The sequence below is a fragment of the Salmo salar genome, chromosome ssa13 (genome assembly GCF_905237065.1).
Source record: "Salmo salar chromosome ssa13, Ssal_v3.1, whole genome shotgun sequence".
Classification (NCBI taxonomy): domain Eukaryota; kingdom Metazoa; phylum Chordata; class Actinopteri; order Salmoniformes; family Salmonidae; genus Salmo; species Salmo salar.
The window spans coordinates 39,336,934-39,481,112 of NC_059454.1; the positions used below are offsets into that span (position 1 = coordinate 39,336,934).

At 44.1% G+C, this 144,179-nt stretch overlaps 4 protein-coding genes across 14 annotated transcripts in view; 3 read left to right on the plus strand and 1 right to left on the minus strand.

The window, feature by feature from the left end:
* The first annotated feature begins 9,814 nt into the window (after positions 1–9,814).
* On the plus strand, positions 9,815–95,307 carry LOC106567125 (pleckstrin homology domain-containing family G member 5). Of its 9 annotated transcripts, none has more exons than XM_014136055.2 (18): positions 9,815–10,569; positions 40,745–40,818; positions 69,169–69,310; positions 70,218–70,317; positions 70,482–70,542; positions 70,947–71,038; positions 71,482–71,618; positions 74,042–74,232; positions 86,530–86,721; positions 87,789–87,959; positions 88,879–88,974; positions 89,762–90,073; positions 90,304–90,591; positions 90,753–90,872; positions 91,099–91,231; positions 91,412–91,682; positions 91,861–92,970; positions 93,237–95,307. In XM_014136055.2, the coding sequence occupies exons 1-18, from the start codon at positions 10,485–10,487 to the stop codon at positions 93,244–93,246; spliced, it is 3,585 nt and encodes a 1,194-aa protein (XP_013991530.1). In that variant the 5' UTR covers positions 9,815–10,484; the 3' UTR covers positions 93,247–95,307. The 9 variants fall into 9 exon arrangements, with proteins under 9 accessions (XP_013991530.1, XP_013991528.1, XP_013991538.1 ...); XM_014136052.2 differs by lacking the exon at positions 9,815–10,569 and adding an exon at positions 31,574–32,626; XM_014136054.2 differs by lacking the exon at positions 9,815–10,569 and adding an exon at positions 31,574–32,626 and having other exon boundaries at positions 74,042–74,214.
* Positions 95,308–107,230: 11,923 nt separating this feature from the next.
* LOC106567124 (ankyrin repeat domain-containing protein SOWAHB) lies at positions 107,231–132,943 on the plus strand. Of its 3 annotated transcripts, XM_014136049.2 has the most exons (15): positions 107,231–107,521; positions 113,805–113,866; positions 114,316–114,606; positions 119,530–119,628; positions 125,043–125,093; positions 126,473–126,574; positions 126,753–126,764; positions 126,874–126,876; positions 127,853–127,855; positions 130,160–130,246; positions 130,386–130,388; positions 131,084–131,086; positions 131,296–131,368; positions 131,534–131,635; positions 131,884–132,943. In XM_014136049.2, the coding sequence occupies exons 1-15, from the start codon at positions 107,398–107,400 to the stop codon at positions 132,057–132,059; spliced, it is 1,191 nt and encodes a 396-aa protein (XP_013991524.1). In that variant the 5' UTR covers positions 107,231–107,397; the 3' UTR covers positions 132,060–132,943. The 3 variants fall into 3 exon arrangements, with proteins under 3 accessions (XP_013991524.1, XP_013991525.1, XP_013991526.1); XM_014136050.2 differs by lacking the exon at positions 126,874–126,876; XM_014136051.2 differs by lacking the exon at positions 113,805–113,866.
* A 5,366-nt stretch (positions 132,944–138,309) lies between these two features.
* LOC106567327 (iroquois-class homeodomain protein irx-1-B) lies at positions 138,310–139,806 on the plus strand. Its single transcript, XM_014136462.1, has 2 exons — positions 138,310–138,543; positions 138,744–139,806. The coding sequence occupies exons 1-2, from the start codon at positions 138,328–138,330 to the stop codon at positions 139,521–139,523; spliced, it is 996 nt and encodes a 331-aa protein (XP_013991937.1). The 5' UTR covers positions 138,310–138,327; the 3' UTR covers positions 139,524–139,806.
* A 2,324-nt stretch (positions 139,807–142,130) lies between these two features.
* The window catches only part of LOC106567123 (tumor necrosis factor receptor superfamily member 5), a 13,779-nt gene continuing 11,730 nt past the window's right edge, over positions 142,131–144,179 (minus strand). The window contains exons 7-9 of the mRNA XM_014136048.2: positions 143,621–143,713; positions 143,504–143,535; positions 142,131–143,402 (exon numbers count right to left, since the gene is read on the minus strand). Coding sequence (XP_013991523.1) covers positions 143,109–143,402; positions 143,504–143,535; positions 143,621–143,713 — 419 coding nt within the window. The 3' untranslated portion in view covers positions 142,131–143,108. The remainder of the gene's footprint in view (positions 143,403–143,503; positions 143,536–143,620; positions 143,714–144,179) is intronic.

Sequence of the window (144,179 nt, forward strand, 5' to 3'; positions counted from 1 at the left end):
CCATATGTGTTATTTCATAGTTTTGATGTCTTCACTATTTTTCTTCAATGTGGAATGTACGTTGTCTTGAAAAGAGGTTGAAGGACAATGTGGCAAGTTATGAATACATACACTCCCCCCCAGTGATGATAAACATTTTGATTCCTTGTTACATGTCTGATTTGTCCAAAAATACATTTTGGCCGTATTACAGATTAAGATTCCTGGAGTAGGACATGAAAGTGCTTGCAGGGGTCTTCTCTGACAATGAAAACCATTAAAACAAAAGAAAACATAATGCCACTTGCTTAACAATCCATCTATAGAGCTATTGGATAACACCTGTCAAAAAATATTCCAGAGCAACAACAAAAAAAGGAGAAACCTGTACACACATTGTAACTGAATAGTAGTTCACTATGAATTGTTACAGTTTTCCGTCCATGTTTTTTAAAATGTTTTTTTTTTACCATAGTAATGGATGTAGATGCTTCAAGTAACATCTCTGTTGCATTTCTGAGAGTACTGGATTACTGAACATTGATTTACCTATTTATTCATCTGACCTTGGGACAAAATATGAACTATGGTGCGATAAAGGACAGAGTGGAAATGAGAACTACAGGCAAGAACTGTTACCAGTCTATTCTTTTTTCCCCATTTTGCTTCTCTCTTTCTCTTTTATCCCTCCTGTTCCATCAGGAGTTTTGTTTGACAGAAGTTGGTAATAGTAGGCCTAAATAAAACTTCCTTTAAGTTCTTTGTTACTTGGGTGTGTAGGATTGTTTTGTGTCCTGAAAAGGGCAGTGATTTACAGGTTCCCGTTTTTTTCCTCAAACCTTTTTTGGGGGGGGGGGTTACATTTCAAGTAACCTCATACATTCGTACCAGAGTAGATCATACAGTAAAAGGGGATAAGAAGTCACAAGTATTACGAGGTGTTGTCTTTGTGTCCTGAAGAGGGAAGTGTTGTTCAGGTTTATTTTTCTAATGTATCAATCTTAACCTCACAGTCCTAGGAGATTTTATGGGAAGCCACACGAGAGTATTATGAGTGTATGGACACAGTTTAGGAGCCTAATGACAAACGCACACAGATTGAGTGAATCCAATCATTTCAAGTTATTAGACAGGTGGGACTCTAAATTAGTCTCCCACCCCCTACACTTATGCATGCATGTCTCTTTACAAGGAAGGCTCTTGTCTGATATGGTTTTGTGGTCATTGATTGTTTTGACTTGAAAGAGAGAACAAGGACTCATTGTGAGCATACTCTACATTCACATACAACTGTGGAGACTTGCTAATTTGTTGTGGGCCGTTTATATAATCTCCCTATTTCCCACCTTGCTTTGCTTTGTTTACCATTTCCCTCCCCTTTGTTGGGGAGGGGAGCATACAAACAACTGGAGCTGCATTGTGGTCACGTAATTCTTTTAGCTTTGTCAGGGCAGACATCTTTCCTGAGAGTCCCATGCAACCCAATGAGAAATCTCCCAAGTTGGAGGTCCAACTCAGACAGTCCAAATAGAGCCTAAAGCCCGGGAATAAACACATAGGATTTATGTGATGAAATCCGCTGCTCACACTGTAGTAGACTAAACCATTGGGCTATTTTTCATGATTAATGTACATGGAGATTGGTGTTAATGTAGAAATAGAGGAATGCATTTAGTATGAGGGCATGTTCTTCTTGCTCAGTGGTCAATCCAGCACGGTTCAGCCAAAGAATGTTTTATCCTTCTTGTCTTGTAATGCTGGTAGGATTGGCACCGTCAACGGTTTACAGTAAGCTAGAGATTTGTCATCTGATTGTAACATTTCCCACCACCCACAAAGGGACACGGACTGATATCTGCCTTTGCTTTAATTGAAACAACTGACCAATCCTTCTTCGTGGAATCCCTATACAACCACTAATATGAATAAAAGGCTGAGGACTGAAAGGCCTTCTTGAGTCTCGAATGTCATCTAAGAGAAGTGTAAAGACATTACAGGTTAGATCATGCAGATTCTAGGCTTTTTTGCTGGTGAACCATTGGTCAATCTTGGGAATAACCTTTCCCTAAACCAATCTGCCTAAATCTGAATGGCATGTGACTGTGTGAACTACTGGCTTTCAATACAAACATCCAAGCACAACAAGAAATTATTGTTAGTTTCAAAGTGTGCATAATAAACATAGAGACAATGGGTATGTAAGGGGGTACGTCATAGCCCACAATGGCAACTTCTGCCCCAAAAGTAGCAGAGTCCATGGGAATCAAATATAATATTTAGCTAAAACTAAATTAGGCATTTTTTTCAATGTAATTTCCGAGGCCAATCAATCAAGAGACAATTGCATGCATCAAATGTATCCATTGTTAGCTAAAGCAGGGGCCTTGAACGTTTTCTTGCTACCGACCCACTTTCAGGGAAACCGGCGACCCCCATCATACGCTAGCAAAATATTTTGTCTTGTCTTATCATCAGGTGAATGATAATGGCAAGGATAAGTAATCAACATTTATAGATTCGGTAGATAGATTTTCATTAGTTTGACCTCCCCACATTATAATTGGAAGAGGAAGTGTAAACTCTAACACAGCCTATTAGCTAAGAAAGAAAGAAGATATTCTCATCTCTTTTATGGTAGGTAATTCAAAAGGATTTATTCTGTTGTTGCTAGCGATATTCAAACAAAATTTGGGGGGGAAAAGTGTTCCACTTTCTTCTTTTCACACATATATATATATATATATATATATATATATATACTGTATATATATAGTTATTCTTTCGTGGATCCCCTGCAATACCTGCAATACGGAACCCCAGTTAAATTCCCCTGAACTATGGAATGTTTCCTGAGCTAAAGAAACAGTATCTGAATTTTGAAACATTGTTTAAAGTGAAACCTTGGATACTTTTTCCTCACTGTCAATTTGTTACAATAACCAGGTTTCCATCCAACCTTTTTATGTGAGTAAAGTAGCCTACATGTCGGATAAAAAATGTCACGACAGGACACATATGTCGGTAAACTTTCCAAATGTTGACAAAACAAAATACACAAGAGAAAGTGAAAGTTATTTTTATGTCTTTAAAATTAATGATGCGATAAATGGCGGTGGAAATGCCTTTATGCTTAAATATTGATATAATAACCATTATATCCCTCCAGGACATCTACAGGTGTCACAAGATGGCCAAAAACATAATCAAGGACCTCAGCCACCCGAGACACCTCGCTACCATACAGAAGGCGGAGACAGTACAGGTGCATCAAAGCTAGGACCGAGAGACTGAAAAACAGCTTTATATCTCCAGGCCATCAGATCGTTAAATAGTCACCACTAGCCGGCCTCCGCCCAGTTAGTACCTTGCCCTGAACTTAGTCACTGTTACTAGCCGGCTACCACCCTGTACTCAACCCCAGCGTTTCCCAAACTCTGTCCTGCCCCCCCACCCCCCCCACACATAGCACTACACAGCTGATTCAAATAACCACCTCATCATTAAGCTTTGATGATTTGAATCCGCTGTGTAATGCTAGGGCAATAACCAAAACATGCACCCAGGGTGGGGGGGCCCAGGACCAAGTTTGGGAAACCCTGCTCTACCCTGAACCCTAGAGACTGCTGCCCTATGTACTGTACATAGTCATTGAACACTGGTCACTTTATTAATGTTTACATACTGTTTTACCCACTTCATATGTATATACTATATTCTAGTCAAGGCTCATCTTACATAACTACTGCTGTACACACCTTTCCTATTCATATACTGTCCATACACATCATTATTATATATATATATATATATATATATATATATATATATATATATATATATATATATATATATATATATATATATATATACACACATATACACAGTTGAAGCCAGAAGTTTACATACATCTTAGCCAAATACATTTACACTCCGTTTTTCACAATTCCTGACATTTAATCCTATTAAAAATTCCCAGTCTTAGGTAAATTAGGATCACCACTTTATTTAGGAATGTGGAATGTCAGAATAATAGAGAGAATGATTTATTTCAGCTTTTATTTCTTTCATTACATTCTCAGTGGATCAGAATTATGCATACACTCAATTAGTATTTGGTAGCAATGTCTTTAAATTGTTTAACTTGGGTCAAACGTTTCAGGTAGTCTTCCACAAGCTTCCCACAATAAGTTCAGTGAATTTTGGCCCATTACTCCTGACAGAGCTGGTGCAACTGAGTCAGGTTTGTAGGCCTCCTTGCTCGCGCACGCTTTTTCAGTTCTGCCCACAAAGCTTCTATAGGATTGAGGTAAGGGCTTTGTGATGGCCACTCCAATACCTTGACTTTGTTGTCCTTAAGCCATTTTGCCACAACTTTGGAAGTATCCTTGGGGTCATTGTCCATTTGGAAGACCCATTTGCGACCAAGCTTTAACTTCCTGACTGATGTCTTGAGATGTTGCTTCAATATATCCACATTATTTTCCTCCCTCATGATGCCATCTATTTTGTGAAGTGCACCAGTCCCTCCTCCAGCAAAGCAGCCCCACAACATGATGCTGCCACCCCCGTGCTTCACGGTTGGGTTGGTGTTCTTCGGCTTGCAAGCCTCCCCCTTTTCCTCCAAACATAATGATGGTCATTATGGCCAAACAGTTCTATTTTTGTTTCATCAGAACAGAGGACATTTCTCCAAAAAGTATGATCTTTGTCCCCATGTGCAGTTGGAAACCGTAGTCTGGCTTTTTTATGGCGGTTTTGGAGCAGTGGCTTCTTCCTTGCTGAGCGGCCTTTCAGGTTATGTCAATTTGGGCTTGTGTATATTGATACTTTTGTACCTGTTTCCTCCAGCATCTTCACAAGGTCCTTTGCTGTTGTTCTGGGATTGATTTACACTTTTCGCACCAAAGTACGTTCATCTCTAGGAGACAGAACGCGTCTTCTTCCTGAGCGGTATGACGGCTGCGTGGTGCCATGGTGTTTATACTTGCATACTATTGTTTGTACAGATGAACGTGGTACCTTCAGGCGTTTAGAAATTGCTCCCAAGGATGAACCAGACTTGTGGAGGTCTACAATTATTTTTCTGTGGTCTTGGCCGATTTATTTTGATTTCCCCATGATGTCAAGCAAAGAGGCACTGATTTTGAAGGTAGGCCTTGAAATACATCCACAGGTACACCTCCAATTGACTCAAATTATGTCAATTAGCCTATCAGAAGCTTCTAAAGCCAAGACATCATTTTCTGGAATTTTCCAAGCTGTTTAAAGGCACAAGTCAACTTAGCGTATGTAAACTTCTGACCCACTGGAATTGTGATACAGTGAATTATAAGTGAAATAATCTGTCTGTAAACAATTGTTGGAAAAATGACTTGTGTCATGCACAAAGTAGATGTCCTAACCAACTTGCCAAAACTATAGTTTGTTAACAAGACATTTGTGGAGTGGTTGAAAAACGAGTTTTAATGACTCCAACCTAAGTGTGTGTAAACTTCCAACTTCAACTGTATATATATATATATATATATTCCGGACTCTGACATTACTCATTCTGATATTTCTTAATTGTTTTGGGGGGGGGATGTGTGTATTGTTTTGTATTGTTAGGTATACTGCACTGTTGGAGCTAGAAACATAAGCATTTCGCTGCATCTGCGAGAGCATCTTCAAAATATGTGTAGGCTATGCTACCAATACATTTTGATTTATTGAAGTTTAAATATGTCACAAGATGATCTTGTGTGCTCCTCCCTCCATGACTCCGGAAAGCATGCAGTTTATTAGGCAGTTTATTAGGCTACAGATGAAATAAGTTATGATGAACTTCCCAGGGTGGTGAAAGTGCACGGTGATGAGATTGATGTTTCTTTCCAATAAATATCGAGGGTCTTATTCTGATGACGTGATGATCGATGCTTGGCTGCCATTTGACAAATACAAATAATCTCACTCTTTTTGTCCATAATAATCTCATAATGTCGACCAGGGTTTCCCAGACTTTGTCCTGGCCAGGGTTACAACTAAATTGTGAAATGTCTGAGGGTCCCCAAGGAGAGGTTTGAGAACCATTGTGCTAGAGCGCACATGCCAAGACCAGAGTGGCACATTCGCTATTTAACGCATCATTTTTATTGACAAAACCATCAGTAGAGTTGAAAATGTATGGGAGCTCATTCCCACCACCAAAATACCATAACAATTTCAATACTATCTCAACATTTCTAGAAGTGTAATTCAAACTTTCGAGATACAGTACAGTCTACAATTTCAGGATATAATCTCAAAATGTTGAGATACTAAGTTAAAATGTTGAGATACTACATATAGGGTAGTTTTCTTCATTTGTAGCATTATGTGGAATTTCCATCTACGCACATTGCAGAGATCAGCACAGCAGGGCCGGCTGGCAAGCTGACATTTGCCCCAGCATTTTTTATTTAATTTAATGAAAAATATTAACACAACATCGTTGAAAAGAGGGACAAAGTACTGTTGTTTAGACTAATTTGCCTCATAATTTCTCAACTCGTGCACAATTAATCTGTGCTTGAGTCTGATCAACTGTAGTCTACTGATAGCTACAGGTAGCCTAGAGATGCCTATGCACTCTGATCTCCTCTGGCCAAGGGAAAAGAAGCAGTAACGTCATATATTTATTGCCTAAGCTATGTATGTATAGTCTAAAATAAAAAAGCATACATGATTCAACCCAAAACAGGAAAACTCTCATCCGGAGGCGGCCGGGGACGTTAATGCAGGGAAACTTAAATCAGTTTGACCGAATTTCTATCAGCATATTAAATGTGCAACCAGAGGGAAGAAAACTCCAGACCACCTTTACTCCACACACAGAGACGTGAACAAAGCTCTCCCTCGCCCTCCATTTTCAAATCTGACCATAATTCTATCCTCCTGATTCCTGCTTACAAGCTAAAATTAAAGCAGGAAGCACCAGTGGTCAGATGAAGCAGATACTAAGCTACAGGACTGTTTTGCTAACACAGACTGGAATATATTCCGGGATTGTTCCGATTGTATTAAGGAGGACACCACATCAGTCACTGGCTTCATCAATAAGTGCATCGATGACGTCGTCCCCACAGTGACTGTACGTACATACCCCAACCAGAAGCCATGGATTACAGGCAACATTCGCACTGAGCTAAAGGGTGTAGCTGCCGCTTTCAAGGAGAGGGACTCTAACTTGGAAGTTTATAAGAAATCCCGCTATGCCCTCCGACGATCCATCAAACAGGCAAAGCATCAATATAGGACTAAGATTGAATCGTACTACACCGGTTCCTATGGATGTCCGATGTGGCAGGGCTTGCAAACTATTACAGACTACAAAGGGAAGCACAGCCGAGAGCTGCCCAGTGACACGAGCCTACCAGGCAAGCTAAATAACTTCTATGCTCGCTTCGAGGCAAGTAGCACTGAAACATGCATGAGAGCCTCAGCTGTTCCCGGGTGACTGTGTGATCACGCTCTCCACAGCCGATGTGAGTAAGACCTTTAAACCTTTAAAGGTCAACATTCACAAGGCCTCAGGGCCAGACGGATTACCAGGACGTGTACTCCGAGCATGCGCTGACCAACTGGCAAGTGTCTTCACTGACATTTTCAACCTCTCCCTGTCTGAGTCAGTAATACCAACATGTTTCAAGCAGACCACCATAGTCTCTGTGCCCAAGAACACTAAGGCAACATGCCTAAATGACTACCGACCTGTAGCACTCACGTCTGTAGCCATGAAATGATTTCAAAGGCTGGTCATGGCTCACATAACACCATTATCCCAGAAACCCTAGACCCACTCCAATGTGCATACCGCCCTAACAGATCCACAGATGATGCAATCTTTATTGCACTCCACACTGCCCTTTCACACCTGGACAAAAGGAACATTTATGTGAGAATGCTATTCATTGACTACAGCTTAGCGTTCAACACCATAGTGCCCTTAAAGCTCATCACTAAGCTAAGGACCCTGGGACTAAACACCCCCCTCTGCAACTGGATCCTGGACCTCCTGATGGGCCGCCCCCAGGTGGTAAGGGTAGGTAACAACACATCTGCCATGCTGATCCTCAACACGGGGGCCCCTCAGGGGTGCGTGCTCAGTCCCCTCTTCTGCTCCCTGTTCACTGATGACTGCACAGCCAGGCACGACTCCAACACCATCATTAAGTTTGCCAATGACACAACAGTGGTAACAATGAGACAGCCTATAGGGAGGTCGTCAGAGACCTGACCGTGTGGTGAAAGGACAACAACCTCTCCCTCAAGGTTATCAAGACAAAGGAGATGATTGTGGACTACAGGAAAAGGAGGACCGAGCACGCCCCCATTCTCATTGACGGGGCTGTAGTGAAGCAGATTGAGAGCTTCAAGTTTCTTGGCGTCCACATCACCAACAAACTAACATGGTCCAAGCACACCAAGACAGTTGTGAAGAGGGCTCAACAAAACCTATTCCGTCTCAGGAGACTGAAAAGATTTAGCATGGGTCCTCAGATCCTCAAATGGTTTTACAGCTGCACCATCGAGAGCATCCTGACTGGTTGCATCACTGCCTGGTATGGCAACTGCTCAGCCTCCGACCGCAAGGCACTAGAGAGGGTAGTGCGTATGGCCCAGTACATCACCGGGGTCAAGCTTCCTACCATCCAGGACTTCTATACCAGGCGGTGTCAGAGGCAGGCCCTAAACAAAGAAAGACTCCAGCCACCCTAGTCATAGACTGTTCTCTCTGCTACCGCACGGCAAGCGGTACCAGAGCGCCAAGTCTAGGTCCAAGAGGCTTCTAAACAGATTCTACCCCCAAGCCATAAGACTCCTGAACATCTAATCAAATGGCTACCCAGACTATTTGCATTGCCCCCCCCCCCACGCTGCTGCTACTACTCTCTGTTATTATCTATGCATTGTCACTTTAATAACTCTACCTTCATGTACATATTACCTCAATTACCTTGACACTGGTGCCCCTGCACAATGACTCTGTACCGGTAGCCCCACTATTGTTATTTACTGCTGCTCTTTAATTCATTATTTGCTATTCTTATTTCTTACTTTTTTTTGTATTTTCTTAAAACTGCATTGTTGGTTAAGGGCTTGTTAGTAAGCATTTCACTGTAAGGTCTACACTTGTTGTATTCGGCACATGTGACAAATACAATTTGATTTGATTTAGTCCCCCCATTTGAAGGTGTCATAAGTATGTGGACAAATTCACTTATAGTGTATTACATTTGGTCAAAAGTTTAGTATTTGATACCATATTCCGATCTCGCAATGACTACGTCAAGCTTGTGACTCTACAAACTTTGATTTGATTCATTTTTTTTATACACATTACCTGATTAGAACAAATCTGTTCCCATCATAGCCCATATACAACTGTTTTACAGCTGGTTTATTCAATATCACCAGATCATGAAAAACTCTGGGCACCAGGAAAACAACTCTCTCCCAAACTCTGGGACTTGTGGTGCCACCTCTGAAATCACAGCACAAAGTTACAAATGAAGAAACATTGCCTATAATTATGGTATACTATAAAAATACATGTTTTGTTCGTTTCTGGTAATGTTGACTTAACCGTATCTAAAACATGTCGACTTATTATCTCGACATTTTCACCAATGTATCTAAAAATGTCGATTTACTACCTTTACATTTTGAGATAGTATAATGGACTTTCATACTATGGCGCCCCTAGCTGCAACATAATGCCAACTTGTAAAAGGAAAGAAAAGAAGGTAGCCTGAATGAATGGAAAATGCTTTTAATGGTTGAAAAGTGGAGGGACAGACGCCTATACTTGGCGGGGAATTATGTGTCCGACCTCAAGTGCTTTGCCGAAAGCAACGAAGAAGTCAGTGGCCAAAATTGCAACAGAGTAGCCCGCGTGCTTCACCCATGCAATAACCGATGATTAAAACAAAGTGTATCGTGAGGGGGAGGGAGGGACTAACGCTACGGTGGTGATTGGGCAAATATGATATTTCGGACCTGGACGACGACGATAATGCTTTTCTTGAAGCAACAGGTTACTGCTGCATAGCGGAGTAAACAAAAACAGCGGCGTCCTATTTGCCATATTGGAGAATTGACCTTTAATTAGGCGGTGTTTATTACCTTGAATGAGACATATTCTGCACCAGTCAGCCAATCGTGTGACAGGTTAGTTTGTCACGGTTGGATTATTATTTCAATGGATTGTTTTTTAACAGGTTGTTTGCGCTCAAACTGATCTACAAATTACGTCGAGCACGGGGAGCGCTCCAATATAGAACATTATTATGTGTTTTACGGGAGCGATCATAAAGATGATGCCACCTAGGCGAAACGGAGAGTGATAAAATGGCACATTCAAGTTAGATTCAAACTTCAAGACAAGACCATCGGAATCTACCACCATTGACTTGAGAACAGACAAGAAGATGACCAACCATTGATATTGGGGGATTTTCAGCATAAGAACCAAGAATAGGAACTAAATGGTTCCAAGCAAGTGGACCATGAATTCAGTTCTACAGCACAAGTCACCTCAAAGGAGTTGGCTTAGTCTCCGACTACGACTCAGTAAGTAGATCCTATACTCAGTCACGTTTCTCTTCGCTCTTAAATAAATCATTCATAAACACATGTATTATCCTTCAATGTTTCATGCATGTACTCATATGATTTGACGTTAAAGGATTGCCTTGCCTGCTATGCCCATTTTAGATGCACTTGGATATTTTTCAGTCATCTTGGCTATGCCCTTGTGGAATTATTTCCGTGCACTGGGTCAGGAGTCCTCCATTAGCGTGTTTTATGTTAATTATAATTGATGTAAAATATGTGCATTTACATATTATATCCCTAGTAAGTATGACTAGTGCTTACAGGGGATGGATGCTGTTTAGTTGGTCTGAGAATACATTCATTTGACCAGACTCTGATAGAGCTTTGGTCAAGAAAGTCAAAGTAGGGTTAGCCAAGGTAAACAAGAACACCTTGTAACCTTGAACCCAGTGCACCAAGTCTTTGCTTGACACAGTTCAGTTTTGAGTTGACCAGCACCAGTTTACTGAGGCAAATAGCCGACACCTCCCCAAGTTGATGCCTTTCCTTGGCAAATGACCAGAGGAGGGAATCATCACAGTTGGTGGCTGATGGCTGAAGTATTTTGGTCTCAGATTTGAGCTAAAGATGACTTGACATCACCCGCGATGATAGTCTACTGGGAAACAGTGCTGTTGAAAGAAGAGGAATTAGAATCACCTGTTTGTAGATCTCCCTCTAATATTATTGATTGCATTTTCCCAAAATGTTTGTTTTGGCCTGCCAGCACACCTTCTCCCAAGCACACACGTCAGAGCGAGCAGGTTAAGTTTGCATTGAAAAAACATTCACGACTTCAAAGTCTACTAGATATTTTCATTTATACAATTCTACAAAAAGCTGATTCTTACAATACTGCAATGCAAGTATTCAGCTTTTCCCCCAATGCCCTCTTGTACACCTTTCGTCCTATAGGATGTACAGCCAGTATATGACGGTGACTGTGGGTTTGAAGTTAAGTAGCCTAATCGGTTGTCTCAACCCTCTGTGTTCCAGGTCTTAAGCCTCTGCATTTAAACACACTGGTCTAATCTGGGACCAGATGTCTTGTCTGGTCGCTCTGTGGACAAGCGCAACAAGAAATATACATGGCTAAATATGGATAGAATTATGGATGTACACAGGCTAAACAATATTATGGACAAAGTGACATAATTATGATACCTGTGTGTGTGATTGAATGTAGTTTTGACAAGTGACGTCACCAACAGTGTGTGGTGTTAGTGTATGTAGAGCCTAGAGGGATGTAGAGCCTAGAGGGATGTAGAGCCTAGAGGGATGTAGAGCCTAGAGGGATGTAGAGCCTAGAGGGATGTAGAGCCTAGAGGGATGTAGAGCCTAGAGGGATGTAGAGCCTAGAGGGATGTTCAGTCAGTGTTCCACGCACAGGAAGTTGGTGGCACCTTAATTGGGGAGGACGGGCTCGAGGGTAATGGCTGGAGTGAAATTGTTGGAATGGTATCAAACACATTGTTTCCTTGTGTTTGATGCCATTCCATTTGCTCCGTTCTGGCCATTATTATGAGCCGTCCTCACCTCAGCAGCCTCCACTGCTTCCACGCTATCGGACATAAAGGGATACTTTGGGATTTTGGCATTGAATCCATTTATCTACTTCCCCAGAGTCTGATGAATTCATGGATACATTTAGTATGTTTCTGCATTAAGTATGAAGGAGTTAGAGTTTTGTGAGCCAATGCTAACTAGCGTTATCTACTAGTATGCTAGCAGCAATGCAAACGTTTTTACCTCAATATCAAATCATTTTTGGTTGTCAATTAAGTACCAAACCAAATAGAGCAACTTTGGGATAAGATGGAATGAGCTGTTGGCAGCATGAATTTACCATCTGCAGCAACTGTGTGATGCCATCGCGTCAGCATGGACTAACATCCCTGTGGAATGTTTCCGACACCTTGTAGAATCCATGCCTCGACGATTCAGGCTGTTCTGGAGGCAAAGGGTGGTCCGACCCGATACTAGATGGGTGTACCTAATAAACTGTCCAGTGAGTGTAAATCGAACACAGAAAAATTACGTTTTGACTGCACTGGGCCTTTAAGCTTGTTTTTAAACACACTGTCTGGTGTAATCTGGGAGCAGATGTCTGGTCTCCTTTGTCTGGTGTGTTTGGGGGTCACTGGCTCTTGGCTCGTTCTGGTTTCAACATCCTCCTTTGGACGCGTGTATGTCTATTGTTCCACTTTTTCTCCAGTGATTTCCTTTTTATTCTCCTCCTCTTACTTTCCTGACACTTCCTGCTGCTCTCTCTGGTCTTCAAATCAAATTTTATTTGTCACATGCTCCGAATACAACAATAAATGCTTACTTACAAGCCTTCAACCAACAATGCAGTTAAAAACGATGTCAGCAAAAATAAAAATGTATAAGAATAAGAAATAAAAGTAATAAATAATTGAAAGAGCAGCAGTAAAATAACAATAGCGAGGCTACATACAAGTGGTACTTGTGCGGGGGCACCGGTTAGTCGATGTAATATGTACATGTAGGTAGAGTTATTAAAGTGACTATGCGTAGATAATAACAAAGAGTAGCAGCAGCGTAAAGGGGGGGGGTGTGTGTCAATGCAAATAGTCTGGGAAGCCATTTGGTTAAATGTTCAGGAGTCTTATGGCTTGGGGGTAGAAGCTGTTTAGAAGCCTCTCGGACCTAGACTTGGCGTTCCGATACCGCTTGCCATGTGGTAGCAAAGAGAACAGTCTATGACTAGGGTTGCTGGAGTCTTTGACAATTTTTAGGGCCTGCCTCTGACTGCCTGGTATAGAGGTCCTGGATGGCAGGAAGCTTGACCCCGGTGATGTACTGGGCCGTACGCACTACCCTCTGTAGTGCCTTGCGGTCGGTGGCTGAGCAGTTGCCATACCAGGCAATGATGCAACCCGTCAGGATGCTCTCGATGGTGCAGCTGCAAAACCTTTTGAGGATCTGAGGACCCATGCCAAATCTTTTCAATATCCTGAGGGGGAATAGGTTTTGTCATGCCCTCTTCACGACTGTCTTGGTGTGCTTGGACCTTGTTAGTTTGTTGGTGATGTCGACACCAAGGAACTTGAAGCTCTCAACCTGCTCCACTACAGCCCAGTCGATGAGAATGGGGGCGTGCTCAGTCCTCCTTTTCCTGTAGTCCACAATCATCTCCTTTGTCTTGATCACGTTGAGGGAGAGGTAGTTGTCCTGGCACCACATGGCCAGGTCTCTGACCTCCTCCTTAGGCTGTCTCGTCGTTGTCTGTGATCAGGCTTACCACTGTTGTGTCATCTGCAAACTTAATGATGGTGTTGGAGTCGTGCCTGGCCGTGCAGTCATGAGTGAACAGGGAGTACAGGAGGGGACTGAGCACGCACCCCTGAGGGGCCCCCGTGTTGAGGATCAGCGTGGCGGATGTGTTGTTACCTACCCTTACCACCTGGGGGCGGCCCGTCAGGAAGTCCAGGATCCAGTTGCAGAGGGAGGTGTTTAGTCCCAGGGTCCTTAGCTTAGTGATGAGATTTGAGGGCACTATGGTGTTGAATGCTGAGCGCTGAGCTGTAGTCAATGAATAGCATTCTCACATGGGTGTTCCTTTTGTCCATGTGTGAAAGGGCAGTGTGGCGTGCAATAGAGATTGCATCGTCTGGATCTGTTGGGGCGGTATGTAAATTGGAGTGGGTCTAGGGTTTCTGGGATAATGGTGTTGATGTGAGCCATGACCAGCCTTTCAAAGCACCTCATGGCTACAGACGTGAGTGGTTGGAGTTGGTAGTCATTTAGGCAGGTTACTTTAGTGTTCATGGGCACAGGGACTATGGTGGTCTGCTTGAAACATGTTGGTATTACAGACTCCGACAGGGAGAGGTTGAAAATGTCAGTGAAGACACTTGCCAGTTGGTCAGTGCATGCTTGGAGTACACGTCCTGGTAATCCGTCTGTTCCTGCGGCATTGTGAATGTTAACCTGTTTAAAGGTCTTACTCACGTCGGCTGCGGAGAGCGTGATCACACAGTATTCCTGAACATCTGTTGCTCTCATGCATTTTTCAGTGCTACTTGCCTGGGGAATTTTGCTTAAATTCATAAAAAAAAGTTAGCTCATAACAGTGAACCTTTTTTTGTGGGATACACAAGACAATTCTTGGTCTTGTGGCATATTCTGGTTAAACTATCCCCAATTCAATGGAATTGCAACCCTCTGCATGCACGGTGTATTCTTCCATCACATGTACAGGTGATTTTTCAAGATTTTGCACCGTAATGAGATTCTATTGAGCCCACACTACTATACTGTCCGAGCCAAGGACTACATGCTTTCTGGTAAGTTCTGATTACAATACTGAGTGGGATGAATATATTTGATATGACATTATTTTTTTGTTAACTAGTAAATAGTAGCCTACAGCAAAGTGTGTTTAAATAATTTCTAACTTGTTAACAATTTCTGCTAGTTAGTCTTTGCTACCATATGGGTTCTAGCTTGTTTGAGCCTGCTAACTGAGGAGTGTTAATTCACCTGTTTCCATACATGTTTCGTTTTAAAACATTTATCTTACAAAGGAGTTGTTTAATCTAACTGCTTAACTATTTATCTGTACATGGAATTGTATTCGAGTTTTTTTACCATTTGTTTTCTCATCTTTACAGGAAAATGCCACGGGCACTATCTGATGTGTGGAGACATTTCACTGCAGCTAATGTAGAAGGAAAAGCTGTGTACATTTGCAAATACTGTGCCAAATCATATGTGAAGAATGCAACAAAGATGCAGAATCATCTGGCCAAGTGCATAAAGTTCCCTCAGCGCTCACAACAAGCAACCTCTGACAAAATCCCTCTACTTCTATTGGAGGTGAAAATTATGAATCAGACACTTATCGATAGCAACAGCTCATGGTCCTCCTGGAATCCAAAGTTTTTTTTTTTAACTCAATGGAGGAACGTAGTCAGAGAAATGCTGTTGAATGTCTTGCTTGAGTTGTGCATGCAACTGGTTCACCTCTGATGCTCACTGGCAATGTGTATTGGAAGAGATTTCTGAATGTTCTTCACCTAGCATACACCCCTCCAACCAGACATGCTTTATCTACTAATTTGCTGGATGCAGAGTTCAACAGAGTTCAAGTGAAGGTCAAGCAAATCATAGAGAAAGCAGACTGTATTGCAATCATCTCTGATGGGTGGGTGAATGTTCGTGGGCAAGGAATAAATTACTTTATCTCCACCCCTCAACCAGTATTCTACAAGAGCACAGACACAAGGGACAACAGACACACCGGTCTCTACATTGCAGATGAGCTGAAGGCAGTCATCAATGACCTTGGACCACAGAAGGTATTTGCACTGGTGACAAACAATACTGCGAACATGAAGGTTGCTTGCTCCTACCCTCACATCACACCCATTGGCTGTGCTGCTCTTGCATTGAATCTGCTCCTCAAGGACATCATGGCACTGAAAATAATGGATACACTCTACAAGAGAGCGAAGGAAATGGTTAGGTATGTGAAGGGCCATCAACTTATAGCAGCAATCTACCTCACCAAGCAAAGTGAGAAGAATAAGAGCATCACATTGAAGCTGCCCAGCAACACCCATGGGGGTGGTGTTGTCATCATGTTTGACCGTCTTCTGGAGGGGAAGGAGTCTCTTCAAGAAATGTCCTTATCACAGTCTGCTGATATGATATTTTGGGAGAGAGTGGTAAGCAGCCTGAAACTCCTGAAACCTATAGCAGTAGCCATTGCATGGATTGAGAGAGACAATGCCATCCTGTCTGATGTTCAGACTGCTTACAGATGTAAGAGAAGAAATCCGCCCTGCCCACTTCACTGTTTCTCCAAGCAGAGGAAGTAGTAGTTCTGAAATACATCAAAAAGTGTGAAGACTTCTGCCTGAATCCCATACACGCCGCAGCGTACATGTTGGACCCCAACTATGCTGGCAGGAGAATCCTGTCTGGTGCAGAGATCAACAAGGCCTATGGTGTCATCATTACCGTGTCTCGGCACCTTGGCCTGGATAAGGGCAAGGTTCTTGGTAGTCTGGCGACGTACACTTCCAAGCAAGGGCTTTGGGATGGAGATGCAATTTGGCAGTCATGCCAACATATCTCATCAGCCACCTGGTGGAAGGTACTTTGTGGATCTGAGGCTCTTTCCCCTGTTGCCTCATCATCCTCCCACCAACATCAGCTGCCTCAGAGGCTAACTGGTCCTTGTTTGGGAACACACACACACCAAAGCATGCAACAGGCTGACCAAAACAAGGGTTGACAAATTGGTGGTTATCCGGGCAAATTTGAGGCTTTTTGAGCCTGACAACGAGCCATCCTCAACAAGGTTGGAAAGTGACAGTGAAGATGAGGCCTCCGAGTCTGATGTTCAAGAGGTGGACATTGAGGAGGTCCGGGGAGAAGACATGGAAGGCTGAGAGGAAGACAACCAAAGCTTTAGTTTCTAGACTATCATTTTACAGAAAATGTTTTTGGAAGATGCGATGGATCATTGGGGATCATTCAATATTCCCTTTTGTTGTTCAGTGAAATCATCCCATGTGAAGTCAACTCATTTAAGTAAAGTTCAATTTGTATTTTTTTTTTTTTATTTATTTATATTGGAAGGATTTAATAATTTGCAATTATGTCTACTTATGATAAGGTAAAAGGTTTGTTTCTGTCTCCATATGACATGGTAAATATATCCAATGCAAAAAACATCTCCATTGAAATGGTATTAATATTAATTAGCATGTATTTCCGTTAATTCCCATATATTCCCGTTAATTCCTATGGAAAGTTTCCACCTCTGAATATTCCCCAAAATGTGCAACCCTAGTGGTGAGTAATCGCTGTTCTGATGTCCAGAAGTTATTTTTGGTCATAAGCAGCAACATTATGTTAAAAGATAAGATACAAACATCAGCCATCCTCTCTGGCGCCATCTTTTTTTGCTTGTGGTGTTTTGTTCTGTTATTTCTTTATTTTTTATCTCTTCTTCCACTGCAGAAAAGGATTGACCATGGGTATGTGACTATGACTGTTTAAACCCATTGCTTTATCTTTGCATTATACCCATCTGTTCCAGAGCCTCAAAAGTATGTGACAACCAGTGTGTCCATTTCCTACTCAACATAGGTCTGTGTAGAGGATCCCTGGAGAATGTTTTGACAGTTGAAATTGATTGCCATCTAGGTGCATTGAGAGTCACCCACTAATGTGATGAAAAACAACATATGAAACAGTTTATTAACAATTCAATGTTGATGAAATGACTGTAGCCTGCCTACCAAGTATTGTGGCAAAGGTGGTATGGTTTTACACTGCAAACCAGCCCTTTACCTCGCTTCATCTGAACGTGTTATCATTCCCAGATGTGTCATGTCCAGCAATGAAGTCATAGACATAAACCTGCTCTCACAGCTGGAGGTCATTCCCCCCTCCTTCTCCCTCAGCCCTCGCACATATTTCCCCCCCCCATCATCCTACACTCTTTTACAAAGGGCTCTTTAAAACACATGGAAGGCCAGGGCAACCAAAAATGATTACATTGTTCTGTCGTTGTTCTGTTATCAGGTCTCACCCGGATTGTGGGGCTATTGGGTCGTAACATTTGATTTCAATCACTTTTTGACCAGACCCCTTTTTAAAAAAATTAACTTGCCATACATATTTGCCTGTGGTGGAAGTTGTCAGAAAGTTACTTTTTGGAACTGAATGCCAAACATTTAAGAGATGGAGGTACTCAAAGTTGCCCCATTTTGCATACCCCACTCTACCATGAGACATCCATGTAGAGGTCTTCATGGATCCACTGGTACCAGAACACCCGAGACTCGATCTGGTACCTGAGCGGGTCCGGATCCAGAATTCTAAATAATGTCACAGGTCTGGGTCAGATCTGATTTGATTGTCTCGGGTATGTGTCATTTTAACTGACTTGTCTGGAAGGGCCCGTACAGAGCCAAACGCGACAGCTGCAGTTGAGAGAGACATTTTTATAATTTATGGAGCTGCTCTTGCTTTTCACGAGAGTGGAGCATGGCGCATGTAGCTTGTTGTTGGCCAATCATAAGTCGTCAAAGCGGCAATAGGCTACAGTCAGAGAGCCCCCGTGTGTGTCAAAATGTAGGCGACTATCTAATCAATGGCAGATGGAATTAAAATGACTTAATTAAAAGTTAGTTGAAATGAGAAGGAGAGACTACAACAATAGGCTGCTACTTAATATTCTGAATGGAGTTATTTGTAACTGTAGGATGAGAGCACATGCACTGCAGCCTCAATTAGCCTAGCTAGTAACATTAGCTAGTTTAACTAGCTTTTCCCAGGTTGATTCAGTCAAGACAGGTACTATGAGATCAATATCATGCTAAATGTAAATCACTTTCCCAAAAATGTAACTCACCAATCCACAAATGTAAATTACCAATCCACAAATGTCAATCGCTATCCACAAATGCAGTTCACTATCCACAAACAAACACCTTTTGATTTGTATTTGTAAATCGAGGGCCTTAAGTAAAATTACTGCCATAAAGATTTGCACATAGGAGAGAGATGCGCATGACAGATATGGCAAGCCTGCAACTCCATATTTGGAAGCGCATAGGTCACCTGACTTTTGGCAGTGATTTGGTGACAAGAAAAAGACAAGTTCTCAAGCAGAAAAAAAGTTATCATGGTAGAAAGCGATTTGTAGTCATATAAAGAAAAAAGTTCTCAAGCGTAGAAAGCGATTTCTGTATTCATAGAAAAAAGGTTTGGACCCATAGAAAGCGATTTCTATAAATTGCTGGCAGCCTCTCGTTCGGCCATGTTGATGCCTGCCTTTCAAGGCTGCAGAAATTATAGTATGGTAAAGATATGTTAACCATATGTGTAACCAAAGTATGTCCAACGTAAATAATTGAAACCCTAGCCCAAGATTACTCTATATTTGCAACACTATTGCGGTGTACACCCGTTCATCACTCAAATAGTTGAATTAGCTGGCCAGTGTGTTAGCACCAGTAAATGTGAAGGATATGTCATACATTGTAAGTAATTATAATCCATCCGCTTTCTCATGTTGCACAGACGATGAGCATTAAGGAGACATAAGTATTCCTGAGGCCTCTAACCGTTTCCCCAGGAGAGTCATGTAAAAGTAAAGGGGAGGTGTAGGATATGGGTTCAGACTTTGTAACAGTATTGCTTCCGTCCCTCTCCTCGCTTCAACCTGGGCTTGAACCAGGGACGCTCTTCACACATCGACAAGTCACCCTCGAAGCATCGTTACCCATCGCTCCACAAAATCCACGGGGGAAACACCTACTTCAAGGTCTCAGAGCGAGTGACGTCACTTATTTGAAACACTATTAGCACGCACCGCTAACTAAATTCAGCAAAAAAAGAAACATCCCTTTTTCAGGACCCTGTCTTTCAAAGATAATTCATCAAAATCCAAGTAACTCCACAGATCTTCATTGTAAAGGGTTTAAACATGCTTGTTCAATGAACTATAAACAATTTATGAACATGCATCTGTGGAACGGTCGTTAAGACACTAACAGCTTACAGACGGTAGGCAATTAAGGTCACAGTTATGAAAAACTTAGGACACTAAAGATGCCTTTCTATGGACTCTGAAAAACACCCAAAGAAAGATGCCAGGGTCCCTGCTCATCTGCGTGAACGTGCCTTTTGGCATGCTGCAAGGAGGCATGAGGACTGCAGATGTGGCCAGGGCAATAAATTGCAATGTCCGTACTGTGAGACGCTTAACCCTCCCGTTGTCCTCCCATTCTGCCTACTCCCCGTGTCCCCGGCGGGTCACCCTGTCCCGTCTCGGCTAAAGGCCCAGAGGGCACAAGTGTGACAGTAGGCGTCCGAACAGCCTTTGCAGATGTATTTCTTATACCTGCAGCATGCCGTGTGTGTCTTGGCGTCCTTCTTGGGTGGGCAGACCTGACACCTCTTACTCGCCACTAGCGGGGCGGTGGCCGGGCCAGCGGCGTCCGGGCCAGCGGCGTGCTCGCGGAGGAGACGCGTCGTGGTCCGCACTCTGCAGGACTTTGACAAGCGCGGACGCTGCCTTTTTTGTATCAAGGGCTTGACAAGCGCCTTTCCCAGCTGCTCCAGGAACACCCTCCTCTTGTTCCGCTTCCGAGGCATCCAGTCGGGCTTGATCTCTCGCCATATGACAAAGGCGTTGTAGGAGGACACGTCGAGGATGTTGTGGAAGATGACCAGGGGCCAGCGGGCAGTCATCCGTCTGCAGCTGTAGGTGCCGACCACCTTGTCTAGGTTGTCCACGCCGCCCTTGTTGTAGACTAGGACGAGGGCCGGCTTCCGGTCGCGGCGATCGCTAACGTCGGCCTCCGTGTGCAGCGTGCTCAGGAGTAGCACGTTCTTATTTCTCTTTGCCAGGTAGGACACCAGAGTGGCGGTGGGCGTGAAGGCGAACCTGGAGGACGAGACCTGTCTGCCCTTTGACTGGAGCAGTGCGGGAGGGAGCTCGGCTTGTTCTTTTGCACCGTGCCGACAATGGTGAGGTTCCTCTCGAGGAGCCGCTGGCCGAGTTCGTAGGAGGTGAAGAAATTGTCGCAGGTGACGTTGTGACCACCTGGCAGCCCTTGCGTGAGATCGAGGACGACGCGCGCGCCCTGGTTCTTCTCGGGGGCTCCGCCGGCCGCCTTACCGGTGTAGACTTGCATCTACCAAGCGTAGCTGGACTTGGCGTCGCAGGCCACCCACGACTTGATGCTGGGGATGTACTGTCGGAAAGGACGGCGTCCTTTTGGGAGAGGGAGAGGAAGGAGATTAGCGGCGTTGACGACGCTGCTACTGATGCTGCTGCTGACGCTACCCCTCTATACTACCGCTGGCTCATCATTGGGGGCTCACGGCGTTTATGTTACACGCTGCCGCTGCCGCTGCTACTGCTGACGCTACCTCTCTATACTACACGTACACAGATACGTAGACAGTACCTCTGAACGGGACCAGTTGTTGGTCCACCGACAAGTCAGACCCTGGGTTGAGAGGAAGGAGATTAGCAGCGTCATGTTGCTGATGCTACTGCTGATGATGATGATGATGATGCTGACGCTACCTCTCTATACTACCGCTGGCTCATCATTGGGGGCGCACGGCGTTTGTTACACGCCGACGCTACCTCTCTATAGTACAAATACGCACAGATACACACAGATACATGCAGACGGTACCTCTGAATGGGACCAGATGTTCCTCCACCGTCAAGTCGGACCCCGGGTTGTAGAGGGCCGGCAGCCGCTCCTCCCGCAGGTTCCAGACCTCTCTTATGGCCGCCAGTCTGTCGGTGGCGAGTCTCGCGGGTCTCGACCGGCGGTCGTCGAATCGCAGCAGCCTCGAGTACTTGTGAAAGACCTTGAGCGGCATGGTAGCTCGGGAACACGGTCCTGCTCTCCGCGTCCCACAGGCTGGCCGCGGTCTCGCCCGGGACCTGTAGACGCCCGCTAGGATTAGCAGCCCTAGGTAGGCGCGCAGGTCGGTGGGTCGCCAGCCGTCGCCGTATTTTCTCACCCCCTGCAGATTTGTCATGTCCACAATGATCCTTTTATCGCCGGCGTGACAAACAGCCGGAAGGTGGACTCAATGTCGAGCGCGCACGACGCGGCGTAGGGCCAGGCGTCACCGCGGGGCCGGGGTGGCGGACGGCGCGGGGCAGGTCCGGCCCGCGATAGGCCACGGAGGACCATTTGATTTTTGCCGTTTTTTGACAGCAACGTCTCCCTTCGGGCTTGGCCGGCCGCCCGCGCCGTGTCCTCTCGCTCTGGCTCTCGGGCAGCGGCCGTGTCTCGCTCTTCCTCCTCCGAAGAAGAGGAGCACGACCGCAAGGCCGAGTCGTCTGCGTCACGTTCGGGGTCGTATTCCTCGCCGTCTTCGTCTTCCGAAACGTCCTCCTCTTCGGAACCGCAGAAGTCTTCTTCGTCTTCTCGGTCGACACTGGAGGCTATCTGTTCCAGGACCTGAGCCGCGCTGAAACCGGAACTGCGAGGCGTCGGCGGCCTCACGCTCGGCGGGGTCGTATTCCTCACCGTCGTCCTCGTCCTCATCTTCTTTTTCTTCCACTTCTTCTTCTTCCTGACAATATTAGTAGCCTCTCTACGGCCGGCCGACTGCACACTGACGCACCGCGCCCGGCCCGGGGGGTCGCTCTGACCCGGCCAACGGCAGGGGGGGTTATAAAATACGCATTGCTAACGCTTTTCCCGGGTTTTCTCTGACCCGGCCTGGACGCGGGGGAACAGCTCCTAACACATGGCCGAGCCAGGGGGTCGCTCTGACCCGGCCGAGACAACGGGAGGGTTAAGACAGCGCTACAGGGAGACAGGACGGACAGCTGATCGTCCTTGCAGTGGCAGACCACGTCTAACAACACATGCACAGGATCGGTACATCCAAACATCACACCTGCGAGACAGATACAGGATGGCAACAACAACTGCCCGAGTTACACCAGGAACGCACAATCCCTCCATCAGTGCTCAGACTGTCCACAGTAGGCTGAGAGAGGCTGGACTGAGGGCTTGTAGGCCTGTTGTAAGGCAGGTCCTCAGCAGACATCACCGGCAACAACGTCGCCTATGGGCACAAACCCACCGTCGCTGGACCAGACAGGACTGGCAAAAAGTGCTCTTCCCTGACGAGTCGCGGTTTTGTCTCAGCAGGGGTGATGGTCGGATTCGCGTTTATCATCGAAGGAATGAGCGTTACACTGAGGCCTGTACTCTGGAGTGGGATCAATTTGGAGGTGGAGGGTCCATCATGCTCTGGGGCGGTGTGTCACGGCATCATCAGACTGAGCTTGTTATCATTGCAGGCAATCTCACCGCTGTGCGTTACAAGGAACACATCCTCCTCCCTCACGTGATACCCTTCCTGCAGGCTCATCCTAAGAAGACCCCCCCCAGCATGACAATGCCACCAGCCATACTGCTCATTCTGTGCATGCCTGGGACCCGTTGGATCGGTGTGTGAGGGCTAGGGCCATTCCCCCCCCCTAGAAATGTCAGAGAACTCGCAGGTGTTTTGGTGGAGGTGGGGTAACATCTCACAGCAAGAACTGGCAATCTGGTGGAGTCCATGAGAAGGAGATGCACTGCAGTACTTAGTATCTGGTTTGGCCACCAGCTGCACTTTTATTTTTGATTTTGACCCCCCCCTCCTTTGTTCAGGGACACATTATTCCATTTCTGTTAGTCACATGTCTGTGGAACTTGTTCAGTTTGTCTCAGTTGTTGAATCTTGTTATGTTCATACAAATATTTACACATGGTAAGTTTGCTGAAAATAAACGCAGTTGACAGTGAGAGGACGTTTCTTTTTTTTTGCTGAGTTTAGCTACACATTTCACACCGGTTACACCTACCCCCTTCTTTCTTCAGCAACCAGTGATCCGGGTCCACAGCATCAATGGGATCAACTTTTTTACAAGTCGCATTCTACCGTGATAACTTTTTTTCTTTGTGTGAGAACTTTTTGTCTACGCGTGAGAACTTATCTTTTTTTCTTGTCGTCAAAAGTCAGGTGACCTAAGCGCTTCTAAATATGGAGTTGCAGGTTTGCCATATCTGTAATGTTTGCGCATATCTCTCCTATGTGCAAATCTTTATGGCAGTCATTTTACTTAAGGCCCTCAATATACAAATCAAAAGGTGTTTGGATAGTGAATTGAATATGTGGATTGGTAATTTACATTTGGCATAATATTGATTCCATAAGATAATATTACGTAGTATCTTTTTATAATGAAGCATTGCATGCATATCACCACAGAGCAGTAGAGGCACTTACAGAAGTTGCACACATGGGGAACATTCTAGTAGCCTCGGGTCTGGGGAAATGTGGCCTTTTTTTATGAATGCATTTCATGCAATTTAAATAATTTTACATGACTGGAGACTTTGGCAGAATCTTTTTTAATACTGAACAAATGATCGAAATGACAGGCTAGTTTGACACTGACAAACTGGGAATCTGAGATCAATAAAAACGACCTTGAATCCATCAATAGCGTAGGCCTAGGTGTGTGTGGAGACACGTATTGTAGGCTACAATATGATGAGGAAATGATAGTCCTAAACATGCTTTCCAGTTTTACTGACTCACCCAATGATGCACAGCTCACCTGCTGGTGATGGCAGATGCATTTGTGCCAAAAGCCTATATCTTGCTCTTGTTTTACTTTTGTAAACAATATTTGGAAGTTGATGAAATATTTAGCCTACAGCAGACAGATTAGTCTTCTCTTTTCAGCAGGAGACAATTTGGTTCCGATTTGTATTTGAAATATTGCGAAAGGTCTGAATTTGTCAGCATGATGTTCATTGACTGATTGGCCGTGCGTTCCCAACTATGCTATGCCTTGTTATTGGACTACACACAATCCACAGCTAGGTCATTAAAAAATATATATATATTTTTTCTACATTGCAGAATTAATAGTGAATATATCAAAACTATGAAATAACACATAATGAAGTAACCAAAAAAGTGTTAAACAAATCTACATATATTTGAGATTCTTTAAAGTAGCCACCCTTTGCCTTGACAGCTTTGCACACTCTTGGCATTCTCTCAAACAGCTTCCTGAGTTAGTCACCTGGAATGCATTTCAATTAACAGGTGTGGCTTGTTTTAAAAGTTAATTTGTGGAATTTCTTTCCTTAATGCGTTTGAGGCAATCAGTTGTGTTGTGACAAGGTAGGGCTGCTATACAGAAGACAGCCCTATTTGGTTAAAGACCAAGTCCATATTATGGCAAGAACAGCTCAAATAAGCAAAGAGAAATGACAGTCCATCATTACTTTAAGACATGAAGGTCAGTCAATCTGCAACATTTCAAGAACTTTGAAAGGTTCTGCAAGTGCAGTCGCAAAAACCATTGAGCTATGATGAAACTGGCTCTCATGAGGACCTCCACAGTTGCCTCTGCTGCAGAGGATAAGTTCATTAGAGTTACCAGCCTTAGAAATTGCAGCCCAAATAAATGCTTCACTGAGTTTCAAGTAACAGACACATGTCAACATCAACTGTTCAGAGAAGACTGCATGAATCAGACCTTCATGGTCAAATTGCTGCAAAGAAACCACTACTAAAGGACACCAGTAAGAAGAAGAGACTTGCTTGAGCCAAGAAACACGAGCAATGGACGTTAGACTGTTGGAAATTTGTGCTCCCGAGTGGCGCAGCGGTCTAATGCACTGCATCTCAGTGCTAGAGGCGTCACTACAGACATCCTGATTCGAATCCAGGCTGTATCACAACCGGCCGTGATTGGGAATCCCATAGGGTGGCGCACAATTGGGCCAGCGTTTTCCGGGTTTGGCTGGTGTAGGCCAACATTGTAAATAAGAATTTGTTCTTAACTGTCTTGCCTAGTTGAATAAAGGTAAAATAAAAATCTGCCCTTTGGTCTGATGAGTCCAAATTTGAGATTTTTGGTTCCAACCACCGTGTCTTTGTGCGACGCGGAGTAAGTGAACGGATGATCTCCGCACGTGTAGTTCCCACCATTAAGCATGGAGGAGGAGGTGTGATGGTGTTGGGGTGCTTTGCTGGTGACACTGTGATTTTATTATTCAAGGCACGCTTAGCCAGCATGGCTACCACAGCATTCTGCAGCGATACGCCATCCCATCTGGTTTGCACTTAGTCCCACTATCATTTGTTTTTCAACTGGACAATGACCCACCACACCTCCAGGCTGTGTAATGGCTATTTGACCAAAAAGGAGAGTAATGGAGTGCTGCACCAGATGACCTGGCCTCCAATCACCTGACGTCAACCAAATTTTAGATGGTTTGGGATGAGTTGGACTGCAGAGTGAAGGAAAAGCATACAACAAGTGCTCATTATATGTGGGAGCTCCTTCAAGACTGTTGGAAAAGCATTCCAGGTGAAGCTGTTTGACAGAATGCCAAGAGTGTGCAAAGCATTCATCAAGGCAAAGGGTGGCTACTTTGAAGAATCTCAAATAAAAAATATATATATATATTTTTTTTTTGGTTACTACATGATTCCATGTGTGTGTTATTTCATAGTTTTGGTGCATTCACTATTATTCTACAATGTAGAAAATAGTAAAAATAATGAAAAACCCTTGAATGAGTAGCTGTGTCCAAACCTTTGACTGGTACTGTATATATTTTTCAACTATTTTCTATCTTAGAAGTAAAGCCTTTGATATCTGGTCAAACAGATGGGAAAAAGGTTCTTAGTAAACATCAACCAGGAAAAAGTTGTAAGGTATTAGAATTGCATCAAAACATAATGTAGAAGTTTATACCCTTGACAACTAATATCAACATTTGATTATTTTTGCAGAAATGATTTGCCTTCTGTAAGTTTAAGAAATATTGTCATTCTGGAAATGTAGACCAACCAGTTGGTGTTTTTACTGATACCAATTGATTTATTATTTATGAAGTGATTTTAAAACATGTCATTCTCTCACAAAATCTTTGACAGAATGACTGAAAAATCAGTAACAGAATGACCACAGTTGATTTGGCTAAAATGGGAAATTATAGTACCGTAAATTCCAGACTATTAAGCCGCAACTTTTTTCCCAGCTTTGAACCTCGCGGCTTAAACTATGACGCGGCTAATATATGGATTTTTCCCGCTTTCAAATTTTTTTTCAAAAAAAAAAACACATTCTGTGACGTGCTCAGTTTTTTGGGCGGCATGAAGCTTTCATTAGACCAATGAAATTGCCGAACAGGTTAAGGTCAGACAACTTTTTTGTTTACTGTTTAGATTAAATCGAGCGCTCTCAAACTTCCCATCATTCTGATTACGGTAGTCATTTTGTCACCCTCATCATGGCAAAGACACGGAGAAATGCATATGATGCAGCTTTCAAGTTGAAGGCGATTGATCTGGCTGTTGGAAAAGGAAATAGAGCTGCTGCACGGGAGCTTGGTCTTAATGAGTCGATAAGACGTTGGAAACAGCAGCGTGAGGAATTGACTCAGTGCAAAAAGACAACTAAAGCTTACTGCAAATGTTTTATTTTTTGTTACAAGCCGTGTTTCGTTAAAGCCTGTGTAAAGTTCATTTGTTTCAATGTACCGGTAGGCACCTGCGGCTTATAGACACGTGCGGCTTATTTATGTTCAAAATAATATATATTTTTTAAATTCAGTGGGTGCGGCTTTTATTCAGGTGCGCTTAATAGTCCGGAAATTACGGTAGTCACAAACCACACAGTCCAGTCACCTGCTCTGTCCTCACTTCCACTGGCATACTGTTATATTCTGCTCATAACCATTGAGCACCGGACATCCATGGACGTTGAAAATGTATGTTTGACAAGGTTGGACAGCATAGTACGCAGTTGTTTGGGGAAACTCGGTCACTTAAACTGAGGAGGATTTTATCACCATTCATTTATGAAACTTTACATCCTGATCACTGATCTTCAAGTAAATGTGTTTTTGTACAATTTTCAGTGGAAATTGTTGAAATTGGTCCCTGTGCATTGTATGGTTTAACTTCAATTGTTGGCTTTCTTTGGCATACATCAAAAATAATAGTTGTATTACCATTGAATTTCCCATTCCCATTTTAGTACATGTATCAGCTAGGACATGACACCCAGCCTGTATTCAAGAGCATGCTGTGTCTCATCTGATAGTGGGCACAACACAAACACCTCCGATGAGGTGTAAAATAGGGTCTAAACTGCAACCTATGCAAAAAATAAAATAAAGAAGTTTACGTGCTTTCAGATCATTTATGTTAAAGTTTAAAAAAAACATTTATTAAACTTTTTTCAAGAAATGTATAATATACTTTGCCAACCCTGTTTTTAAGATTTTAAATGATATCAATCATTTATATTTTACATGGATGTGTCATGGTGGTATGCAAAACTTAGAGGTGCTCAATCTCCTAAAATGTTTTGGCATTCAGGTCCAAAAAGTTACTTTCTGACCCCTTCTACCATGGGCAAATATGTATAGAAAGATGAATTCAGATCAAAAGGGGTGCGATCAAAAAGTAATTGAAATAAAATGGAATGACCCTATTAGCCTCGTTTTTAGCTGGGATGTTCTTCAGAGACCCAGACCTGTGACTGGGGGATCTGGGGTTGGAGTTACAGGTGGCACAGTGACACAGCCTTTTACCCTCCGGGAGATAGAGATACTCAACCTCTTTCAGTCAGATGGGACATGCGTTATTTGATAGCAGAGGCTATTGTGTGTTACGATGCAGTTTGTTATCAGATTCTCTCATCAGAGTTGTCGTTTTGTGCCAGATCATCCTGATTTTTAAGTCTATTAATTCAGTAATGGAGCAATCCACATTTAATATGTGGATTTGAGTCCTATAGGTCCTGTTCTGTGCTCAATCTGTCCAGCTGAGCATTTCGTCTTATTTTGGTCCCGTCTCATTATGGAGGCACATAAAAAGTAGTTTAATTACCACACTTTGGGTAATGCATTTCAAATGAGTCGATGATCACTATTAATTCTAAACCATCATTCTCTACTGCTCTTGGAGAGAACCACACCTTGTTAAATTGGACCTGTGGCTTCCCTGCTCTTCAGAAACGAGTGGATAATTACAAGGGGCTAGCCTAAGGTCACACACAGTGCTTCATTAAGTTAGTAGATATTGGAGATATGTTTACCTCTGAGAGTGTCCCTCTATAAATACACACACACACACACACACACACACACACACGCCCAAATGACTGTTTATGAACATTAGAGCCCTCCTGACAATAACCGTATTTTCACTCTGAGAATGAGTGTTTTGATTTCTGCGAGGATTTCAGAGGGTAGACCCACTGCAATTTCAGCCATGCCGTTTCAATTAAAGGATTCTTCATATCAACAAGCTGAAGAAAGCAATGCCAGTTGTTTGTCCCTCTTAACTGGTGGTTTCAAGATGGACTTTTTAAATTGCATGTCTGATAGCAATTTTCTCTGCGAGAATGAACACACAATCACACCCTTTTATTTTTGCGGCACATTAATAGTGGGGTAGCTGATGTACTGGTGTCTTTGATTGGGATGAACGTTTTTAGCGTGTTTGCGTGTGTATGGGAGGGTGGCTCTCTATAGCGTATCCAGTGGAAAAGGCTGCCTCGCCGTGCCAGTGCCAAAGGCCTGTTGCATTGTCTCTGAACGGCACAGCACATGCTCATTGATGTAGAAGCACAACAAAGACCAGGATGCAAAGTTTTTATCTGCATCACTAGTTCTGCATGTGGTGTCAGTGGATGCGCTGCTGCTCTTTATGAGCAGAGTCAATAGAAGACAACACAGGCCTGTCTCTGCAAGCAGCAGTCTGAATGCTTTCTCCTGGACAGACAAGCTTCCTGTTTCTTAGTGTATCTGAGTTCAGCACACTTTTCTTTTTTTTTTCGTCCGACTGTTATTCTTAATACTAGACGTCAAAACACATTTTTGCCCCTGAAGGACGAAGCCATTGGATGAACTATTTACTGTAGTTTGTTCCATGGTGTCCAAATGCTCTGATAGGATAGACCTCCCTTCAATTCCCTGACGCTTGCTCTTTGCAGCTGGCCTGGGTGGTGAAGAGTTAACCAGTCCCTTTATGATGGGCCACCTTTCTAAATATAACCCCAAACCTCCTCAACATGGGCACGCACAAGTCCTTCGGCTCTACTGCACTCCCTCTGTCAACACTCTCACTCACACACTCCTTCTCCGGCATACACACACACACACACACACTCCCCCAGTTACAGATTTGTACCCACACTCAATCAAACTCATTCCTCCTCAAACTCCCCATTGGCATTGGCATAGAGTACTTCAAAGTTTACAGAGGAGATTATTCATATAGACTATATACCTGGTAGTTAGTATGAGTGATTTTTCATTTTACTCCCCTGGACAAGCTACTATTCACTAATGTGTGTTTCTCAACTACAAGACATGTGGATGGGCAATCTGATTAGATGTAATTTGCAGAATAATGACATGTCCCCTTCAGAAGACAGTTTTCTTTGTATAGGTTGTTTGGGAGATGATGAAAGGGATGGGAGACTACTTGTCTAAATGCCTCTTCTACTAGTTCCGTTTGTTTCTGCAGGAGGCGGGTGGAAATAGGCCCTTATGCTGCAGCAGGCACTAGTTGTCATGCTGTAGCCCATGACTGGTCTCATCATTAAATAGCAAGCAGCAGTGCACTCAAAGCTGTTCCAGATGATTACCATATGTCTGCAAAGCCCCGAGCGGCAGAGCAGATCGGCTCCCATCCTACCCTCTAATTTCTCATCCCAAAATTGGACATTTGGGTCTTTGTGTGACATTGTCCCTCCCTTCCATGGCTAGCACAGTGGGTTCTCACAGTATTTCATTCCATTTTCCTATTATAGAGGTATAATAACAGTGAATCAACCTTTGAGCGACGTTGAGAAAATGTTTTGTCAATAGATTTGATGACTTACTGGTGTGGTTTTAAACCATCCTTGATTTGCAGAGCGGAAATGTTCCATCTTCTGTCGGTATGTGGCCTTTTTTACAAAAGGGCCTTGGTTTTACTATGTCTGTCTTCTCTCTCTGAGAAACAGTTCCCCAATGTCTCTGTATTGTACTACTGTACCTCCGCAGAAATAGCTGAACATAGCCATCACAGACTTGTTGCATTCATAAAGAAAATAATAAATCTTTCCGGAGACAGACAGAGCAAGGTTCTAGCCAGCCTAATTAATGCAGAAATATTTCAGGCTTTTACAGTTTGCCCAAAACATAAAGAAAGTTCTGCTCTCTGTGTAGGAGTACATTTTTAAAAGAGATCTTTGTGTTGTCCAGTTAGAAAGCCATTGGCCCCAGACTGCCAATCCCAGCATGCATAGCAACGCACCTCTGTATGAATACATTGCTTGTCTGATGGAGTGGTGGGTCGAATGCCCCCCTATCGTCCATACATCCTACACAGGCTATGACACTCAACAGCTTGTCGGCTTGTCGCACAGAGGTTTTTGAAAGTTGGGGAGGAAGGGAGGATGATGACAACATAATTATCACTAGGTTGCAGTAACAAAGTACTTTTACCTTGGGAAGATGGAACTGCAGGAGATTTTAGGAGAAGTGATTGTTTTGACATCTACTGTAAAGTCAGGAGCTCAAGCGAATGGCTTTGAAGGGGACGACGGAAGGGGACTTCTCTTTGTTTGGATGCTTATAACGCCTTAACTTCAGGAGGACTGAAGGAGCAACCGGAAGAGACAAGTTACCAAGACCATAGAAAAACATTTTAGTTGATTGTTTTTGGATTATGAGGATCTGTTAGGTTCTTCAAGGTGTTGGAACCAGAGCACAGTTGGAGTTGAGGGTTTAGATCTGTCTTCTTCTGCTGGGTTGGATCTTCAATACAGATCCTGGAGGGCATTGATAAATCAGGTGTCAGAGCTGTTTTGTTTAATGTTAGTGATCTTAATAACAGACTGTTTCAAACCAAGACAGTGGTTTGGTTTCTTCAGAGAGCTAATTAAAACCCAGTTAAAATGGAAATCTTGACTCATTTATGCCCAGTTGGACCTGAAGTGAGGAGCTCTGGTGCATGGCTTGGAGAGAAGGTTCAAAGCAAGTGTTTAGTGGTTGAGCTGGATGAGGTAATATAGCCTAGTTTTGCAGGTGCAGTTTTTTGAATGAAGTTGAATGAGCTATTGGCAGAGTTGAAGAGTTGGACTACATTGGACAGTTGGAGTCTGAAGATGGATTCAGAGATGGGTTTGATGTAGGATGGAAAGGAAGATGTAGGTAGTTGTGGGTAAAATAATGCATAATGTTGGTGTGGCATTATTGTCAGTCGACTACAGTGATCGGGGGACAGGATTTGAAGGTTGTTTAGGTAAGGTTGAAGAGTTAAGGTCCATAGTTAGTTAGGGTTGAGAGTGAGGTTACCATGTTCCTGTATTGGAAGAAGAGGGGGGCGTATGAGCTGGAGACCCTCCCCTCCTACCTCACCGAGCAGGTGGCAGAGCACTACTCCTGGTCTTCCTCTCTGGACGTCATCCATGATCTGTGCGGTAAGCGTTAGGATCGATCAAACGGGATAAGAAGTACACACATCCCATATATATTCAAGGGCTGGACCATTGACCTGGCTGATTGTGTGGTATGTGAGTAATAACATGTTCATTACATGCTTACTTCCATTCAGACTGAATGGCACTGGCAGGGGGAATTTGATTCCATTGGAAGACGATCATGGTAACTGACTCCATGAAGCCTAGCATTTGATATTAGGCCTATGATGTTGTATAATTGATCTGAATCAGCCACGTTGTCATATGACACTGACCATCTTGAACAATGAAATGTAGCCGGTTTCTCTGCTAGCAGATGGCGATGCCATGTGGTTATACATCAGAGATCTGACCTCCAGAATTTCAGCACCATCATGGAAAGCTTTTTCTTTTCTTTTCTTTCCATTGCTCTCTTCTTCCGTTCAGTCCGTGGAAAGCACTCGACACTCAGTGACCTGGCATAGAGAGCACCTCAAATGAGAGTAGCCGAGAAGCGAATGGGGATAGGAACAGCTGCTGCTGCGGAGATGAAATATTTACCACAGAAGAAGGAGTGAGTGCATACTGTCGGTCGCCGTTCCAAATGACACCCTATTTGTTATAAGGTGTACTACTTTTGACTAGGTTCTGGTCGAAAGTAGTGCACTATATCGGGAATAGGGTGCCTTTTGGGACTGACACTAGGACTGCTGAATTGCGTTACTGTCTTTCTCCACTCAGTGCTTCTGCTTTTTGAAGCTTCTGCTTTCCTCCATCCACTGCCCTCTATGCCATTAGTGAAAGGGAAAAGGGATGTAATAACTTTGGGCTAGGGCTGGCTACCGGAATGCTCTTATCCAATCTTCCCAGTCCCAGCCAGGCCAGCAGTTTCTTGGAGGTCTGCCTCTGCTCTGTCTGCTGAGTTGCTGGGCAGCATCAGGTGTCTGCAGAGTAGACCTTCGTGTTCTAGAAGAAGTGGAATGTCTGACTGCCACAGATAGAACTGAACGGCGGGTCTTTGATCCTCACCTGGTCCCACAGTCCCTGTAATTAAGCCTCAACTCAACTGCTCCTGAAAACATTTCTCAACTAGGCTGGGGTAAGGGTTGCGCAGGGGACTGCGTTCTTAAAAAATAAAATAAATAATAATTATTGCAAAAAAAGGCTCTACCTGGAACCAAAAAGGGTTCTACTACAGGGTCAGCTGAGTGACACTTAAAATCTTTATTTTTTTTATATTTTTTTTAGGTAGCCATTTTGTTTTCTAAGACAGTGGGGGCTTGGGCAGTCCTGTCCATCTCCCCATATTCCCTGAATGTAGTACACACTACTGTAGCATTCCTTAACCTATAATCAGGACGCAGGCCCCAATAATGGAGGAACATACCTCTCCACCCTCTCGCTCTGTGCCATTTCATCCCATAGCCCTTGAAGAAAATGCCCCGACACGGGATCAAATCACATTAAATAATCAACTGAAATGACCTGGTGTTGTATGGTGCTGCTCAGTTAGACATTATGGCTCTCAAACATTCTGCTTATGTAATGAATGATCCCCACATGACCCTCTCAAATATGGTTATAAGAATATTATAAGTAGGTGCACTACTCTTACTTTGGACAGAATTATGCTTTCAGTTTTGTGGCGTTTGGCATTTAATTATTTTATTTTTTTTACTTTTCAGTTGTCTCTTGCAAATTTCGATTGAACTGAAAATGTATTTCCCCTTTTCAACTATGTTGTTGTACACTGTTGTCCAGACACAGCATGAAACTCAAACAAATCAGTGAAATACATTTTTTTTCTGCATCCAAATAGTGATCCACCCTCCAGATCTGCCCCTCTTCTGTTCTGAATAGTTTCTCCTTGTTGTGCGCTGCTGGGGACTTTGGTAGTGGAGGAAGCACTGTGTGGCCGTGTTTTTAAATGTGTGTAATAGCGTGTGTGTGTGTGTGTGTGTGTGTGCGCCACTACAGGGGTAAAACAACATCAACAGGATGACTTTGTTCAGGCCCCACTGACTGCCACTGAATATGCTGCTACATTAATAACAGCTGGTCCGTAGTTTGTTGTACTGGAATAACAAGGCCCAGCCAGGCAGCCCAGGCTGCTCCGCTCAGGCCACCATTTCTGCTGAGTGTACAAGAGTACTTGCCTGGTCCCAGATCTGTTTGTGCAGTTTTGCCAACTCCTATGAAATTGGCAAGACAGCACAAACAAATCTGGACCAGGCTACAAAAGTGCCAGGGTTTCAGTAATGGTGGTCTAATTAATCAAATCTAAATTTATTTGTCACATGCGCCGAATACAGCAGGTGTAGAAGGTGAAATGCTTACTTACGAACCCTTTCCCAACAATGCAGAATTTCTTTTTTTTAATATTACAAAAGGAAATCGTAACACAATAACAATAACGAGACTATATACAAGGAGTGCCAGTACCGAGTCAATGTGCAGTGGTATGAGATAATTGAGGTAATGTTTTATTACATTTTTACTTAACCTTTATTTAACTAGGCAAGTCAGTTAAGAACAAACTCTTATTTACAATGACAACCTACCCTGGCCAAACCCGGACCACGCTGGGCCAATTTTTCCCCGCCCATGGGACTCCCAATCACGGCCGGTTGTAATACAGCCTGGAATCGAACCAGGGTCTGTAGTGACGCCTCTAGCACTGAGGTGCAGTGCCTTAGACCGCTGTGCCACTCGGGAGCCCTGTAAAAGTGACTAGGCAATCAGGATATATAATAAACAGAGTAGTAGCAGTGTATGTGAAGAGTGTGAAAGTGTGCTTGTGTGTGTGTCTGTGTTGGAGTGTCAGTGTAGTATCTGTGAGTGTGTGGGCAAAGTCCAGTGAGTGTGCAAGAGAGTCAATGCAAATAGAAAGGGTAGCCATTTGGTTAACTGTTCAGCAGTCTTATAGCTTGGGGGTAGAAGCTGTTCAGGAGCCTTTTGGTCCCAGACTTGGTGCTCAGGTACCGCTTGCCGTGCGGTAGCAGAGAGAACAGTCTGACTTCGGTGGCTGGAGTTTTTGACAATTTTTAGGGCCTTCCTCTAACACTGTCTAGTATAGAGGTCCTGGATGGCATGGAACTTGGCCCCAGCAATGTACTGGGCCGTACACACTACCCTTACGTTCGGATGCCAAGCAGTTGCCATACCAAGCGGTGATGCAGCCAGTCAAGATGCTCTCAATTGTGCACCTGTAGAACTATTTCAGGATCTGAGGGCCAATGCCAAATCTTTTCAGCCCCCTGGGGGGAAGAGGCATTGTCATGCCCTCTTCAGAACTGTGTTGGTGTGTTTGAATTATGATAGGTCCTTAGTGATGTGTATACTAAGGAATTCGAAGCTCTCAAACCGCTCCACTGTAGCCCCGTTGATGTGAAGGGAGGTGTGCTCAGGCCTCCGTTTCCTGTTGGCTACGGGCAGGTCCTTTGTCTTGATGTTGATGGAGAGGTAGTTGTCCTGGCACAACACTGCCAGGTCTCTGACCTCCTCCCTATAGGCTGTCTCATCATCGTCGGTGATCAGGCCTACCACCACCATGTCCTCGGAAAACTTAATGATGGTGTTGGAGTCGTGCGCGGGCACACAGTCGTGGGGGAACAAGGAGTACAGAAGGGGACTAAGCACGCACCCCCGAGGGGCCCACGTGTTGAGGGTCAGCGTGGCGGATGTGTTGTTGCCTACCCTTACCACCTGGGGGCAGCCTGTAAGGAAGTCCCTGTCTCACATTTCCCATCCTCATCTTTGCCTCCCCTGTTACATCACACAATGTAGCACCGGGAAAAGGTGTTTGTGTATTTTTTTTTTTATAGCAGATGCTCTTAAGACATCTTAACAATGAATCTCTTTGTAATGGGGCTTCTTGCTGGGACAATTTGGCCCTGATGCAGAGTTCCTTCCAGCCCGCCTCTGACACTGAAATAAGCTATGCTGACACATGCAGCGCAATACAGTGCAACATAACTCTGCCAGCCCCAGGCCTAGAAAACACCTTGTTCCCTGGCAGGGCAGCAGCTCTCCGTCTGCCATCTGTCTTTTGTCTTCTAGGAGATGGTCGACGGCGGCCATTGCATAATAATCCTCTTCCTGGCCTGTGTGCAACCGGCTCAGACAATCGCCCTCCCTCAATACCCTTCAAATGAAAGAGAGGGAATAAAACGGAACAAACAGAGAATAGCTAAGCCTCAGACGCCCGATGTGCCACGGCAAAGCTCAGCAAATTGAATGCAGGACTGAGGCATTCTTAACATTCCTTATAAAAGTGTGCTCAAGGCTTGCGGCTAAACGTGCTCTTGGCTCTGCCTCTCTCTGCCTAAACATGGAGCTGTGCTGGTGAGGCTGTGAGGGTCTGAGGGAGAATGAGGTAATGTAAGGTTTATGGGTAAACGAGGGAGTGAGGTAGAGGTAGTAGCCTGGTGGTCTAGTCTAAGTGCTTTATCCAATACCTTTTGACCATGATGTAGGCCTTTGACTTGACAATGATGGATGAGTTGGTTACAGCGCACACAGTATCGGACTAGTGGGTCTTCGGCCAATTGTGGCCATGGTACAAAATATCCAGTTTTCATTATCATGGCCTGACACATCCCTTTTCTATTTATTGGTGTATAAAAGTGACTTGCTTGCCACTCAATGCTGTGTCTTGTTTATTGATGTTATGTCTAAGACTTGAGGCACTGGGAGCTGTAGAGAGAGCAAGGGAAAGGCTGTGCAGACTGAACGCTCTGCTGTCTCTTTAGTGTGCAACAACTCATTGTCTGCTGTCACATGTGGCCTTATGTTTGTTTGTTTTTTTGGCTTAATCAGCAGTGCTGAGTTCAGGAATTCCTGTTCATCAGAGAGAGAGAGAGACACACAGGCGGAGAGGGGCAAATAGGCAGAGAAAGGGAAAAGTGCAGTGCGAGGGTACAAAGTGATCCAAAGCAGGAGAGACCGTGATAGGAGGCGAGTGAGCTGGAGAGATAAAGGGGGAAGACCGAGGGCGGGAGGAAGAGTCCCATAGTAAAGGTATGGTATACAAAGGGATACGCAGCTAGCTATATGAGAGACAGAATAACATGAACTTTACAGGTGAGAGAGTGTTGCTACAGGGTCAGGAGTCAGAGATCCAGAAGCAGACCCCTGGTCGGCCATTACCTGGAGCTTGGGTCACCTCTTGTGGCTGGGTGCCTCTGCGGACCTCATAGTGGGGCTTTTCCATTTCCTTTGCACTGGCTGAAAATGGTTCCGCAGTGCAAAACAACATTGTTGCCTTTAGGACTAGACAAGTGTCATAAAGACTTGTAGTTTGAGGAAAAGTGCCCCTGAAGAAGAAAAAAAAAAAAAAAAGAAAGGGGAAAAAAAGCTCAATAAAAATGTGTGGTTCCCTGGGCAGTGTGCTCCCTGTAAACCTAGAAGGAGTCATTAACAGAGGTGGTGCTGGCAGAGGCCCAGGATGAGTGAGAGCACGTCTCGGCCTGCTCCCAGGCAGGGCAGGAGGGACAGACTCTGGGAGGGATAGCCCCTGCCCTGCTGCTATCCCTGCCTTGTGCCATGCCTGTAGTGGAAGAGCAACAGGTGTGTTTTGGGGGATTTTAGTAAGTTATATCGCAGCCCTTGATCCAGACCTGTTTCTTGGCATGAGTGAATGGGGTTTAAGACTTGTTTTATCTAATTTTAAGAAGGTTAATAGGTACTTTTGAGGTCAACTCTCTGTAGCTCATGTACAAACAAAGAGTTAACTTTTGGGCTCAGAACTTGCTGTTTTTTAGTTTCTGGTTGCTTCTGTGTTTTTGTGAAGGAATCACTTTGATATTGAGATTTCTTCAGTCTGTGCTTCTTATTCAAAACAGCTAGCCAGGGCACTAGCCACTCACCACTTGTCTTTACATTGATTCTAGTTTGCTAGATGGGATGGTCGTCATCGATCCTGGAGCCTGTTGTTGAACATATTATATACACAAGATGGAGTATAAGAAAGAGTGGGAGAGACACAGTCGTCATTGTGGACAGGTCTGCTATTAGAAGGTTCTTGGAAAGTTATTGCAGTACTGCTCTGTCATGTCTGGACACTTTTGGCAACAATGCCTATTTCTAGGTCTTTCAATTGAACTCTTACACCCTATACATGGAGCATTCTCAGGCCTGATGGGTTTACAGTATGTTTTCAAATCAAATGTTATTGATCACGTACACATGGATAGCAGATGTTAATGTGAATGTAGCGAAATGCTTTGATGCACCTGTACTGACCTTGCCTTCTGGATGGTGGCGGTGTGAACAGGCAGTGGCTCGGGTGGTTGTTGTCTTTGATCTTTTTGGCCTTCCTGTGACATCGGGTGGTGTAGGTGTCCTGGAGGGCACGTAGTTTGCCCCCGGTGATGTGTTGTGCAGCACCCTCTGGAGAGCCTTGCGGTTGAGGGTGGTGCAGTTGCCGTACCAGGCTATGATACAGCCCGACAGGATGCTCTCGATTGTGCATCTGTAAAAGTTAGTCAGGGTTTTGGTTGACAAGCCAAATGTTTTTAGCCTCCTGTGGTTGAAGAGGCACTGTTGCGCCTTGTTCACCACACTGTCTGTGTGAGTGGACCATTTCAGTTTGTCTGTGATGTGTACACAGAGGAACTTAAAACTTTCCACCTTCTCCACTGCTGTCCCTTCGATGTGGATAGGGGGGTGCTCCCTCTGCTGTTTCCTGAAGTCCACAATCATCTCCTTTGTTTTGTTGACGTTGAGTGAGAGGTTGTTCCCCTGACACCACACTCCGAGTGCCCTCACCTCCTCCCTGTAGGCTATCTCGTCATTGTTGGTAATCAAGCCCACTACTGTTGTGTCGTCTGCAAACTTGATGATTGAGTTGGAGGTGTGCATGGCCACGCAGTTGTGGGTGAAAAGGGAGTACAGGAGGGGGCTGAGCACGCACCCTTGTGGGGCCCCAGTGTTGAGGGTCAGAGAAGTGGAGATGTTGTTTCCTATTTTCACCACCTGGGGGCGGCCCGTCAAAGTCCAGGACTTAATTGCATAGGGCGGGGTTGAGACCCAGGGCCTCCAGCTTTATGAGGATCTTGGAGGGTAATATGGTGTTGAATGCTGAGCTGTAGTCAATGAACAGCATTCTTACATGGGTATTCCTTTTGTCCAGATGGGATAGGGCAGTGTGTAGTGTGATGGCGATTGCGTCGCCTGTGGACCTGTTGGGGCTGTATGTAAACTGAAGTGGATCTAGGGTGGCCGGTAGGGTGGAGTTTGGGATAGGGAGCGATTGAGTATGTCCGTAAACATACCAGCCAGCTCGTCTGCGCATGCTTTGAGGACGCAGCTAGGGATTCCGTCTGGGCCAGCAGCCTTGTGAGGGTTAACACGTTTAAATGTTTTACTCACGTCAGCCACGGAGAAGGAGAGGGGGTGGTGCTGTCCTTGATAGCAGGCCGCGACGGTGGCAATGTATTATGCTCAAAGCGGGCAAAGAAGGTGTTTAGTTTGTCTGGAAGCATGACGTCCGTGACGTGGCTGGATTCCTTTTTGTAGTCCACGATTTCCTGTAGACCCTGCCACATACATCTCGTCTGAGCTGTTGAATTGCGACTCCACCTTGTCCCTTTACTGGCATTTCGCTTGTTTGATTGCCTTGCGGAGGGAATAGCTACACTGTTTATGTTCAGACATATTTCCATGGTTAAATGCGGTGAACCGCGCTTTCAGTTTTGCACGAATGCCGCTATCCATCCACAGTTTCTGATTAGGGTAGGTTTTAATAGTCACAGTGGGTACAACATCTCCAATGCACTTCTTTATAAACACACTTACCGAGTCAGCGTATAGGTTGATGTTGTTCTCTGAGGCTGACCGGAACATATTCCAGTCCACGTGATCAAAACAATCTTGAAGCGTGGATTCCGATTGGTCGGACCAGCGTTTGATGGTTCTCGTCACTGGTACATCCTGTTTGAGTTTCTGCCTATAAGACGGAAGGAGCAAGATTGCATTGTGGTCAGATTTGCCCAAAGGGAGGGCGGGGGAGGACTTTGTATTCATCGCGGAAGTTAGAGTAGCAGTGGCCGAGGGTGGCACATTTATTAGGTGTGTGTGTGTGTGATCTTATACAGAGGTGTGTGTTTCTCATGGTCTTTCCTCTGCTGTGTGTTCCAGACGAGAAGCCTGTTCAGGAGGACTGGGTGGTGTGCCAGCATCCTGAGTGCCCTGACCGTCGACAAGCCTCGAAGGTAAGACTCGCATCCTGGGATGGGCCATTCAGTTAGGGATTATCCCTTTGAACCTGAATCATTGAGCCCAAATCATTATCAAATAAATCCACAGTGAGGAGAGATCAGTGTGTAACTTTATTTCATTTGGATTGTCCGTTTGGACAGAACTCTTAGGCTACATGAGGTCCAACTTGACCCCATAAATCCTTTACCCTCGTAGAGGTAGCCAGAATATTGAAGCTCTATGTTGAGGTCCTGCTACATACAACCTGATTTAGGGAGAGACTCCTTTTCTTCTGTTAGGTGTTAAAAGGGTACGAGGCGTGAGGCAGTGTGTCTGGCCACTAGACTGTGAAAGGAATTATTCCTTTGAAGCTGCTGCTTTCTGAAAACAGGACCATAGCCAGACGGCCAGATGAACCAAAGCAGTCTCTGTCTGGTCACTCGGCTCTCCCCAAAACGGTCCACTTCACAGGAGCCCTTTCTCTCAATCTGGATAAGATGTATTTCACCCTCAGTTTCTGTGACAGAGCAACCGGTCCCTCCCTTAAACAAAACATTGAAATGATGGACTGGAGTGAGCACAGGGAAGGATAGTTATAGACGACTAGGCTAGTTCTAGCAATTCTTTGTTGCAAAAACGTATAAGGAAGTTAAGGCACTAGGAGAGCTGGAGAGATGAACCTGAAGTAGCTTCAGTCTCTTAGCCTCTCTTCGGCTTCACACGTTATTAAGCAGATCCGGCCCTCCCCTCCTTTCCCTGGGTGATAGAAACACTACTACTGTACAATCACTTTTCTCCTGCCCTGCTCGTGTTATAACAGGCAACAAGGATCTTCTACAGGCCTTTTAGGATTTTCTTTGTAAAAGTTGAGCAAGAGTCAGTTAACGTACACAGTGGGTGAAGTGTCTACATCACGTGTCAAACTCAAGTCCTGCCGGCTCATTCAGGCCCCCGGGTGGTTTGAGTAAACTTTTTTTATTGTAGGATTTTTTGCTACCAGGGGAAAAACAACCCTCTGTCTACATTTGAAAAGACTAAAACCATATCGAAACTGTATAGAAATTATAATGGGCCTATATTATACAGTCACTTTTTCCATGTTACTAAGAATCACCGAAATGAAAGCTGGATAGTCATGGAGCATCAAATTCCAAAAGCGATGGATAGGACTATTGTTTATATATTTTTTTTAAATCGGTGCGTCCCTCCGGACCTTGGAAGACCAAATACGGCCCACAGACAAAATTTGTTTGACATCCCTGGTCTACATCGTGTGTGTGTGTGTGTGTGTTGATCTGTGCACCGGTGGGAGGAGGAGTTAATTTGGGACAAAGCCTGTCCGACTGACGCAACCCGTCTCCTTGGCCGAGGTCACGGGCTGACGTTATGTAAGGAGATTAAGACGAGTCCTGTTAGTTATGGGGACTGGACTGGGATAGGAGCAGGGGAGGATTGAGAAGCTCGCTGGTGACTGGACTGGGATGGACGGAGGGGAGGGAGGGAAGCCTTGTTTTCAACTGCAAGCAACAGCACTGTCCCAGCCTCAATCTCTCCCCCACTCTTCTTCTTTGCTGCCCTTTTCTGTCCGATTTCCATTTAATCATCTACATCTCTCCAGTCGGTTGACAAACTCATACATTTCAGAGGATGGCACAGTAAAGCCTTGTTCCCTCACTTGTGCTAATGTTGTCTTCAGTTGGCAGACAGAGCAGCAGAGAAATGTCCATGTCTCCTGTCTGTGACAGGTCTGGTCTTCGTCAGCAGGGGGAGCTAATGAATCAGGCCGGTTATGCAGTCCCATCTCTTCATATTGCCTCTTGTTGTGTTTAACTCCAATTGCCTTCATTGCATAAACGTTTTAGACATGATTAGAGTTTTTAAAAAATACACGTATTATATCCCATGTGGTTTTAAATAAACTCATCAAAGAAGCCATTTGACTCCGAACAGAAACATTCAACTTTTTATATTTCGTTTAAAGAGTATTTTAAGGAGCTTAAACAAACCCTTTGAACTGAGCTGCTTTTGGCAACAGGGAGGGAGAGAGTCAGTCAGTCAACTGGACTGCAGTCTCCTTCCTCACGTTATTTCTCCATTTTTATTTGAAAGTGCTTGGTCTTTATAGCTCTTCCTTTGGTCCTACTTCATAGTATTCTAACAGTTACGTTCTGCGGTAACTCAGCTCCCCAGAGGCATTTGTGAGTCTGTTCCAGTCACCGCATGAGACATGCGCCCTGTCGTAGCGTTAGTCAAGTTCACCTGTCCAATAATTCACTGAATAGATCCAGGTGTCCCAGTAAGTCAGGTACTGACACTACCTACTATAGCTGTCTATGAGTAGAGTCACCATCACATTACTTAACATTACCTGTACTAAGGTTAGGCTTAGATAACTATTTCATGTGTTTCCAAAGGGTTTGTACCATAGTCGTATGAACCTAATTTGAACCTTTGTTGTAGGTCTGGGACTGTTTTTCAGGCCGATAGCTAGGCCTTAGTTCTGAGTTAATACTGGACTGACTGACTACCTGACCGTGCTGTGGCGGTTAGCAGCAGGGCTGTACATGGACCTTTCAGGGGGCAGGTGCTCAAAATGCCCCTCCCCCCAACAACACACTCATCACAAATTAGAAGGAAGTAAAATAGAAACAAAAAAATAGAAGGAACTAGTTACAGTTATGATTGACTGTTACAGATATGATTGACAGTTTCAGACATGATTGACATCAGGAGAAGAGGGTAAGCTGTCAGCTGATTGTTGATGATAGATGTAAATCTGCTAGTTAGCTAGCTTGATTGTTTTTACTGATTGTGATACATCTTCAATGCTTTTAAATAATAACTTAATAATATAGATATTATTCATAATCTTATAATTCATGATATGTGGGTATTTTGGTATATGATGGTTAGCTAGTCTAGACTACCTATTCAGTGCTTAATTTGTAATTTGTGCCGGTGTTGTGCCGACAATGTTCTTGCCTGCCCAAATCCCCCCTCCCCCCCTTCTATCTTGGGACTGCACATTTCATAATAATTTTGGTAGCTCATGTTGACTAGTAGTGTGTGCCACAGAAAGTATTTGACTCTAGCCACAAAATTAAGGAAATTAGAAGTGGGGGAGAGGATTTCGGCAAGGCCATTTTCTTGCCTGCCAAAATCCCCCCCCCCCCCCCTCTCTTCTAAATTCCTTAATTTTGTCGCTAGAGTCATATACTTTCTGTGGCACACACTACTAGTCAACAGTGTGGAGACGAATGGATTCGGTTCAGTCGGTTGTCTCGATAGCTGGCTCGCTGGCAACAACAGCAGCATGCCGGTAGTTAACTTGTAAAAGAAAGTGATGTTTATTTTGATGGGCCAGGGAGAAATAACTTGTAGTATCGATCACCCTCTGGATGTCACCGTGACATGCCAATTAACTAACCTAGCGACAAGCCTGTGCCAATGAATGTCCAATACTGCAATGTTGTATCGAGGTGCTTGCCAACGTGAGACTTGCTTCTCAGCGGGCAGCTGTAGGCTATCACGTTGCCAACGGTAGCTAGCTAACGTGGTCAATTTGTTCCATCCCACTTGATTTTATTTTGAGTAGGATAACAGCCTACACGAGAAATAACTTGTAAAATTGGTAGTAACCATCTGAATGGCACTATCCGGGATACAGTCTACTGCTCAATGGGGAGAGTTTGCGCTGCAAGCCGGCAACACTACAATACGGGAACAGTGTCCTTCGCTCCCGCTTGCGTGTAGCCAATAACAGCCCACCAGCTTAAACTAGCTAGCATGGAAGGGCTCATCAGGATGACTGACTGAACCGAATCCGTTTATCTTCACTAAACTCTCGCTGCGAGACTTATGTCATCAACAGCAATGGCCGATGTGTTTGTGCCAAAAACATACCTGTAGCGACCCGCACAGACAGCTGTGTGTTATGCTGTTAGTTGTTTGTGTTGTACTTACCAGTACCCAGTGTTCGCGGGGTCCGCCATGCCAATCAACCTGCTATCTGCCAATCACGGGAATGCCTGGAATGTTCTGATGCCGGGCGTCCTGGTGGTTGGCAGAGTGGCGTGGAGGGGGGTTGGGCAGGGGGATGGAGCAGGTTTAGCCATTGTTCTCTCTCTCTTACGTCTGGCCTTCACAAGAGAAGGTCACGGTTGTTTTATAGGGTATCCTTCATTTATTTGGCGTGGGCTACGGCCAAACAGTAGCCTGTGTGAAGTTGGGTTAATAAACCAATTCGTAAACTCAATTCTCTGTCTGGACAATTGTTCCTTTGTGATCTTGTCAGGTCATTACAATTCCTTACTTTGTAAAACAATGTTCGCCCAATAGGCATATTTGGAAGTTGATAAAATATTTTGGTAGCTTGCAGCAGATCGATTAGAGTCTTCTATTTTCAGCAGGACTCATTTAGCAGTCAGCAGTCTTGGCACAGTAAGGAGAAGAGGCCAGTCTGAGCTCGCTCTGTAACAGGTCTCCCACATATACAGTTAATTACACCCCTCCCCCCTGTCTCTACGGGAACGGGACAGGACCAGACAGGCCCCGAAAGGTGTGGGTTCTCACGGCAACGCGCCCCTCCTAGTACATACAGCTGCAGGGAAGGTGACGGAATGGAAGGGTGGATGGATGGAAGGGGAGAAGTTTCAATCAGCTGACTGACTTCAATTTCTCTCTTTGGTTTCATTGGTTTCACTTGGATGGTTTTGATCTTTTATTCCTGCCCCTTACATATTAATTTGATGACTAATACCTCTCTGATATTGTTTTTGTGGAATCAGTGACACTATTTGGAAGTAATATTATCCACCCTTTAAAGCTAGTCACGAACGAAACAATCCCTTGAATTTCCAGCGTGATGAAATAATTGTTTGAAGAAATACAAAAACAACACACAAGGTCACACCGTCAGCTATTCAACAATCATCTATAGGGTGACTGAAACCCAGGTATTGAGGTACAGTGGTAAGCCTTAATTCCTTACCGAGTTACCTAATGATGCTTCCCCTCCCTTGGCTCTCCTCCGGCATGAGTCTGACTGTAGCTGCCTCTTGGCACGGACAGATCAGAGGACTATTTAAAGCAGCTGTGCACATCCTTTTAATTTTCATACTGCTCTTTCTCCCTTTTCCCCCCTCTTTTTTTGTCCTGGTCTAATGAGGAACAGTCTGTGTTTTGAAAAGGTCTTGGGCATGAGGGCGGCCAACACTGGAGCACGATTTATAGATGTACTGTCAATAATTCGAGGTAGAATTATCTAGCTGTCTCTCTGTCTGTGTGCGCGCTCGTGGGAGAGAGAGCATTTGCACGTGTGTATGTGTGTGCATGTATGTTGGCACGTGTGTGTGTGTGTGTGTGTGTGTGTGTGTGTGTGTGTGTGTGTGTGTGTGTGTGTGAGAAAGTGTATATGGATATACCTTTTTATTTGCATTGAAAGTAGACCCATATTCTACGTGCTCAGAGCAGTGTGTCCTGGTTGTCTTTGTCTGTTGATTTGTGAAGACACACATACTTCTACCATCCAATAGGCCACTCCACTATGGTGATTTAATATGGCTTGAAACAGGAAAATATGCACATAACTCGCGCTTGATTGTCATCCAAATATTCCTCACAACTTGTATTGCCTTTTATATAACAAGCACCAAAATAAATATAGCTTAAGTAGACCCGTTATGAGTCGAAAGGAGAAATGAGAGAGTGCAGAGTCTCCGATTGGGGTTTCTTAGCAGGAAAAGGAAGGTAGGATGACCTCATTTTCTATGTAAGGAAAGTTTTCCCTGTATGAGATGTCAAAGGCTTTTGTCACTAATGGCACCCTATTCCCTATGTAGTGCACTACGTTTGACTATGGTCCATAGGAGTCTGTTCAAAAGTGGTGCACTACACGTAGGGAATAGGGTGTCATTTGGGACGGAAGCCAGAACCACTCTGGCTGGCATGGGTGGGATTTCTGCTGTGGTGGTACTGTGATGTTAGACTACCAAGCAGGATTTGGGCATTGGGATTGCTCAGGGAAAAGTAGGCTAATGGGTTTTCAATGTGAAGTACATAGAGAAAGTTAACAGCAGTGTCTTTGATATGCCTGTTAAAGACTGGAACTCCAATCGTCTTCACACAGAAACCAATAATGCTTATGATAGCGTTTTTATATTCATTTCAAGCATTTTCATTTTTTCTCTGGACATGATTTATGGAAACGTACCTTATAGACCAACAGAATTGAAGTATTTCTACGGCATAGGCTACATCTCACTTCTGCGATAGCGTGGTTGAATTGGCTGAGGACATGAAAGCATTTGGAAAATGATTTCATCCCATAAAGCACAGGCCTACTGTGTAATCTCAATGACACACAGAGCACATTTTAAATACGTTAACTGTCATATTTTCCACTCCAGTGGATGTTCTACTTCAGGTAGTATGACTATGTAATATTCCACTTACGGTAATCGTACGTGACGTCTACAGGCGCACACACACACACACAGAGGGTGATTGGGTAAAGACGGTCTCTGCTGATGGCTATAGACAAGCAGGAAGCCGTGGGTGACGTACAGACCTATAGCTAGTCACAGTTGGCCTCAGATGCAAGCTACAACAAGCTTTTCACTCCACAGAACTCTCAGCGCACCGCCATCATCGTCTATTAGCCAATCGACAGCTTTCTTCCCATACTGTATTTTTCCACCATTCTCTTGACGTTAAAACAAGGGGGGGTTTCCGAAGTTCTCACATATGCAAATCGTTTAGACAGTATTTCGATGGTAAATCGTTCTCAATGACAGTGGCAGATTTGATCGCAGTTGTGTTTTTACTTGGGCTTCCTTGAAATAAGCTTAGTAGTGACCCTATCAGTCTTGAGTCATTCATTTTTCAATCATAAAAGGAGAGACAATGATGCAAATGAAGGCAGCTATCAGATTAAATAGTGCTCTGCTGCTCTCCGGGGAGATACTTACCTTGCTTGGTAGTAGGCTTGCGTAAAAAAAAAAACACAACCAATTTCAGTCAGGGCCGACCAATGTAACTGGCTGGTTCTTCAAAGTCTTTATAACGAGGCCCCCAGTGGCGAGATGATGGGGTTGAAACAACATAACAAATTCAAATCCCTCCTCACATGTGAAGCTCTGCTCTTCTTCATGGCAAACCAAACTAAAGCCTTCATGTGTAATTACTGGTTAGGGCTAATTTCTGAGGGAGTCAACAGGATGGTTGAAACTAATTAACTGTTTAAGAATGACGATCTGTCTGAGCCTTCAATTAGAAAAAGGACCAGCGTTCTCGAGAAAATCTCCCAAATCCAAAACATGTTATTATCGCGGATACGATAAGTAATAGTAGGCGACTTTGTAAATCAGTCGAATGAACTCCCAAACCAAACTCCAAACCCTGGGACTTCCAACAGAATTCATGGTGAAATAATTAGGCTATATGTATCCTTTTTATTACCCTTCTCACTCGCTCTTTACGCTCTACACACTTATCTTTCTCTTTTGTTTTATCTCTTTGTCTCTTGAACACAACTTGTGAAAGAATTTCTGGACTTATCGGTCCGGGAGGGGTTAATGCCAAGGTCCGGCATCAAGGGAGGGGTCACCTCTTTACACAGAATACATTCCCCTTCTCCTCCCCAACAATGACATTGCCACTATAGACTAATCCTTCAGGGTAATTGCGTGGCTGCTGCCCCATCTTTTAAACACAGACTGCTGTAATTGTGGTTGGCAACAGCGGGTGGTGGGGTGGGTGGTGGACCCGTATGTTGACTTGTTTTGAAGAGGAGAGATTCGTTTGGGCTTCCCAACCCGAACAGAACTGACCTCTCCCTCCCCAGGCTGTGCCTCCAGGAAGTCTCTCCAGCCTCCTGCAGCCATGGGGCCCCTGAATAGTTTTTCCAGAGTTGGCTAATTGTAGACTCCTCTAGGCTTAGGTTGAATGACAAAAGAACAGAGAGCAGTGTACTGGCCCATGTTTGTGGACAGGTTAGCACAGTAGACTGCGCGAAGACATGGGGTCAGTCATGAGGGAGACAGCCATTTTTTTATATTTCAGCCACCAGTAGTTTCAACAATATTGAGTTTCAACAATATTCCGTGCACATATGATATTGGAATATTCTAATCCTGTTATCAAGATTGAAATCATATACGCAAGTGACTTATTTTAATCTGTTATTGAAAGAAGTAAGCAAGTGCAGTTCTCTAACACTGTTCCCTCCCATTGACAACATATTTTACTACATAGGAAAGAACCACTAAAAACGCCTCTTTTTCCTGTCAGCTCTCTTTAAAGCACAAATACACCGTCCTGCGTGCTACTCTCTGACCTTGTGCCACTGAGAGGTCAGGGGTCAAACACAGGGACAAATGGGAGAGAGCGGTGAATACGGAGGAAGATGCACATGAGTAGGGGCAACCATAGAAATTGTGGGAAAATCCCGTTCTAGTCATTCCATTTCTGTGAAGACAGGGGGGGAAACATGAGATGTTTAGAATAAGGACTGGTTTCTATACAAGTCAGTGAGTCAGTCCAGGATGTGTGTATGCTGGTAGGTCTTTGAGTGGAGGGAGAGGCTGATGGTGTAGTGGGGGGCGGGGTATCGCAAACACCAAGGCAGCTCACATGTTCATGCTCATTCTAGCCTCGTCTGTCAGGTTATCCTGTGGCGTTCTACTACCTTGGAGCTCTTCCTGCTCATAGAGGACTTTAAAACACTTTCTCTCACGCTCCCTTACTGACGGATGAACGAGATTAGAGAGAAGCTTCCATCGAGGGTGGGATTTTAACTTGTGGTCTGCCTGCCACCGAGCTACTGACAGTTGTGACCTTTGGAAGTATTTTGTCACTTACCCATCGAAACGGAGAGATTATTTTCTGGAACACACTTTTTCCCAGCACATTTTCTCAGCACTTTTTTCCCAGCAAACTGGAGGTGAGTGATCGAGAACATCCTTACCCCTCTCACAACCTCTCCCACTGTGTGCATTAGTACTGAGGTTCAGTGAAAGGAACCCAGCATGTTGTGTTATTGTCTGCCTGGGGTTGTGTAGTTTTAGGGTTGATCTTACATTTTGGTTCACAGCTAGGTGTAATCTATAGGGACAGGTGGGAGAATGGTATGGCAAAATGGTACCTGGCTGAGGAGATCCACAGCCAGAGTGAAGTTGAGTGCTATTTTGTTCCTCAGTGAGAATGCTAGTGCAATGCACCCTCTCTTTATGTCTTGACATTTAAACCCTTTTGTTCCTCGGGGAGCATAGGCCATCAATAAACTTCCTGTAGTTTTTTTCCTCCCTATCTCTACACTGTTCCTGCTTGCCGTTGATGAATGCATACACGCAGACATCAATTGCAACGTTTGGGGGCCTTTAATTCTCTGTTTTTTTTTTGTCAGACGTCGGCATATTCCACATCTGTTTCTTATATCAACAACCCAAGATCCTCAACAGCACACGCCAGCCCAGCCAGTGTCCCCCCCCTCCATTTTCTTCATACCAAATCTAAAGTGGCTTACCAACTATCCATTTCCAAGTCGAAATTGGAACTGCCTGTGTCCAAATCAGTAATTTGTCTCTCTAGGAGTTTCCAGCAGTTCCCCAAATCATTTTCTTTTTCACCCACTTCCTCCTTTTTTTGGTCGTGCACATCGCCTTCCTGCCTATCGGTCTCTTTTCCTTCCCTGAAGCTATGGATAGGAAGCCTGGTTGCATCACAGTCCAGCAGCGCAGCCTGAGACAACACTCACTCCGTCTCAGTGCACTTGACTGCGTTAGAGCGGAGACAGACCAGCTGCCGGTGAGTGGGTCTTCAGTTTTCTCATGTGGTCACACCAATAACTCTTGAAGTTTGTGTGTAAGAAAAAGTTGTCTCTCGTTTTGCCATCGTTGACAGTTCAGTGTCCAATGAGGCCATCAGCAAATCTGCAGTTTTATGATTATTAATATTATTATTATTTTTTTATTTTTTTATGCCTCGTGATATGCGTCAATACGTATATCATATGGGTATAGGGCAAAAGGCTTGGCTTGACCTTTTAGGGACAAAAGGCTTGACTTCAGGGTGGTCTGAGTCTCTTGCTAGTTAAAGTTCTAGCCTATTTCTCAAGGTGTGGGTGTGAAATCTGTGCATGTTTGTGCAGTTTACTGTACAGGCAAGGCTCTTCATGCTGCATGTTGAAACACACTTTTGGTGGAATGTTTCCTTTGTAAAAAGAGCTAGGCTATTTCCTGTAATGCTCTGTTAGATGGATGTCCTTCAGTGTATCTCTGTCCTAGAACAGACAATTCCCAAACTCTACTGTACATCCACTGACCAAACACAGCTAATCAAATGGACCGTTGACCATTGAAGAAGTGCTGTCTTTTTGGTTTTTGCCACTGCGTAATCTTGTGATTTGTGTTGGAGACTGCTATATTCAGAATTGATGTCAGGTCCCCTCTCTCTAGTCCAGACCTGTTTCCCTAGTGTACTCTCCACGGTGTGTACATCTGGAAAAGCCAGTCCTCTCCTAAGACTTACAGTAGGAGATGTGTCATAGGTTTGTCATCATTATGAAACACTCCATGTGGTTTTCCCCCAGTCTGCCTGACAACTCCTTTTAAAATACATTTAAACAGATGACAAGTCACTCGGTTTAGTTTAACTAAGGACTTTCCCACTGATGGGATCAGATTTCAGGCCTGTTTGGTTGGGAGTGTTCAACCCAGCCTGGGCGAAATGCATCCGGTTGTACATCAACAATATTTGACTGAATTTAAACTGAAAAGCTGCAGGCATTTTAGTATAACACTGGACAAATGACGTCATCTACTTTACTAATACCTGTGGCATTGGCCTGAATGACATCCTTTATCATATATACTGTATATACATCAAGTACCACAAGCGAGTGAAATCTGATACATTTAAAAAGAAAAAAAGATAAAACACCTCACGGCACAACGGGGAATGTGGAGAGACGTGCGCACACACACACACTGTAATATTGTAGATTTGTAGTGATCGAGAAGTGATGTAATGTTTTGTATGATGTTTTGTTTATGATGTAGGCTGTTACGTTTTGTTGCGATGTGGTTGTTTTAATCCTGTTTGGACCCCAGGATCAGTAGCCGCTGCCTTGGCAATAAATACAAAAAATGTTTATCCTGTCAACCAGACACTTACCAGTCACTCAGCCTCAGGTGTGGGCTTGGATGTTTCACTCTGCCAAACATCTCATTACAGATAGAAAACAAGTCTCCCTACAGTACAAGCCTTCTATACATGAATCATCCCATGTGTCCCAGAAACACATGCACGCTCACTCTGCCCTAGCTTTGAACGCTCCGATACAACAAGTGCCTCTGTTTTGAAGAGTTCCATATGTGTTTGAAGAAAACCAAACCCTTCCACAGTAAAGGGGGGGGGGTGTGTGTAATATTAAGGAGACACGTCAGGCTGGCGTTGTGTAAGACCTCCTGCTTTAAAAGCTCCGGCCTGGTCCTGGCACTCTCTCAGAGCCCAGCTAGAGAAACGGACTGATGGCGGGAGAAGAAAGAGAAAGCGTGGCGGTACTGTTCTCCCCTGCCTCTTCTCACAGACTCACACAAGTTTATTTATTGAAAAATAAATGATCAGATCTGGCCCAGTCCTGACCTGGGGGCTCTGATCTATCCCTTTGATCTCATTTATCCCTCTATCCCCCCCCCCCTTCCTCTCTGTTTCCACCTAGCATACCAGTAACAGCCAGAACTAAAAGGGTACAGTCAGTGGTGTAGTGGTGCCTGGAGAAGTGGGTTTACTCTAATTTGGCCAAACATTTCCCAAACAGCCCGCCTGGCAAAGGAAAGGCACCCTGTGTGAAAAACTCTATGAGAGACAATGACATGCACTCTGAATGATCTAAAATGCTTAAACCATATCAGGAGAGCACTTTTTTTTAGGTATTTAAAAAAAATCTGAAATGTTTGATTTTTAAGTGTACTTACCCTTTAATTTAAGTGCCAGGCACCTAGCAATGTTGTTTGATTAGTGGTGTTTCTGTAGCACATGAGATGGAGTTGCAAAACAAATGGCCAATGGATTGATGCACGTAATCATGACATCATTCTGACAGGTAGGCATGGGCTACTTTGTAGCTAGCTAACATTTTGTTAGTTTTTGGGAAAGCCTTTCCATCTACCAGAAGGCGGTTAGGCCTATCATTAGCTTCACTATATATTTTTTTCTGTTCCTTAACTGTTTGAAACCTGGACTTTTTACTTCATATATATATCCCACCATAGAAACGTGGAGGCAATTATTTTACAAAGACTTTCTTTCATTGTCTTCTAGCCAAAGGCATGATCCTAGTCATATTAGCAACCCATGATAGTTGTTGCATCTTTAGATCTCCCCTCTTAATTTCGAATTAATATTTCCACGAGACCGCATGCATGTGCGTGGGGATTTAGAGTGGGGTTTTCCACAAATTGCATTTTGGAACATTTGCTCTGTTCTAGGCCTACCGCCGTGTGCACGTTGCTGCACTGAGAATGTGAAGAAATAATCGTCTATCAGCATTTTAAGCTAAACATTCTGATCTGCCTTGTTAATTGATACGGTGTATACCTCCACTACACTACTATGACACGTACCCTGAGGATTAAGAAGTGAGTATATGCAATGCCCACTGAGAAATAGGTGGATATTCGGTGTATACCTGCGTTTATCCTTCGCTACACCACTGGGTACACTGAGGCTACAGCATGTCATGTTTAGGAAACCAACCTCTACAGTGAACCCAGGGGGCCCCCAGTTGCGTGCTCAACTCCCAAGAGGGGCATGAAAATGTGTTCTCAGAAAATGGTAACTAAAAGTAATGATGGCCTAGATGGCAGGCCAAAGAAGAAGTGATTTAACTGTCTTTTTGATGTAAAGCAGACTCCATGGGTATTTAGTGTTTAGCATTTGCGTACCAATCCATCATTCTGAATTAAAACCATGATTATTACGATGTCCCAGTAGTATAGCTAGCTGTAGCATTACGGTGAGTGCTGGCCACCCAGGCTGAAGCTGTATATTTTTTTAAGTGGTGTGGAGAGTCTCCCACGCAGCTCATTGATACATTGAAGGCATGCCGACGGAGGCAGAGTCTGAACACAGAGTACCAGAACAGACCAGACCAAGATAGGAAGGACTGGGAAGGGTTAGAGAGCAGAGAAGCTTTTCAGGTCTGGAACATCTGCTGTGGCTTTACTGAGTTAAAGTTCATATAAGGAAATCAAATTGGGCTCCCGAGTGGCGCAGCAGTCTAAGGCACTGCATCTCAGTGCAAGAGGCATCACTGTAGTCCCTGGTTCGAATCCAGGCTGCATCACATCCGGACGTGATTGGGAGTCCCATAGGGCGGCGCACAATTGGCCCAGCGTTGTCCAGGTTTGGCCGGGGTAGGCCGTCATTGTAATTAAGAATGTCTGTCTTGCCTAGTTAAATAAAAGTTAAATAAAAATACAAAATTAAAAACAATCAATTCAAATAAATTCAAAATCTATGGATTTCACAAAACTGGGCAAATGGTGCAGCCTTGGAGAGGATAGGCCCACCCACTGGGGAGCATTTTATTGTCCCCAGCACAAGGTGCACCTGTGTAATGATCATGCTGTTTAATCAGCTTCATGATATGCCATATCTGTCAGGTGGATGGATTATCTTGGCTAAGGAGAAATGCTCACTAACGGGGATGTAAACAAATTTGTGCACAGAATTTGAGAGAAATAAGCTTTTTGTGTATATAGAACATTTGTAGGATTTTTTAATTTTTTATTTCAGGTCATTAAACATGGGACCAACACTTTACATGTTGTGTTTATATTTTTGTTCAATGTATTTGATTAGTTAGACGGGAGTGAGTCTGACACCAGTGTATGAGGGAGTCTGAAGTCTGTACTGCCTGTCTCGTTTGAGGGTGTGTGAGTGCACACAACAGTCTTATTATTTGTACAAGACTGTACACGACTGAGTCAAACCAATCATTTGTGTGTCACTTTTGCGTGTGTTGTGATAACGTGTCATCCAAGGTCTGTAGACACCAGTCGAGTCTCATTTACGTTCCAAGCCGGGGGATGGTTGTGTGTGTGATTCAGTACGTCTTACGCATTTAAATGACTGATGATGAGAAGGCATATCTGCTAAGGTAACTAACGCTAAAGGGTGAACTCGGCTTCAAGTTGCCAAATCAAAGATGTCTAACACGTCAGTGCCTGGCCCTGAAGTAACGTTTTAGTGTGGGGGTGGAGTGATGTTATTGTGGAATAGATCACTGAAACACTCTGCAGCACACTATCAACTGACTGCAGTGTAAACAAGGCACACAGTAAATTACTGAAAGGAAGGCTTTATTAGAGAACTGTAGCCATATCCAAATGTCATCATGACTGTTTGGTCTGTGCTCGACCTAGCTAAACACAATCATCTGTATTGACTGAACGTTCGTCATAGCTGTTCAATGGAGTGTTGATTTAGGCTGCCTGCGTGTGTGTGTGTGTGTGTGTGTGTGTGTGTGTGTGATGGCTGCTGGAGACTGACTGTATGTGGATGACCCAATGGAAGATGGGAAGGGAATTTAATTTGAATGACTTCTGGAGAACCCAGTCATCTCTAAGTGTGACAGCTGTAGTCCGTGAGAGGAACGTTCATTCAATAGTTGTCTACCTCCCATTGATGGTTGGAAATTGGAATGTAGCAACTTTGTGTTCACATGATTGTGTGTGTGATGGCACCTTGGTAGTGTGTGATGGCGCCTTGGTAGTGTGTGATGGCACCATGGTAGTGTGTGATGGCGCCATGGTAGTGTGTGATGGCGCCATGGTAGTGTGTGATGGCGCCATGGTAGTGTGTGATGGCGCCATGGTAGTGTGTGATGGCGCCATGGTAGTGTGTGATGGCGCCTTGGTAGTGTGTGATGGCGCCTTGGTAGTGTGTGATGGCGCCATGGTAGTGTGTGATGGCGCCATGGTAGTGTGTGATGGCGCCATGGTAGTGTGTGATGGCGCCATGGTAGTGTGTGATGGCGCCTTGGTCGCATGTGTGGTAGTGTGTGATGGCGCCATGGTAGTGTGTGATGGCGCCATGGTCGCATGTGTGGTAGTGTGTGATGGCGCCTTGGTCGCATGTGTGGTAGTGTGTGATGGCGCCTTGGTAGTGTGTGATGGCGCCTTGGTCACATGTGTGGTAGTGTGTGATGGCGCCTTGGTCGCATGTGTGGTAGTGTGTGATGGCGCCTTGGTAGTGTGTGATGGCGCCTTGGTCGCATGTGTGGTAGTGTGTGATGGCGCCTTGGTCGCATGTGTGGTAGTGTGTGATGGCGCCTTGGTAGTGTGTGATGGCGCCTTGGTCGCATGTGTGTGGTAGTGTGTGATGGCGCCTTGGTAGTGTGTGATGGCGCCTTGGTCGCATGTGTGGTAGTGTGTGATGGCGCCTTGGTAGTGTGTGATGGCGCCTTGGTAGTGTGTGATGGCGCCTTGGTAGTGTGTGATGGCGCCTTGGTCACATGTGTGGTAGTGTGTGATGGCGCCTTGGTCGCATGTGTGGTAGTGTGTGATGGCGCCTTGGTCCATGTGTGGTAGTGTGTGATGGCGCCTTGGTAGTGTGTGATGGCGCCTTGGTCGCATGTGTGGTAGTGTGTGATGGCGCCTTGGTAGTGTGTGATGGCGCCTTGGTCGCATGTGTGGTAGTGTGTGATGGCGCCTTGGTAGTGTGTGATGGCGCCTTGGTCGCATGTGTGGTAGTGTGTGATGGCGCCTTGGTCGCATGTGTGGTAGTGTGTGATGGCGCCTTGGTCGCATGTGTAGTAGTGTGTGATGGCGCCTTGGTCGCATGTGTGGTAGTGTGTGATGGCGCCTTGGTCGCATGTGTGGTAGTGTGTGATGGCGCCTTGGTAGTGTGTGATGGCGCCTTGGTCGCATGTGTGGTAGTGTGTGATGGCGCCTTGGTAGTGTGTGATGGCGCCTTGGTCGCATGTGTGGTAGTGTGTGATGGCGCCTTGGTAGTGTGTGATGGCGCCTTGGTCGCATGTGTGGTAGTGTGTGATGGCGCCTTGGTGGTCGCATGTGTGGTAGTGTGTGATGGCGCCTTGGTAGTGTGTGATGGCGCCTTGGTCGTGTGTGTGGTAGTGTGTGATGGCGCCTTGGTCGTGTGTGTGGTATGCGTGGCAACAAGTGTGTGTAATCAGGTACCACATGGCAGTGATGGGGCTAAGCCTGAGCGAAGGCTGCAGAGGGGCCTGTGTGTGTGTGTGTGTGTGTGTTTTCACAGCTGTCGGGGGCGTGTGTGTCCGTGTCCGTGTCGCTCGGGCCACAATCACTGTTCCTCCTCCAAACACACCGCTAATCCCGTTGACTTGATAACACACGTCTGGACACACACACACACACACACACACACACACACACACACACACACACACACACACACACATACTCCCAGCTCCCGATCCCCAGCCAGCTGTCATTTGACCATCATCCTCCTTCAAAGTCACCATGCACTCTAATTGGCCCGCTAGTGCCAGTCACCACCACCAAGTGTGCTGTGCTCTCATCTTCAGTCTCAGGTGACCTATTGTTGGAAATACTATCACATCCCAGTATCAATCGCTAAGATGAGATGGTAACTTGAACATTCAACATTTCAGTGACATAGCCTTTGAGTCTTGTCCTCTGAGTATGTTCAAATGTAGTCTTTTTTTTTTTTTCTTTCTTTCTTTAAAACTAAACGCTGACAGGTTTTGGGACTGAATGTGTGGCTTTTTGTCCAGGAGAGAAGAGGCATAGGAGAGCTTTCCTCATCCGAGAGGTGACACGTTTATTTGTGTTGGGTCGCCCAGGCAGCAGATACATTCAGCAGCTTCAGTCCCGACAGGAATGCAGCTGCCTGGACACCCGGCCCATGCGTGAGTTATTGGTTACCTTGCTGAGCCCGCCGTTGTCTAAATATGGCATCTGATTTGCTCCTGTTTCACCCATCTAAACACACACACACGTCTGACTCCACATTTCATTAACACCATGTCACGTCTGTTATGTGGTTGTTGAGGGAGAGCTGTTGGGTTACAGGGGCTTACAAGTCTTGTCTGTCAGCTATTTGTGTTTTGTGTGTGTGTGAAATGACTTCTGAGGGGAGAGGTTTATTGTTATTTCCAGGAAAACAAATTGAAAGCAGTACTCTTGAGTTTTCCTGACATGCTCATGTTGTTACATAGCACGATGTTTTGTATTTTATTTAACAGCGAGAGAGAACGGAACGAAACATTCCAACTATGGATTAATATAACTAGCAATATACCATCATACCAATGTTTTGGAATGAATGGAACAAGGCCTTTTAAGTTGCATTTGAATCTCCCATCCAACAACCAGAGATATGCTCCATCTAAAAACTTCAAAGCACACTTAACTTAATGGTGCTTTTGGAGGGGAGCATTTAATGTGCCTATTACAGTAAACAAGGTTCTCTCTCTGTGTCTTTCTCTGTGTGTGTCTCTCTCTCTCTCTCTCTCTCTCTCTCTCTCTCTCTCTCTCTCTCTCTCTCTGTCTCTCTCTCTCTCTCTCGCTCTCTCTCGCTCTGTCTCTCTCTCTCGCGCTCTGTCTCTCTCTCTCGCGCTCTGTCTCTCTCTCTCTCTCGCTCTGTCTCTCTCTCTCTCGCTCTGTCTCTCTCTCTCTCTCGCTCTGTCTCTCTCTCTCTCGCTCTCGCTCTGTCTCTCTCTCGCTCTGTCTCTCTCGCTCTGTCTCTCTCTCTCTCGCTCTCGTCTGTCTCTCTCTCTCTGTCTCTCTGTCTCTCTGTCTCTCTGTCTCGTCTGTCTCTCTCTCTCTCTGTCTCTCTGTCTCTCTGTCTCTCTGTCTCTCTGTCTCTCGCTTTCGCTCTCTCTCGCTTTCTCTCGCTCTCGCTCTTCTCGCTTTCTCTCGCTTCTCGCTGCTCTCTCTCGCTTTCTCTCGCTTCTCTCGCTTCTTCGCTTTCTCTCTCTCTTCGCTTTCTCCTCGCTTTCTCTCGCTTTCTTCGCTTCTCTTCGCTTTCTCTTCTCTCTCTCTCGCTTTCTCTTCTCTTGTCTCTGTCTCTGTCTCTCTGTCTCTGTCTCGCTTGTCTCTCTCTTTCTCTCTGTCTCGCTCTCCCTCTCTTCTCTCGCTCGCTTCTCTCTCTCTTTCTCTCGCTCTGTTCTCTCTCTCTCTCTCTCTCTTTCGCTTGTCTCTCTCTCTCGCTTGTCTTCTCTCTTCGCTCTGTCTCTCTCTTCGCTTTCTGTCTCTCTCTCGCTTCTGTCTCTCTCTCTCTCGTCTGTCTCTCTCTCTCTCGTCTGTCTCTCTCTCGCTTCGCTCTGTCTTCTCTCTCTCGCTTGTCTTCTCTCTCGCTCGCTCTGTCTTCTCTCTCTCGCTCTCGCTTGTCTCTCTCTTCGCTCTGTCTCTCTCCTCTCTCGCTCTGTCTCTCTCTCTCGCTCTCGTCTTTCTCTCTCTCTCGCTCTCGCTCTGTCTCTCTCTCTCGCTCTCGCTCTGTCTCTCTCTCTCGCTCTCGCTCTGTCTCTCTCTCTCGCTCTCGCTCTGTCTCTCTCTCTCGCTCTCGCTCTGTCTCTCTCTCGCTCTCGCTTCTCTCTCTTCTCGCTTGTCTCTCTCTCTCTCGCTTTCCCTTTCGCTTCGCTTTCGCTCTTCTCTCTCTCTCTTCTTCTCTCTTTCTCTCTTCCTCGCTTGTTCTCTCTCTCTCTCTCTCGTCTCTGCTTCTGTCTTTCTCTCGTTTCTCTTCGCTTTCCTTCTTCGCTCTCTCTCTCTTCTTCGCTTGTCTCTCTTTCGTCTTCGCTTTCGCTCTGTCTTGTCTCGCTTCTTCTCTCTCTCTCTCTCTTCGCTTGTCTTCTTCGCTCTTCGTTCCTCTCCTCTCGCTTGTCTTCTTCTCTCTCGCTTGTCTTCCTCTCTCTCTTCGCTTGTCTGTCCGCTTTCCCTCTCGCTTCTGTCTCGCTTCTGCCTCTCCGTTTGTCCGCTTCTTCTCGCTCGTCTGTCTCTCGCTTCTTTGTCGTCTCTCTCCTTTCTGTCTTCCGCCCTCTTCGCTTGTCTCTTCTCTCTTTCTCTCTCGCTTGTCTTCTCGCTCCTTTCTCTTCTCTTCTTCGCCTTGCTTCCTTCGCTTCTCTCGCTTTTCTCGCTTCTCTCTTTTTCTCGCTTTCTTCTCGTTTTTCTTCTCTCTCGCTTGTCGCTTCTCTCGCTTCTTCTCGCTTCTCTCTCTCTCTCTGTCTCTCTCTCTCGCTTCTCTTCTCGCTTGTCTCTCTCGCTCTCTTCTTCGCTTTCTCTCTTCTCTCTCTTCGCTTCTCTCTCTCTCTCGTTGTCTCTCTCTCGCTTTCTCTCGCTCTCGCTCTCTCTTCTCGTCTGTCTCTCTCTCTCGCTTTGTCTCTCTCTCTCGCTTCTTCTCTCGCTTGTCTGTCTTCTCTCTCGCCTTGTCTGTCTCTCTCTCGCTTGTCTCTCTCGCTCTCTCGCTCTGTTCTCTCTTTCTCCGCTTGTCTCTTCTCTCGCTTGTCTTTCTCTCTCGCTCCTTCTTCTCTCTCTCTCTCTCGCTTGTCTCTCCTCTCTTCGCTCTGTCTCTCTCTCGCTCGCTGTCTTCTCGCTTCCTCTGTCTGTTCGCTCTCGGCTTTCTGTCTTCTCTCTCGCTTTCTCTCTCGTCGCTTTCTTCGCTCTCTTCTCGCTCTGTCTCTCTTCGTCTCTCTCGCTTGTTCTCTTCGCTTGTCTCTTCGCTCTGTCTTCTCTCGCTCTCGTTCCCTCGTTCCTCTCTCCGTCTCGCTTCTCTTCGCTTTGTCTTCTCTCTCTCGCTTTCTCGCTTCTCCCTTCTCTCTTCTTCGCTTGTCTTCCGCTCTTCTCTCTCTGCTTCTCTCGCTCTCTCGCTGTCTCTCTCGCTCTCTTCTTTCTCTCGCTTGTCTCTTCGCTTCTGTCTCTCTGCTTGTCTTTCGCTCTCTCCTCTCTTCTTCCTCTCTCTCGCTTCTTCGCTTCTCTCTTCGGCTCTCTTCGCCTCCTCTCGCTTCTTCTCCGCTTCTTTCTCGCTTGTCGTTCTGTCTCTCTCTTTCGCTTTCTCTCGCTCTTCCTCTCGTCTTTTTCTTTCGTCGCTCTTTTTCGCTCGTCTTCGCTTTCTCTTTTTCGTCTTTTTTCGCTTTCGCTTCGCTTCGTCTTCTCTCGCTTTTTCTTCGCTGCTCTCGCCTTCTTCTCTTCTCTCTTTCGCTTTCTTCTCTCGCTTCGCTTTCCTCCGTTGTCTTGCTTCGCTTCTTCTCTTCGCTTGTTCTCCTTTCCGCTTGTCTCTCTCTCGCTTGTCTTCGCTTCTCCGCTTGTCTTCTCTCTCTCTTTTCTCTCTCTCGCTTGTCTCTCTCTCTTCGTCTGTCTCTCTCTCTCTCGCTTGTCTCTCTCTCTCTCTCTTTCTCTCTGTCTCTCTCTCTCGCTTCCTCTCTCTCTCTCGCTTTGTCTCTTCTCTCGCTTGTCTCTCTTCTCGCTTGTCTCTTCTCGCTTGTCTCTCTCTCTCTTCTTTCTCTTCTCTCGCTGTCTTCTTTCTCTCTCTTCTCTTCGGCTGTCTCTCTCTCTCTCTCTCGCTTCGCTTCTCGCTTTTCTCTCTCGCTTCTCTCTCTCGCTCTGTCTCTCTCTTCGCTTTCTTCTCTCTCTCTTCTCTCGCTTCGCTTCTCTTCGTCTTCTCTCTCTCTCGCTTGTCTCTCTCTCGCTTTCGCTCTCTTCGTCTTTCTTCTCTCTTCGCTCTGTCTCTCTCTCGTTTCTCTCGCTTTCCTTCGCTCCTCGCTTGTCTCTTCTCTCTCGCTTGTCTCTCTCTCTCTCTCGCTTTCTCTTCTCTCGCTTGTCTCTCTCTCTCTGCTTCTCTCTCTTCGCTTCTCTCTCTCTCGCTTGTCTTCTCTCTCTCTCTCGCTTCTCTCTTCGCTGTCTTCTTTCTCTTCTCTCTTCGTCTTGTCTCTCTCTCTCGCTTTCCTTTCGCTTGTCTCTCTCTCTTCGCTTGTCTCTCTCTCTCTTCTCTCTCTCGCTTGTCTCTCTCCGCTTTCTCTCTCTTCTCGCTTTGTCTCTCTCTCTCGCTTGTCTGTCTCTTCTCTTTCTCGCTTCTCTCTTTCGCTCTCTCGCTTGTCGCTCTCTCTCTCGCTTGTCTCTCTCTCTCTCGCTTGTGTCTCTCTCTCTCGCTTGCTCTCTCTCTCTCTCTCTCTGTTCTCTCTCTCCGCTTTCTCTCTCTCTCTCTCGCTTCTCTTCTCTCTCTTCTCTCTCTCGCTTGTCTCTCTCTCTCTGTCTCTCGCTCTGTCTCTCTCTCGCTCTCTTCGCTTCTCTCTCTCTCTCTCGCTTGTCTCTCTCTCTCTCGCTCTGTCTCTCTCTCTCGCTTTCTCTCTCTCTCTCTCTCTCTCGCTTGTCTCTCTCTCGCTCTCTCTCTCTCTTCTCTCTCTCGCTCTCGCTCGTCTCTCTCTCTCTCTCTCTCGTCTCTCTCTCTCTCTCTCGCTCTGTCTTCTCTCTCGCTCTCTCTGTCTTCTCTCTCTCTCTCTCGCTCTGTCTCTCTCTTCTCTCGCTCTGTCTTCTCTCCTCTCGCTCTCTCTCTTCTCTCTCTCGTGTCTCTCTCTCTCTCTCGCTCTCTCTCTCGCTTTCTCCTCTTCTCTCTCTCTCTCTCTCTTCTCTCTCTCTCTCGCTCTGTCTCTCTCTCTCTTCTCTCTCTCCTTCTCTCTCTCTCTCTCTCTCGCTTCTCTCTCTCTCTCTCTCTCTCGCTTGTCTCCTCGCTTCTCTCGCTCTCTCTCTCTTCTCTTCTCTCGCTTGTCTCTCCCTCTCTCTCTCGCTTTGTCTCGCTCTCTCTCTCGCTCTGTCTCTCCCCTCTCTTCTCTCTCTCTCTCCGCTCTCTCTCTCGCTCGTCTCTCTCTCTCTCTCGCTCTGTCTCTCTCTCTCTCTCTCTCTCGCTCTGTCTCTCTCGCTCTGTCTCCTCTCTCTCTGTCTTCTCTCTCGCTCTGTCTCGCTCTCTCTCGCTCTGTCTCTCTCTCTCTCTCTCGCTCTCTCTCTCTCGCTTTCCTCTCTCTCTCTCGCTCTCTCTCTCTCTCGCTTCCTCTCTCTCGCTCTGTCTCTCTCTCTCTGTCTCTCTCCTCGCTCTGTCTCTCTCTCTCTCGCTTGTCTCTCTCTCGCTTGTCTCTCTCTCTCGCTTGTCTTCTCGCTTCTCTCTCTCTCTCGCTTGTCTCTCTCTCTCGCTTGTCTCTCTCTCGCTCCTTCTCTCTCGCTCTCTCTCTCTCTCGCTCTCTCTCTCTCTCTCTCTCTCTCTCTCGCTTGTCTCTCTCTCTCTCGCTTGTCTCTCTCTCGCTCTCGCTCTCTCTCTCGCTCTCGCTTCTCTCTCGTCTCTCCTCTCTCTCGTCTCTCTCTGTCTCGCTTCTCTCTCCTGTCTCCTTGTCTCCGTCCTCTCTCGCTTCCTGTCTCCTCTCTCGCTTCTCTCTCCGCTTGTCTCTCTCTCTCTCCTCGCTTCTCGCTCTCTCTCTCGCTTCTCTCGCTCTGTCTCGCTTCTTCTGTCTCGCTCTCGCTCTCTCTCTCTCGCTTCTGTCTCGCTCTCTCGTCTCGCTCCTCTCTCTCGCTTCTCTCTCTCTCTCGTTCTCTCTCTCTCGCTTGTCTCCTCTCGCTCTGTCTCTCTCTGTCTCTCTCGGCTTCTCTCTCTCGCTTTTTCTCTGTCTCGCTCTGTCTCTCTCTCGTCTGTCTCTCTCGCTCTGTCTTCTCTTGTCTCGCTTTCTTCTCTCGCTCTCCGCTTGTCTCTCTCGCTTGTCTCTCTCTCGCTTGTCTCTCTCTCTCTCTCTCGCTTGCTCCTCTCTCTCGCTCTGTCTCTCTCTCTCTTCTCCTCTTCTCTCTCTCTCGCTTGTCTCTCTCTCGCTCTGTCTCTCTCTCTCTCTTTGTCTCTCTCTCTCTCGCTTCTTTCTCTCGCTTCTGTCTCTCGTCTCTCTCTCTCGCTTGTCTCTCTCTCTCTCGCTCTGTCTCTCTCTCGCTCTGTCTCGCCTCTCCTCTCTGTCTCGCTCTCTCTCTGTCTCGCTCTCTCTCTCGTCTCGCTTCTCTCCTTCTGTCCGCTTGTCTCTCTCGCTTGTCTCTCGCTCTCGTCTCTCTCTCGCTCTGTCTCTCTCGCTCTGTCTCTCTCGCTCTGTCTCTCTCTCGCTTGTCCTCTCTCGCTTCTCTCTCTCTCTCTGTCCCTCTCTCGCTTCTCTTCGCTTGTCTCTCTCTCTCGCTTGTCTCTCTCTCGCTTGTCTCTCTCGCTCTGTCTCTCTCTCTCCCGCTCTGTCTCTCTGCTCTCTCGCTTGTCTCTTCTCTCGCTTGTCTCTCTCGCTGCTTCTCTCTCGCTTGTCTCTCTCTCTGTCGCTTTCTCTCTCGCTTTCTCTTCGCTCTCTCTTCTCTCTCTCGCTTTCTTCTCTCTCTTCTCTTCGCTTTCTCTCGCTTTCTCGTCTTCTCTTCTCTCTCTCGCTCTTGTCTCTCTCTCTCTCGCTTGTCTCTCTCTCTCTCTCGCTCTGTCTCTCTCTCTCTCTCGCTTGTCTGTCTCTCTCTCTCGCTTGTCTCTCTCTCGCTCTTCTGTCTCTCTCTCTCTGCTTCTCTCTCTCTCTCGCTCTGTCTCGCTCTCTCTCTCTCTGTCTCTCTCGCTCTCGCTCGTCTTCTCTCCGTCTCGCTCTCTCGCCTCTGTCTGTCTCCTCTCTCGCTCTGTCTCTCTCTCTTCGCTTTTCTCTCTCTTCTCTCGCTTCTGTCTGTCTCTCGCTCTCTCGCTCTGTCTTCTCTCTCGCTCTGTCTGTCTCTCTCTCTCGCTCTGTCTGTCTCTCTCTCTCGCTCTCTCTCGCTCTCGCTCTGTCTGTCTCGCTCTCTCTCTCTGTCTGTCTCTCTCTCTCGCTCTGTCTGTCTCGCTCTCTCGCTTCTGTCTCTTCTCGCTTGTTGTCTCGCTCTCTCTCGCTCTGTCTGTCTCTCGCTCTCTCGCTCTGTCTTCTCGCTCTCGCTTCTGTCTCTCGCTCTTCGCTTTCTGTCTCGCTTCGCTCGCTTGTCTCGCTCTCTCCGCTTGTCTGTCTCGCTTCTCGCTCTGTCTGTCTCGCTCGCTCGCCTCCTCTCGTTGTCTCCTCGTCCTGTCTTCTCTCTGTCTCGCTCTCGCTCTGTCTCTCGCTCGCTCTGTCTCGCTCTCGCTTGTCTCGCCTCGCTCTGTCTCGCTCTCTTCGTCTCGCTCTCTCGCTTGTCTCGCTCTCGCTTCTTCTCTTCGCTTCTCTCGCTCGCTTGTCCGCTCGCTGTCTCGCTCTCGCTTGCCGCTCTTCGCTCGTGTCTCGCTCTCGCTTGTTCTCTCTCGCTCTGTCTCTCTCTCGCTTGTCTGTCTCTCTCTCGCTTGTCTCTCTCTCGCTTGTCTTCTCTCTCGCTTGTCTCTCTCTTCGCTTGTCTCTCTCGCTCTGTCTCTCTCTCGCTCTGTCTCTCTCTCCGCTTGCTCTCTCTCGCTCTGTCTCTCTCGCTTGTCTCTCTCTCGCTTGTCCTCTCTCTCTCTCTCTCTCTCTCTGTCTTCTCTCGCTCTGTCTCTCTTCGCTCTGTCTCTCTCTCGCTTGTCTCTCTCTCGCTCTGTCTCTCTCTCGCGTTTGTCTCTCTCTCTCTTGTCTCTCTCTCGCTTGTCTCTCTCTCGCTCTGTCTCTTCTCTCGCTTGTCTCTCTCTCGCGCTTCTCTCTCTCGCTCTGTCTCTCTCTCGCTCTGTCTCTCTCGCTTCTCTTCTCTCGCTCTGTCTCTCTCTCGCTTGTCTCTCTCCTCGCTTGTCTCTCGCTCTCGCTTGCTCTCTCTCGCTTGTCTCTCTCTCGCTTTCTGTCTCTCTCTCGCTTGTCTTTGCGCTTTGTCTTTTTTGTCTCTTCGCTTGTCTTTTTCGTTGTGTCTCTCTCGCTTGGTCTCTCTCTCTCGCTCTGTCTCTCTCTCGCTTGTCTCTTCTCTCTCGCTTTCTCGCTCTCTCTCTCTCTCTCTCTCTCGCTCGCTTTCTCCGCTCTCTCGTTCTTGCTTTTCGCTTGTCTCTCTCTCTCTCGCTCTGTCCTCTCTCTCTCTCGCTTGTCTCTCTCTTCCTCGCTCTGTCTCTCTCTCTCGCTTCTCCCTCGCTCTGTCTCTCTCTCTCGCTTCTGTCTCTCTCTCGCTTCTCTGTCTCTCTCTCGCTCTCTCTGTCTCTCTCTCGCTCTCTCTGTCTCTCTCGCTCTCTGTCTCTCTCGCTCTCTCTGTCTCTCTCTCTCTCTCTCTGTCTCTCTCTCGCCTTCTCTCTCTGTCTCTCTCTCGCTCTCTCTGTCTCTCTCTCGCTTTCTCTCTCTCTCTGTCTCTCTCTGTCTCTCTCTGTCTCTCTCTCTCTCTCTCTCTCGCTCTCTCTGTCTCTCTCTCGCTTTCTCTCTCTCTCTCGCTCTCTCTCTGCTCGCTCTCGCTTGTCTCGCTCTGTCTCGCTTGTCTCGTCTGTCTCGCTTCTCTCGCTCTGTCTCGCTTCTGTCTCTCGCTCTGTCTCGCTCTGTCTCTCTTGTCTCTCGCTCTGTCTCTCTTCTCTCTCTCTCTCGTCTCTCTCTCGCTCTGTCTCTCTCGCTCTTCTCTCGCCTGTCTCGCTCTTCGCTTGTCTCTCTCTTCCGCTTGTCTCTCTCTCTCTCTCTCTCGCTTCTCTTCTCTCTCGCTTGTCTCTCTCTTCTCTGTCTCTCTCTCTCGCTCTGTCTCTCTCTCGCTTGTCTCTCGCTTGTCTCGTCTCTCGCTCTGTCTCTCTCTCTCGCTTGTCTCTTCTCTCTCGCTTCTCTGTCTCTCTCTCGTCTCGCTCTGTCTCTCTCTCTCTCGCTCTGTCTCTCTCTCGCTCTGTCTCTCTCTCTCGCTTGTCTCTCTCTCTCTTCGCTTTCTCTCTGTCTCTCTCTCGCTCTCTCTGTCTCTCTCTCGCTCTCTCTCTCTCTGTCTCTCTCTGTCGCTCTCTCTGTCTCTCTGTCTCTCTCTCTGTCTCTCTCTCGCTCTGTCTCTCGCTCTCTCGCTTCTGTCTCTCTCTCTCTCGCTTGTCTCTCTCTCTCGCTCTGTCTCTCTCTCTCGCTCTGTCTCTCTCTTCTCTCTCGCTTCTGTCTCTCTCTCTCTCTCGTCGCTCTGTCTCTCTCTCTCTCTCGCTTCTGTCTCTCTCTCGCTTCTCTGTCTCTCTCTCTCGTCTCTCTCTGTCTCTCTCTCGCTCTCTCTCTGTCTCTCTCTCTCTCGCTCTGTCTCTCTCTCTCTCTCTCTCTGTCTCTCTCTCGCTCTCTCTGTCTCTCTCTCTCTCTCTCTGTCTCTCTCTCGCTCTCTCTCTCTCTCTCTCGCTCTCTCTGTCTCTCTCTCGCTCTCTCTGTCTCTCTCTCGCTCTCTCTGTCTCTCTCTCGCTCTCTCTGTCTCTCTCTCTCGCTTCTCTGTCTCTCTCTCGCTCTCTCTCTGTCTCTCTCTCGCTCTCTCTCTCTCTCTCTCTGTCTCTCTCTCGCTCTCTCTCGCTCTCTCTGTCTCTCTCTCGCTCTCTCTGTCGCTCTCTCGCTCTCTCTGTCGCGCTCTGTCTCGCTCTGTCTCGCTCTGTCTCGCTCTGTCTCGCTCTGTCTCGCTCTGTCTCGCTCTGTCTCGCTCTGTCTCGCTCTGTCTCGCTCTGTCGCTCTCTCGGTCTGTCGCTCTGTCTCTCTCTCTGTCTCTCTCTCTGTCTCTCTCTGTCTCTCGCTCTCTCGCTCTGTCTCTCGCTCTCTCGCTCTGTCTCTCGCTCTCTCGCTCTGTCTCTCGCTCTCTCGCTCTGTCTCTCTCTCGCTCTGTCTCTCTCTCTCGCTCGCTCTGGCTCTCTCGCTCGCTCTGGCTCTCTCTCTTGCTCTGTCTCTGTATCTCCCTAGAGAGCAAGCTGTTAACCCTAGACATGTGTCTGGGTTAGGGTGTAGACTAGAGGTCCCGGGGGAATAGAAAGGAGGAGCGTCAGAGGACCCTGCCTGGCTGTCTTGGAAAAGAGAGCGGGGCCCCTGGTTTGATCTCAAGCCTGCCTGCCTGCCGACGGAACGTCAGATGGCTCTGACAGAGCGAGACCACCCCAGTCCACTGAGCCCAGATTAGGGGGCTTTGGACTTCTTAAATCTGCTTGCGTATTTTATTCTCCTCCTTCTTCACGTTTATCTCTATACTGGGACTCCTTCCTTGGCTTGGCCGGTCTTAACCTCACAGCTACTCCTCCCCCCGGCCCCCAACCATTTCCTCAAAATACTTAGTGGTACTTAACCTGGCTAGACATTGAGAAGTATGGATTAATTAGGCAGCTTGTGGCTGTTTCCGGGGGGAGAGAAAGGAAAGGACTCTGTTAGTTAGCTGGAGAGGTGGTGGATTGTGTAGCTGAAGCCCTGGAGATGGAGCCTGACTGTGTGGCTGGGGGACAGTGCTGCTCTCATCCACTCAGCTGGAAGGTAGGCGGAGGGTGAGAGCTCAACAGGGGCACATTCCTGTTCGCCTCAATTCATTAAACCAAAGTATTCTTGACTGTTTTCCGGGGATTTAAAGTACAGATTAATGGCCCTAGCAGAACATATGGTATAATCAGTGTTTGTGGATCGCTGGAGTTGACATGCTGCATCTTTGTGTTGACACGTACTTGATATCCATGCATGGAATACGAAGCCTACAGGTGTATATATTGGTTTGTCAACGTAGGTTGAACATCCAACGGGGCTGTGGGATTATTATTCGACCTGAGTGATTGGTAGCTTGTGGGAAAACACTTGTTGTTCTGCTTGTGTGTATCTGTGTGTGTGCTGGTTTACATGAAGCCCCCCCCCCCTATACACGCACGCATGCACACGCACACAAACCTCCAGTCCTGAGCAGAGCACACCGAGACAATGACAGGAACTACATTACCAGGACCCATTCGCTCTATAGGAGTCAGTCTGGGTTTTCGTGGTGCTCGGGGAGAAGGAGAGGCTGGAGAGGAGGGAAACCCCTACCCATGTCCTCTACCCCCTGGGCCAGGGATACCACCCCCTGGAGCTGCTGTCCTCTGGAGGGGCTAGTTGAGGGGGAGGTCTGTCTGGTTCTGGCCACAGGTGGAGAGGGCCTAATCCAGCTCCCTTCTGCTGTCTGTCTGCCTGACTGGATGGCTGGCTGGCTGGCTCTCTGGCTCTCTGGCTGTTCAGAAGACCTCCTGTGCGCTGTGTGATATCAAACTGTCTGCTGCTTCTATGCCTCTGTGATGATGTAAACAATGGCTTGGGTCCTTGAGCATTAGGCTGCCTGTCCTGCCGTCAGGCTGATGTGTATGTAGCGTTATACTGTGACCTGTCTCTCTCTTAGCCTACTTGACCTCCCCAGGCTAATTGCGAGCTTGGGGAGGAAGTGTCTGGTGCGCGGGACTACTGGCCAGGTTTGATTGGTACATCTGCTGTACTGACCCTCACCCCTCTCTCTCCCTCTCTCCAGGTGTGCCACCACCCAGAGTGCCTGGACCTGAACAACAAGAGCCCTCTTCACCTTTGTGAGTCATGTGACTCCCGCTGCCACCCGGAAGAAACAGAAAACATGCACTTTGACCGACACCCCCGCTTTGACCTGCAACCCCAAGGTACACAACACTACCCACCACAACACTTTCACACCTCAGACTTCCTCTCCACTACATTCAGTGCCCGATCCTACACTCAGGTCAGGTCATATGCAGTGTTGGGAGTAGTGAACTACATGTCGTTCAATTAGTAATTGAACTACATTTTGTAGTAGCTTGGTGGTAGTTTAATAAATTCAAATCTTGGTAGAGTTTTCAGTAGTTAGCTTCACCGCTACATGGCAGAAAAGTAACTAACTGCTTTTCTTTTCAAGTAGGCAATCATTTCCTTTCTTTTTCGGCATCAGACCTGCCTACTTCTCACTTGAAACAGTTTTTGTGTTTCATAGACTAAATTACACATTCTGTCAGCATCTGAAGCCAGAGTGATCTGTTCTTGTGATTTGTACTCTATGACATTTCAGAATTGGACATGATCATTTTTCACAAAGTAGTCTCTTTTCGAAGAGTAGCTTAACTTCTCCCAGTGTTCAGTAATTGCTAGCTTGGTCAACTATATTTTCAGAGTAGCTTCCCCAACACTGGTCGTATGATGGGTCAGGTCAAGGTCCCCAGAGCAGCACTTGTATTGAAACTGTTGAGTCAAAGAAATGTATTTCCCCAAAGCATATCACATGCATAACAATAAATTCTAGACCATCTTCCTGTTCAACCACTGACTTCCCTCCACCCGTGATTCTTTTTTTGTATTTATCTTCAACTGTGTTCATGTAAGATATGAGACTGTCTGACTTCTTCTGTGCTCATTGAACTGATGTGTTAGTCGCGCTGCCTTCCACAGAATTGATAAACGTTTAGAATTTCCTTTTTAATATTTAGTCAGGCTAGATCAAACTGGAAGTACCTGTGTATTAAAGGGTGTTATTAAAGATCTCTAACAGATATTCTGTGTAACTCCAACTGAAAGGTTCCATCCTGGCCCGGAACGTTTCAACGCGCTCCTGTCCCCCTCGCACCAGCCCTCCCTCTGACCTGGAGGAGGAGGACGAAGGGGCCAACGACCGAGGGTATGTCACTTCCGTTATGTCAACGATCCAGACGTCATCACTCTGTCTGTCTGTCAGCATGGCGCTCGTCATTTTGGTTTGAAGGACAAAATGTACGCTAGACGAGTGAGGGGAGTCGTCTATTTGTGTCAATTAATGTGCAAATGACTTTTTTTTCCCCCCAGGGAACGTAAAGCTGGGGGGTTGAAGTTGGTGAAGAAGAAACCACGGCGACGGCACACTGACGTGAGTATTGAGACAGGCAGGGGTGCGACATAGAGATACACCCCTTAGGAAACCACAGCTCTCTACCTCAGTTCCTAATAGTATTGGGTCAAGTCTGTTGGTCTGAACAGAGCTGTCTTGTTGTATGTGGTGGAAAGTTGTAGATTGTATGAGGATCACAGTGCCAACATGATTGCAGGCTTCATGCAGCAGCCAACATGTTTCTCTGAGGCCGCGTTAGTTCTCTGTGGCAGCCAGGGAGTGATATATGATGGCCTCCGACGGACCGTTCCTGGGTAGTCTTAGCCAGCCTGCTAGTAAAGGGCCTCCCTGTGCATCTACTGAGAAAGAGATCACTACTGGCGTTCTGACTGAGCTCTTCAGTTCGACAGCCGTTAACTTCCACTGTCTGTCGCCCCCTGCAGGATCCCAGCAAGGAGTGCTTCAGCCTCAAGTTTGATCTGAACGTGGACATTGACACAGAGATCGTCCCCGCCGTGAAAAAGAAGACCCTAAGGTGAGAAATAAGGCGGCTGGGGAGTGGTGGGGTCATTATGAATGGTTTGACTAAGCCTGCAGGGCAGGGATCATCAACTAGATTCAGCCGCAGGCTTATTTTGTTCTTGAGCAGAAGGTCAACGTGGAACATAATTACAAATAATTTGTAGACTGCAAATTGACAGCAAGAAGCCCAAATGGATATTATAGTTGACTAAAACCTTTCTTGCTTTTGTATACTATCACATTTATCGCTCTATTATCCGTGGGAGTATTTTTGGAACAAATTTCCAAAATAAAAATCACTTTGAGCTGATTTATCTATTGTTTTTACAGTTTATTTTTTTATTTTTTATGTCCAACAATTAAACTTGGCAGGCCAAATACAATCACTGGCGGGACGCCAGTTGGGAAACCCTGCTGGTCTGTTAACTCTGTTCTCTCTGTGTTCCTCTATTCCAGGGAGGTGTTGGGTCCTGTGTTTGAGCGTAAAGGTATTGAGTTATCCCGGGTAGATCTGTTTCTGGACCAGTCCAACACTCCCCTGTCCCTGAACTTTGAGGCTTACCGCTTCGGTGGCCACTATCTCAAGGTCAAAGGTAACTGCATCAGAGGACCAGTCAGCATCCATCAGAACACCACATCTTATTTTGCTTCCCTCAAGCTTCACAATGAATAGAATAGAATATATGAACTAAACTCAGCAAAAATAGAAACGTCCTCTGACTGTGAACTGCATTTATTTTCAGCAAACTTAACGTGTAAATATTTGTATGAACATAAGATTCAACAACTGAGACATAAACTGAAGAAGTTCCCCAGACATGTGACTAACAGAAATGGAATAATGTGTCCCTGAACAAAGGAGGGGCGGGGGGGGGTCAAAATCAAAAGTAACAGCCAGTATCTGGTGTGGCCACCAGCTGCATTAAGTACTGCAGTGCATCTCCTCATGGACTGTACCAGATTTGCCAGTTCTTGCTGTGAGATGTTACCCCACTTTTCCACCACGGCACCTGCAAGTTCTCTGACATTTCAGGGGAGAATGGCCCTTGCCCTCACCCTCCGATCCAACAGGTCCCAGGCTTGCTCAATGGGATTGAGATCCGGGCTCTTTGCTGGCCATGGCAGAACAATGACATTCCTGTCTTGCAGGAAATCACGCACAGAACGAGCAGTATGGCTGGTAGCATTGTCATGCTGGAGGGTCATGTCAGGATGAGCCTGCAGGAAGGGTACCACATGAGGGAGGAGGATATGTCATCCCTGTAACGCACAGCGTTGAGATTGCCTGCAATGACAACAAGCTCAGTCTGATGATGCTGTGACACACCGCCCCAGACCATGACGGACCCTCCACCTCCAAATTGATCCCGCTCCAGAGTACAGGCCTCGGTGTAACACTCATTCCTTTGACGATAAAGGCAAATCCGACCATCACCCCTGATGAGGCAAAACCGCGACTCGTCAGTGAAGAGCACTTTTTGCCAGTGCTGTCTGGTCCAGCGACGGTGGGTTTGTGCCCATAGGCGACGTTGTTGCCTGTGATGTCCTGCCTTACAACAGGCCTACAAGCCCTCAGTCCAGCCTCTCTCAGCCTATTGCGGACAGTGTGAGCACTGATGGAGGGATTGTGCGTTCCTGGTGTAACTCGGGCAGTTGTTGTTGCTATCCTGTACCTGTCCCACAGGTGTGATGTTCGGATGTACCGATCCTGTGCAGGTGATGTTACACGTGCTCTGCTACTGCGAGGATGATCAACTGTCCATTCTGTCTCCCTGTAGTGCTGTCTTAGGCGTCTCACAGTACGGACATTGCAATTTATTGCCCTGGCCACATCTGCAGTCCTCATGCCTCCTTGCAGCATGCCAAAAGGCACGTTCACGCAGATGAGCAGGGACCCTGAGCGTCTTTCTTTTGGTGTTTTTCCAGAGTCCGTAGAAAGGCCTCTTTAGTGTCTTAAGTTTTCATAACTGTGACCTTATTTGCCTATCGTCTGTAAGCTGTTAGTGTCTTAACGACCGTTCCACATGTACATGTTCATTAATTGTTGGGAAACGGTGTTTAAACCCTTTACAATGAAGAGCTGTGAAGTTATTTGGATTTTTGCTAATCTTTGAAAGACAGGGTCCTGAAAAAGGGACGTTTCTTTTTTTGCTGAGTTTATATTTTCCCACCGAATGTTTTGATTCTAAACTAACCAAGGTACAATGTGTTTCAACTTTTGATTTCTACCCTGCACTACCAACTAGATTTTTAGGGTTAACAAAACATGAAACAAACACCAATCTAATTAATTGTTCTATATTAGAGAATATTTGGCTTTTCCTTTTACCCGCAAGCATTAAAAATGCCTGGGTGGGACAGATGGCAGGGCCTTAGTTTCCTGTCTCTCCCTTGGTTCAGAGGAAACTGGACAGGGCGTCCCCCATCTTGAATCCCTGCATGAGACAGCAAATCATCAAATCTTTTTTTTTTTGTCACATGCACCGAATACAACCGGTGTAGACTTTACCGTTAAAATGCGTACTTAAGAGCCCTTTCCCAACAATACAGAGTTTAAAAAGTAAGAAAATTAACAAATGAAAATAGTAACACAATAAATAACAATAACGAGGCTGTACAAGGAGTACCAGTACCGAGGTAGTTGAGGTAATATGTACATGTAGGTAGGGGTAAAAATGACTAAGCACTCAGGATAGATCAGTGGAGGCTGCTGGGGGGAGCACAGTTCTTAATAATGGCTGGAACGGAGCGAATGTAATGGCATCAAAATCATGTGTTTTGATGTATTTGTCTTTATACAATCCAATGTTTAAGGGGGATTTAAGGCTGCCCACTAGATTAGAGATCCTGTTTTGGAGCCCGCGGAGAGAACTTCAACAGGAAGCTAGAGCAAAAAATAAAAAATAATGTTGATACGTTTTTTTCGGAATGTACTTTTCTATTGCAAATAACTAGCTTCAATAAAGAGAATTTTAAAACCCAGGAAGCTAACCCTCCATTGTTGGTTCCTCCTCAGCACGGCCAGGTGATGAGCTGAAGGTGGAGCAGGGGGTGAAAGACCTGCGGTCGCTCAGTCTCCCCAACATGAAGCCCTCGTTGGGGGAGCAGAGTCCCTACATCCTCACCCTCTGTAGTGAGAGGGTGGAGCACGGATCCCTTGGACGCAAGGAGAGCAACGTCGATCTGCTGGTCAGTGCAGCCTCTACCGTATGTTCTCACTCACTCACACGCTACACCAAATCTTCTCTCTCACTCTCTCACTCTCTCACTCTCTCTCACACTACACACATTCATGCAATCGCTAAATACATTCATACAGACACTTGTAAGCACACTTAAACTATAAATCCTGTCTGACTTATACACAGCCACTACCCACTCATCTCTAAAACCTCGTGAAACCTTTGTTGTGACTTCCTCCCACTTTCCATAATCTCACCCTTCATCCTGTGATGCCTTTTCTTCATGTAGTGGATCACTCTATGTAGTGATAATAAGCCAGTCGTTACCATTACCTCATCCTCCATTACCTCATCCTCCATTTACCTCTATCTTTCCTCCCATCTGAACGCTTAAACCCTGCTTATCGATTTCCTCATAACCTCTGTACAGTGCCAGCCTCCACTGTTTCCTACTAGCCTGGGCTGTGCCAGCCTCCACTGTTTCCTACTAGCCTGGGCTGTGCCAGCCTCCACTGCAGCCCTCTGAGCCTGCTGTTAGACTGGTGACCTCACGCAGGAAGAGGCGCTGCCTCTGGCCGCTTCCTCCGACTGACAGGAAGTACCAAGAAGTGTTCACTTTGGCCTGGAGAAGAGGCGCTGAGAAAGGGTGGCTGGCTGCTCTGTTGGACAAGGGGTGAACTAGCACCCTGGTACTCTGTGCTAAACACAGGCACGCTTTCCATAGCTGTGTATCGCGTGAACCTACTGACTGATTTGACACCGGACAAAGAGAGAGGCTTAAATGATCAGGCGCAACCTTCACTCAGTATAATGTCTGTAGTTGGTGCTATGCTCTTGCACATTGCTTTGAAGCTTGTGTGGACTAGCCTTCTGTGGTTACAGAGTGAAAAACAAGTCCATGGGTGTGAACGGTGAAGCGCCCTTCAGACAAGTCTAGACCCACTCAACACTCACACGCAGGTGAGACGAGGTAGCGTTGCGTGCACTGAAAACATGGACGTGATGTCATTGCGGCCGTGCCCCTGGGCTAGGAAGCGGGTAGAGGTGGGGATCAAGCTGAGGGTGCTGTAATGTAACAGGGCTTTAGTGTCCGTCTGTCTGTCTGTGGATGGGTAAGTCACCAGCCTCGGACATTAAACATGGGCTTGTCTGATTAGTCAGAAACTTGGTCATACTGTTCCTCTCCACTCCTGTCTTTGTTTAGTTAGAAGTGTCTCATTCAGTCAATGGTTAATGCTTGACAAGTCCCCTTCAGTAAAATTCATTGGCTCTTCTTGGCTACTAAAAATCCAGATGCTAAGAAATGTTGCCTGGTGCGACCGTTTTCTGTACATGTGATGAATTGTTGTATCATCTCAAACCGACAGCTCTTGATACTTTAACGATGCAATTCTCTCCGTGTCCTCAAGAGGGAGATAAAGAGTAGAGAAAGGCTACACACTTTTCATCCTGTAGGATAGGAGCTCAACACTGTGCCATGCATTGCTTAATATAGTATTCCAGCACAGCACAGGGTCTGGTAGAGACTGAGGAAAAATGGAACATGCCGAACCTTATGGGTGTTGACTTCAGCCCATTAAATTACACACGGACTATTCCAAGCCTGCCTGGCTGGCTGCTCTACCGTACAGAAGACTTTGCTCCAGGTAGTTTAAATATTTATCTAGCGACAGGATACAGCTTGGCATAACAATGAATTGAGCCAGGCAGGCTTCAAATAGACCAGACAAATTCTGCTTCTCTTAAAGGAGCGTCCGTTGTGCATGAAAGGGATATTACAAGTTTGTAATATTATGTGTGCCATAGAGCTTGGAAAGTTAGAGGTACTGGCAGCCTATGATTTGCCTGACGACTCACGCCGAATTCTTCCGCTGCACTATCGTTCGCTACATACTTCAGTCTGAATCTGCCAGCGTTGAAACGCGTTTGTGGTGACGACGGGTCTTGTACAAAACAAAGTCATCAGCGTTTGAATCGTCTCTAACCAATCAGAGTATCAAAGCCAATGACGAACGTACAAAACGTTGCTTTGCCCACGTGTGTTCTGGCTCTGACCCAACCCATCGGTTTCTGTTTTCACATTGACCTTAATCACGAATACACATTATACACGAATACACATTATGCCTGTTCACCCATTTCCACCTCCCCAATTACCACCGTTGACGTCTCTCACCTGACCAGAGAAGGCAAAGGCCTGGGATGGGCAGGGCTGTGTAGTGCTCATTATCGTGTGATGGCACGTAGATACTAGATACTCAACATCCCACCAAGTTCTGTGCAATGCTCACACAGTCCCAATGCAATCCCCATACCCAGCCAGAGCTTAGCACTAACCCTCTGCCTACCTACCTAGCTAGCTCTGAGGTAGAGGATTCCTGGCTCCAGACGTACTGACCAAAGATTACTGGCACCTGGAAAAACCCATGGCACAAATGGTGGTAGACTGGCAGGACTGTCTGCGCTACCTGCCAAGAGGTTAAGGTATTAGACACAGGCTAAAGTAAAAAATGTGTTTTTATAAAAGTTTGACCAAAGGTGAAATTACTACTAGCATAATTGTGTCCCAAGAGTTGGAGTTTAATTTTGTACAGGCTTTGGAAAATGCTAGTCGCTGTGTAAGCCTGATGTAACTTTTGAATAGTACCATTTAATGATCATCTAAGCTGCTGGTGGCCCCAGTCGCCTGGTTTACAATAAGTACTTCAAACAGAATGAGGTGGATGCTTGGTGTCATTTGGTTTACATTCCCTAGCTAGATCACATCTACAGCAGTGATCTTTGGACTTTCTTTAAGGCCTTTATGTAATTCGCACCGTTTGGTTGCCGTAGATAATAATACAACATTGCCAAGGCCGGTTAACAGTACAGAAGATGCGGTTCACCTGCTCAGAATGAAACGGCGTTTGACAGATATACAGACTCATTACAAAGCCTTGTCACTGTGAACTCATCTGACCTTGGGTAAAATAGACTTATATTGTCTTCCACCAGGTGATTCCTTTCAGTATGTCGTATCCCATAAAAGTATTGTATTGGATGAATGAAAATGTGAATGAAAAGCCATCTACCAATGACTGTTGTGGAATGTAATGGAGCGCAAATTCCTGATTTAGAAAAATCGGTCCAGTCCAGTACAATAGAGCACAGAAGGAAATATGATTTAGATGGAAGAGTCATGGCAGTCTCTCCACATCCTCCCACATGTCCATCCATCCTTGTCTATAGTGTTAGGTAAGGGAGTCCTCTCACCTAACAGAATTTCAGATGACCCCCCCCCGTTCTAATCAGTCAGTCACTCTGTAAATTAGATGCTGACATGGGCCCGTAATGATATAACCAGTAGAAACTCTACACACACACACACAAACACACACAAACCAAGTCAACCAGGGCTTGTGTTCCACCCAAGGTTTATAGTAGAAGGTGAAATGATGGTCTGCCCTAGAGATGTCTGAATGTGTCTGGAACTGGAGTGGCCAGAGGGAGAGGGAAGAGTCTTGTGTAATGGAAAGGTAGTTAGACTGGGGGATGGGGATAAATATATGAACTGTTCTGCCTGCGGCTATGGAACCCTGACCTATTCACCGGATGTGCTACCTTGTCCCGGACCTGCTATTTTCGACACTCTTTCTCTCTACCGCACCTGCTGTCTCTAACTCTGAATGCTCGGCTATGAAAAGCCAACTGACATTTACTCCTGAGGTGCTGACCTGTTGCCCCCTCTAAAACCACTGTGATTATTATTATTATTATTTTACCCTGCTGGTCATCTATGAAGGTTTGAACATCTTGGCCATGTTCTGTTATAAATCTCAACCCGGCACAGCCAGAAGAGGACTGGTTACCCCTCAGAGCCTGTTTTCCTCTCTAGGTTTCTTCCTAGGTTCCTGCCTTTCTAGGGAGTTTTTCCTAGCCACCAAACGGCAAGCAATGCACATCTGCATTGCTTGCTGTTTGGGGTTTTAGGCTGGGTTTCTGTATAGCACTTTGTGACATCGGCTGATGTAAAAAGGTCTTTAAAATAAACATGATTGATTTGATATTACAGGAGTTGAATAACTCGGAGGATTCAAGGAACCATAATGCAGGCAGCCCTCATCTTTTAGAGGAAGTAACATAGATGTGACTCGCGAGCATTCCACTGTACACCCTCATCAGAGACCCTAAACACACACACACACACACACACACACACACACACACACACACACACATACATACATACTTAATGATACTTGCACGCATAGACAATATTGAAGTTAATAATTATAATTCAGACATGCATGTTTGGTTATATTATAATGTATTATTAACTGACTTCAAAAACTGTATGACTTCAGTGTCCTGTGTATTGATGAAAGTCCTTTGATTGTAGCAGGAAGAAGGTTAAGGGGAAAAACAGTTGTCCTCATTTATTTCTCCTTGACCTCAGTGTCATTTTCCCCACTAAGCACAGTGCTCACATGCATGTCTTTCCCCCTAGACTACAGTAGTGATTGTTCTGCTCAGAATAGGCTAACAAAATGAACAGCTCACTCATTTTCAGGCCATCAAACCTCTGTGTGAAATACACAACGAGAACAATCAGCAATTTGCGCCAGAGTCGTTTGAATAACAACGGGGAGGAGTCACATGCATTTGTGTGTGTGATCACGTTTGACTATCTCCGAGAGCACTTCCACTCCTGTTCAGTGAAATGAATAACCATTCATTTACATTTTTGCCATTTAGCAGACGCTTTTATCCGGAGTGACGTACAAGAGCAATTAGTGTAAAGCTCCTTTCTCAAGGGCACATTTGGCAGATTTTTCACCTAGTCGACTCGGTGATTCGAACCAGCCACCGTTCGGTTACTGGTCCAACGCTCTTAACCGCTAGGCTACCGGCCACCCAATTCACACGTCTCCGCTTAACTAAGAAGAAACTAATTGACATATGAGTAACTTTTCATGTTTTTGTTCTTATACTTTAATCGACAACTCCACTGTGAAAATGCTGGATTTTGCTTGGTATTTCATTGCTCTTGGATATTAGATGCTGAAGTATACATGCTCTAGTGTAGATGTGGTCCACGTTGATGATTCAACCAAGTTCTGTAAAGCAGTGTCATTAAATAGTGCAATGCTGAACCGTGTCTTCAATTGAAACCCAAGTTGTTTATCTAACGATCCCTACCTGGCATATGCATTTCTTATAGAAGGTTTTGTTTATCCAGCACGAATGGGGATATTTCTGTGTACTAAGTGTGGTGTTATGTGTAAAGTGGGCCTACTGTGTTTGTTGAGTATGCTGAGCCAGGTGGGGACTGATGTCTGCTGTTTACGGCCTATCAGGGCTGGGAGCTCCGTTATGACTGGGAGGGGCTAGGAGCCAGTTGAACTGCTGCAGGAGCACTAACTGTGTGTTAATGTGTGAGACTTGGATAGTAGAGTGTGTTGAGGCTTGACGAGAGAAGGGAGGAACACACAGCATTTCTATGATCTCAGTGTGATGGTTGATCTTCCAGGAGACAGAGAGATTCCGGGAACTACTGCTCTGGTGACCGACAGAGGAAGTAACTATAACCCTCCTCCACCTCAGCACTTCACTGTGCTTTGGACTCCCTCTCTCTGTGGATTTTGGTTGGATTCTTCCTCTTTTTTTTGCGCTGTCATGTTTTTTTGGATCTCGTAGAGACTTTTTTTGGATTCCAAATCTTCCTAAATGGTGACTTTTGTTGGACTTGGTTTGCATCTACAGTAAGTGAGGATTGAGAATGGTGCATTTTTATCGCCTCTCGTCCTGGTATAGCTGGGACCTGCTGCATGTGGATGGTATTCCTGAAGGTCTGCCTGAATCAGCCCCTCTCCAGAGCCCAACGCCAACACAATGTCAGGTGAGACAGGCAGACAGGCAGACAGGCAGACAGACAGGCAGACAGGCAGACAGACAGACAGGCAGACAGGCAGACAGACAGGCAGACAGGCAGACAGGCAGACAGACAGACAGACAGACAGACCCACTGGGTCTCTGTACCTCTGTGCTTGTAGTATTTAAGTTGATATTAGACAAGATGCCAGTGTAATGTATGCCAGCTTAAATATAATGCTTCAGCAATGATGGCTGTAGTTTTTTGATTTGACACAACTTTACAGAGTAACTGCATGAGCAGAATTCTCAATCTGTAACCTTAGCCAAGGGGGCGATTGTATCTGATTTATTGATCTCTTGGCCATGAGCATGATGGGAAAATCCCAGCAGGGTAGTGTGTGAGATGAACAGTGGAGACTCCAGTCATGCTGGTGGGCCTCTTGTAGTGACACATTTAGAATCCCATTCTGACCATTGGCCTGTATTATCAGTGATATCAGGTTTACCAGGTGATGGATGATTCATCTCTTCCCCTTTTTATGTCAATGGTTCTTTGTATCCACCATGACACACTGGCTATGGTCATGTGTGTGCAAATACGTGTTTGCCTTTTTTCATGTATTTGAGTGTGTGTGAGTTTGTGTCCATGTGGCCAGGAAAGTTAATGTCACATTGTTTTCCAAATGTTAATCAGCCTGCCTGATCAAGGGGCCTCTTATCGCTGAAATGCCAGTAGCGTGAGTGCGGGGGGGGGGCGTGCGGGGGGGGGGCGCGCTACTGCATGACTGTGTAGCTACTTTCAATACAATCCTCCATCCTCCACCAAGGCCCCTGCCAAAACCCCTGAGGGTTTTGGCACCTAAAGTATTTTTCCCATCCAAACCATGGTTAAGACCACAAACGGCAGAGATAAGATAAGGAGCTGACTCGACACAAGACTTGATATCATTAACCAGCTTGGAGCTGACCGTGACTGCGGACTGCTGAGGGCCACCAATCCTAGTTCCCAGACCTGTCAGTAGTGTTGTAGGTCAGGGTCCTCTCTGTTATTAATGGAGGGTGACCAAAAGGTCTACACAGAGGCCAGGTGAAACTCATGTAAACACCATCGTTTAGAGAGGGCTGGTTAGATAGACAGGGCCACACAGAGATGTTGGTAAAACAATAAACACCATAGGTAAGATGGGGGGCTGTTTAGTCAGGTGTTGACTGCTGTTCTTTTGACTGGACGTGCTCTGTAATATCTGCTGTTTTGTAAGTAGACTACCATTACAAATGGTTCATTTAAGTAGCCTACGGTGAGAAACACAGGAGATAAATGCTAAAAGAAAGACAGCTACTCCAGTCGATTAGAGATGACCTGAATATGATGGCTTGTAGTTGATCTGTCATGTTAGGACTAAGAAAATACTTTCTCATATCTGTATAGAATAAGTAGGCACACTTTTTATTTGTCGAAACAGGCACTACAAGGGATTTTCCCCTTCAGGTCAGTACTGGGCATTTGTTTCCTTGTTACAGTCTACCAGGAAAGCGTTGTGGAAAGTTGTCTAGACGTGCAAACCAAAACACAGTTGATTGAGGAAAACATCAACCTATTGGGTTGGGAGCTTTGATTCAAACTAGCGATGAGTCGTTCATGAACGAACAGCTCTATTTTCGGTGAATGTCCGGAATCGAATCTCATCTGTGAAAGAGCCGATCATTTGGATCCCTGATTTGAATACTGCTATTACTACTTTTTGAGCTCCAGACTAGGGCTGTGACGGTCATGGAATTTTGGACGACAGTCATTGGTCAGCCAAATGACCGCGGTTATCGTTATGACCGTACGAATAGCAAAAAGAAGACATTTCTGATTCACATTTTCTCCTTTCCTTTGCTTTTGACTGCTGCTGCAAGGATGTGGGCATTGCCTAGGCAACCGAAGACTCCTTTGCTACAACACCTTGCTTGTTTTAGCAAAGAGCAACAAAGTTGAATTACATTTACGTCATTTAGCAGACACTCTTATCCAGATTAATTTACAGGGGTAATTAGGATTAAGTGCCTTGCTCAAAGGGACATCGACAGATTTGTCACCTAGTCGGCTCGGGGATTTGAACCAGCGACCTTTCAGTTACTAGCCCAAAACTCTTAACCGCTATGCTACCTGCTGCCCCTTCGTCACATTGTAGAGTCCACGTTGCCGCCCACATCAGTAGTTGTAGACTCCGTGTTAGAGCAGAAACGGACTCAACATACAAATGCCCGGCCATCCGGTCTTCAGTCAGCTCTCATTTTTAACGGCTATGACCAGGGCATAAAATTCACTTTTTGGTTCACCAGCCACTGGGGCAGGTAGAATTAAAAATATATCAGCCACTCAGATTTTTTTTACCAGGGCATATATATTTGGCTTTGCCTCATTTACACCAACAAAACAAAAAAATGGATGAGCATACTTTGTTTCTAAAACAATACATGTATTCCTAGTAAGTAGTAATGTGGTATGTTTCAATTCGTTTGTCTTTTAACCAAAATATCAGATATCAGATACAAAAATGTTTTCCTGCCCTTTAAGGGCGGAAGGTTACCGTGGTAGCGCGATTTGTCATGTTTGTGCCTTTTTGAGATTGAGTCTGACTAGTAGCAGCTTGTCTTCCCTTCCCTAGCAGTTGAAACTCATGCATAGAAAAACAACCTAGCTTGTGAACAAAACAATGTAAATAGCCAAGAAACACAAGGACAAAGTCTCACTTCATACTTTCATTTCAGATATATCAGACCAAATTTTATGCCTGTGTGCAGAGCTTCTAAAACGGAATATTTCACTCAGCTCTTCACGTGCGCACAGCCTGGCGGTGTTGAAGACCGAAGTGGAATAGGCTATATAGGATTCAAAGTTCTTTGACTTTGTGCGATTTTTAATTTACCAGCTATGAAACAAAACGGCAGAAACACTTTGAAAACAGCTGCTGCAGCATTTATTTTACTATAAATGTGATCATACTTGACTTTTTTTATTCACAAATGCGAGTGAAATGCTCTCACTGTGGAGCCCTGACCACCTGCCAACGTGGCTGGTGAAATAGACATCTTACCCACCAATGCCAGAATCTACCTGCGTTTGGCAGGTGGCGGGTGTTCATTTTAGCCCTGGTCATGATGGTAAAAAATAAGAATGACAGGCTTCATCCGTAACCGTTGGTTACACGGTTATACGATAATTATGCCAGCCCTACTCCAGACAACAATTATCTGTAGATAAGCTATAAAAACATTATCTGAAGATGGTAGTTCTTCACTGCAGGAATAATTGATGGTGAGGAGAGAGTCTCATTCTTGAACACACAGCATGTTAAAAATATAGTTATTGAATTTGAACTCAACGTTTCACGAGCTGACATAATGGTGGTCAACCTTTTTAGGCTTTACATTAGAAATGTGCTGTTTTTTATGGTTTTTCATACCTTTTTTAAGCACCACTGAATGAAGAGCTGTTTGTGAGCCAAATGAAGGGCTCTTTCTTTTTCTTATTTTTTTTTTTTTGGTGAACAGAGCCAAAAGATGCGTCTCAATTTAAAAACGTGGAATTCCCATCAGTAGTTCAAACCACAACAGAGCAAGACTTTGGTAAAGGTAAAGGACTAACTGAAGTTCTCACCAATTCCGTAATACATGCTTTTGTTAGCTCACTCAATGCCTCTTTTTAAATTTTTTCTACAACTGGAGACATTCCCAAATGAACTTGTATGTGACAATCTGCTTTGCTCCCAAAGGCAAAACTCTCCTTGTGAGTCTGTTTCTATATGCCTGGTACATGCGTCATACCAGTGACAGCCTGAATACATTTCTCTACAGCTATACTGTAGACTAACAGTTTCGTTTACGATCAGGAAGCATGACAGATTTTAATGATTAAGCTGTCAGTCAGTTTGGAGGAAGTGCAGTGATTTAAAAGAAAAGGAAAGGCACGGGGTGGTGGAGCTCTGTGGGGGATTCCGAACAGTCAAAAAAAGGAAATTGGACATCAGATGCGACTCTAAACAAAGGGCCAAAGAGCCACTATGGACAGATGAACAGTTGGCAAGTCTTCTGCAGCACCAGGATGTCTGTTCTCGTCTACCCTGCAAGCTGTTGCTCTGTCCACGCCCCCTTTATGTAGATAAGCGACACACTCATACTTTTCCTGTAGCCCTGCCTCCTCTTCCTTTCCTCCTCAACACAATGGGGCAGGCAGGATCCTCCCGGTTGCTATGACTCCAGGACAGTGGCTGTGTGAAATGCTAGGCAGGCAGCAGGCTCAGTCAGCACAGCGGGCTTCACCTCTCAGCGTTAGGACAGCGGTACTTGAAGGACTACCACAGAGACACACAGAGTTCAAAGATGAGTCCTGGGGTGGTGCTCATGGTGTGTTCATGGAGATAGAGTGGCTCTTGTGTCCTTCCTATCAAACATCAAAACCTGGACTCTTTCAACTTGAGCAGGACATCTCGGCTCATAACTTGACTTCAGAAGCACTTTTTTGATGGGGAACAACTTCTAGTTGTTGCAGCTGTCGTTCTCTGGGGCTTTCCCCTCTTAGTCTATGGGCTCTGGATCTCAAGTGTGTGTGTGTATCGCGTATGTATGCGGAGAAGGACGAAGAGGTTCAACTTGAGAGAACACTGCAGCTGGTTCCCGATCCGGTATGGGCTGCAGTCAATGAGTCTCTAACCGAAGTATGGTTTTTGTAATCTTTGACATGACGCTGGTTTCAATGGTGAGTATTATACTGCTTACATTGTATGAAACGTCGGGGAGCCTTTCCCTTACTGTATCTCTGTTAGAATTAAAATCGTGTACATCTATTTGCCAGTTTAGACAGAAAGTCTTGAAGTCACACTAGTGTATTGCAGTTGTTGGTAGCAAAGGCTTAGCCTACTTCTCTTTGGGTTGGTGGGCATAGTGCCAGGACTTTGTTTTGTACTGTAATGTATTGAAACTCATCATTTCAGAAATGTCCTGCAAATGACTGATACTGTGTCGTTTTTTTTAGTTTTGGTAAAATGTTCGTTATCATATACTAATCTAAAAATCATGTTGCTAAAACTAGAAACTAGAATCACATTTTTCTCACCTACCATGCTCTGTGTATCTGTTGCCAGAGCATTACCACGCTAAGCTAATAGGAATTTAGCCTCTCTAGTCTAGCCCAATGAGGTGCTGTCACTAGCACAGAGTCCAGAGTCTCTCTCGATGTCGGTCCACTTCCTGCACCTGTGTCCTTGTCCTCTTGGCCGAGATCCCCCAGAAATCCCCCCCTGGTCAGAGCTGGATGAGAGACCACACTGTTTGCTCCCCTGAAGCAGTTAAATCTAAATATAGTGGATGGGAAATTATGCTTCAGTCATTTGTTACTTTCCCTCTCGATCTTATCCCACTTTGACACTAAAGCAGAGGAGGAAAACTTCCTCCGATATGAAGTAACAGTTTATACTACTTTGGATAGGAGGAGAAGATTGGTCGAAAAGGGGTTGCTGCATGACAGCCTTTAAAGAATCCCGAAAGGTAATACATTTTGAACAGTGTTGTTTATAGATGGGTACAGTAGATGAGAGAGAGATCTTCTCCATCCGACAATTTGTTTACCACACCACTGCTCAATGCTAACCAGCCTCTTTTTGTGTACATTCTCACTATGGATCTTGTACTGTAGGCGGAGACCTTATCCTCTGCCTATGATTTGTTAGCCACCCAGAATGACTTGACAGGGAAATAGTTGAGGTTTGAGAGCAGTGGATAAGAAAGCAGCAGTCAATACCATGGAATTGATGTTCCTTTCTACTGTGACATGATCTGAACACGGGTCAATGGCCCAGCGACTTATTAGTCCCCTCTAGCAGATTACACTGCACTGAAACACTGTCTCTCTCTGATGGCAAAAAAACAACTGTTTCCTCAGATACTGAGGCCTGAGGAGGCCCATGTGTGTTTGGTTTCCCAGCCGGACGATGCTCGTGAATTGGATTGAGATTGCATGTTTAAGGCGCACAGGCCAGCGGGAGGGCTTGCTTGCTCACAGGGTAGCAATGGCGATGGAGCAATGCAGTGGATTGACTCCAGCCGTCCGCCTGTTCTTATGGAACAGCATCTTCTCCCCCCCCTGGCCTGCTCTTTTTCCCTCTGTGAGGTAATTAGTGTTCCGTCTCAGGAAGTGGCATTCCTTCCCTGTGGTCCTGTTTGTGTCTGAACGACAGTTAGGATGTTAGGATTGCTTTAACAGCTCTCCTGCTGATGTCATCATCACTTAAAAAAGTCCCTCTGTTTCCTGTTTATTCTCCTCATGTATTTGACTTCTTCCTTCCCGTCTTTGCTCCTCTCCTTTCGCATGAGTTGCTATTCTTCTTACTGTCTCTTGTTTCTCTTTCTGTTTCGCTCTCTCTCTCTCTTCATGGTGACTTCATGTAAACCCGCTTTTAACTCGAGTCTCTCCTGGTTCTTGCAGGGTCAGGCACGTCGCAGGAAGAACATGACAGAGTTCCTTGGGGACGCCAGCATCCCGTCTCCGGACTCCCTGACCGCACTAAGCGGCTCTCTGCCCAGTGTGGGGGCTGGACCGGATAGCTGGAAGAACCGCGCCGCCAGCCGCTTCTCTGGCTTCTTTAGCCCTAACACTGGAGCAGGGGCCTTTGGCAAGGTGAGGGGTAAGGCCTGGTCCGGGCCGTCAGAGGGGAAACCTAGCAGCTAGTAGAGTGAGGGAGGTGGTGTGTTTGTGCGCGCAAGCATGTGTGTGGTACGGGGTTCAAAAGCCATATCCACTCAGCTCCCAGTGAGATCACATCCCTCCTCTCCAAAGCCTCTGAATAGGCTCACACAGCAACCTTCCACTAAACAAATACGCTAAGTAGCTGTGGTGGAAGTGACCTGTAAGAACAAAGGATTAACATGTTTGAGTAATGTCTATTCAAGGCCCTACTACGATAATAACATTCCACACACAAGAATGGGGAAAAAAATAAGATGCAAAAATACGAAATGGCAATAATCCTTCACTTTTATCTCATAAGACTAACAAAGCACACACACACACACGTACATTGTCCGCGCTCCCCTGAGGTCATATCCTGCACAGTAGCAGATGTCAGAGGGAGACTGTGTCTGTCACTCACCTGTCAGCTCCCAGGTCATCTCTATTCACCGTGGCCAATGGCCATCATCTTGTCAGTGGCAAGGCTGGGTGGGGGACCACAGAGACCTGCCTCCTCTCCACAAAGCAAGGGTGAACCAGGGTCAAACAACCAAATCCTGTATCCCCTTCAGGGGACAGGTCCCCAAAGCACAGTTAGCATCTCCCCACTCCCCGCCCCCTTACCCAGCTTCTCTATTGTCCAAGTGATCTCAATGCACTGAGCTCATTTTCATATGTACACATAAGGCTGCCCTGGCAGGACAATAGTCTGGGTAGCTGTTAAGATTGAAAAACTCAGTGGACTCTGAGGGTTATGCTTATGCAGGAGGTCAATCTGTCTTAGTTTTCTTTAAGAGAATAATAACGTCTATCGTAAAACAGTTAAAGACACTTCCTGCCTCTTCCCTTCCTAAAGTAATACTTGTTTTTTTTATTGAACCTTTTATTTAATACTGACCTTGTGATTTCCTCTAAAGGTGCTGTGCATGTGAATTACGTTCGAATGAAGCAGGGATACTTAATTTGCCCAGGAGCTGTGGTTAATGATGCGTATGGGTTTTTGCCCATTCTATCAGGAGGTGGACCGCATGGAGCAGCTCCAGAATAAGCTGCAGTCGTACACTCTGTTTGGCCTACCCAAGGTTCCTCCTCAGCTCTCCTTCCATCACGACTCCTGGGAGGAGGAAGAGGAGGAGACCAGCCTCACCCTGGAGGACAGCTGGACACAGCTACTCGACAACCATGAGGTACGGTAACATGAACACACACACACACACACACACACACACACACACACACACAACACACACGAATACAAGCACGCACCAAAACAAACTCACCGAAACACACAGTCATTCACTGACATAACCACAAATGCTTAATACAAATACCTAATACCTATTTTTTTACTTAAAAATTGCACTGTTGGTTAGGGCCTGTAAGTAAGCATTTCACTGAAAGATCTACACCTGTTGTATTCGGCGCACGTGATAAATAAAATATGATTTGATCGCATGCATGTAGTTCCTCACATATTAAGTCATAAACTGTTCACAATCAGTTCCTGTTTTGGTCTGACAATCTCCCGCCCTTCCGGTCCGATGTTTCCCAATAATAGGGCAGAAATCGTTTACAGCCAGTGTTTATACAGCTGTTTTATTAAGGTTAATGTGGAGTTGTATAAACGTTACCGGATCAATCGCGTCCGTCTCTCTTCCCGGGCAGAACTCACACCCTTAGAGGCGGGCTCAGGTAATCATGCAAGATAGACCGACGTCTGTGTGTGATAAGATGCTGTGTGATTGGGGATCAGGGTTTGTGGGGATTTCAGTCACACTCCAACTCAAATCAGTGCTTGGTCTTGATGGTATCATTTGTTTGTGACCAGACATGTAACAGTAAAGCTGTCATCTCAGGAGTCTGTCTCATGCAGTATGTTCTTAGACATGGCTTATGGCTTTTATTTTATGAGTGCGCGTGTGTGTGTGTGTGTTGCTACTTTATATGTTCAGACCTGTGTAAGGCTGTTAACTCATGAACGTGGGGGGGGGTGTATTGTGTTCTTATGTGTAACTCGTGGATAAGGGAGTGTGTCGTTGTCTGTTCACATAGATGTGTATGAGGCCATTACCTAATTAGTGTGTTTTTGGTTCTGTGTGTTTCCAGACGTTGACCAGACGCCAGTTCCACCAGCAGGAGGCTATCTGGGAGCTCCTGCACACTGAGGCCACCTACATCAAGAAACTACGAGTCATCACTGACGTAAGTGCCCTTTACAAAGTAATTGATTCTCTCTCTTACACACGTGTACCTCTAGATCATTTTTGGAAGAACAACCTTCTATGTCAAGTCCAAATGAACTACTTCAATGAATCCTGCTAAGATTTTAGTTTGGTTAGGTCTGCTCTCTGAGGGCCGTTAGTGGCACGTATACAGCGAGTTTACAAAACGCGCTCTTTCCGTGACCGACTGACCAGGGGAATCCAGGTGGAAGCTAGGATCCCTTATTGATCTCACTTGTTAAATCCACTTCAATCAGTGTAGATGAAGGGGAGGAGACAGGTTAAAGAAGGGGTTTTAAGTCTTGAGACATTTAAGACATGGGTTGTGTGTCTGTGCCATTCAGCGGGTGAATGGGCAAGACCAAAGAGTTAAGTGCCTTTTGAACGGGGTATGGTAGTAGGGGCCAGGCGCACCGGTTTGAGTGTGTCGGGCTGAAACGCTGCTGGGTTTTCACGCTCAACAGTTTCCCGTGTGTATCAAGAATGGTCCACCACCCAAAGGACATCCAGCCAACTTGACATAACTGTGGGAAGCATTGAAGTCAACATGGGCCAGCATCCCTGTGGAACGTTTTCGACACCTTGTAGAGTTCACGCCCCTGACAAATTTGAGGCTGTTCTCAGGGCAAAATGGGTTGCAACTCAATATTAGGAAGGTGTTCCTAATGTATTGTACACTCATTGTAGGTTGTCTATCTCTAGTGCAGTACTTTCCTATAAGATGTCCCATATTGCGACCTGTTCTCCCATGTCCTCTCTTCCTCCAGTTGTTCCTGTGTGGGCTGTTGAACCTGCAGGAGAGTGGTCTGCTGACAGAGGTGGAGCCTGCGCGACTTTTCACTAACATCCAGGACATCGTGCGTCTGCATACGGCCCTGTGGAACCAGGTGATGCTGCCTGCCCTGGAGATTGCCCGGCAGGCCAGGACCCTCCTCAACCCTACAGACCTCCACCACGGCTTCAGGACGATTGGCTCCAGGTTTAAGCCCTACATCCGTTACTGTATGGAGGAGGAGGCCAGTTTGGAGTACATGAGGTCACTGCTCAGGGACAACGAGCTCTTCAGGATCTACGTCACGGTGGGTCGCAGTCCATCTGTCCTCCCGATCTCGCTCTGTTCACACTGATAGTGTAAAGTTAAACAACTGCCCACCAAATACTATTTACTCATCTCACAAATACAGCGCAGTCAACCAATATCAGATACCACTATTACGTTCTACATAGCACTTTTCATTGTTGTTCATTTAAGTTCCTAGCCACATTTTCTTTAACCTCTAACTCCTGGTCTCTCTCTCCCCCTGCGCAGTGGGCTGAGACTCATAAGCAGTGTAACCGGCTGAAGCTGGCTGACATGCTGGCCAAGCCCCACCAGAGACTCACCAAGTACCCCCTACTGCTGAAGGCTGTCCTCAAGAAGACTGACGACTCGTCGTCCCACGACGCCGTCAGCGGAATGGTGGCGTGTGTGGAGGGCTTCATCAACAGCGTGGACTCTCAGATGCGCCAGCGGGAGGAGCAGCAGAAGCTAGCCGCCATCTCTGGACGCATCGACTCCTACGAAGCAGTGGAGGGGAGCAGCGAGGAGTTGGAGAAGGTGGGCACTCACCACACTCAGGGCTGGCTTCCTGGATATACTTCTGCAAGTCTACTGCTAGACTAGAATCTCTATTGAATTAGATTTTTAGTCCGGGTTGAAATTTTGCAACGCGTTTCTGCTTGGTGTGTAACTCTTCTTCTTCTTGTCTCTTTCCTTAGATCCTGCGTGAGTTTAACCGCTTCGACCTGATGGCTCCTATGAGAGGCACATCACCAGAGGAGACCAGACAGCTCCATCTGGAGGCGGCACTGCGCATGAAGGAGGGCAAAGACAGCAGGGTAAGAGTCTGGCTGGGCTACTTTGTAACTGCTTTTATCTCATTATAACTGTCGCAGGCTAAGAACTACCCATTGTCATTGTGATAGAATATGTCAATAACCAGGGTGATTGGGGAGCAAATTATTTTCATAATATTTACTTATTTGATTTAGCCTAGTTATTGTACTAGAATGATGACAAGTGACCTGAAATTGACCTGGAAGTATTTCCCCATCCTTCCCTCAGATGGAGGTGTACTGCTTCCTGTTCACAGACCTGCTGCTCATCACCAAACCAGTGAAGAGGTTAGAGAAGGTCAAGGTGATCAGACAGCCCCTCCTCATCCACAATGTTGTCTGCAAGGAACTCAAGGACCCTGGTGAGTAACAGCATGCAGCTACATTTAAACCAGGGTTCAAGGTATTTGTTTTCTTTCACATACTTCAGCTGTGCTTGATTAAGCATGTCTGGCACAATTGAGCCAGCATCTGGCACTGCAGAAAGGCTCAAGCAAATGCTTGAGAAACATGTTTTGATTAGCTGTTCTCTTTTACTATAGGCTCCTTCATTCTCATCTACCTCAATGAGTTCAAGAGTGCCGTGGCAGCCTACACTTTCCAGGCCAACAGCGCCACCCAGGGGCGAAGCTGGGTTGACGCCATCTGCAACGTCCAGAACCAGCTCCAGAGAATGCGGACTGAGGAGGTTCTCAGGCAGCAGGTCACCCTACAGCACCGTCTATGCGGAGAGGAAGAGGAGGAGGAAAACAAGAGCAGCAACTCCACTTCCAGCTCCCCCTGCATGAGGAACAAAGATCAGCAGGGACCAAGGTACAAACCCAAACAACGACTTAGACATAGTAGAGCTTCATTCTTCTATAAGGACACTGTACATGTTGATCGGATCTGTGCAAAGATGATTTCATGTAAACATCATCATTTATTGTTAGTGTTAATATTCCTAGAACCATTCTGATCATTCTAACATTTTGGTCAATTTCTCTTCCAGTCATTCGGATTGCTCCACAGAGACCCTGTCAGTCATGGACATAGGAGAGGATTCAGGGGAGCACCAAGACCCCTCTGCCACAAGCACAGACTCAGGAGGACCTTTAGAGAAGAGCCTAGACTCGGGCACAGTTACCCCACCTACTGGGCCTGAGCCCCTGCACTGCAACCCTGCCAGCCCCCAGGACAACCTCGCCAACCGGGACCCTGAGCCAGAGCAGGAGGGTGTTATGGAGGGAGGGGAGGTTGAGCTGGAGCCTCAGTGTCGCTCTCTGTCCATGGACAGTGCCTACGGTACCCTCTCCCCAGAGTCCCTACTGAGAGAGCTGGACCTGCAGACACGACCAGGCCAGAGCAAGGGAGAGGAGACTGAAGAGGAGGGAGAGATAGAGGGCCACGGGGTGGAGGTGGAAATGGAGAATGAAAAGGTGGTAATGAAACTGATGGATGAGGAAGTGGAGAAGGAAGAGGAGGAGGATTCAACCTCTGTTGGTTCCCAGCTGTCAGTGGTTCATTCTTTTAAGCTTCGGCGACGCCCCCCGGTTACGGCCCGCCTCCGCTGCCTCCAGAGTCTGAACATCAAGTCCCTTTCAGAGGACAACCTTCTGCAGCGTTTCCGCGACTACGCCCCTGTCTCCCGGATACAAACCCACAGCCCTACAGCCCAGGACCAATCAAAACACAGGAGCGAGAGGGCGGAATGCCTGGTCCACAGTAAGAGCCTATCAGCCCAAGACCTTACTGGGCTGTTTCAGACTGACCAAGACTCAGAGCCTGAGTATGAGGACTTCCTGAGTATGAGCATGCCTTCTGGTAAGCTCTGTGACAACCTGAGGAAGGCGGAGGCCCGGCAGGTCCAGAGGGCTCTGGCTGCAGCTGAGGCCTGTGAAGGCAGCAATAGCGAGGCTGACAGCAGCAGCTCAGATGGGGAAACGGTGGTGGCGCCCTCTGGAGGACAGGGGGGGAAGTGCAATGAGTCGTTCACAGCCGGTTGCCCAGAGAAGCAGTCGTCGCCCAAAAGAAGGAAGACCCATCAGCACAAGAAGCTGACTCTAGCCCAGCTCTATAGGATACGCACCACCCTAGTGCTCAACTCTACTCTCACTGCATCGTAAGTCACAGCTCACTTTATACATGGGTATCATGTCTATACACCTGGATGTGCTATTTGGGCTTCCATGTGTTCTATTAAATTCTGCCAAGTTGATACAATGCAAGCTATGGTTATTTACAATCACTACCAAAGTAGAACCCACAGAGGAACTCTTTCAGCCAAAGTTCTAATAAAAAAATGATCTTCAGGATACTGCCTTTTACTCTATACAATATCAAAGGCCTTGTGGTAATCAATCTCTGTTGTGTTTTTACTGTTTCTAGGGAGGTGTAACCACTCTGGCAGACAACCAACCAACTAGTGGCAACCTGACCACGAAGAGGAACCACACTCTATGGAGTCTGCGTAGAGGGGACTGAATTCCTTGTGACACAAATGCACTCTCTCAAGCTGCCTTCTCCCTTTCCATTGCCTGTTGGACAGTGTCTGCTGCACGGTTTTGCAATCGGACAATAAGAATATTCTTTGATGTTGCATTTGGTTTCAGTTTATTGTGTGGGATGGGAGGGAAAAGGCAAAGAGACATTTAACTGCTTGCACTTTGTAACGGACGGACCGAGCGTCGAGGGGAGCTGAGGCTGGGACCTTTGGGTGGACTGGACAGTTACTGGTGTAGGGTAACACGCTATCGGCCTACCCTCTAAAAAGAGACTGAAAGAGGGGTTGTCCAGGCATAGATCTGCCTGTTTCTCTCTGCAATGGACCAGAGTGGATCAGAGAAGATCTAGGAAAGGCTTGGGTGGCCCAAACACTCTTAACTCTTAAAGATGTACTCCGGGATCCAAATTCATAACATATTGCACAAATTGGGTTCATGACATATCACACGAATTGCAAAATTCGAATGATATCATATAAATTGCAAAATGTGTAATATATCACGAGATGGATGACACAGTACACAATTGGATGACCACTTTTGGGGACCACTTTTGACCACTTTCAAAACTACTGGCTGAAATTATGCAAAAGTTGGAGAATGCACCTTTAAGTAATTACAAGAAAAGAAAAGGGCTCTCTAAAATGTGTTTGGTGAATTGCAGCAACTAGGATGGCATGGTATATGTTCTACTCCTGGTTTGCTTTGATGAAAACAATAAATGTTGCACAATTGTATCTTTGTTAAATAGACTAATCACTAAGGGGATGACTTTACATTCACAATGCACACTTAGAATTAGTTGTGTGTGCGCGTGAGTGTGTGTCTGTCTGGGTGTGTCTGTATGTGAATGATGCATTGTCCTAAACTCCTGATTGAACCAAAATGTTTTCCGTCATGGTGTTCATCCTCTGAGTAACATACCCAACGACGTTAAGACCTGAGTACCAAGTAGATGTCAAACTAAAGGTATACATAAAAAAACAGTGTTCAAGTAACAACCACATATTGTGTTATCAACTGCTGTGTATTTTCAAATGTTCAGAGCCAACAATTTATTTTCAAAATTGCTGCATCTAAGATTAGAATAGAGTAAATTCTGGGCTTTATATTTTCTACTGTGCTGAAGCAATTTTTGTCAATCAATAGTGGTGGTATGATTTAACCACAAAGACTAAGATAATGAAATGGTTTTCCGTTCTTTAGTGTTTAGAAGCAGAAAGATGAACCCTTGGTTATTAGGTGGAATGGAGTTGTTTTGGGAAACATAACTACACTAATGTAGAAAGATTTGAGCATGCACTCACAACCTACAACCTACATGGAACAAATGCAAGGTAGAATGTGGTGATTTGTAAAAGAGCAGTCTACACACAAAAAAAAAAAATTATATTCCATGTAACAATGAGCTTGGAACCCCTTTTGAGACATTGCATATTTTGTGTTTCTTTAATGTAACACATTAACACAATACAGTAACTTAAAGAGACTGAACAATGGTTTGGGGTTGCATATAATTTGTGAATCAGTTTTCTTTGAATGTCTTTCTGTCCACACTAATAGGAAAAGTGATTTGGCGGGAGCATTGACCACCATAGTTCATTAATTAACATGGTCAAACTGACATTCAGCTTGTGTTTTATTGATGATTTAATATGCGTTCTCTAAACCCCCCCGCCCCCTCCTTGTCAAATATTGGCCAAACCAAATAGTTTAACATTTGTTTACTTTACCAGTTTTTGTTTATTTGTAATATTTATTAAGCTTGCCATGTTTTATATATAAATATTGTTTGATTTCATGACTTGTACATTTTGTGTTGGTGTAGACTTAATATTTTGTTTCTTGTTTTTCATATCAGGCATGATGAATCTGCTATGAACCAAAACTATTTGATCTCCCTTTCAGGAATGTCTCTTTAAGTGTCTTACCAAATAAAAAAAAGCATCATCAAACATTTTGCTTTAGAGTACATTGTGTGTAGTGAAGTACATCATGGATATTACCTTTTTGTTTTACAGGGCAGCAGGTAGCCTAGCGGTTAGAGCGTTGGGAAAGTAAGCAAAAGGTCAACTTGTTTGAATCCTGAGCCGACAAGGTGAAAAATCTGTCTGTGCCTTTTGAGCAAGGCACTTGACCCTAGTTGGTCCAGGGTCGCCGTTGATAATGACAGACCCGGGCCGTGACTCGAATCTCTGAAGGTGTCTCAGGGAGAGTGGGATATGCAAAAGACACATTTCCAATTCACACGTGCGTATTAATACACACTTGTATGTGTGAATTAGGACAAATATAAGCACCCACCAAATTATTATTATATCACTTAATAAATGTGCATTTTAACCACAAAATATGAGTCTGACTTTATGTTGTTAATGAACAGTAATGGGTGGGCTGTGTCTCAAATGACTGAAATGATGTCAAATCACAGCCTCGTGCACCTGGAGTAGCAAGTAACTTCACATGTATGTATTATAAACTACCAGCAGATGGCATTAAGTATCTTTGTGGTACTACATTATACAGTGCCTTCGGAAAGTATTCACACCCCTTCACTTTTTACAGATTTTGTTGTGTTACAGCCTGCATTGGTCACTGGCCTACACACAATACCCAATAATGTCAAAGTGGAATTATGTTTTTAGAATTTTTTACAAATTAAATCTGAATTGTCTTGAATCAAGTATTCAAACCCTTTGTCAAGCCTAAAGGTCAAGAGTAAGAATGCACTTAACAAGTCAAATAAGTTGCAAGGATATTTAACATGATTTTTGAATGACAACCTCATCTCTGTACCCCATACATACAATTATCTGTACAGTCCCTCAGTCAAGCAGTGAATTTCAAACACAGATTGAACCACAAAGACCAGGGAGGTTTTCCAATGCCTCGCAAAGAAGGGTACCTATTGATAGATGGTGGGGACACTGTCCAACAGGCAAATATTCAGACGCTGAATATCCCTTTGAGCATGGTGAAGTTATTAATTAAACTGTGGATGGTGTATCAATACACCGTCACCACAAAGATACAGACATCCTTCCTAACTCACTTGCCAGAGAGGAAGGAAACCGCTCAGGAATTTCACAGTGAAGCCAATGGTGACTTTAAAACAGTTACAATGGTTGTGATAGGACAAAACAGGTGGCTGGATCAACAACATTGTAGTTACTCCACAATACTAACCTAAATGACAGAGTGAAAAGGAAGCCTGTATAGAATATACATATTCCAAAACATGCATCCTGTTTGCAACAGGGCACTAAAGCAATACTGCAAAAAATTTGCCAAACCAATTCACTTTTTGTCTTGAATACAAATTGTTATGTTTGGGGCAGATCCAATACAACACATTACTGAGTACCACTCTCCATATTTTCAAGCATAGTGGTGGCTGCATCATGTTATGGGTATGCTTTTAATCATTAAAGACAAGGGAGTTTTTCAGGATAAAAAAGAAACAGAATCCTAGAGGAAAACCTGGTACAGTCTGCTTTTCACCAGACACTGGGAGATGAATTCACCTTTCAGCAGGACAATAACCTAAAACACAGTGCCAAATCTACACTGGAGCTGCTTACCAACAAGACAATTAATGTTCCTGAGTGGCTGAGTTACAGTTTTGACTTAAATCTGCTTGAAAAGCTATGGCCAGACATGAAAATGGTTGTCTAGCAACGATCAACAACCAATTTGACAAATAATAGGCAAATATTGTACAATCCAGGTGTGCAAAGCTCTTCGAGACTTACCCAGAAAGACTCACAGCTGTAATCTCTGCCAAACGTGATTCTGACATGTATTGACTCATGGGTGTGAATTCTTATGTAAATGACATATTTCTAGATTTCATTTTCAATACATTTGCAAAAATTTCGAAAAACATGTTTTCACTTTGTCCTTATTGGGTATTGTGTGTAGATGACTGGAAAAAATATATTTAATCAATTTTGAATTCAGGCTGTAACAACAAAATGTGGAATAAATCAAGGGGTATGAATACTTTCTGAAGGCACTGAACAAAAATATAAACGCAACATGCAACAATTTCAAAGATTTTACTGAGTTACAGTTCATATAAGGAAATCAGTCAATTGAAATATATTGATTAGGCCCTAATCAATGGATTTCACATGACTGGGCAGGGGCGCAGTGATGGGTGGGCCTGGGAGGGTATAGGCCCACCCACTGGGGAGCCAGGCCCAGCCAATCAGAATGAGTTTTTGCCCACAAAAGGGCTTTATGACAGAGAAATACTCCTCAGTTTACTCAGCTGTCCGGATGGCTGGTCTCAGACGATCCTGCAGGTGTAGAAGCCGGATGTGGAGGTCCTGGGCTGGTGTGGTTACACCTGGTCTGCAGTTGTGAGTCCGGTTGAACGTACTGCCAAATTCTCTAAAACGACATTGGAGGCGGCTTATGGTAGAGAAATAATCATAAAATTCTCTGGCAACAGATCTGGTGGACATTCCTGCAGTCAGCATGTCAATTGCATGCTCCCTCAAAACTTGAGACATCTGTGGCGTTGTCTTGTGTGACAAAACTGCACATTTTAGAGTGGCCTTTTATTGTTCCCAGCACAAGGTGCCCAGCATAAGGTAATGATCATGCTGTTTAATCAGCTTCTTGATATGCCACACCTGTCAGGTGGATGGATTATCTTGGCAAAGCAGAAATCCTCACTACCAGGGATGTAAACAAATTTGTGCACAAAATTTGAGAGAAATAAGCTTGTTGTGCTTATAGAAAATGTCTGGGATCTTTTATTTCAGCTCATGAAACATGGGACCAACACTTTACATGTTGAGTTTATATTTTTGTTCAGTATATTGTGTTTGCATCATTCACCCACACTTTGACCTCTCGATACAGATCCAGTTAAGCTTACGACACACAACACAATACCTCTTCTATTGAAGTACGCCTATACTTTTTACGAGGTGTACATCCAGTATTTCATTGCTTGGATATGATATGCTGTACCCTTTACTACAACCTCTTGGATCCTCATATTACGCATAAGATCATCTAAAAGCCTCCGAATATACACTGCTCAAAAAAATAAAGGGAACACTTAAACAACACAATGTAACTCCAAGTCAATCACACTTTTGTGAAATCAAACTGTCCACTTAGGAAGCACCACTGACTGACAATAAATTTCACATGCTGTTGTGCAAATGGAATAGACAACAGGTGGAAATTATAGGCAATTAGCAAGACACCCCCAATAAAGGAGTGGTTCTGCAGGTGGTGACCACAGACCACTTCTCAGTTCCTATGCTTCCTGGCTGATGTGTTGGTCACTTTTGAATGCTGGCGGTGCTTTCACTCTAGTGGTAGCATGAGACGGAGTCTACAACCCACACAAGTGGCTCAGGTAGTGCAGCTCATCCAGGATGGCACATCAATGCGAGCTGTGGCAAGAAGGTTTGCTGTGTCTGTCAGCGTAGTGTCCAGAGCATGGAGGCGCTACCAGGAGACAGGCTAGTACATCAGGAGACGTGGAGGAGGCTGTAGGAGGGCAACAACCCAGCAGCAGGACCGCTACCTCCGCCTTTGTGCAAGGAGGAGCAGGAGGAGCACTGCCAGAGCCCTGCAAAATGACCTCCAGCAGGCCACAAATGTGCATGTGTCTGCTCAAACGGTCAGAAACAGACTCCATGAGGGTGGTATGAGGGCCCGACGTCCACAGGTGGGGGTTGTGCTTACAGCCCAACACCGTGCAGGACGTTTGGCATTTGCCAGAGAACACCAAGATTGGCAAATTCGCCACTGGCGCCCTGTGCTCTTCACAGATGAAAGCAGGTTCACAATGAGCACGTGACAGACGTGACAGAGTCTGGAGACGCCGTGGAGAACGTTCTGCTGCCTGCAACATCCTCCAGCATGACCGGTTTGGCGGTGGGTCAGTCATGGTGTGGGATGGCATTTCTTTGGGGGGCCGCACAGCCCTCCATGTGCTCGCCAGAGGTAGCCTGACTGCCATTAGGTACCGAGATGAGATCCTCAGACCCCTTGTGAGACCATATGCTGGTGCGGTTGGCCCTGGGTTCCTCCTAATGCAAGACAATGCTAGACCTCATGTGGCTGGAGTGTGTCAGCAGTTCCTGCAAGAGGAAGGCATTGATGCTATGGACTGGCCCGCCCGTTCCCCAGACCTGAATCCAATTGAGCACATCTGGGACATTATGTCTCGCTCCATCCACCAACGCCACATTGCACCACAGACTGTCCAGGAGTTGGCGGATGCTTTAGTCCAGGTCTGGGAGGAGATCCCTCAGGAGACCATCCGCCACCTCATCAGGAGCATGCCCAGGCGTTGTAGGGAGGTCATACAGGCACGTGGAGGCCACACACACTACTGAGCCTCATTTTGACTTGTTTTAAGGACATTACATCAAAGTTGGATCAGCCTGTAGTGTGGTTTTCCACTTTAATTTTGAGTGTGACTCCAAATCCAGACCTCCATGGGTTGATAAATTGGATTTCCATTGATTATTTTTGTGTGATTTTGTTGTCAGCACATTCAACTATGTAAAGAAAAAAGTATTTAATAAGATTATTTCTTTCATTCAGATCTAGGATGTGTTGTTTAAGTGTTCCCTTTATTTTTTTGAGCAGTATATTTTCTAAGTATAACTGATGTTGCCGTTTTCTACGGTTGGTGTGACAGGTTGAAGAAAGCATTGGATCTGTGGTGTTGCGTTAGCCTGGGTGCCAGTCTGTTTCTGTTGCTCTCTTGCCAACTCCTTAAGGAATGCTCGACAATAACAATGGAGTAGTGAAAAGCCCTGATCTGGGACCAGGCCTAGATTAAATTAAATTAGATTAAATTCGTAGAGCGGAAGATACCTGCTATAGTGCAGTTGAAAATGAAAGTCAATGTTCCTGCATTTGCGGAGACTGCATTGACGGTAAACGCTGCATATGTCAGCTCAATTGGAAATTACCTTAACATATAAATTGCGCCATAACACAGATCTTCCTCACTACGGATTGAATCTAGCCCTTATTTAATAACCAAGATGTTCTTATTTTATACTGGCCAGTCTTTACAGAGGCAACTCCTGCTGAACAGGTCTGAACTCGTGATGAGGTAATGCTATATACATCTGGTTGACTGGCCTTTCCTTTTCCTCAGAACTTCTTCTCAGCTTTGAATAGTGGTTCACGGTCCACGCATGTGTGGCAGACCTTCCAGAGGTATGGCAGGAAATGTGTAAGCTTACACACACACACACATGCACATGCACACGCACGCACATGCACATACACACACACACACACACACACACACACACACACACACACACACACACACACACACACACACACACACACACACACACACACACACACACACACACACACACACACACACACACACTTCCAGGAAAGGCTGGACCTGTCCTGTCTGTAGTGTGCGCAGACCAAGGTGTATTTACAGGTGATTATCAGCTAATCGGTGGATTACAGCATGTTGATTCCACACATGCCCCTAATCCGCATTGGAAAAGGCACCGTGGCCCCTCTGGGATTGTCCCTAGTCTTAATCTGATCTAGAATCCGGTTTGTCAGTGGGCAGTGGCCCCTCCCGTGCTCACATCTGGCCCTCTGGGATTTAATGTTGTAATCCTTGATTTTATTTCCAACATTTTATGCTTTAGTGCTGATACGCTGGACTTTAATTATTGAAATGCAGCTTTCATTTTGAACCACAAAGTAATTAAACAACCCCAGCTAAATAAACTCATCTTCATATGTTGAGGTTGTGGTACACTGCTTGTAGTAGTCTATGGTGGCTGGCTGCTCTCTGGACACTGTACTCTGGTGTGCTCATTTTCACAATCAAAGTCTAAGGTGAAAGACATTGCATAGAAAGCGTTCAATACTTTAATCCGGTTGGATTCTTTGATACTGTTGGTACAAAATTAATTTGTCGAGAAATGACATAAATATAGGACTAAATGTTTGAAAGAAGGCATTTTCACGCTTTCCTAAATTGGATTCGTTTTTCTTCAATGTTGGAATACTTCCCAACACTATACTGTATATGGGATTGTGGATGCATTGTCTATGATGAGATCCTTTAAAATGTACAGTATTATCATCCAGGTTGTTCTGTTTCGTCCCAAGCAGCTGGGGCATGTGAGCACTCCTCCCTGTGACAGATGTCAAAAAGCATGCTGTAAAAAATGTCAGATTAACACAAAGGGGCACTTTGCGCAAATCCCGATTATGGAGAGCACTTTCATTTATTAAACTCTGCCAATCCCTATGCTCTTTTGGAGCCGGGATTAAAATCAGGTAGACACCATTGTCTGTCTAAACAATCCCCTTTCTAAGCTCTCTCTCCCTCCCTCTCTCAGCCAGTTTTCTCTGGATGGTGTAACCCAGACCCAGGGTTGGCCGGTTGGCTGGATGTAGAGGCAGCAGGGGCTTAAATGATGGGTCGTCCGCTTGATAATACCGCCACCATTGATTCCCATTAATCAACATCATCCCCTTCAGAAGAGCTAGGTGGGGGGGGGGGGGGGGGCAGAGAAATAAAGTGTTTACAAGGTCTGTGCTGTGAAAAGGCCCGCAGGCAAGTGGCAGCCATATGGAGTGGATCACCATGCTAGTCATAGTGAACAGCTGCCTTTTATCAGAGCCAGCACAGCACCAATACACTGCCACCGCCACGCGTTGCCATTAATTAGATAGAGACTGATTGACTTTCATGTTATTGGAGACTGGGAGAGCCACAGCTAGCTTAATATCTGACCACACGAGGCCCCTCAAGGCCCCGAAGGTTTAAACAACAGGTGATGGGTCCCCCTCTGTGTATTTCCTGGTCCGGAACCTTTCTGGTCGAACATCCCAGCAGGTAGCCAAGCAGTTAACATGTGCTGGTTTGAATCCCTGAGCCGACTAGGTTAAAAATCTGTCGATATGCCCTTGAGGAAGGCACATAGCCCTAATTGGTCCTGTAAGTCGCTCTGGATAAGAGCGTCTGCTAAATTACTAAAATGTCAATGTAAAATGGAATCCCCCAAGTTACAGTTTAGGAAGTTAGACTGAGAGCATATTGTTGAGAAAATGTTTTTTGGAGATATAGCTACTTACCGCAATGTAAGTCTTTCCTTTTATATTTTTTTCCCATGGAAATATGTTAACGCCACCCTATTTATGGATACAGTCTATACAGACAAATTCTACCTACTATACATTAGGATGTGTGTCCTCAATACTGTGATTACAGGTACTTTGAAAGAACTTTCCAAAATTGCTCCATAGTGTGAGCAAAGTAATTACATGATTGCTACTTATGATTTACCTTCCACACAGTGTATTTCAGTAATGGCAAAGTGATTTAATATGTTCTCAGCTTCTGTGTGGTACTTTACAACACAAAGACATGACATATGTCAGCGGATCATCATTCTTGACCCTCATAAAAAGGGTGTTTTTCTAAAATGGCAGAGCATAAGGTTCACATTTTTTTTTATGACATGCAAGATTAATAAGGACTAGGGCCTACTGCCCTCTATAATTGTATCAGTTTATAAGGAGCTTATTGTCATCTCAATATTGTATTTTTTTTGGTATGGTAAAACATATGAAATTGAAATCACAAGCATATTTCTTAATGAAATAGAAATTCATTTAAAGAGTAGCTCGCTACAAGTGGAGAAAAAGGGAGAGTGAGATTACTGGGGTAAATCAAACACATTTAATATTCAGAATGCATTGACACAATTAATCTGACATTGTGTTTAAGGATAATACCTTAAATGACACTAGCCATCCACTACACTGGGGCTCTGACTGAGCAGGATGGGCCCTTTTGCTGTGGGGTATGGTTACACACCCAAGTAAACAACCTGGTCTCAGAGCATTTCGTATTATTCTGTACGTATATCAAGACACTCCATTTAGTATGATATGTTACGTTTCGTATGGTATGTAATAATTTGTGGATGCCCATCACCCATTTTGTATGATATATAACAAATTACAATTTGTATTTGCATAACTTGTTATAACTTGTTAAATGTTACAAATTTGGTTAGGTGAAGGGTTAGCTAAAATGGTTAGGGTTAGAGGAAGGGTTAGCTAACATGGTAAGTAGTTGCAAAGTAGCTAAAACGTAGTAAATTGTTCCTAATTAGCTAAAATTGTCCTTGATGAGATTTGAACATTTGCGTTATACATCCACCCTCGACGTTTGCGTTATACATCCACCCTGATCAAACACTGTTTTTGCGTTAAGTAACCACAATGGTGTAGTAAAAATACTTAACTAGTACTACTTAAGTAGTTTTTTGGGGTATTTGTACTTTACTATTTCTATTTTTGACAACTTTTACTTCACTACATTCCTAAAGAAAATAATGTACTTTTTACTCCATACATTTTCCCTGACACCCAAAAGTACTCGTAACATTTTGAATGTTTCACAGGACAGGACAGGAAAATGGTCCAATTCACACACTTATCAAGAGAACATCCCTGGCCATTCCTACTGCCTCTGATCTGGCGAACTAACTAAACACAAATGTTTAATTTGTAAATTATGTCTAAGTGTTGGTGTGTGCCCCTGGTTATCCGTAAACAAAAATAAACAAGAAAATGGTGCCATCTAGTTTGCTTAATAAAAGGAAATGGAAATTATTTATACTTTTACTTTTGATACTTAAGTACACTGTATATACAAAAGTATGTGGACACTCCCCTCAAATAAGTGGATTCGGCTATTTCAGCCACACCCGTTGCTGACAGGTGTATACAATCGAGCACACAGCCATGTAATCGTCATAGACAAACATTGGCAGTAGAACGGCCATACTGAAGAGCTCAGTGTGTTTTAACATGACACCATCATAGGATGCCACCTTTCCAACAAATCATTTTGTCAACTTTTTGCCCTGCTAAAGCTGCCCCAGTCAACGGTCAGTGCTGTTATTGTGAAGTGGAAATGTCTAGGAGCAACAATGGCTCAGCCCGAAGTGGTAGGCCACACAAGCTCGCAGAATGGGACAGCCGAGTGCTGACGTGCGTAGCGTGTAAAAATCGTCTGTCCTCGGTTGCAACACTCACTACCGAGTTCCAAACTGCATCTGGAAGAAATGTCAGCACAAAAACTGTTCGTCGGGAGCTTCATGAAGTGGGTTTCCATAACCGAGCAGCCGCATACAAGCCTAAGATCACCATGCGCAATGTCAAGTGTCAGCTGGAGTGGTGTAAAGCTAGCCGCCATTGGACTCTGGAGCAGTGAAAACACGTTCTTTGGAGTGATGAATCACGCTTCACCATCTGGCAGTCCGACGGACAAATCTGGGTATGGCAGATGTCAGGAGAACGCTACCTGCCCCAGTGCATAGTGCCAACTGTAAAGTTTGGTGGAGGAGGAATAATTGTTTGGGGCTGTTTTTTATGGTTTGGGCTAGGCCCCATAGTTCCAAGGGAAATATTAACGCTACTGACGGGAAATATTAACGCTACTGACATTCTACACGATTCTGTGCTTCCAACTTTGTGGCAACAGTTTGGAAAAGGACCTTTCCTGTTTCAGCATGACAATGCACCGGTACACAAAGCGAGTTCCATACAGAAATGGTGTGTAAAGATCGGTGTGGAAGAACTTGACTGGCCTGCACAGAGCCCTGACATCAACCCCATCTAACACCTTTGGGATGAATTGGAATGCCGACTGCAAGCCAGGACTAATCGCCCAACATCAGTGCCCGACCTCACTAATGGCTGAAAGAAAGACAGTCCCTGCAGCAATGTTCCAACATTTAATGGAAAGTCTTCCCAGAAGAGTGGAGGCTGTTATAGCAGCAAAGGGGGGACCAACTCCATATTAATGCCCATAATTTTGGAATGAGATGTTTGACAGGCAGGTGTCCACATACTTTTGATCATGTAGTGTATATTTTAGCAATTAAATATAATTTTGACTCCAGAGTGGCGCAGCGGTCTAAGGCACTGCATCGCAGTGCTTGAGGTGTTACTACAGACCTGGGTTCGATCCCAGGCTGTGTCAAGAACGGGAGTCCCATAGGGCGGCGCACAATTGGCCCAGCATCATCTGGGTTAGGGGAGGGTTTGGCCGGGGGGGCTTTACTTGGCTCATTGCGCTCTAGTGACTCCTTGTGGCGGGGCAGATGTCGGCAGGCAGACTTCGGTTGTCTGTTGGAGGGTGTTTCCTCTGACACATTGGTGCGGCTGGCTTCCGGGTTAAGCGGCCGGGTGTTATAAAGTGCGGTTTGGTGGGTCAAGTTTCGGAGGACGCATGACTCGACCATTACCTCTACTGAGGTCGTTGGGGAACTGCAGCAATGAGACAAGATCGCAATTGGATATCATGAAATTGGGGAGAAAAGTGGGAAAAATACAGAAAAACGATGTACTTTTGATACTCAAGTATATTTAGGGGCCGGTCCTGAAGTTGGAGAATTTTGTATTTTTCAAACACCAGAAACAGCTTTTTTTCTACAATCTAGAGCCATAACAATTATGCTTAATTCTATGTAAAAAAATAAATAAGTATCCTTTTCTACATATCTAAGCATACATCTTGAGCTGTCTGTATCCTCCTGACTGGTGTTTTTTTTTAAGAAACGAAATATGCTTCTCCTTATCTCTGCTAAAATCATTCAAAGGAATGTGTCTCATTCAGTACATTTAATTGCTTTTTTAAATTGCTTTTCTAAAGTCTACCAACCTTGTCAGCAGGCATGCCAGCTTAGATAGTTAGACAAGCTAGCTACTCTAACTTGATCGATAGCCTGAAATCGCCTGGTAGCTAGTTATGAGGTTGGGAGATTGAGAACCTATCTGGGCTAGCTAAAGCTAATTTGATAAAATGTATAGGTGGCTAGCAGTATTACAGAGAAACAACAGGACAAATGTTACAGGGCACCTGCCCCTGTTCCACCTATGATCACATGTATCTCTCTATTATACATGGGAATACTACAGAACATATATCCAAAATGAAAATCACTTGGAGCTGATTTGCTGGTGTTTTTACAGTATTTTATGTTCCCCCCCAAAATATAAATAAATAACGAAATAGTTTATATATTTTTTTCTGAAACGTAATAGAATCACTTGTCGGCCAAATTTGGCCCGTGGCCGGCCTTTTGGGGAGGCCTGTACTATGGAAATGACTTTGATAATAGCATTTTCAGGAGTTAAATGCAACAACAAAACATTATTTATAAAAATCTATCTATTAATATGGTTTTTGATCACTGTTATTTGTTTACAAGCACGATAGCTGTACTTTTAGTTCATGGTTTACTCAGCTTGTTGGCCATTAGCCTATCGAGTTCAAAGCATGTGTGTTCATCAAACTTGTATTTAAGACCTCATAACTTGTAAATTCCCACCTCCCACTTGGTTACAAACACAGCATTAAGGTCGCTACATTTCCCACTTCCTTCGGGAGGGCGTCCCCATACTTCTATAACAAGTCCCTCACACCTCTCCGATGGCCTCATCGGGCACCATCCCACAGCAAAAGCAAATTTACGTAGTGGCCCCTAATGGGACTCTAGACTGTCAAGTCAACACCTTAACCATTACACCAAGAGGGTCGCTAGGTGTTACCGACAGTATGCACCCCTGAGTTTATATTGAATATGCAAATAATAAACTTGCGGGAAAATGGAAAGATTTGTACACAAAGTAATCCACTGAGATGCATGTCTTAGGTTTTATGGGAATGTCACCATCAGTGTTAAAGAGTGTGTAATTGTGCTTAAACACAATGGTTCAAGTTGGTCAGAAATATCTCTTATACTGTAACATATGCTATTCAAAATGCTTTTTCCCCTCACAGTTTTCTTTCAGCACTGAAATAGTTAAACGGAGGGGGCGCAGTGAGTGGGTTGGGTTTGGTTGGAGTGAAGTTGGACATGTGCTACACATGTTTTTTTCCCCTCCTTCTCAAATTAGCCAGGGAGCGTACAATGTCATAGCAGCAAGCCAATACTAATTCTAAAAGAAACCTTTTTTAGTCATAGAAAACGAGCAAACATAAAGCAAGAATGGGTGATGTCAGTGAAGAATCGTTGCTGGATTATTTCTACTCAGCCCGGGGGAAAGTAAAAAATGCTGATTTAATGAAAATATACAGACCTTTCATTGGTCATAACGACATGCAGCTGCGTGGTAAGTAGCAGTACATTGTATCGAAAATGTGGAATTTAAAAAATGATTTCAACGAAACTGCAACAGTCGCTGTCATCAACTGCTTCGTGATGGATGACTTGACGCGATATCACAGTTTCCCGTCTCGCTCGACATCTGTCACGTATGTAGCTGTCACAATGACATAATCTGTGTGGTCCAGACACATCATATGATAATACATAATTCATTCCTTCCTTTATAACAATTCTATTTCATGAATAGTTTTCCCTCAAACCCATTTGTTTATCATTGTTCCCAATTCCCGGTCGGGTAGCCGAAACTAAACATCTGCTTTACATTAAAGGGCCTTTAAACAGAACATTTACACCAGGAATTCTGTCATTTCCTTTCCTGAGACCAGTTATAGCTGCTTGAATTCTCTGGTGCCTGCTACCCAAGCCTTGCCTCAGACCCAGACCACAACAACCAACCATTTTCACCATTGGACTTTGGTGTTCTGTTGTGGTATTACAACAATGATTCACACTGATAAACAGTGTGATTATGGTGCTGCTTTTTAATTAATACCACTCAGCCCCTGAATCATGAACACAACTCGGCATTATCCTGAAACCTGAGACTTTTACGGTTTTATTTACAACAAATATTTTCTCCAATGTCCTCCCTTAAATTGAGACTGATACCTGAAATTACAATATTGTTACGTTTGACCAATCACTTGCAATGCAATCCACCAGGGCATTATCCCTGCTTGGTACTGGATAAAATAACTAGGCCCTAACATGTTTTGACAGGCGCTAGATGAATGATTATCCAATGTGACCTTGTATTACAGTTGTACTGTCCAGATGCTATCTCAGTGGTACAGTTGTTGACAGAGGTTTCCAAATAAAGCTGCTTTGATATTGTGCTATCTGACATGGCTGGAGTGTCCAATTATGAAAATGATTTCCAGTACATAGTTCCAGTACTTAATTTCTAACAACACGTGTTCCCATTTTTTAATGGGCATGATTGCACGATAATAGTGTTTTAATCATAATGCAATAATTCTGGCCACAGGCACCACCAGCACAACTAGATCGCTAATGAGGTGCTCTTTTATTACGATTGAATAAAGTGGGGACATAGTGGGGAACTTCCCCATAAAGTGGGGAAGTGATAGCTAACATTGCTGTGTCTGTTCAGTTGCTATGGCTATCTGTCTACCTTTTTAGCTAATGAATTACTGAACATGTAAACTGTCACCCCTGTACTAGTAAACCAGGAATTATTTTGTTGATGAGATTTAAGTGGCCACTTCCTCTGGATTTCCTGTTTTTGTGGATGTGAAGTTGTGAGCTATGCAACTGTCTCATTCTAAATGTTCTTTCCCCTCCCTGCTGCTGTCAGGAAAAAGGAAAGAACTCAATTGTTCGGGCCTATATTCTTACATACCTAAACATTCTTTCAAACACTGGGCTTCAGCCATTAGTATTGTCTGTTGAACTAAGATGGCCTATGTTAAGTGGTCTGGCCGGCTAGAGTAATAGATACATTCTCAGAAACAGCAGCCTATACAAACTGACTTCTGTCAGCATCAAGTCTGAATATCGTTTCACAAACCCAGTTGTATCTGTCAAGAGAGGAAGTTAAACAGTAAACTATTATAATAGCCATCAATTTGCAGTTTGTTTGGGTTCCCATAGGAAAGCTTTAATACTGCAGAAATAGACAGATAGGTTGGGGGTGGGCTTTTTGGAGATGATGTGGGAGTAGAGTTGTTTGCATCTCTGCCTGCCTCATGTTGGCAGAGAGAGCCCTGGTTTCCTCTTTGTCCCTTTTCCCAGTCAGTGACTTTTTTCTGAGATGATTGTTTTGCAACTCGAGCTGTGTTTGGCCTGCAGAGGAATGGAGAATAAAAGCCCCTCCCCCCTGGAGCCCCTGTTGTGCTCCCCAAATTGCACCCTATTTCTTATAAAGTGCACTACTTTTGACCAGAGCCCTGGTCAAAAATGGTGCCCTAAATTGGGAATGGGGCGCCATTTGGGACACAAACCTGGCCTCTGCAAGAAGGGGAAAGATGATGAAGTAACAGGGAGGGCAGATCAACCACAATCAGCCACAAGTCTTCACAGGCCACACAATAATCTCAAATAGCCATCATGCGTTCTTCAGGCTCAATAGGTCTATGTCTTGGAATGCCAGTGATTCAACAGTCTGATTTAGAGAGGATATGACTTGTCAACTAGAAAGATCTAGGGTCTCCCAAATGGTGCAGCGGTCTAAAGGTACTGCATCGTAGTTCTAGAGTAATCACTACAGACCAGGGTTCGATACCAGGCTGTGTCACAGCCGGCCGCGACCGGGAGACCCGTGAGACGGTGCACGATTGGCCCAGCGCTGTTAGGAGAGGGTTTGGCCGGCCGGGATGTCCTTGTCCCATCGCGCTCTAGCGACTCCTCGTGGCAGGCCGGGCGCATGCACGCTGACTTCGGTCACCGGCTGTGCGGTGTTTCCTCCAACACATTGTGCCGGCTGGCTTCCGAGTCAAGCGAGCAGTGTGTCAAGAAGCAGTGCGGCTTGGCAGGGTTGCTCTCGACCTTCGCCTCTCCCGTGTCCGTAACTACCAATTGGATATCCTGAAATTGGGGAGAAAAAGTGGTAATTTTAAAAAAATAAAATACAAATAAATGTAAAAATGAACAAAAATAAATACAAAATAGATAGATCTAATCAATTGTAAGACAATACTTATCCCATTAGAGTTCATTCCATAAGAAAGCTATTGTTACATTATTACACTGTTAGACCAAATTGTATTTCTTATCCTCATAATCCATTTTTTTTCTCTAACCCCCTCAGAGAATGAAAGTCTGGGGTTTTGGGAGAAAACAAAAAGTTATATCACGTTTTTGAAACTTGATATGCCAACCATAGAGATCCTATTAAATTACTAGAGGGGATATGTTATAAACCCCAAAGTTCCAGAATGGGGTGAAAATGGCAGCCATCTTGGCCAGGGTGAAATCCAAAACCAGTCTAATTGGAATGAATTGCAATAGAGGCATAGGTGATGCATTTCCTGCTTTTACTTGTGCAAAAATAAAAGTAAGGCATGTGATGTATCAGAAATTGTGTTATTGAATTATGGTCAACCTACAATCTTGTCATATAGTGAGTAATAGTGAGTCTCATCTCAATACATTATCTACACCCAAGGAGAGGGACAGCATCAGACAGCTTTTTTCCACCACATATTTAAGAGAGACCAACAAAAACGTTTTTGGGGAGAAAATACATTTGGCTCAATTGCAGTGTTGTTTTATTTATCATTATGAATGATTATTGCAGTTAACATAAGGGTATTTGCCATAGTGACATTTTTTTTTTCATGATGAATTTGCTACGTTGCTTTTGGTTAACAAAGACACACACGCAAACCTTGTGGAAAATATAGATAACGGAAGGAAAAGCGCGCCTTTTGCATCCCGTGATATTTTAAGTAGAAATTGTGCACCAATATTTAATTTTAAAAGCCTGTGATACAGTATTCAATTTAGTTCCCTTTAATATAGACAACATGGAGAATTCAATGAATCCAATTTTGTATATAAAATTTTTGCTTGTGTAGCCAGCCTACTCACGCCATTTGAAGAATGGAAATAGACATCTCTTACAAAACACCAAAAAGTGTGCCCAATGACATTCAGCCATTGATTAGGCCTACATTAATTGATGTCTTGCAGACAAATTGATGTCTTTTGTAGCCTGGAAAGTCCATAATTCATGAGTTAATGCTTAGTCTTCACATATCGTGACATAAAACACTACCTTTCTTCCCTTACATTTATCACAGTGTTATGTCATTATTTAGCTTTTAACAATTTACTTGAACTTTGAAATAAACATACTTAAACCCTGTACGAATCATGGATCTTGGAGATCCGGGAAAATGCACTATGTAACAGTGTAACTATGCCTGCGTAATAGAGGTCGACCGGTTAATCGGAATGGCCGATTTAATTAGGGGCGATTTCAAGTTTACATAACAATCGGTAATCTGCATTTTTGGACACCGATTATGTCCGATTGCATTGCACTCCATGAGGAGACTGCGTGGCAGGCTGACTACCTGTTATGCGAGTGTAGCAAGGAGCCATGGTAAGGTGCTAGCTAGCTAGCTAGCTAGCATTAAACTTATCATATAAAAACAATGAATCTTAACATAATCGCTAGTTAACTACACATGGTTGATGATATTACTAGTTTATCTAGCTTGTCCTGCGTTGCATATAATCGATGCGGTGCCTGTTAATTTGTCCTTGAATCACAGCCTACTTCAACAAACAAGTGATTTAACAAGCTGTCGTTGCACCAATGTACCTAACCATAAACATCAATGCCTTTCTTAAAATCAATACACAAGTATATATTTTTAAACCTGCATATTTAGTTAATATTGCCTGCTAACATTAATTTCTTTTAACTAGGGAAATTGTGTCACGTTCTGTGCAAGCAGAGTCAGGGTATATGCATGCAGCAGTTTGGGCCGCCTGGCTCGTTGCGAACTATGTGAAGACCATTTCTTCCTAACAAAGACCGTAATTAATTTGCCAGAATTGTACATAATTATGACATAATGTTGAAGGTTGTGTAATGTAACAGCAATATTTAGACTCATGGATGCCACCCGTTAGATAAAATACGTAACGGTTCCGTATTTCACTGAAAGAATAAACGTTTTGTTTCCAGATTTGACCATATTAATGACCTAAGGCTCGTATTTCTGTGTGTTATTATAATTAAGTCTATGATTTGATAGAGCAGTCTGACTGAGCGGTGGTAGGCAGCAGCAGGCTCATAAGCATTCATTCAAACAGCACTTTCGTGCATTTGCCAGCAGCTCTTCGCTGTGCTTCAAGCATTGCGCTGTTTATGACTTCAAGCCTATCAACTCCCGAGATTAGGCTGGCAATACTAAAGTACCTATTAGAACATCCAATAGTCAAAGGTATATGAAATATAAGTGGTATAGAGAGAAATAGTCCTATAATAACTACAACCTAAAACTTCTTACCTGGTAATATTGAAGACTCATAGTTAAAAGGAACCACCAGCTTTCATATGTTCTCATGTTCTGAGCAAGGAACTAAAACATCAGCTTTTTTACATGGCACATATTGCACTTTTACTTTCTTCTCCAACACTGTTTTTTCATTAATTAAACCAAATTCAACATGTTTAATTATTTATTTGATACTAAATTGATTTTATTGATGTATTATATTAAGTTAAAATGTGTTCATTCAGTATTGTTGTAATTGTGTGTGTGTGTGTGTGTGTGTGTTATATATATATATATATATAATCTTTTCCCCAAATTTTTTTAAATCGTCCGATTGATCGGTGTCGGCTTTTTTTGGTCCTCCAATAATCGGTATCGGCGCTGAAAAATCAGAATCGGTCGACCTCTACTGCGTAACATTTCATTATGTTTCAGCGTGAAAAGTTCTCAAGGGCACACAAATCCAAAATAATGTAGGCCTATGCCATTGCAAAATCGAATGCTTCTAACTGAATTTTAACCTCATCTGAGAGTCACGTTATAGGCCTACTGTCCTTAACGTATACTTGTTGGATGGATTGGCTGTGCATTAGTGTCTAACGGTAGGCTAGCTGTCTAGTGTCCCGTGTGGCTCAGTTGGTAGAGCATGGTGTTTGCAACGCCAGCGTTGTGGGCCAGTACGGGGGAAAAAATAATTTATAATTTTTTTATGAAATGTATGCATTCACTACTGTAAGTCGCTCTGGATAAGAGCGTCTGCTAAATGACTAAAATGTAAAAATGTAATGTAAATGTAAATATAATAAAAATACAGTTTATACAGGTTTTATGCACATTTTATGTATAAATAGCCTCTAAAATATATGTAAATAGACCATAAATGTCTCATATTATTTTTTTCTTGGAAAGCTGTGAGTGCTATTATATGATACAATATCAGTACTTGTTGCATTTACAACTTGTCTAAATCCTATCATCAACTGATTTGAGCCAGTGTATATGGCTGTGAATTGACGGCATTGTTTGAATGGAATGTTGGCATATTGGCAGTTAATTAGAAACATTTATGGAACCATTCCTCTAAAACTAGTAGGCTAGCTAACACATATACAGTGCAGATACATTGTCAAAATCAATATGAATACAACTCCCTGACCAACATAGCTGACTTTTGGACCCTCATAAGAAGGTTCATGCCCATTCTAGTATCCTAATTCCTAATTCTATGATGCCAAAATTGTTAATTTTCCCCAGCCAAATACAGAGAGGAGTTCAAACGGATCATCAACAGGATTGCTGTTGTGAATTCAGATAATGTAAGTGAAGTAGGTGAACTTTTGACCATTTGTAGAAAGTGTGCTGTGATAAGTGTGCATAGTTCTTTAATGTTCCACACTCAAGTTGAGTTGCCTTCCCACTATCTTTACTCAGCCATGGTAGTTAATTTGTTACAAAAAAAAAGGATTTTATTTTCTGTGTCTGTTTACTATGTAGTTTGCTATTCATCAATAGGATTAGGGCCCCAGCCCTGTGTTATCGGTTGTAGGCCTACACAATGTTATTACCATTCAGTTACATAGTAATTAGAAAGGGCAACTTACAAATGCATCTCAAACAGTTAGAATTATTTCCACAATAAAATATATCTTAGTTTAAGAAATGCCACTCTGCATAATGACATTACTTTTAGATCAAAGTTAAACTCTCCTATACAGTAGTCCTATACCCTCCTCCTCATCACCTGCCTGCCGTCTGTCCCCATTAGGGTGAGAAGTACCTGATTCTGAAGAAGAGGTACATGCAGCAGAAGCAGGGCAGTGAGACAGAGCCTGGGACAGACAGACAGGCCAGTCCTGCGGCTAGCACTGCCAGGCCCTCGGCACCAGTCCAGTGGGATGTGTCGGGGGTCTCGTCTCTCCACACCCAGGGGGAACCAGACCTCCAGCCTGACCCGGCCAAGAGGGCAGAGGCGAGGAAGCCTTCACAGGTGATGTGGTGTGGAGGAAGCCCCAGCATTACCGTCAAAGAGGCACCCAAGCAGGAGCACGTGCAGGAGGTGAGCTTCAACCATGATCAGTTTTAATATTTTTGTTTTTGTTTCCCACAAAAAAAGAGGGATGAGATGCATTGATAGGTATGCTAGAAAGCTGAGAAGAACTCACACAAAGAGCATGGCATTAGAGCGGAAGAAGCATGGATTGAAAGCAAGACTTTGATATTATTATCCTTCTTACTAATTTCCAATCTGTCATTTCATGGACTTCTCATAGAGTTCATTCTGTATTGTCTCAGAATTTTCTTTTTACAAACGGCTTGTGCCAGTTACCATATCTTTTACTCAAAGGGTGCAGCTGTTAACAACCTCATTCTGGTTGTCTTTCCCATTTGGTTTGAGCTGTGACATTCTTATTGCATTTCCTAATAAATAGAAATAATTTTACCAAAGTAAAATCCAGCTGTTCAGTTTACACAATCTAGCAGAAGGGATTTTACATCGGCTGCGTTTAGACAGGCAGCCTAATTCTGTTATTTTTTTCACTAATTGGTATTTTGGCCAATCAGGTCAGTTCTGAAAGAGATCTGATGCGAAAAGAGCTTATGTGATTGGTCAAAATACCAATTAGTGGAAAAAATATCAGAATTGGGCTTCCTGTCTAAACGCAGCGTTAGTGTGTCTCCAAGCATCACTTTTAAAGAGAATATATGCTAAGCGGATAATGTCAATGTCCACATAAGTATGTGCAAATAATATCTCTTCTCACACAGGAAAATGGCAACAGCACAACACAAGTGGTTTTGACATGAAGTGGACATATAGTATTCTACCTAGAACTTTGTCAGAGTTACAGTAAGCAGGTGTAAATCAAGAATGCTCTTATTAAATGTAGCATGGAGAGATGGCCTCTGTTGAATAGCAGATCCAAGGTAGGTGACAGATGGGAATGAGGACCAATGGTTGTAGAAAAACAGTACTTGGATTTATTGCAGGAAATATGGCTCGTCTTGAAAACAGTTGTCCATAGCAACATTCAGAATACAAAAACTCGCAAAATGACAGATGATGGCGAGTCTAAAGCTCAGCCCCTCAGTACGGTTCCTACTGCGTTTTAAGACTAGGCTTAGATGTTAAACAGCATAACTAGGGATTACTCCTTTTCCAGTGCTAACCAGAGCCTAACTCTACCCCTTAATAGGAGAATCAACCAGGACAGCTAACATCAACTGCCTATACATACAGGCCGCCACAAACAAACTGCTATGGAGCACGTTGTAAAATGGTGTTCAACCCTGAGCTGAGAGAAAAGGACAGCCTTTCTACATTTGCTCCTAAACCCTGCCCATAATGAGCAACCAATGAGAATGTACAATTAATTAGCTGATCTTTACTTTGTTAATTAGACCAGGCAATACTGTGGAAAACATGAAGTTAATTGCATATTTAGTCAAGTGGACATTAGTTTAAAAGACAGAGCTGCATCAAATAGAACAGGATTAGAGCTACTACTCAGAGAGACTGAAAGCATGGGTGAGCTGCACGCTAATTATCTTAAGTTGCCATACCTGGCTTAAACCTGAGCAATCAACTCTGTAACAAGCAATTAACGTAAGGCACACCTATGCATGGCAATGGATTGGTGTGGTGAATCCCAAATCACCCCCTCGCCTCTACCAACTTGCTCGGAGGGCCTTCCGTTGTCACGTGTTGCTGATGATGACAACTCCAACGATGACTTCCATTGAGTGGCGAGGGGATCAATAAACCCATTAACTTCAGGACACACTTGTGACTTTGAATGATGCAATTTATGTTCCACATTTAATAATAAAAAAATTCAAATTACACTTCAGTGTTGTGATGCAAAAATCCTAGCTAAATGCTTGGCGCATAGAATTAAAAAAGTATTGTCAGATATTATTCATCCTAATCAGACGATGTATGTGGACGATACATTGGAGATAATATAAGACAAGTACTGGAAACAATAGAATACTATGAAATATCGGGGCCTGGTTTTCATTGCTGATTTGAAAAGGCTTTTGATAAAGTACGACTGGAGTTTATATATAAATGCCTAGAATATTTCAATTTTGGGGAATCTCTTATAAATGGATTAAAGTTATGTATAGTAACCCTAGGTGTAAAATAGTAAATAATGGCTACATCTTAGAAAGTTTTAAACTGTCTGGAGGAGTAAAACAAGGTTGTCCACTATCGGCACATCTATTTATTATTGCCATCGAAATGTTAACTGTTAAAATTAGATCCAACAATAATATTAAGGGATTAGAAATCCATGGCTTAAAAACAAAGGTGTCATTGTACGCTGATGATTCATGTTTTCTTTTAAAATCACAATTAGAATCCCTCCACGGCCTCATAGAGGATCTAGATACTTTTGCTAACCTCTCTGGATTAAAACCAAATTATGATATTGGATCACTAAAAAAATGCAAATTTTACATTACCGTGTAGTTTACCAATAAAATGGTCTGACGGGGATGTGGACATACTCGGTATACAAATCCCAAAAGAAAGAAATGATCTCACTCCAATACATTTTTATAGGACGTTAGCAAAAATAGATAAGATCTTGCTACCATGGAATGGAAAATACCTGTCTATTTGTGGAAAATTCACCCTGATTAACTCTTTAGTCATATCACAGTTTACCTATTTGCTTATGGTTTTGGCTACACCTAGCGACCTGCTTTCTAAATGATATGATCAAAACATATTCAAATTTATTTGGAATGGCAAGCCAGACAAAATTTAAAGGGCCTATTTATATAACGAATATGAATTCAGAGGGCAGAAATGATTTCATATTTAAGCATTGGACCTCTCACAAAAGGCATCAGTCTTACAAAAGTTATACTTAAATCCAAACTGGTTCTCTAGTAAATTGGTAAGAATGTCTCACCCCAAGTCCAAGAATGGCCTTTTTCCTTTTATTCAGATTATAACTGCTCACTTTCGGTTGTTTGAAAAGGAAATAATATCTAAAATATTGTTATTTTTTAAACAAGCCTTAGAAAGTTGGTTGCAATTTCAGTTTAATCTACCTGAAAAGACAGAACAAATAATACCACAAATATTGTGGTTAAACTCAAATATACTAATTGATTTTTTTTAAACGTATTTTTCGATAAAGTGTTTTAAAAAGGTATAATTTTAGTGAATAATATCATAAATAGGACTGGTGGAGTTATGTCACACATGCAGCTAACACAGACATATGGAAATGTCTGCTCTACCCAAAATTACAACCAACTAATTGCAGCATTACCACAAAAATGGAAGAGGCAAGTAGAAGGGGAAAAAAGTAAGGAACTTGTCTGTCGGCCCTGCATTAATGAACATAAATGGTTAAAGAAATGTGAAAAATAAAAACATATACCAATTTCATTTAAGGACCAAAGAATTGACAGCTGTGCCATATAAATTGCAAATTAGTTAGGAAGAGATTTTCCATGTACCCATTCCATGGCACATGGTTTATGAATTGACACGCAAAACAACGTCGGATTGAAAACTTTGAATTTTTCAATTTAAATTACTATACAAAATTATTGCAACCAATAGAATGTTATAAATATGGGGGCAACAATCTTCCCAGCTCTGCAGATTTTGCTGTGAGGAGGCAGAGTCATTAGATCATTTATTTTGGTACTGTCCATATGTAGCTCGTTTTTGGTCACAGGTCCAGGAATGGCTGAAGAATTGCAACATTCGCCTAGAACTAATGCTGCAGATAGCAATACTGGGTGATTTGAAAAGCCATAGTCAATCAATCAATAATATAATAATTATTTTAGATAAAATGTTTATCTTTAATTTATAATCTGTAGAAGCTATGAGAATAGAAAAGTTCAGTACTTTTGTGAAACATCACAGCACAGTTGAAAAATAATGGCAAATAGAAATCCAAAATGGATGGTGTTAAGAGATAGATGGGAGGGGTTGAATGGAGCTGAAGGGTGGGACTAATAACAAGATAACCAATGTAAAGCATACGAGGTCTGTAAAATGTATATCGTTTCAGAAATGTTGTGAAATAGCACAGTTACAAATAGAAATCAAACTGGATGGACATCCGGAATAGAGGAAGGACTAAAAACAAACAAAATATAACTATTGTAAAATAGATTGTGTCTGTAAAATGTGTATAATATGTTTAAACTGAAGGTAGAAGCCTAAGTGTTATTGTTTATTAGTTTACTCCAATTGGGGGAAGGGTGGTAAGGTTTGCGGGGAATAATAGGTATATTCTTAAAGTATGTATATCTATATAGGTATGTGTATGTATGTATATGTATGAATGTTTATGTATGCATATGTATATGTATGGGTATGTATGTATATGCATATATATAGTTACCAAAAAAAATACATATGGGGGATTGGAAATGATGCAGACAATTACATTGATGGAAGCAACAATCTTTCCGCAATATTAAGCTGATCCAAACCTAAATAAATAAAAAAAATTAAAAAAAAATAAAAAAGATGTAATCCTCCGTAACAGTTAAACATTTAATTTGGAAGGTATTTCATTTGTTAAATGTGTCAAGCCTTGAAATCAGAGGAACATATGCACTGGCATATAATTAGGCACGCCTCGCCATTATTTTGTATTCAATTGTGCAAACTCCAAACGTAATGCGTTTCGTGATGCGATAGCACTTGGCTGTGGAGCCTTCAACCTTGCCGGCTTGGAGGGTCTAATTAGCTCCTACACATTCGATCATTTTCATTCCCTCAGCTTTGGGACACTTGTGCGTATGGCGGTGCGTGTGAACGTGCAAATGGAGGGGGAAGGGGGTGATTTGGGATTCAGCCATGCACTTTATCTTAACCACACATGTATATACTTTTAAGCATTTTAAATGACATTAAGACCTTTTTAAAATGGTGTTGAGGCCAGACTAAGGCTGCCTCATCACAGCTTAATTCTGTATGTTGTCTCTGTGCCTCCAGGACCTGCACACTGAGAGGACCCCCTCACCGTCCATTTCAAAGAAAACCCTAGCGCACAGTAACGGAGAGGATGAGCTAGACAGGGACTCCGGGTCAAAGGTGAGAGGCTAGTGACAGCAGGAGTAAATCTCAAAAGTATTTTCCTCAATTCCTTGCGTCCTCTCTCCCCGCCTTATCTTCTCAAAAAATCGGAGGGAAACGCAGAGAGTGTTGGAGAAGTTCTAAGGAGAAGATGTCATCCAATTCTCTTCTCACCTCCCTCTCAAAATGCCAGATGGAGGTGAGGAGAGCAGGTCCTGGAGCCAGAGCAGGGGCGAAAATCTGATATCAACTTTGGAGGGGACAATTACATGAAATTTTCTCAAGAGCAATTCCTGAGGGGGACACCAAAAGTAGTGCTGTAACACATAGCCTACATTGTAATATGGTAAATGTATATTGAGGAACCAAAGAAATAAGGTGTTTGCCGTACTCCTAACTACCGGTACCCAAAACTACACAACTAATCACAACAGCAATACCATTGCCTTTAACAAATCTTAGTTCAGTCACCAGTTTAAGTTGAGAGTGTGGGTATCCATGGCATTTTCCAATTATGTTCCTATTTTACAAGTAAAAAAAATTGAGAACCTTTCATAATGTTGCCAAACAAAGACTCAACAAACTTACCTGAGACTCCCTGTCTCTGCCAGTCTGTCCCTGCATATCTGTCCCCAACTCTGCTGTCTGTGTGCCATCTGTTGTCTGCTCTGCCTAATGACATCATTGTGAAACATTTCCATTAGAATTTCATTTCTTTCTTATGAACATTTTATCAACTAGTCTTTGAGATATTAGGCTACTAGGGTTCTTACTATGTGTTTTGGTGTATTGAAAAATACTCTGATGTCCGTCTTTTATTTTTCTGCCATTTTTCTACCTGGCTGTCTGGCTGGCTGGCTACACACACACACAGTGTGTAGGTTATTTACAGTAGGAGATGGGCTTCTATCATCTTCTATCATTGTATTTGGGCTTCGATCTAAAAGGTAGCTAGCAAATGTGAAACGGATTAAAATGACAAGAGTTGACAGCTGTATGAGTTCACCATTTACACAACATATGCTGCAACCTTTTGTAATTTTAACCGTTTGTTTCATATTGGCTGGCTTCCAACAATAGCTGAATTTGCAAAGCTAGCGAGCACCAATTCAGTCTCAGTGGTGTTTGCTATAATCTTTGCTACCCGGGTTAAATAAAGGTGAAATAAAATAAATAAATAAAAGTTCCCTTGCGACAATTTAGCTTTTGCAACGAGACCATTAAATATATTTAAGACAATGGTAGAAGAGAGTGTAGTTCTGTTCAGTTTGGACTTCAGTTTATCGCTAACCTTATCACAGGGACTTTGAAGCACTAACTTACATCATCTGCATGCTTATCTTGGAATAAATTGACGATAGCAAAGATTCCATCTTTGACGACGCCACATAAATGGAATAGGTACTAGCTAGCTTAATAGTTAATATTTGCGCGCTAGCTCTGCATATTCAGCTAGTGTGTGTGCGCGATTGACTAGATTAACCTCACGTCAGTTACGTTCATTGAGTGCCTTTCAGACAGTAGATACGACCCCTCTGTTACCTTGCCAACTAAGGAACTGGCAGTGGCTCAAACCATTGTGAGGCAAAGGGTGGGGGGGTCGCAATCTTTTGAAACTTAAAAACGCGCTATTAAGGGTCTATAATCAGCACAATTGCTTTCATTGCGTATTATTAATATTATTTAAATTACATAGTTATGTTTCAGTGATATATTGGGGGGAACAAATCATATTTTTCCCAGGATGGGGGGTCGTGTCCCCCCCGCCCCCCGGAATTTCCGCCCCTGAGCCAGAGGACACGAGGAACAAGGAAAATACTTTTGAGATTAAACTTTCCCCTAATGTTACTTTGTAACATTTCACCGTGTTGGACATTTACAGGCCTTTGCCTCTGCCTCCCTAGTAATACTTCTCTACTTTCTCTCTCTGAACCAAATAGTGAGTCATAGCAGGAACTGTTGCTGCAAAATTCCACCAGATGGCAGTAGCTAAATTATCTGGATTTAAAACAAACTGTGGATGTTTGAGAGTGGGAAACAATATGAAGGGGGCAACCATTAGCATTTGAATGCTGCCCTTTGTTCTGTCATTATGTAAAGCAAGTTGCAACAACATGTTTGAACTCATTAGAAAAATAATTCAGATTTTTGCCCATTAAACAGATTGAGATTAATCTAGAAAGATATAGGTTTCCTTGATGGCCCTAAACCTACAAGGAGGAGGTGAGACGGCCCTGGCGGAGGGGTGCCAGGTAAATAACCTCTCCCTCAATGTCAACAAAACGAAGGAGCTGATCATGGACTTCAGGAGAGAGCACACCCCCATCCACATCGACATGGAGAAGGTGAAAAGCTTCAAGTTCTTCGGCGTACATATCACTGATAATCTGAAATGGTCCACCCACACAGACAGTGTGGTGAAGAAGGCGCAACAACGCCTCTTCAACCTCAGGAGGTTGAAGAAATTTGGCTTGGCCCTTAAGACCCTCACAAACTTTTATAGCTGCACCATTGAGAGCATCCTGTCAGGCAATATCACCGCCTGGTACGGCAACTGCACCATCTGCAACCGCAGGGCTCTCCAGAGGGTGGTGCAGTCAGCCCAATGCATCACCGGGAGCACACTGCCTGCCCTTCAGGACATACACAGCACCCAGTGTCAAAGGAAGGCCAAGAAAATAATCAAGGACCTCAGCCACCCGAGCCAGGGTCTGTTCGCCCCGCTATCATCCAGAAGGCGAGGTCAGTACAGGTGCATCAAAGCTTGGACCGAGAGCAGGAAAAACAGCTTCTATCTCAAGGTCATCAGACTATTAAATGGCCATCACTAGCCGGCCTCCACCCAGTACCCTGCCCTGAATTTAGTCACTGTCTCTAGCCGGCTACCACCCAGTTACTCATCCCTGCAGCTTAGAGGCAGCTGCCCCATGTACATAGACATGGAACACTGGTCACTTCAATAATGTTTACATACTGTTTTACCCACTTAATATGTGTATACTGTATTCTACTCAAGGCCATCCTATATAACTTTTGCTGTACATATACTATTCTATCCTACGTATTCTTCAGATATACTACATATTCTATCCATATACTGTCCATAATGTCTATACATCCCATCACATATATACACTACCGTTCAAAAGTTTGGGGTCACTTAGAAATGTCCTTGTTTTTTAACGAAAAGCAAACTTTGAAAGGCTAACACAAAATAAAAATGTCTTAGATTTGTCCTAGACCTCAAAAGTGGTCTCCTGATGTGGTTTAAGCATTGTTGTGGATTTAGAACATCCAATTTGGTTGTTTTTTCTATATAAAAAAAAAAAGTGTCATTTTGAAAATAAAACCTGGAAAACAACGGAAACCTAGAATAACTAAACGGAGAAAACAGAATTTTTGTAAAAATATAACACATTTTATAGGATCCTACATATAATATAATAACCATTACATCGAAGTTAACTTGGAGTCAAGAGATATGTTGCACTGTAAACCTAACCACCACATTGTGGAAAAGCATGAAAAGTTTATAGGCAGATTTAACTTTACATTGTGGTTAAATTATCATGCAAATGTCCAATATAGGCTAAATGTCGAGGTTAGGCTATTATTTTAATGCTGGTGACATGATGATTGGTGTTTGGCTGCCAATTATCAAATACAATGATTTTGTTCTTATCCATATCTCATCATATAACCTGTTCACTTTATCAGCAAACTCTTGTCTAAAGTGCATGGGCCAATGCCAGATTGGGCAAGATTGTTATTTATTGCAACTTTTTTTTGTGACAAAACCATCAGTAGAGTTGAAAATGTGATGGAAACCCATTTACTTTTATTCGGTACATAGGAACTTAACCGCAAAAGTCATTTTTATGTGCACTATGTTATCACACACAGCTTTTTATCAGCAACAGGTCAGTTTGACGGAAACACACCTGTCGTGGAAAAAAAATAATTTTGCATTTTGTTTTTATGCAGTTTTCACAATGTTCACATTCAAATCTGTCGCCAATTGGATGGAAACTTAGGAACACAAGCTATCTTGTTGAATAGGATGTAACTAGATCTCTACAACTACATAGATCACAATAACCTAAAAGGGCCTCCTGAATCTCACCACCTCTCTTATGTGACAACATTAGAAAGTGGGAGTTGTATCAAAAAATCATTGATGCTGTGGAAAGAACCAGTTGTCAGCAAATATTCCCCTGTCTAAAAAAGCTGTTACACTGTGGCTGGTTGAACTTCCTCTTTGCGCAAAAAAAACCCCAGTTGTAACTCTGCCTGTGCTACTCTCATTTGCTCTTGAAGAGCTTGGGAAGCTGAAGTATCACTCTGTTCTAAAACTGTGTTCTAAACCCTGGTTCTAAACCTCAAGACAAAGAGAATGGAATTACATGACAGAGAGGAGGAAATTGCTGAGAGATTCACTTGACAAAATGAAACTCAACTATAAAAAAAATTCTGCCCAACAGTATTTTCCTTCCCGTGTTATTTTTATTTCCAGCAGAGAAAAAGTGGACATGTGCCAGTGGATAAATAGGCCTCCACTTTTCGTGTTAAACAAGGCATGTATGACAGCGACATGAAAGACTTTTGTGTTTTTACATCATGTCCCTGTATGATCTCAGAACAATTAGCAATCAAGTGGTTGACAAAACAAAACATATAGAAAACGGCCATTTTCTCCCCACATTAATCAGCCAGAATGACACTTTTGTGCATTCAGAGAAATGTGTTCTTTATTTTCGGGGCATTTCTGACTATGTTTAAAACAGAGGGGAACACAGTCTCTGACCAATGTAATTAAAAACATTTTTTTAACCATTTATTTAACTAGGCATGTCGGTTAAGAACAAATTCTTATTTACAATGACAGCCTACGCTGGGCCAATTGTGCGCCGACGCTGGGCCAATTGTGCGCCGCCCTATGGGACTCCCGATCACGGCCAGATGTGATACAGCCTGGATTCGAACCAGGGACTGTAGTGACACCTCTTGCGCTGAGCTGCAGTGCCTTAGACCGCTGCACCACTCGGGAGCCCTAAGGTCCACAGACAGACATGTCTATTGGTTAACAGTGGAGTTCACAGTTATTATTACATTGACCCCTTGGTGTGAAAAGCTCTGTTTGCCTCCATCCTACCTATCTGTCTGTCTGTCTGACACTTGTTGGATCACTTTGTGCCTTTTTGATGTCTGAGGTGATAAACATATAAACATTGTGATTGATTTGTGTGTGTGTGTGTGTGTGTGTGCGCGTGTCTGCGCGTGTGTGTGCGTGTATTAGGACATTCGTTCTTCATTCCTATGTGGAACAACATAAGGCCTTGGTTGGGAGAGATTCCCATGCTGCTTCAGCATGCTGGATCAATAATACTCATGATATTACTCATATAATTTGTCTTATTGTCTGTCTCTTTCAGTCCGAGTCGGAAGAGGAGTGTATGGGCAGTATGCGCTCCACCCCAGTGGCTGTGAGTTTCCACATTTATATATGCTAATATATACAGTAGCAGTCAAAAGTTTGGACACACCTACTCATTCAAGGGTTTTTCTATATTTTTACTATTTTCTGCATTGTAGAATAATAGTGAAGACATCACAACTATGAAATAATACATATGGAATCATGTAGTAACCAAAAAAGTGTTAAACAAATCAAAATATATTTGCGATTCTTCAAAGTAGCCACCCTTTGCCTTGATGACAGCTTTTCACACTCTTGGCATTCTCTCAACCAGCTTCATGAGGTAGTCACCTGGAATGCATTTCAATTAACAGGTGTGCCTTGTTAAAAGTTCATTTTTGGAATTTCTTTCCTTCTGAATGTGTTTGAGCCAAGCAGTTGTGTTGTGACACGGTAGGGTGGGTATACAGAAGATGGCCCTATTTGATAAAAGACCAAGTCCATATTATGGCAAGAACATCTCAAATAAGCAAAGAGAAACGACATTCCATCATTACTTTAAAACATGAAGGTCAGTCAATCCGGAAAATTTCAAGAACTTTGAACGTTTCTTCAAGTGCAGTCACAAAAACCATCAAGCACTACGATGAAACTGGCTCTCATGAGGACCGCCTCAGGAAAGGAAGACCCAGAGTTACCTCTGCTGCAGAGGTTAAGTTAATTAGAATAACTGCACCTCAGAAATTGCTGCCCAAATAAATGCTTCACAAAGTTCAAGTAACAGACACCTCAACATCAACTGTTCAGAGGAGACTGCGTGAGTTAGGCCTTCATGGTCGAATTTCAATAAGAAGAAGAGACTTGGTGAACAGATCATCTCTGCATGTGTTGTTCCCACCGTGAAGCATGGAGGAGCAGGTGTGATGGATTTCGGGGTGCTTTGCTGGTGACACTGTCTGTGATTTATTTAGAATTCAAGGCACACTTAACCAGCATGTCTACCACAGCATTCTGCAGTGATATGCCATCCCATCTGGTTTGAGCTTAGTGGGACTATCATTTGTTTTAAACAGGACAATGACCCAACACACCCAGGCTGTGTAAGGGCTATTTGACCAAGAATGAGAGTGATGGAGTGCTGCATCAGATGACCTGGCCTCCACAATCACCCGACCACAATCCAATTGAGATGGTTTGATATGTTTACACTTTTTTGGTTACTACATGATTCCATATGTGTTATTTCATAGTTTTGATGTCTTCATTATTATTTACAATGTAGAAAACAGTAAAAATAAAGAAAAACCCTTGAATGAGTAGGTGTGTCCAAACTTTTGATTGGTACTGTACATGTTAGACATGAATATTCATAATACTGTACATACTAGTTGTGTGCTTTAAGGGCACTATCCATTTGCTTTGTTCATCCACTCCCAATCCCTACAGCTGGACCCTGTGGAGAAGGAATGGATCTACTCTGCTACTTGTGGCCGTCTCTCTGACCTCTCCCAGCTGCTAAAACAGGAGCCCTCCCTGGCCAACAAGAAGGTAACCTCTACCCTTCCACCTCTGCCCTTCACAAAGGCCAAGGTTTCCAAAACTACCTTGATATGTCTGCATAACATTGCAGTATACATCTTGTGGTTAAGTGGGTAGCTTTGTTTTATTTGATGCAACCACTAAATTTAGTTTCCCTCCTTCCCTTTCCTTCATTTGACTAAACCAGGACTTTGTTTCAGTGAGTATACTTTCTCCACAACTTTGATTAGGAATATTTGTATTACATTTCTATTATAATTGACTGATTGTTCTTTTTTTTTTTTTTTGGAATCTGCTATGACTGTCAGGGGGTAAGTGAATTAAGTATTGATATCCCCTACTTTATATCTTGTTAATCTCAATTCTTGACAATCATTTTCTAGATTTCTTGTACTGAAAGTTGATCATATTCTGAAATGATACCTATTGTTTTATGAAACCTATAAAAATGCATTTACAATAGTCGACATTCCATTGTTATTTTTCCGTTAATTGTATTCTAAAAACCCTGTGATGTACACACATCAAGATCATGCATTTCAAAGGCGCCGCTTTCAAAAGGATTATGGAAGATAGCTTTTTAGCTCCTGGAGCCCCCCCCCCCCTGACAACCCAAATCCCTTTATTGGTCTCCCTGTGCGCTCAAGAGATTTGGGTTCATGTTTGTTGTCCCTCCCCTGTGTTGGGGTTCTCACACTGTCCTGTGTCAGACCACCTTCTAAGACCTATCCCTAAGCCCCTGCCATCAGCATCCCCACCCAGACAAGATACCAGGGTCGCCATTGAAGTGCAGGGAGATGGGAGCGGGGATTAGAGAGAGACTCTTAATGCACCACAAAGACTTCAACCACTTAAAGATAATCTGAAAGTTATAGAGCAGGCCGGGATTAATTGAAGAACAGTGTTGGCCGTGTCCCCGGGAAGGAGCTAAATCTTCCTCTCCTTTGATGCCCCCACCTTCACCCTTCGGCGGTGAAGTCACTCTTACCTAGGGCCTGAAGTTGAGGAGGTCTGGGTGCTGTTTGTGGACTAGTTCTGTCCCTATCAGACAAAGTTTAGACCACTCATAAACTTTGACCTTTCCAATAGCAGATGAATTGTGTAGCTACACTCTCCTCCTCAAGTGTCATTGACAGGGAATGGCTAATTCAAAGACCCACATATGTTAACCCCATCTAACATATCCTATTCCTTCCTGATCTCTCTCTCCTTTTCGTCCTCTACACGTGACATGTGCTCCCCCCTTCTGCCGTGCTGGACTGTGACGTACTTCCTCTCACCCTGCAGTTTGTAAGTAAATCATTCTCCCATCACTCCTCAGTGGTCTTACTATGAACAGGAAAGTGTCACAGGCCATAGGTCATTTTGTCCGATGTTTCCTCTTGACCAACCCTTGTCCCTTTGGACACTACTTACTCCCACATTGGGTGCATGACACCCACCCACACACACACTGAGTCTGTCATCGGTCAGGCAGGGACGCGGGAGGTGGCCCCAGCGGGCTGGGACAGGAACGAGAGGCACGAGGAGGGGATAACGCCACATCCTGTCCCACCTCGTCCATCACTCCCGCCCACTAGGAGACCCGCCAAGCTGCCACTCAAACGGCCCAGCCGACCAATCCGTCTTCGGCGTGTGACAGGGCGGTCAACAGAGATGGAGATACTCAGAGCCAGACTTCATCTATCACAATCTGTCAATCTGTGTCCCAGACTGGTTTTGGATATCTAGAGGTGTATCTCCCCCCCCCCCAACTGCTCCGAGTCCTAATATCGAGGTTGTGATATAGTTCACCAAGTTCCTGGTATAGTAGCGTGTAATGCAGGAGATGAAGAAATGCCATTTAAGGCCTTGAACAAGCACAAGGATGTTCATAGATGGTGAGCTCAAGCTGCCTAACCAACTCTATAGTAAAGGAAATACCTTTACTAGTCTTGATTGACAAAGGTAACCTACTTCTCGTCATTTTTCTGCCCTCCCTGTTCCATGTCTGGAGTCAGACTGAGAAACATAGATGTTGTGGTTCAGAGGCTGACATTTGCAGCCAAGCTCTGCACACTCAAGCATAAGTCCCACGCAAACCACATACAACTTTCTGACATAGTGCCGCTGCTGTGATCAACTGTGTTACTCTTGTCAATGGGTCTCTGAGTCCTGAGCACTTCAGGCTGTGTAATTACGGGCGATTCAGCAGGTGAAATTGTGGGCAATTGTGTGCATGTTGTCTGTGAGCGTGTGTGTTTGCGCGTGCATGCCTATGTGTGTGTCTGGGTGTGAGTATGTCCCTGTGTGTGTGCACAGGGGGCACATGGCGTGGTGAGGCCCTAGCCTTTTCTTTCTGATGGCTGAGTGCTGACAGTGGGGCGATTCCTGGGTGGGTCTCCCTCGCTCCCCTCTGAGGGTCACACCAACATCATCAATCTTCCTCCCTGTGACAGGCGGCTGCCCCCCCCCCCCCTGGTGTGGGCACAGTGCAGTGTTGTTTTGTAATTAGGCTCTGTTAGATGGCAGGAAACCATCCCTTCGTCCCTCCCTCTACCTCTCCCTCCATCTCTCCACTCCTCCTGTGCACAGCTGGCCCACTGCTTCAGCCAGCCTATCAGGACTCTCATCTGATCCACACTGTTGAAACCACTTGGTAGAGGAGAAATGATGCTATGCCAATTACTATCTACTGACTAACCACTACTGGGAATGTATCTACAAGTATCTGTGTATACAGTGAGGGGAAAAAAGTATTTGATCCCCTGCTGATTTTGTACGTTTGCCCACTGACAAAGAAATGATCAGTCTATAATTTTAATGGTAGATTTATTTGAACAGTGAGAGACAGAATAACAACAAAAATCCAGAAAAACGCATGTCAAAATATTATAAATTGATTTGCATTTTAATGAGGGAAATAAGTATTTGACCCCATCTCAATCAGAAAGATTTCTGGCTCCCAGGTGTCTTTTATACAGGTAACGAGCTGACATTAGGAGCACACTCTTAAAGTGAGTGCTCCTAACCACAGCTTGTTACCTGTATAAAAGACACCTGTTCACAGAAGCAATCAATCAATCAGATTCCAAACTCTCCACCATGGCCAAGACCAAATGAAAATCATTTTATAACATTTTTGACATGTGTTTTTCTGGATTTTTTTGTTGTTATTCTGTCTCTCACTGTTCAAATAAACCTACCATTAAAATTATAGACTGATCATTTCTTTGTCAGCGGGCAAACGTACAAAATCAGCAGGGGATCAAATACTTTTTTTCCCTCACTGTATGTCAATACAATACAAGCATTTCGCTACACCCGCAATAACATCTGCTAAACATGTGTATGCAACCAATACAATTTGATTTGTGTGTACATCAATACAATTATCTGTGTGTATGTCAATACAATACAAGTGTCTTTGTGTATATGTCAGTACAAGTCTCCGTGTATATGTCAATAAAATACAAGTATCTGTGTATACATAAATAGGGCAACTCCTGTGTCGGTGTTGCAGTAAAGTGCTTTTGTTCTGTATAGGGAAATAGTTTGGTTCAAATAACTGTATTTTGTGAATGGCTCACATTTCCCTCCTTGTTCTGGACACAGACAGCTCTACACTGGGCAGCCAAACATGGCAAAGAGGACATGGCTACCATGATGGCTAACGCAGGAGCTGATGTTAACACTAGATCTGTGAGTATGCTCTTGTTTTTTTGTGAAAATGGGGTGTATTGTGTTCTGTATTATAATTTCTTATGCTGTTGGAATGGTATGTTATAAAATATTGTCGAACTGTAGTAATAACATTACTACTATTTTTATTTTCTTTCAGCATGTGAGTACCTCCTCTTTCAGTACAGTATATCATACACAGGAAGTGATCAGGCAATAGGTATGTTGTTTGTATATTTTGGAGGCCAGCCAGGCAGATTGGTTACCAAGGCAACGAGCCTATGGGTTGCAGCCAGGTTAGTTATGTTGTTTTCTGTGGTGTTGGTGATGTAATGTTGCATCGCAATGGTTCCTGTGAAGATCGAGCTGTGCAAATGCAATACAGCAGTCAAGACACACACAGTCTTGTATAACTAACCTTGTGGGGATACATTCAATTCAAAATCCTATTTCCCCTATCCCCTAACTCTAACCCTTACCCTAAACCTAACCATAGCTCCTAACCCTAAAACTAACCCTAAACCTAATTCTAACCTTAACCCCCTACAAATGGCATTTTACCTTGTGGGGACTAACAAAATGTCCCAAGTCGGTCAAATATTTGTTAGTTTACTATTCTTGTGGGGACTTCTGGTCCTCACAAGTATAGTAAAACACGCCCACACAGTGTCTACTAATAAATCATGTCAATTGTGTAAATGTATTACCGTGCCAAACTCACAACTATGGCAATTTTCTGAGAATAACTAGCCAATTATATATGTGGTCATTATGTTGTGTTGCCATAACCTCTGGTAATTTGTATATTCTCTCCTTTCATGTTTTCATTGGCTGTGTTGGGGCCATGGGAAACTCTAGGGGGTAGGTATTAAAACGCCTTGTACATTTTTCCAGGGTTAAACCTTGAACTCTGCGCACACACAGTGGATGTCAGAGATTATGTTCAAATAGCTGTATTGGACAGCCTGTTTTGTTCTTGAAACAAAAAACATGGTTATACAATTTGCATTATACCCCTATGTCTTTGGTGGGGAATACATTTGCATCATTTTCCACTTTTTGTTTTGCAGGGCTATACACCCCTGCATATTGCAGCATTGCATGGCCATCGACACATTTTGGAGCTGCTCATTGGAAAATATGGTAAATGACAGGGAAAGTTAACCCACATGCTTTTTGTATTTTGGGGTGTGGAATGGAGGGTATCAATGCAACAGGTAATCTATTATCTTTCTGCCATCGATTGCCTTTTTCCAGGTACTTGTTTTCTTATAGTCATTGTTTGACATGTTCTTCCTTTCCTCTCAGGTGCGAAGAAGAATCTGCGGGACTACAGCGGCCATCTTGCCTGCCAGTACCTGAACATCAGGGAGCCTACAGAGGAAGACCGAGCAGCTCCAGAGGAGATACGTGAGTGTCTCTTGCTATTTTCTTTTTTGACTCTCTGAAGTCTCTGAAATGTTGTCTAAACGCAAGAAATTAACAAAGACCACAATATTTCCCTCCCCGGTCTGATACAGAATAACATTGTCATAACAATGCCTGTGTCTTTGTTTACTAAGATCAAAACAGAGCCCCAAAAAAGGTCATCCTTAACGTTAGGTGTCAGCCTTACATAGAATGTATTATACAACTACGGTGGTCTGTATTTTGTTCAGAGTTCCCTGAGTTCCATGCCAGAGACCGCAGCAGGAACAGGAAGTTGGTCTCGTTGTTCCAGTCCAAGAAGAAGTGGGGCTCAGCGGAGGAGCTAGCCCCTGTAAAGGAGAGGGTGGCACTAGCGCCCCATCAACTCATGGTCCCCGCATTCAGACCCAGGAAATTCTCACGCTAAGGAAGAAGCTAGCCAAATGTCCCACATTCAACGACATCACAGAAATGACATCACAAAAACATGTTCAGTCACTGTGTGTTTATTCGAATGTTATTGTATGCTTTTATAGTATTTATGCTGTATGCTTTTATGTTGTAGGGAGCTGTAACTATTTAATTATTTAGTTTGTTGTTTACTGCCTTGATTGTATTGTTGCAATCTCCCAAAATTATTTGATTATCATTTAATTCCATTTTAAAAGTAGAATTTTATTCTAGTGAGATAAAATGTTACATTACATACGGAGCTATTTTGCATGCTGCATTTGTTTTCTTGCTCTTTCAATTTAGTGTGTATTTGAATTTTACTTGCCTTTTCCTCACCGTGTTTAGTGAAGACCGTGCCCAAATTTCTAGTTTCCAAGCCGATCTGACATTCCAGATTTGAAGTGCCACGTTTACATGTTGATGATTGCACTATTACATTGTCAGTTGGTTGATTGTCATAAGGGACAATATTTTCTATTGGTTCACCCTCTGTGCATTTCTCATTGTATTTCACGTTGTATTTCTATTGAAGGACAAAACGAGGGACAATATTATTTTATTGGTTCACCCACTGTATTTCACGTTGTATTTCAATTTGTATTTCACATTGTATTTCACGTTGTATTCTTTTGAAAGACAAAACAATACCAGAGTACTGGCATAGAATAGTCAGTTCATAATGAAGTGCCTTATTCAATTGTGAAACAAGTTAGTTGATGTGCCATGGCTTTGCATCATGTTTTTCCTCAAGTTGTTTGTATTGCCTCAATTTGAACCTGCCTCTTCAAGCTTGTTTTGTTTTGCACATTATTTATATTTGAGATATTTTGATATTAAAGTGCTATGTTGTGCTACTAATTTTGTGTACACTTTTTAATCTTTATGAGAGTCACAGTAGGTGGAGTTTTAACAAGTTAACTCGGCTGTTGGATCACAGGAGTTTGGTGGCACATTAATTGGGGAGGACGGGCTCGTGGTAATGGCTGAAGCGGAATCAGTGAAATGGTATCAAACACATGGTTTCCATGTGGGTTTGATGCCATTCCATTGGCTCTGTTACGGCCATGAATATGAGCTGTCCTCTCGCTCAGCAGCCTCCTGTGGTTGGGATGGTCTTAAGATTTAGTCGATGGATAATAATATCAAGATTTTTCTTTATACACGGGTATACTAACAAGATTACATTTCATTAAATCCTCAGCTTTGGACCCCATAGTTCAGCTCTCACATTATGACTCCCCAACAACAAGAAATGAAACTTGTGAGAACGCAATTTTTTTTTCTTTTCATGGTAATATCCTCACTTCTTTTCTAAGCCTCCTTTGATCTACATCAACCTCCTCACTTTGCAGGCTACAGATGGAGTAAATATGTGTCGTGGTTACTCTCCATAAGGCTTTAGCCCTTAACTCCAGATTAGCTGAAAAGGGCAGCAGCACTTGCTTTTGGATATCAGAAGACATGGGGGAACAGAGGCAAGTGTTTTTGTGCTTCATTTTTGAAGAGGGGGAGGCTGTTGGAGTGTGAGATAAGAGGGGGGTTTCTGTAATAGATACTTATTTTACTGCCCTCAAGCCCTCAAACAAAGTCCCCCTCTGAAGAGATTATAACCCAGGGAGGGCACATTAACTCTAATCCCATGCTTTGAGGCCTAGCTCCCCGATACTAACCCCCTGTCCCACTGTCTAGATCCCCCCCTCTTACTGCTGGAGGGGCTACCTTGTATCTGGCCCATGTGTGAGGAGAGCCTGTGGCTACACATTAGGGGGGTTGGGATGGGGGGGGGTCGCGGGGAGTAGGGGGGGGTTAGTGTTTCAATAGCACGCTGGTTCTAATGAAAAGCATTGAGGGGTGCATACTGCTGTGTAACTGATTCCTCTCTCTGAGGAGATTAGGAGACACATTGTTGGTTTGGTTGCTCATTTCCATGAGAGCACTGCCTCCCACCAGCGCCTGCTTTCCATTGTTATAAGGGTTGAAACACAGAGAACCAGTGCCCCCGGCTTCCTTGTAGCCTTTGTTTTACAAATGGACCGAAATGTAGATGTCACGTCACAGATGCCCAACAAGCTCATTAGATGCTGGCTGTGAACTTTAGTTTGTTACATTTTAGGAGTTGCTTTCTTCCCCTACCTCCATTCCTAACTCTTTAACACAACAAGCATACATTATTTTGAGCAACATATTGTATGATTATTAACGATGAAACACTATTGTTTTTGTTACATTTCATGTCATGTCATGCACCACGAGTAGCAGTGGACTTATTTGCCACAGTGTGCATTAGCAATATGTTTAATACCTCTCATTGTGGATGGTTATTTTCCAATAATAATAATTGAAAATCTTGCAGCATGTAGAAAAAAAGTACTCCCATGTTCCGCTGTAGCTACTGTAATATAGTAGTAGATACTATATGTCTGTCTGTGGGAGTTCACTATAACCATTTTTCTATAATATGTCATTCAGTGTCTACAGTGCTATTTCTGACTTCAATTGATGAATTATGTACTCTCCTGGGCAGCAGGGCATGTTGACTTGCATTTGTGTGTTGGGGGCCACCTGGACCAACATACCATGCTGAGTCCCCGTCACTGAGGAGGAGAGGTAGGGTGTTGCCAGTTAACGGCTAACGAGCTGCTCTGGCACAGCAAGCCTGCCGGGGAACTACACTTGCTGGGCAGGCTGGGGGTCCTAGGGGCCCAGTGAGGCCCCACAGGGGTGGTGGTGATGGAGCGGGCCAGTGGCCCCCAACGTTCAACGCAGCAGAGGGCCCAACCAGCACCACCAGCAGTCATTCAGTCCCCCAGCTGTCGGCCTGTCCGTCACAGCCTAAGGAACACGGCCTGTCCCTCACCCAGCAGAGGGCCGTCAATCAGAGCACACCCAGGAGGGAGCAGAGGGGCGGGACACCAGCCCACCGCCGAGACACTAACAAAGACATACTTACATTTGCAAGCGGTTTCAGCGCCACTTCTCTATAAAAAGAATGATAGACTGTAGCTGATAAGAGTAATGACAAAGGACAAAGAGGTAGGAGGGATGAGGGTTTGAAGGGAAGGGAGGGGAGGGGTTGATTAGCTGAGGAGTGGGTGGGAGAGCTTGATAAAATGCACGCTTTGCTTACATTTCTCCATTTGGGGTTGTGTCCCTCTACATCCCATTACCTGGGAAGAATAGGATTTGTTATATGAGGATTTTTCCATGTCATGAGTTGACATTCACTTAATTTCCTGGAAATGAAACGGAATGTTAATGGCATGGGCGGGTTGATACATTGACTTGTTTCATTGAGTCAGATTTAAAGAGGTAGTGTATCTTGCCTCCTATGATTATGTTATATTAGTAGTGATTAGTTCTGTATTTGGGTAAATTATATTAAAATAAGCATTTTAGAAATGTATTCCATTCCCTCTTTATGCCAAATATCTAGATTTACTCTCTGCTTACCACTTTCCCTCTCTGTTAGGAGAAGTACAGGTATCTGGTTGTGGTTTAAAAAAAACTAACAAGTACTAGGTGTTGAATACTCTGTAGATTCCCTTTAAGCTTTTGTTGTGTTGTTCACACCTTCTTGTGAGCTATTCTATTGACATGCTGTACTTAGGCCTTTTGTTGTGTCAGCTCAGCGGCAGGTGATGACCAGTAATTGAAGTCACACCTAAGCCCATTGTTGTTAGTAGCTCATTAGGACTCACGCTGTTGTCATGGCCCTGGATCTTCTCATCAATCAGAGGCCCACTGTTAGACTATAGTGGGGCACAGATATGGAATACAGTATGAGAACGGGAAATTAAAAGCATAATTGAGAATTCCACTAGAGAAAGGGGGCTTGAAATGTTGTCCTGCATAGCTCTTCTCCTGGACTTAATCAGAGGCCCACAGTTAATTGGCACAGTTATATAGGATACTCCATGTATGAGAGTGGGAAATGAAAGGCATCATTGAGGCTTCCAGTTGATCCATCTATGATGGACTAAAGTAGGTCTACTTGTCTTGTCTAAAATGGAGTTTTCCTAGAGGACAGAGGAAACTTTTCCATTCACCTTAAGACCAGCCAAATCGTGCATGTGCTGGCCATATAACACTCACAAAAGACTATCATTCATCTTATCTTGTATTCTGAATCTCATAGGGAACTGAGGACAGTCCTCCTCCATTTGGCCACTCTTCTGGGCAAACGAGGGACATCCTGAGAGCAAACAGTACATATGCAACCTGTCAGAACAAGACCAACACCTGCATTGTAGCCGACATGCGAAAGAGGAAAAGAATTGAAAGGACAGTCTACAAGTCAGACAAAAGCAATTGCCCTGAGCTGTTTGTGTTTTAAGACATACTGATGGCATTAGTTAAGCCTCTGACTCATTGCTCTCCAGTCAACTCATTGTACCAGTTGAACAAATTTGCTCTAGGCCTGAGGGACCTCGCCCAAATACCCCCTCTCCCCTCTATTTCTTCCCATTGTTTATCCCTCTCCATCTACCTAATGCACAACACACACACACATACACACACAGACAGAAACAAACCATCTGTGGAATAGGCCTTTTGAATAGCCTCAATGTTCAGCATGTGAACATTTAAATCAAGATGATGAATTACATGAATTCTGCTAATAACAGATGAAAAGCAGATGCTAGTCTTCTGTTATAAATGTATCTTACTTCAATAACACTATTTTTGTTTTAACAAATAAATAGATAATAAGCTATGCGTTGTTTTATATATATATATATATATATATATATATATATATATAAAAAACTATTATTTTTACACCTTTATGCAAACATGGCTAAATGTTATTCTCTGACATGTTAATACTTATATTTAACGATTCACCCTTTTAGAAATTAACCAGAAATACCTATAGTGCGTACAAATTCTGTAAAAACTTATCCTTCAACTGATGTCCTTTTGAGAACATGAAAGGGCAGAGTGGAATAAGAACTCTTCTTCTTCTCGTATCTTTAACAATCATTCGACCTTCCCACATCACCATTTGTTATCTCATAATTATCATATACATTAGTCAACACCTGTTTCACTTAACCGCTTTTAATTAGCCCCATTGAAACGACATGCTGAAGCCACAACAAATCTCTCCGACATGTAAAGGGCAGTCTGTTATGGTTCAATCACAATAAATTAACAAAAAAGTTCTGAGGCAGGTAAACCCATTGAACAATTGGCACCCAAAGATTAATCCTACATTTGTTAATTAGGAATAGTAAATAAAGTAAATTGGTATCTAACTAAATATGCTAGATGTTTTCCGATTTGACATTCATTTACTAGTTTAAGATAGACTTGTGGAATATCAGCATGAAGCCTACATTTTTTCGTTTCAGATGTTGAGGGACATTTAGTATAGGCTACAAAAATCAATAGCTTAATTCAAGCTACCAATATTAGATGAAACAGACAAATCGAAATAACTATATATTAAAGACATTACAGTTTCAGTCAATGGTCATGGAAAGAAACCTGGAAATCTGTTAACATCATTAGACTAATTCAGTTGGCTAATTAAATTCACAGCTATATGTTCAGAAGTCAATTTCCAACAGAGGTCTGATCGTCAGACAAGATAGGCTACATTAAGGTCTGCCTGATGTTAATCTTCTTCAAGTCATTTTATTATCAAATTTGATGGGAAACTTGAGTTTGAGTTTAAAAGAGTTTCATTCTTTTTTGGAAAATGTGTTTATTCTTTGCCTGTAAAACACTCAATTTTGTTGGATTTTTTAAATGTTGGGGTAAGTAAAGAGGTGAAACGATTACGATTGGTTGGGCGTTCATAAATGTGTTAAATAAAAGGTGGAATTTTGGCTAATTTCAGGTGACCCATAAATTAATAGTTTGGAATTGTGCCATTAGGTTATCGATCATGTTGTGACAAAAAATAGTAAGTCAATTATTAGAAATAGTTAGCTAGATCTCTATATCCTATGCATCAGAATAAAATTGTGAATTTCAAATGAGGTTTAATTATTCGTCTCTCACCATAGAAATGCTTGGTTCGAGATAAGTATCACGTAGGCTATTTAGCGCCTTTAAGAAACCGTTAAAAGGAACAGCGGAGTTCTCCTTTGATGGGATTTGGTCCGAGTGAAAGCGAGTCTTTTGAACCCGTCAGTCGCCGCGGCTAAGGAACGCCCATGACTGCACAGGGGTATATTAAAAGTTCGCGAGGGTGCACATACTGTCATTCAAAATCTGATAGTCAGGACTTAAGGATGTCTGCGTCACAAATTGGATTTGGCAACTTCTTCTTTGAAAGAAACATCAACATGCTCCCTGGATATCAGATACCGGTTTTGGGATGTCAACCCGGGGTACAACAGCAACAAGCCCCTCATCTTGCTGCGATGGCTGGGGTCCCTTTGGCATATTCAGGACTACAGGGATACAACTTTATCCCCTATCCACACTACAGACACATTGCGCACATGGTAAGTTATTTGAGAATGGCCTATGCTTCTAATGGTTAATTCATTACCTTTTGTAATCTGAATACAACAGATACAACGTATAAATGTGCTTGACGCTTGCCTTTCTCGCCAATAAAATGAAATGCGTAATTACGCACTTGACAAATCAGTGTGGTCGGTTATGCAAAAGTTTAAACGTTGTAACTCTCTCGTGTTTTCAGAACAACTCCTTCGACCTGAAGACTGTCTCTCCGTATTATGAAGCGCTTCTCGGCCGAGGAGGGCCGTTCTACCCGCAATACCGACCAGGCGCAACCGATGACCCAAGCAGAGTCGCCAAGGTGGCTACCCGGGAAAGCACCAGCGCGCTCAAGGCCTGGTTGAACGAGCATCTCAAGAATCCATATCCTACGAAGGGCGAGAAGATCATGCTTGCCATCGTAACCAAGATGAGCCTCACGCAGGTGTCAACTTGGTTTGCCAACGCCAGGCGACGGCTGAAGAAGGAGAATAGGGTGAGCTGGGCGTTCAAGGGGAAATCTGACGAGGAGGAGGGCGAAAGCGACGAGGAGAAGAGTGATGGCTCTCTGCAGACAAGCGCGTTGGTTGATGAAGACGAAATAGATCTTCAAACCGTCGATGACAAGGTGGAGGATATTGGACATAGAGTGGACAACTCAACGCCAGAGTTGGTGGACGCACGCCTGGAGAAACAATCAAGCGATGACCATAGAGACAGCACGCGTGCTCACGGGGAAAATGATGTCGAAAAGAGTGACACCGAACGCACATCATCCCCATCTCGTCTAGGATGTAAGGACAACGTTGAGTGTCAAAAGCCCAAAATATGGTCTTTGGCAGAAACCGCGACCTCGGAAACGGTGAAAAAGCCCCACCAGTCGTGTCATCCCAGGAGCACAGAAATGGGCAAATTCTGGTCAGAATGGGCATCAAGGAATGGACTGTATATTCCCAGATATACTGCTCACGATATTCTTTAACGAAGCATTTACAGTTTTAAATGACCAAAAACACGTTTACATATTTTGCACTTTAAAATGCCAAACTCCAGGGATTGGAACAGGCGTATTTTTTTATGTGGTAGCCTACACGCTTACTATGGAAAATGCTGGGCAGGCCTATATGTTGTTTGGCTTCTTGTAAGACCGAAGACTCTTACAGAGTTATGTTTTGTGTACATAAGTGTAGATGTATTTGCATTAATAATCTGTACATTATAATTTCATTTGTTTTATCATTAACATTTATTTTGGTAAAATAAAATCCCTCAAAATATGAAATGGAATTGTCATGTGTTGACCATTCACCAGTTCTTACTGTTTTTTTGGGCAAGATCTGGCAAGGCCACAATCGGATTTTTAAGGTTTTATATTTAGCTTTCCAAACTTATTCTGGTATTTTATTACGATTTTTATCCAAGAATATTGCTTAATACCTGACTGTAAAGATGTAACAGATCTGCTTGATATGCAAATTAAATATTTGTTATCTAAACCCAAATCCCCCAGTTTATGCAGGATAAATATTGTTGAATAATAACAAGGATGAAATGAATCATGGCCATGGTGACATGTTCACTGACTGAAATCATCCTTTTATCAGTTTAAATTATTTCAATTAATATATAGTAAAGTAATTGTTGGGCCATGCAGGGTGATAGTCACACTAACAGTTCGATGGAACATAGCCCAAACAAAGAAACTGCATGGGGGTCGTTATCCAAATTCAGACAGTAGTTGAATAATACCATTTCGAAATGGAGCACAGTAGAACTGCCGATGAGTATAAACAGATTGATCCTACAATGTAACTTGAAGAGTCCAAAAGGGGGAGCAGGCCTGCTAACCAAAACCAGTTCAGTTTTCTGCATCTCCAAACCTCCACATGGAGAGAGAGAGAGTGTGTGTGTGTGTGTAGGAGAGAAACGGACATAATCAGCCAACAGGAGATCATACCTACAGGATCTGATGGGTGAGATTCAGTTAGGGGGAGATGAGTGGGGGGGGGGGTGAAAGACTAGAAAACCTCTCCCTTGTCAATCACCCAGGTTTCCATGTAAAGGGCTGTAACTGCACTTATCCGGGGATAATGAGAAAACACCTAAGAGGAAAGAAGCCTGAAATGCACCGTCTCCCATTCTTCATCCCACCTCGAGACACACACACTCAGTCCATTGCAAACACAGAGGGTAGTTTGATCCCCTGTTTTACAGGTGGCCCAAAGGATCATAATCATAGACCGTATAGGGTGTGATCCCTCAGAACAGGGAGACACAACAAGACCCAATCTGTCACAAACTATATTAAAACAAGTACAGCATTGATTAATCCAAGCGCATACTATACTTTTAAAACAGTCTGGTTAACATTGCTGGTTAACGTTTTAATTGTTAAAATACCCAAGCTACATGGAACATTTGAATTGTGACAGAATTAACTTGTTTACACCATCTAAAAGGTAAAGCTAATACATCTATTTATGAATACCCTTCGGTTCTGGCCTCCCAAGATCATGACATTCTCACAAAAGTATGACAGAGCCACCAGTGGTGTAAAGTACTTTACTATTTATGATTTTACTTCACTACATTCCTAAAGAAAACAATGTACTTTTTACTCCATACATGTTCCCTGACACCCAGATTTCAAACGCTTAGCAGGACAGGAAAATGGTCCAATTCACGCACTTATCAAGAGAACATTCCTGGTCATCCCTACTGCCTCTGATCTGATGGACTCACTAAACACAATTGCTTTGTTTGAAAATGATGTGAGTCCCTGGCTACCCATAAATAAATAAAAAAACAAGAAAATGGTGCCTTCTGGTTTGCTTAATATAAGGAATTATCTATATTTCTGTACTTTTTACCTCGTTTTCGTGATATCCAATTGGTAGTTACAGTCTTGTCCCATCGCTGCAACTCCTGTACAGACTCGGGAAGCGAAGGTTGAGAGCCATGCGTCTTCCGAAACACGACCCTGCCAAGCCGCACTGAGCGCAATGGGCCAATTGTGCCGCCTCATGGGTCACCCGGTCGCGGCCGGCTGCGACACAGCCTGGGATCGAACCCAGGTCTGTAGTGACGCCTCTTGCACTGCCTTAGACTGCTGCACCACTTGGGAGGCTCTACATTTTTACTTTAAGTATATTTTGGCAATTACATTTACTTTTGTTATTTAAGTATATTTAAAACCAAATACTTTTAGACTTTTACTCAAGTAGTATTTTAATTGGTGACCTTCACTTTTACTTGAGTCACATTCTATTACGGTATCTTTACTTTTACTCAAGTATGACAATTGGGTACTTTTTCCCACCACTGAGAGCCACCAGAGGGTGAAGTCCACCCCTTGACTGATGCTGAAATCTCAAGGTTCTAGTGAAGCACTACCCCCCCCTTGTGGAAAGTCTGAGTACCTGCTACTGACCCAAAAATATAAAAGTACTGTAAAATAAAAGGCCAGGTACAGTGCGCTCCAACAATATTATAATCTATACTTTATAAATGTAACTTAAATTGAAAGAGACACAAAAAATAGTCTCTTGATGTTGAATGCTAATTTTGAATAAAAAACAAAAAACAGACATTTCAAATTTAAATTGGCATTGTCTTTATGAACAACTCAGTAGCATTTTGATAGTTTAATGCAAAGGAGAGTAATTAAAACAGAACGACATAATAAAAAAGCCATTCTCTAGTGTGCTTATGAACATCTTCAATAACAGAATACAACAACCAATACTTTTTACAACAGTTTACAACGTTTACAACCATATTAATCATTGTTGCCCATGTGAGGAAGTTAGGATAGCAAGCATTTTAGCTAGGTAGCTTATGAAAATAAAAACTAAAAGCATACTGTATGACAAAGCCATAGACCGTTTTGCCAACATGAAAGAGAGGAGGATGGCATTGGCCTTCAACTAGTCTACAATTAGGGCGAGTGAACTTTTTTTCTCTCACTTGCGCGTGCGTGCGCACACACACGCACACAGCCAGAATTATATTTAGCAACATTGATTGGACTAAAATGTTTTTGGTATTTTTAAGTTTGTTTTCAGTATATTAAACTAAGCATATATAGCCTTGATTGATGATGTTTAAATGTTTAAGTTGAAATGGTGTTGGAATAACGGTGACAGTGTTCCTGTTGTCTTTCTGCTGACTTGAGGTAATTCTATGGTTCTAAATCAGTAGCTGTTTAGTAACTGTTGAAAACATAAAACTTTATTGACCATGCTGTACGTAATACAACTGTTTGTTACATGCAATATGCTTTGCGGACTTCACCGGTCACATGTTGCTGTTCGGTTTTGTGATGAAACAAACTGTTGTCTTTTTGTTGTCACTGTCTTACTGTACATCATGGTGGTGTAATGAATTAATGGGTTATAGAGCAAACAATGCAAATATCACAACATAGGTTGTAATATGACCTTTTTTTACTGGCTTGGCTTGGCTTCCCCAGTGATTATACCCACGCACCGCTACTGTATTAATTAATGCACAACCTGGCTGTTGTTTATCATGTTATGCAATAGGTGAAGCCAGGTGGTCATGTGATCTATAGCCAGTCATAAAATTCCCTTTGTGTATCAGAATCAGAAACATGGTGAGATTTACCCTCCTCCTGCACCACCAAATGTCCATTTTCTGACACGTCTTTAGCTTCAACCTCCTCTGGTATTTGAGGACCTGGTAATGGTGGGTATAGTGTTGATGGTGGCTCTCCTAATTGGATCATTGGTTGAAGTTGTTCCCTCCCCTCTTCAGGTCCTTCTGCGTTTCCCTCTTCTGCTTTTCTGTCTGCCGTAGCCCTCTTAGCTCCCCTCTTAAGATTCAAATCCATACAGGATTCCTACGGTGAATGACACAATGCATCTGTGAATTAGTGTCTAAATATAACAGCATAGCAGTATTACTGTCACGGTTGGTACAAAAGGTATATAGAGAACGTACATTTGCTTTCTTGCAGGCCTCTCCGAGTTTACCTACAACAAAGTAAAAATATGATTACTCAAAGATTCCAACGTAAAGTTAGCACTCAAATAACATAATACAATTAGTGTTAAATACCTCTAAATTTGCACAGGACAATGCCCAAAACCACAGCAGCTAGTAAGGCCATTACAATTGTGATTATTGTTCCATGGGAATTGGGTACTGCCACTGTAAAGTAAATCAAAAGAACATTACAAACAATTCAACCAACTATTGTTAACCAACCATAGCCTATGGCCTGTGTCCCTTAGACTAGTGTTGACAGAGGTACCACACAGGCTACTGTTAGCCTCCCTACTACAGGCTACTGTTAGCCTCCCTACTACAGGCTACTGTTAGCCTCCATACTACAGGCTACTGTTAGCCTCCCTACTACAGGTTACTGTTAGCCTCCCTACTACAGGCTACTGTTAGCCTCCCTACTACAGGTTACTGTTAGCCTCCCTACTACAGGCTACTGTTAGCCTCCCTACTACAGGCTACTGTTAGCCTCCCTACTGCAAGTTACTCTTAGCCTCCCTACTACAGGTTACTGTTAGCCTCCCTACTACAGGCTACTGTTAGCCTCCCTACTACAGGTTACTGTTAGCCTCCCTACTACAGGTTACTGTTAGCCTCCCTACTACAGGTTACT

Bases quoted from the DNA above. Each gene is read 5' to 3' on its own strand.
- LOC106567124 (XM_014136049.2), top strand. From the start codon at position 107,398: ATGGGTGATGTCAGTGAAGAATCGTTGCTGGATTATTTCTACTCAGCC. The intron at 113,867-114,315 runs GTAAGTGAAGTA...TGTCCCCATTAG, and splicing joins CTGTTGTGAATTCAGATAAT to GGTGAGAAGTACCTGATTCT. The intron at 131,369-131,533 runs GTAAATGACAGG...CTTTCCTCTCAG, and splicing joins GCTGCTCATTGGAAAATATG to GTGCGAAGAAGAATCTGCGG.
- LOC106567125 (XM_014136052.2), top strand. From the start codon at position 32,503: ATGTTCCTGTATTGGAAGAAGAGGGGGGCGTATGAGCTGGAGACCCTC. The intron at 71,039-71,481 runs GTGAGAAATAAG...CCTCTATTCCAG, and splicing joins GTGAAAAAGAAGACCCTAAG to GGAGGTGTTGGGTCCTGTGT. The intron at 88,975-89,761 runs GTAAGTGCCCTT...CTCTTCCTCCAG, and splicing joins AACTACGAGTCATCACTGAC to TTGTTCCTGTGTGGGCTGTT.
- LOC106567327 (XM_014136462.1), top strand. From the start codon at position 138,328: ATGTCTGCGTCACAAATTGGATTTGGCAACTTCTTCTTTGAAAGAAAC. The intron at 138,544-138,743 runs GTAAGTTATTTG...TCGTGTTTTCAG, and splicing joins ACAGACACATTGCGCACATG to AACAACTCCTTCGACCTGAA.